Here is a 133,553-nt window from a genome sequence, read left to right on the forward strand (position 1 = left end):
ACACACCTCCAGGCTTTCGGCCCAGGAACGAGTAATTGGCATTTATCTGTGAGGAGAGGTTTAAGTCAAAAATCAGAGAAAGGTAAGGCCGGGGATTTAGTTCAGTGGTTCTGCTGTCTGCCTCGCAAGAGCAAGGACCCAAGTTCGATCCCGGTACCAAAAGAAAGAAAGACAAAAGGTCTAAAAATTAGAGAGAGGAACCCAGAGTTTGGGAGGAGGCTCTGGCCTGGAATATGTAAATTCAGGACTTGGAGCAGATGGTTAGTATGTAAAGCCAAAGAGAGAGGAGATGGCCAGGGGAGTGCAGGTGACAGAAGGGAAGAGACCAGGAGGTGAGTCCAGGGACATTTCACCGTTCAGAAGTTGAGTAGATAAGGAGGCGTGGTGGATTAACCACACTTGGAATGTCCAGCTGAACTGAATCGGCATGGTTTGGGCATGGAAGACCCACCTGAGGATTGTTGCCAACAGCATTAAAAACAGAATTGGAGGGGAAGATTGGGGACTGTTGATATTCTAGGAGAAGCTTGCCACAGCTGGTTTTCCTGATGCGAACTTGGCTGTTCTCCTATGAGGAGGAGCTCCAGGCCTCACTGTCACTGGGAATGGTTGTTTTCATCAGGGGAGCTCTGATCTTCACTGTGAGCGCCACTTCCTGGCTTCAGTGTAGGTCCCTCAGCCTGGTGGCACAAATCCTTCATCTCACTGGCGTAGGTTTTCTGGCTTCCACCACTGGTTTTGGGCCTTCCAGGTGCAGATCCTCAATGGGGACAAGCATGAGACATTGCCGTGGGCTCTAGGCCAGTGGCTGAACTCTGGAGGACATTGCCTTGGACTCTAGGCCTTCAGCTGGACTTCTGTGGGACATTGCTGTGGGTTCTGGGCCCTTGGGTGGATTCTTTGGGCCCCTAGGTGTGTGGCCAATCTCTTGTACTCCTCTGTATTTGACTTTTTGAGTAAATATAGCAAAATAATCTTATAAATTATGTGTCCTGTATTAAAAGTATTTCCTTACCAAAACCCTGACAACAACAGGACACCATGGGGTCAGGGAAGAAACCAGAACAGTGAGGTGTCTTGGAAGCCAAGTGAAGAAAGCATTTCAAGAAGGGATGGTTCCACCGCCTGCCTCGAAAGCCCAAGGTCCCAAGTTCAATCCCCGGTACCAAAAAAAAAAAAAAGAAAGAAAAAAAAGAAATGGGCTGGTTGTAGCTCAGTGATAAAGCACTTGCCTAGCAGGTGCAAGGCCCTGGGTTTGATCCAGAGTGCAGTGAAAAAATAAAAAAGAACTTACAGTTAGATACATCTGACAAGGGGTTAATATTCAGGATATAGAAGGAACTCAAGCAACTCAATATCAGAAAACAAAAAAATCCGATTAAAAAATAGGCAAAAAGCTGAGTGTGATGTACGGTAGTCCCAGCAACTCAGGAGGCTGAGGCAAGAAAATCATTTGAGCCCAGGAGTTCAGGGCCACATGGGCAACATCGTAAAACTCCATCTCTCTTTTGTTGTTTGTTTGCAATGCCAGGGATAGAACCCAAGGCCTTGTGCATACTGGCCAAGCACTCAACCCCTGAACCTTGGTCCCCACCTGCAAAAGCCCATCTCAAAAAAATAATAATAAGCTCAGCCGTCGGAGTTTGGAACAGAACAGGCGCAAAGACGGGGTTGGGTTGGACGCGTCTGGCCCGGAGTCCACTTGGGGGCGGGGAAAGGATGGAGTCTGGTGCGCTGACCTGGAGAGGCGCCCGAACTTTTAGTGGAGCTCTTTGGAGGTTATTTGAAGAAATAATCTTAGGCTTCCTGGGCTCCGTACAGTTTCTGTTACCCAAACATGGATATTAGACCAAATCATACAATTTATATCAACAATATGAATGACAAAATTAAAAAAGAAGAATTGAAGCGAGCCCTATATGCACTGTTTTCTCAGTTTGGGCATGTGATAGATATTGTGGCTTTAAAGACTATGAAGATGCGAGGCCAGGCCTTTGTTATATTTAAAGAACTGGGTTCATCCACAAATGCTTTAAGACAGTTACAAGGATTCCCATTTTATGGCAAACCAATGTGAATCCAGTATGCAAAAACAGATTCTATATAATATCTAAAATGCATGGCACTTTTGCTGACAAGGAAAAGAAAAAAGAAAAAAAAAAAGCCAAAACTGTGGAACAAACTGCAACGACTGCAAACAAAAAGCCTGGCCAGGGAACATCAACAACTAATACCCAAGGAAATGCAACAACAAATCCTCAGGTCCCTGATTACCCTCCAAACTGTATTTTATTCCTTAATAATTTACCAGAAGAGACTAATAAGATGATGCTGTCCATGCTGTTTAATCAGTTTCCTGGTTTTAAGGAAGTACGTTTGGTACCTGGAAGGGATGACATTGCTTTTGTGGAATTTGAAAATGATGAGCAGGCTGGAGCTGCCAGGGATGCATTACAAGCGTTTAAGATCACACCATCCATGCAATGAAGATCACCTATGTCAAGAAATAACATTTGGGATAGTCATGTTTAAGGGACTTGGTGTTATGGTGTTTGTTTTGATAACATTTGGTCAGGCCATTTTAATGGCTGGAGGTGGGGAGAAGTAAAAGTGAAATTTTTGTGAAAGATTTAAACCTTGTAGTCTTTCTTTAGCCTTAGTGAAGTGTGTAATATGAAGGCCTTAATTTTGTACAATAAACTTTTATTTGTATTCTGAAAAAAAAAATAATAAAATAGGCAAAAGACTTTAATAGGTATTTCTCAAAAGAAGACATACAAGCCAGGCATGGTGGGCCTGGTTTCATCCCAGCACTGAGGAAGATCACAAGTTCAAGTCCCACCTGGGCAATTTAGCAAGACCCTGTCTCCAAATAAAAAATAAAAAGGGCTGAGGATGTAACTGAGCACTCCAGAGTTCAATCTCCAGTACCGAAAAAAAAAAAAAACTCAAGGCCTGGGGTTATAGTGTAGTGTTCACAAGGTCCTGGCTTTGAGCTCTAGCACCAACAAAACAAAACAACATACAAATGGCAACAGGTATACAAAAAAGGTACATCACTAATGATCAGGGAAACATAAATCAAAACTACAAGGAGCTGTCCCCTCACTCCAGTCAAGACAAAAGATAGCAAGGGAACTCTTACACACTGGGCGGGGGATATAAACTAGTGCAGACAGGGGCGGGGATTTAGCTCAGTGGCACCACACCTGCCTCACAAGCATAAGGTCCTAATAGATCCCCACTACCAAAAAAAGCCAAAAAACAAAAAATTAGTGCACCCATTGTGGAAAATAGTATGGGAGTTCCTCAAAAAATTAAAAATAGAAAAAGAAAAAATAGAACCATGGACTGTGTGAACCAGCAGTCCCACTCCTGGGTATATATTGAAAGGAAATGAAATCAGTATGTATGCCAAGAGATAACTGCATTCCTATGATTATTGCAATGCTATTCATGATAGCCACAATGTGGAATCAACTTATGTATCCATCTATGGGTGAATTTATAAAGAAAATGTGTTGTGTATATATGTATATACAATGGAATGCTACACACCCATAAAAAGGATGAAATCTTGTCATTTGCCACAACATGGATACAACTGAAAGACATTATGTTTAGTGAAATAATAGGCACAGAAAGACAAGTACCACATGATCTCACTCATATGTGAGATTTTAAAAAGCTGTTCTCATAAAGATAGAGATTGGAATAATAGTTACTAGAGACTAAGGAGGGCAGGAGACAGGGAGGAGACAGATAAGTCAAAGAGTACAAAGATACAATTAGATAGGAGGAATGAGTTCTGAGGGTCTGTTACACAATAAGGTAACCATGATTAATAATAACATAATAGATACTTGAAAATAACTAGAAGTGGGAATTGCAAATCATCTCACTGCGAAGAAATAACAGTGTTTTTTGTGGTGGATATGCTAATTATGCTGATTTGATCATTGCATAGTATGTCCATGTATTAAGTACCACATTTTACCTCATAAATGTACACAATTATGTCAATTAAAAAAGAAAAGGGCTGAGGGTGTAGCTCAGTGGTAGAGTGGTTCCCTACATGCATCAAGCCCTGGGTCCAATCCCCAACACCACACACACAAAATCAGAACTTCAACCCTTGCTGGGCATGGTGGCACATGCCTGTAATCCCAGCACTCAGGAGGCTGAGGCAGGAGGATTTCCATGAGTTCAAATCCAGCCTGTGCTACACAGCGACATCCTGTCTCAAAAAAGAGACAGAGAGACAGAGAGACAGAGAGACAGAGAGACAGAGAGAGAGAGAGTTAGTTCACAATTAGAATGGGAAGAAAATTTGCAAATCATACATCTGATAAGGGACTCACATCTAGAATATATAAAGAACACAACTTAATGATGATAATAATAAGTAGCATGGCACAGGAACTATGTGTGTTGGTATATATTTGTACTGTAATCTCAGACTGAGGCAAGAGGAGCATGAGTTCAAGGCCAGCCTAAGTTACACAACAAGTTCAAAGCCAGCGTGGACTGCATTGTGAGACTTTGTCTCAAAAAAAAGTAAAAGACAGGCCGGGGATTTAGCTCAGTGGTTCTGCCACCTGCTTCACAAGCTCAAGGACCTGAGTTCGATCCCTAGTACCAAAAATAAAAATAAAAATAAGTAAAGGAAGTAGGCATAGTGGTGCATACCTGTAATGCTAGCTACTGGAGAGGGAGGCAGAAGAATAACAAATTCAAGGCCTGGACGACTTAGCAAGACTTTGTTTCAAAAAGACAATTTAGAAAGGGCTAGGGATTAGCCAGCTGTGGTGTTGCATGCCCTCCACTTGGGAGACTGAGGCAGGAGTCTCCAGTGCAAGGCCAGCCTGGTCTACATAGTGAGTTCGAGACCAGCCTGAGCTACACAGCAAGACCTTGTCTCAAAAACAAACAAACAAATTAAAAAAGAGCTGGGGGTGGTAGCTCAGTGGTAGCACACTTACCTACCATGTATAAGGACCTGGCTTCCATCCCCAGCACCACAAAAGGGAAGGGACAAAGGATCTGAATAGACATTTCTCCAAAGATATGGATGACCAAGACACACATGAAAACATGTTCAACATCATTAGCTATCAAAAAATCCAAATCAAAACCACAATGAGATACCACTTCCCACCCACTAAAATGGCTATAATCAAAAAGGACAGATAATAACAAGTGTCAGCAAGGATATGGAGAAATTAGAGCTGTCATACAGTACTAGTGAGAATGCAAAATGGTATAGCTGCTTTGGAAAACAATCTGGCAGTTCCTCAAATGGCTAAACAAAAAACAACCCTGTGATCAGCAACTCCACCCTTGAGTATACACCCAAGCAAGATGAAAACATATATCAACAGGAAAATAGACCTGCATGTTCCCAGCCAACATTCTTCACAATAGCCAAAAAGTGGAAACAACCCAAACGTGTGGCAAATGTCCATCACTGTTCATCAATGAATAAATATTATTTGGTATATCATATATTCACAGAAGATATTTGGCAAGAAAGAAAAAATACAGCCAGGCGTGGTGGTGCAGACCTGTAATCCCAGCATGCAGAAGGCTGAGTCAGGAAGATCACAGTGAGTTGGAGGCCAGCCTGGACTACACAGTGAGATCCTGTCTCAAAATAAAAAAAATGGGGCTGATGTGTCACTCAGTGGTAGATCATACACTTAGCATGCGTTAGGCCCATCCCCACTAAACAGAGACAGAGACTGAGACAGAGACATAGACGGGAGAACAGGGGAAAAAAACTGCAGGTTGCAAGGGCAGACATTTTCAGAGTGTTTAGAGAAGCAGGATCAAAGGAGAAGGAGGTGGGTCAAGAGAGGTTCTTTGAGATTGAAGAGGATATCAGAAAATGAAAAGACATCCCCTGTTCCTGGGTAGGAAGAGCCAATATAGTGAAAATGACCATACTTCCAAAACTGCTATATAGATTCAATGCAATCCCAATTGAAATTCCAGCAGCATACTTCACGGACCTTGAGAAAACAATCCAAAACTTCATTTGGAACAACAAGAGACCTGGAATAGCAAAAACAATTCTAGGCAACAAAGACAAGCAGGGGGTACTACAATCCCCAACTTGAAATTATACTACAAAGCTACTGTAATAAAAACAGCATGGTACTGGCAAAGAAACAGACCCAAAGACCAGTGGAACAGATTAGAAGATGCAGAAAACAACTCCAGACATACTCAGCTACCTCATCTTTGACAAAGGAGCCAAATGCCCTTGCTGAAGGAAAGATAGCCTCTTTAATAAATGGTGCTGCAAAAATGGGGTTTCAACTTTCCAAAGATTAAAACTAAACTAGACATATCTCTCACCATGCACTAAACTAAAATCAAAATGAATTAAAGATCTAAGTATCAAAACAGAAACACTAGGGCTGGGGATTTAGCTCAGTGGTTCTGATGTCTGCCTCACAAGCACAAGGTCCAGAGTTTGATCCTCAGTACCAAAAAAAAAAACAAAACAGAAACACTAAACCGGCTGGAAGAGGTTAGGTAGAACTCTTTTTATTTATTTATTTATTTTTTTGGTACCAGAGATCAAACTCGGGTCCTTGCGCTTGCACAGCAGGCAGCAAAACCACTGAGCTAAGTCCCCGGCCCCTAAGTAGAACTCTTGAAGACACTGGCATAGGGAAAGATTTCATGAACAAAACCTCGGTTCTATATGAAGTAGCACAAAGAATCACCAAATGGGATCTCTTCTTATTAAAAAGCTTCTGCACAGCAAAAGAAACCACCAACAGCATGAAGAGACAACCCACAATGTGGGAGAAAAATTTTATCAGATGTTCCTCAGACAAAGGTCTACTATCCAGAGTATATAAAGAACTTAAAAAAATCAGACCTCTCAAATTTAAAGATCCAATCCAAAAATGAGCATCTGAAATGAACAGAGATTTCTCAAAGAAGTAGAAATAGCAAATAAACATATGAAAAAAATGTTCAACATCACTGCTCATTCGAGAGATGCAAATGAAAACAATGCTGAGATTCCACCTCAACCCAGAAAGAATGGCTGCTATCATGAAATCAACCAATAACAAATGCTGGTGGGGCTGTGGGGAAACACTCCCACTGTTGGTGGGAGTGTAGCCTGGTGCAACCCCTGTGGAAATCAGTATGGAGATACCTCAAAGAACTGGGTTTAGAGGTCCCATTTGACCCAGGTATTCCCCTGCTGGGTGTCTTCCCAAAAGAATTAAAAGAATCATACCACAGTGATATATGTGCACCCATGTTCACAGCAGCACAGTTTGTAATAGCTAAAGCTTGGAAACAGCCGAATTCCCCATTAACTGGAGACTGGATAAAGAAAATGTGTTTTTTTAAAAAATATAAAATGGAGTACTACTCAGCCATAAAGAATGAGAAATTAGAGACATTTATAGCTAAATGGATGCATATTGAGGCCATCCTCTTAAGTGAAATAAATGGGACAACATGTGTAAATACCCAATAGTTTTTCTGCCATGAGAAACTGAAAGTGTAAATACGGGTCAAAGTGTATAATAGATAATGTGAAATAGGAAGAAAAGGTGCAAAAGGGAAGGGGAAATGGGAGGGGTAGGGGTAGGAGAAAGGAAAGAAGGGAATGGAATTAACATGAGAAAATGGAAACAAAGTCTTTGTAAATATAGAGGGGTGGAAGGGTTGAAGGGAGGGCAGGGGAATGGGGAAAAAATAAGAAACAAGATAGATTATGTAAAGGTACAAATCTCCAATGATAAATATCATTATATTGTATACCTAAAATGTACCAATAAAATTTCTTTTTTAAAGAGGGGTTCTTTGATTTATTTATAGTATTTTTTTGTTTTTGAGACATGGTCTGGCTGTGTAGTTCAGGCTGGCCTTGGACTCTTGAACTCAAGGCCTTGAGACCTTCCTGCCTCAGCTTCCCAAATGCTAAGATTACAGGTGTGCACCACTACCCCAGCAAGAAATGATGTTGTAATGCAGACTGGAATGACCCAGTCAGCGAAAGAGGGAAAGTCTCTGGAGTGAGGAGGATGAGACTGGGCAGTCCGAGAGAGGAGCAACTGGTCCAATCCCACAGCAGAGGAGTAGCTGAACAGCGCGCTGAGCCGGGCAAATGGTGGAGGGTGTGTGGAGGGCCAGTGCTCTGCAGATGGCTTGTTTCCTCAGTGAGGTGGAAAGTAAGGTCTCAGCTGAGAGGAGGATGTGGGCAGGAGGAGCTATCGGGACTGAGGAGACCCTGGTATGGCCTGACCTTGGTGGGGGAACCAGGTCAGACAGAGGGATTGGCAGACAACACGCCTATACCCCCAGGCTGGTGGGCTGATGTTAAAGTCAGCAGGGCTGTGTGGGTCCCTGGCTCCGGCAGCTTTGAAGGTTTAGGCAGGGTGTGGCCTTGTCAGGTGGATGAGATTTTAATGAGTGGGGAGCAAGGGGGTTGAAGATGTATTCAAGGAAGTAATTACAGTGATGGACCAAGTCCCTAAGCTGACTAAGGAGGAAAGTCAAGACCCGAAGAGAGGAACAGTGGATTGAAGGTCCTGGTGGGTCAAAGAATTATTGGAATTACTGTCTACACAACATGAGCAGAAAAGATAGGAGGTGGTTTAAGGAGGATTGGATACTGGATACTAAAATTATGCAGGGTTGGGTGCAATTATAGTTATGACAACAGGTCCATCACCTTGGCCTTGACAATATGAGGGAGGGTGGCGAGCATGAATGGTAGGAGGAGACGTGCTCCTCCACAGGAGAGGACCGTCTGTGCGTACGTGAACTTCCCAAGGCGTCCTCAGAGGCAGGGTCCTGCGAAGGGCATGGGCCTAGGATTCAGCCAGACCTGGATATGAAGTCTCTTCCCAGCTGTGGGCCCTGCACGAATTTCTTAGTTTCTCCGAGCCTGAGTTTCCTGTCCTGCAAAGAGAGAGATTGCTCCTGTTCCAGAGGATTATGTTCTGAAAATTGAATGAGCTTGTGGAAATCACCTGGCCTGGTTCCATGCACAGAGCAGGCTCAGTGATGTAGGCAACAATGTAGTTGCACAGCAATTCCCAGATGCTCTTGTCTGGGGTTCCAAAACAGACCGAGCCAATGTGGGGACCAAGGCCCTTCTCCTTTCCTGCCCCCTCAAATCAAAGGAGGTATGAGTGGAAGAGCCTGATTCCTAATTGGTTTCTATTTTATAGAATAAGAAACTGAGGTCCAGGTAGGGAAAATGACTTGGTTATATCACCAAGCCTCAATGATCATACAGAGTAAGTCATCTTTTCAAATCAGTTGGAGTCATAATTAAGATTGGAAGTTTGTACAGGGTTCCAGGGAGACGCTCCATAACATCAGGAAGCTAGTTTCACTCATGATATACCCAGCCAAGATTCCCACCCATTCACCGAGACAATTAAAAGCTGGGCTTGTTGAGAACGCAAGATCCTACAGGATATACCTTTGCTCACTCTTGTCGGGAGCAATGCTACATAATTTTAGGGAAAAATCATTTGGTTAGCCTAGTTCTCTTGCCTACAGTCCAGCTATGGAATTCCAAGCCATAATTCCATTTTGGCCTCCGGTCACAACTGAGACCTCAATGATCCAGTGATGCTGTGATTCTCCAGGACAAGAAACACCCTGGGAGCTGAAAACATCCTGGGAGGAACAAACATCTACTTACTTCCTCATTGTTCCTGTACTGTTACCATCTTGTTTATGTGGATGTACTGAACTCTCTGCAAGTCATTTGTTACATTTGTTTCTCCCGATGTACTGAATAAAAGGATAAAAGGTGCGGTAAGCTGGGGGCTTTTGTCTTTGCTGCCCAGAGAAGCACTGATCAGACCCAAAACTCAGCTTCTTAGTCTCATTTTTCTACCTTTCCTGTAATTTGCCGTGTACTGCCGTGGCTCGCAGGAGACTAGGACTTAACTGCAGAGGTTCTAGTAACGTCCCCTTCCCCTGTTCCCTACACACTCTCAGCTTCCTACGTTCTCAAGTCACTCTCATTCACACTCGGCAACTATGGAAATCATTGGCTTTGGGAATGGAAGCATCAACAGAGGAGCATCGATTCACAATGCTCAAATTTGCTAATTGCTCTTTCCAGCCCAGACAGAAGAAGGAAGGAGTGTGGAAAACAAATCTCAGAGCTTACTTAAAAACCTTGGTGAAGTGGCACAGCTCTAGCCAGCTCCCAGGAGGCCCTGGCCCGGCAGGGTTTCCAGCCCTAGCTAGTCCCCATGGGGGAAATCCTTCCTGCTTTTTTTTTTTTTTTTGTACTGGGGGATCGAACTCAGGACCTTGTGGTTTCGAGGCAGGCCAAGGAACCACTGAGCTAAATCCCCGGCCTCCTTCCTGCTTTTTTGGTACCCCAGTTTCCCTATTGAAAAACTGAGAAGAGAGTGAACAAAATGACTATCCAAGTTTCTCCTAGCTGGGGCCTTCAGGGTTCTAGGAATGTGAAACCAGGTACTTTTTCTGTTGACAAGCACGGAGAGACAGGGCAGAAATGGAGCTGGCAGGTGTTGGCTCATGGCTGTAATCCCAGCTACTCGGGAGGCTGAGGTAAAAGGATTACACTTTCAAGGCCAGCCTGGGGAAACTCAGCAAGACCCTGTTTCAAAATGGAGATGTTATGTACCTCAGTGGTAGAGTGCTTGCCTGGCATTTGAGAGGCCCTGCATCCAATGCCTAATACAACAAAAAAAAAATGAAGGATTACCTCATTAGGGTGGCCTCCCGTGACAATGGCATCTATTGATATCTTAGTTTGTTCTTGCTCTCTTTCGCCCCAACCCCATATGTATGCACATACGGTTGTTCTCTGTCCCATGATCCTGTTTTATTTTCTCCTTAGCACTATCTGAAGTGTCTCATTTGTTTCCTTCACTATTATCTTTCTACATTAAAAAGTTCTAGAAGGACAAGTAGAGGGACAAGGACCTTGCCTATCCTACCTCAGGGCCTAGCCCAGGACCCGGGACATAGGTGATAGATCGGCTAAAGAATGAACAAATGGATAGATGGATGTTATGGGTGGTTCTAGGGGTGTGTCAGGCATGAGCCCGATCTGTGCCAACACTCCTCAGATCAGGTGAAAAATAGGACTCTGGAGTCAGCAGACTTGAGTTAAAGTCCCATAGTGCCAGTTAGTAGTTGCATAACCTTGGGCATATCAGTTGGCTTATCTAAACCTCTGTGTTTTTTCTTTCTTTTTTTTGTGGTACGGGGGATCAAACTCAGGACCTTGTCCTTGCAAGGCAAGCACAGTGCCACTGAGCTAAATCCCCAGCCCTCTAAGCCTGTTTCTTATCTATAAATTGGGAATAATGACCCCATATCCCGTGGCATCAATTTTTAGGAATTAGAGGTCAGGAATGTAAAATTACCTTGGGTGTAGTAAGCATTCAGTAAATGTTAGTTTCCTTTGCTCTCCTTCTCTGCTGGGGCAGGGAGGTAGTGGCGAGAGATAGGGCTGCTGTGGAATCTGAAGCTGTCTCAGCTAGCTCCAGGGTTTGGAGACTCTGCAGGAAGCCAAAGGGGATTTCTTATCTGTTTCTTATCTTTCAAAAGAGGGTAAAACAAAGACAGAGGACAGTGGGAGGGACTTGCCCAAGGTCACAAGCCCAGCCTGGGTTCTCTCTCTAAGGACTAGTGGAAGCCCTGAGGGTTCTGATGTAGATGGATGAGAGCTGGAAGGACAGGGGGCAATGTCTTACTTGGGCTGCCTCCCTTCAGGAGAAGAGAGCAGCCTCCTGGGTTCTGGGCCCCAGTAGGTCAGAGTCAGCTTGTGACCTTGGGATGTGGTTTATTGTTTCTAGGTCTTGGTTTCTCCTTCTGTAAATCTACCCTATTACCCCTTCCCAGCTTGCCGCACAGGAGGATGGGAGAATGATACTTAATTTGATATAGTAGTAGAAGAATTACCTAAGGAAAAAATTATAATAATTGGTCAGAAAGACAATCTCTGAACTTTTGCCACAACACATGTACTTAATATCAGAAAAAGATGAATTCAAAAACCATGGGGTAGGGAGGAGGGGAGAAAAAGGATGTAAAAAGAATTAAGATGCACTGTGTACTTGTACCAGTTCCCCATCAGATATATAATCATTATGTACTGCCAAACATGCACTAATAAAAATAAAAAAGTAACCATAATAAGTCTCATCCTCTAGGCAAGTAAAATGGGAGAGAAAAACATGTAAACGTAGTATACATTCTCAGTCTAGCCCCAGAAAGGCCCTGGGTCCAGACAGGTGCAGTGAAAAGAGGAGGTGCCATAGACTCTTTCCCCCTAGTTCTCGGTCGGAGCCTGTGACACTGGGGAACTCTCAGCCCCTCTCTGAGCAGCTCCTTACCTAAACTAGTACATGAACGCCAGCCACGTTGTGGTTTGCAAGGGCCTGTCAAGAGAGTGTAGAAGCATCTAGCCCGTTATACAGTTTGTTGGGGTTTTTTTTTTTTTTTTTTTTTGGTACCGGGGACTGAACTCGGGTCCTTGCGCTTGCGCAGCAGGCAGCGAAACCACTGAGCTAAATCCCCGGCCCCCTACCCCGTTATATAGAATAAGTTACCTTTCCTAGTCTCTGGAAGAGTATAGTGTGGAGTTGAGCTAGTGACTCAATCTCTTTGGGCTCCTGAAAGTAGCGGATGACCAGGACTAGGCTAGGTAATTTCTCAGTTTCTTCCAGCGCATATCTGAAAGAAAATAAATAAATAAATAAATAAATAAATAAATAAACAAATAAACAAACAAACAAACCTACCTGAGTGATCTGACTCCGCAACGAACTCTACAGACCTCTTCCCTTACTCCAGCCCCTAGACGGCGCGGTGCCTTTAAATTCAGGCTCCCGCGAGCCAATCACAGTTCACGTAAGTTCTTAAAAGCCCAAAGGAGGGCATTCAGCCTAGGAAGGAGGGCGGGGCAGGGGTATACCTTCCAGCCAATCGGAATCTTCCTTTAGAACTATGACTCACGTGCAAAACTCTGCTACCCAATAGCAGGGACGTTGAGAGGCGGGCCGGCTCCGGCTGTGTGACAGCTGTCACGACCAATGAACGTGTCGCCCGCGGCCTATAAGAGTCTGCTGGGCTGCGGACCACGGGCTCCAGGGTCGCCGCTGGTGCCGCTGCGCAGGTGTGCTTAGGGCTTTCCTTGCCGCAGCTGCCGCCCTGCTCCTGCATCCCCGCCCCCTAGCCTAGGCCCAGCCGCTCCCCCTGCTCTCTTCCCCCTAGCCACCCCCTCGGTTTCTGCCGTCGGGGCCCCGGGGCCAGGCGAATGATGCCGTCGGAGAGCGGGGCTGAGCGCCTGGACGGGGCAGCTGCGCAGGTGGGGACGGCTGCGGCCACGGTGGCCCCGGGAGGCGGCGGCCCGGACCCGGAGGCCTCGTCTGCTTCCCCTGAACGGCACCTGAGCAGGCTGACCTGGCCACAGGTGAAGCGGCTGGACGCGCTCTTGAGCGAGCCGATTCCCATTCACGGGCGCGGCAACTTCCCCACGCTGAGCATGCAGCCCCGGCAGATCGTGCAGGTGAGGAGGTGGCCGGTGGGGGTCTGTCCCAATTCCCTTGTGCCTGGAAGACAGCTGGAGTCTGTTCAGTTTGCTGGACAGCTGGGGAAACTGAGGAACGGGAATGGGACCTGTAACAGCTGCATAGCACATTAATGCTAGACCAGAGATCTTCCTCCTGTACCTGATAAACTTTCCCCACTTGATCTTTGCGTCCTCCGCCCTGGGGAGCCCTGATTCCGCCACTTCGCCACAGCCACCACCACCACTCACCCAAGCCCAGGCATGGAGAGAGAAGAATGTAGAGGGACCCGGAGGGGCATCTCCTGGACTGCAAGGACAAAAGATGCCAGGGGTCCTTCCCATGGCTAGTGTGTTACTTGGGTCCAAAGTAGCTTTTTCTCCACCTATCGTCCCTGGACCATCTCTCCTGTCCCTGTCTCAAGGTTGTAGGGGCACTCTGCCACAGTCCCTGGCTCAGGAAGCCCTGTCAAGGTGAAAAAGCCCAGAAATCCCAGCAGAAATCTCCCTCTCACTGGGGTCAGGACAAGAGAAGATTAAGTGCCAGACCTGACACCCCCATCCCTGAGGGCAATGTTAAATAGCCAGTTGAGGTATCCTTCTTCCTCCTCGAGATTGGAAGTGAAGTGGACTGGGAATGTGGCTTACTTGAACACTTGCCTAGCATGCACAAGGCCCTACGTGTGATCCTCACCTTGGGGGGAAATAATTAAAGATTGGAAATGAAGGCCAGTCCAGGTCTCAATCCTAAGCCCATCTCTGTCTTGAGGGACGGGAGAGAATTTTGGCAGTCCTTCCCTCCTTCAGACTCTTCCTTTTACCTGACCCCTTCATCATTCCAAAGCTCTCCTTTCATCTGGGTATCCCAAGCACTGTTATGTTCTGAAATAGCAGAAGATAGTAATTATGGCACCCATGTTATAGCTGAGGAAGAGGAGGCTTCAGGAGGGGTGGTGAGCTATCTAAAGTTACCTATTGAGGTAAAAGTCCAGCCCAGGCAATCGGGCCTTCCAGGGAACTGGGAGCAGCAGGTTCAAAATTTTCTTACTCCTTCCCTGGCTCCCAAGCTCAGCAGTTAAGGCTTAGGGGAGTTCCCTGATAGAAACCAGAAAATCCAGTGCTGATTCCTTATGTGTTCCTTCCAGAACAAGGACTTTCCATACAAGCTAGGTGCAGCAGGCCATTCCTCTAGCAGAGGGGGAGAAATTCCTGGTGGGGGATAACTTCCCCTCCCTTCCCAGGAACTAGGAACTGAGTGGGAGGGGTGGATTCTCCTGGGCTGACTCACCCACAGCACCAGTGGGACTCACTGAGGCCTTCCTGGCTGCCCAGACATTCCTCACTGCCCACTGTTATCTTGGTGGTTAGGAAACCAGCTGAGGCTTTTCTCCCCAGGACCTAGGCTCAGTCCTGGGGTGGGAGAGGTGAGAAGGTGGTATCCAGTGTGCCAGCTTCCTCTGCAGGGACAGCAGTGGTCAGTGTACCCGTATTGGTCCCTGCCCAGTCCTAAGCCCCATGAAGGCAGGCACCAGAGCACAGATGTGACTAGGACATAGCCTCTTTGCCTTCAGGTACTCCCAGCCATGTGAGGGAGACTGCAGCCAGTAGGAGCTGACTTCACCATGTTGTAGTAGTACAGTGTCCTCCTTGCCTGGCATGATGGCACCTGTCATCCCAGCACTTGAGAGGCTGAGGCAGAAAGATCGCCGTGGGTTTGAAGCCAGCTTGGACTACATAATGAGTTCAAAGCCAGGCTGAACTACATAGTGAGACCATGTCTGAAACAAAAAACAAAAAACCCCACTAGGGTCAGAAACATTGTAGAACAGGAAGCTGTCAGCTGTAGAGGGGTAGTGGTAGAGACTTCAAAGCTGGGTGCAGAGGATGGACATCTGTGTTCAGCACCTGGACTCTATCAGTTGCCTTTGCTGAGTATGGTGGTACATGCCTGTAATCGTATCCCCATAGTAAGGGAGGCTGAAATAGGTGGATCTCAAGTTTTATCCCAGCCTGAGCAATTTAATGAGAACCTGTCTCAAAAGGAAAAAAAAAAAAAGCTGAGAATGCAGCTTAGTATAAAGGCCCTGAGTTAAATGATCAGTACCAAAAGGAAACAGACAAAAACCTTTCTGGTTCCACAATTCAAAGGGAACAGATGCATTCACCTGGCCCATACAGCTGTCTCTACACCAAAGAAAGTCTTGTCTTCTGGCAGAAATTAATGGCTGAAGCTGGGCCATAGTGGCGCATGCCCATAATCCAGTACTTAGGAGGCCGAGGCAGGAGAATCACTGAAAGTTCAAAGCCAGCCTGGCGTACATAGTGAATGGAAGGCCAATCTGATATGCATAGTGAGACACTCTCTCAAAAAGGAAAAAAAAAATTCACAGCAGGGATATGGGCAGGGGTATGGGTGGGGGAGAACGTCACAGGTGCTTGATAGGTCTTCTCACTGTGTTGAGTAGCCAGTGGCTCAAGAATTGGAATCTTTAGGGCTGGGGATTTAGCTCAGTGGCACTGCACCTGCCTTGAAAGTGCAAGGTCCTGAGTTTGATTCCCAGTACAAAAAAACCCAACAATTAGAACCTTTAAACCAAGTATGGTGGCACATGCCTGTAATCCCATCACTCGGGAAGCTGAACCGGGAGGATCACCATGAGTTTGAGGCCAGCCTGGTGTACAGAGCAAGAACCTACCTCAAAAAAACAAAACAAAACAAATTGGAACATTTCTTCCTCTGCACCTCAGAAGGCTTTGCCTACAACAGTAATCCCAGAAGTTAGAGATGTGTCCTTGCTTGTACCTGGGCCAAAGGGACCCACCCCTTTGAAGCCCTCCACCACTCCCTGTGGCTATGGAAGACCTGGTTCTAGTTAAGCTCAGCCAGTTATTAACTGTGTGACCTTGGTTAAGTCCTTTGCCATCTCTAGGCCCAGAGAATTGGTATAGACAGTCTAACCTCTCCAGCTGCAGCCTGAAGGCCAGCCTAAGGCAGCTCTGGTTGTGAGTTTTGCAAGCCTGCTGCCTGACAGTGGCTATTAGTCTTCCTGCAGGTCTCAGCAGCAGCCTTGGAGCGGAGCAGTTCTAGGGAGGGCCTTGGCACGGGAGAAAAGGAGACAAGTCACTGCCCCCTTCGAAGCTAGAAAGTCTGATTCAGGAAGACCCAAGCTGCCTTGCAGTCCTTGGGTGTGGCAGTATCTGGGGACTGCCTGCCAAACTGGCTGTAGTCACACCTAGGAAAGACAACAGCCACTGGCTGGCTGACACAGCTGGCCTCATGGCCCTGACGCAGGGAGTTAATGAGGGTACTGCTACCTACTCATCAGGCCAGATGCCATGCCCTGGGGTGGGCACCAGCCTGGGAAGCAGAGCTGGCACTGAGTAAGGCCCAGTCAGCTCTAATGGGACTTGGGGAGGGGGCTGGTCTGCTCTGCAAGTCTGTCAGGATCCTTGGCTCAACATCTTTGGGTCACATCTCTTGTTGGTTAGCCGGGGCACAACTGTGAGGGTGCCCCTGGAATCCCACAGGCTGACTGCAGCAACCAGCCCCATGTCTGGCCAAGGACCCTGGGCCCTGACCCTCCTGCTCTCCAACTTCCTGGGTCCAAGCTTAGTGATTTGAGGGTCCCCCTTACTTTGACAGTTTGAAAGGGAAGGAAGATTAAAACACTAGTTTCTACTCTGGTAGAAAGAGGGTAGGCTGGGCCAAAGGGGGAGCTCAGTGGTAGAACAGGTGTTTAGCTTGTGCAGAGCCTTGGATTCCTTCCCCCGGAGCCCCACTCCCACCAGCACTATAAAAAAAGAGAAAAAGACAAGGTTTGAACGCACCTCTGTGTGATCCCAAGTAGGTGATTTCACTCCTGTGAGCCTCCGTCTCCCCATCTATAACATGGAGATCATAAAGATCTGTCCCCAATTAATGCTTTTTGGGGGGGAGTGCTGGTGGAGATTTAATTAACCTGGGACCTTGTACATGCTAAATATAAGCATGTGCTGGACAGCTGAGTTACACCCCCGGTTCCCATAGATTCTGATGAGGTCCGGTGCCTGGCACTCACCAGGCACCTAACCACTAAATGCCCCTCCTCCACCCCACCCCTACCTGTTCCTGGTGGCCAGTTGCCCCCCCCCGCCCGTTGCCATGACAATTCCTACGAAGACTTCCTGGAAGGAGCCACCTGCCGCCTCAGATTGCCCCACTGCAGCTTGCCTCCTCAGCACTTAGGTGTGTTCTTTGAAGTAATTCCCAGGGAGACAGAACAATCTGACCCAGAGCTAGGTGCTGACTTGGCAGCAAGGCAGGGTTGCAAAGTCACTTGGGGCAAGAATGCTGCCTGATCACTTTCAGGACAGCTTGTGAAGTACTTTGGGTTGCTGAGAATACCAAATGTCAGACCCCCAGCCTCATTCTTTTCTCCACCCTGTGCCTCGGGCCAGAGACAGCCCTCTAGCTAAAGGACCAGTCTCAAGACTTGCAAGTTTCAAAAAAAAAAAAAAGGGGGGGGGGGGGGAGAGCCAGCCATGGTGGCGCAAGCCTGTAATCCCACCACTCAGAAGGCTGAGGCAGGAGGATCACTTCAAGTTCGAGGCCAGCCTGGGTTATATAGTGAGATCTTGTCTCAAAAAAAGGGATTTGTAAGTCCTGTCCTGTGTGCCGTCATACCCATGGCTCTCAGAAAGGATTCCATCTCTCCTTACTTGGCTTCCAAGGCTTTCTAAGACCTTGAGCCATTCCCTTTCTCAGCACTAGGAAAGATCTTACTTTTTAACTTTCAGCCCTGCCATTTTTTAATGCTTCTCCTTTAAGCCTGTTTGCTTGTCTGCAAATTACAGTTTTTGCCTCACTTGTAAGAAATAAGGTGTGTGTGGGGGGCGCATGCATGTGTGTGTGTGATCATCAAAAGAACATGCATGGCCGGGGATTTAGCTCAGTGGTGCTGCCGCCTACCTCACAAGCACAAGGTCCCGAGTTCGATCCCCGGTACCAAAAAAAAAAAGAAAGAAAAGAACATACATGGACTTGAGAATCCAACCAACCTGGGTCCTAGTCTCAGCCTGTCTATAACTTTGGACCTATTTCTTAACCTCTCTGTGCCTCAGGTCCCCCCATCTCTCAATGCCAATAGTAATATTCAAGCATAGGGTTACTATGAATTTTATTGGTAATGCATTTGAACCTGCCAACTATACTCCCAGCACATTTGAGCAGTGAACGCAGTGCCTAACACAATACAAAATATTCTACTTGCAGTTTTGGAAAGCTAGAATAGCATAGTTCTTTTTTGGGGGGGTGGGGTACTGAGGATCAAACTCAGATCCTTCCGCTTACAAGGCAGGCGGCGGAACCGCTGAGCTAAATCCCCGGCCCCTAGAATAGCATAGTTCTTAAGTTTAATTCCCAGCTTTGCATTCACCATCTTTGTGACTTGTGGCAATTACTAGGCCTCTGTGTTTTTTTCCCCATAGGTAAAAAGTAATAGTACCTACTTCATAGAGTTTTTGTGATTTTGGGGGTGGGGTACTGTGGATTGAATCCATGGCCTTCTCACTGAGCTATATCACCAGCCATTTTATTTTATTTTAATTTCATTTTTGTGACAAGAGTCTCACTAAGTTGCCCAGGCTGGCTGGGCTCAAACTTAGGATCCTCCTGCCTCAACCTCCCAGGATGTACCACCATGCCCAGCTGAGTCTTTCTTTTTCTTTTCTTATCTTTTCCTTTTTTTTGGTACCAGGGATCAAACTTGGGGCCTTGTGCTTGCAAGGCAGGCAGCGGTGGCACCACTGAGCTAAATCCCTGGCCCTATGGCTGAGTTTATATTTTAATGTATAAAGTTCTTCCATCAGAGCCTGGTGTTTAGTAAATTCTGTGCTTGTATTTGCTATTACTTTTGTTCTTTCTGAATCATTCCTTCAAACAGACCATTCTCCAGATTGGCAAATCAAGACTTAGAAAGTTAAATGACTTTCCAAAGGAAAAACAGTTGGGAAGTGGTCAACAGTGGTTAATATTATATTCTTGGGGACCTGGAAGTCTGTAGTGCAACCCCTAGAAGCCCAGGCTCCTGACAGCTCTTCCTGTCCCCCCCTCAGGTGGTCCGCAGCAGCCTCGAGGAACAGGGACTTCGGGTACATAGTGTACGGCTACATGGCTCGGCCGCCAGCCATGTGCTGCACCCTGAGAGTGGCCTGGGCTACAAGGACCTGGACCTGGTATTCCGGGTGGACCTGCACAGTGAGGCGTGCTTCCAGCTGACCAAGGCTGTGGTGCTAGCCTGCCTGCTGGACTTCCTGCCAGCTGGTGTGAGCCGGGCCAAGATCACACCATTGACACTCAAAGAGGCATACGTGCAGAAGCTGGTGAAAGTGTGCACGGACACAGACCACTGGAGCCTCATCTCACTGTCCAACAAGAGTGGTAAGAATGTGGAGCTCAAGTTTGTGGACTCGGTGAGGCGCCAGTTCGAGTTCAGTGTCGACTCCTTCCAGATCATCCTGGACTCTCTGCTGCTTTTTGGCCAGTGCTCATCCACGCCCATGTCTGAGGCCTTCCACCCAACGGTGACAGGTGAGAGCCTGTATGGGGACTTCGCCGAGGCCCTGGAGCACCTGCAGCACCGTGTCATCGCCACGCGCAGCCCAGAGGAGATTCGAGGCGGTGGTCTCCTCAAGTACTGCCACCTCCTAGTGCGGGGCTTCCGGCCACGGCCCAGCACTGATGTGCGTGCCCTGCAGCGGTACATGTGCTCCCGCTTCTTCATCGACTTTCCCGACCTGGCAGAACAGCAGCGCACTTTGGAGCGCTACCTGGAGGCCCATTTTGGCGAGGGCGACACCACCCGCCAGTACGCCTGCCTGGTGACGCTGCACAGGGTGGTCAACGAGAGCACCGTGTGCCTCATGAACCATGAGCGCCGCCAGACGCTGGACCTCATTGCCACACTGGCTCTCCAGGCACTGGCTGAGCAGGGCCCGGCTGCCACTGCTGCCCTGGCTTGGTGCCCCCCAGGTGCTGACGGGCTTGTGCCAGCCACTGTCAGTTACTATGTGACCCCCGTGCAGCCTCTGTTGGCTCGGGCCCACTCCTATCCCACCTGGCTGCCTTGTAACTGACTCAGACCCTGGCCAGAAAGGACCAGGCCTCTTGGGCTGGGGCCATCAGGAAGGTGTGGAGGATACGACCAAAGACAGGTAGGCTGTGCCAGCTGGCCCAGCTCTGCTGCAGGGTTGGGCCTTCAGCTGAACCCGTCAGACTTCCCTAAGTGAGGCTTCTGTGGGTTTAAGGCCAAGCTGGAGCTCTTGACAGGAGGACCCTTTGGTCATTGCACCACACCCTGGGACTGCATGGTTGTGGGGCACAGGGCCTGCTTGTCCAGAGGATGAGTGGCCTTCAGGAGACTGGGTGCAGACTGGGTGGTAGCCTCAGCACCCCAAATCTTCAGTTGACTTCCATGGCCTTGAAAAGATCTTTTTGACTACATCAGCCCACAGTTATCCTAGGTATCCTATTTACCCCCAAGGGCATGCAGCCCGTGCACTGGCTAAAATACAGAATGTGACAGAGAGTACTCACTTTGGCTCTGGCTGGACCACTGGCAGAGTATGGAGCTCCAACCATCTAAATCATTGGGAGGAGGGAAATGGAGGCATGAGGCAGCTCCCTGAGTTTGGGGAGGGATGGGCTTAACCCATTCTCCTAAAACCTGTACCCCAAGCTGGGGAGCTTTCCTCTTAAGGGGTAGAGGTGTGCAGAGAACAGGAGCCAAGCAGCCAGGGTGAGATGCAGCCCACGCCTTCCCACTGTGCTGCTCCTTTTCCTTGGGTTGTGAGGAGCTCTGGTGCCTGGGAATATATCCTTCAGAGGGTGGTGGGTCCACATCTGTCACAGTCAAGTCCAGTACTCCTGCCCGACTGGCTTGGTTGTAGGACTTTTACATGGGGGAGGGGAGCCACATCCCCACCTCCTTTTCCATTGCTCTAGATTTGCTATTTTGCACCACCTGTCAATAAAGATTCCCTACACTGAGCCCAGCAGCATGCTTTCTCCTGGAAGAAAGACGTTCCATGGCTGTGGAGCTGCCACTGTCTCCCCAGTCTGAGTCTGGCTTTTATAGTGGGAAGTGGCCTGTGGGTGGGGCTTGAGGTCTAGGCATGGCTGCAGGACAGCTCCTCCTTCCCGCCTACCATCCCCAGACTGACAACCATAAACTGGGAGCTTATGTCTACAGTGTTACCTGCACCTGTGGGTTGCCTCAGAAAGTCTGGGACTCTTATTGAAGAGGAAATATTTCCATGTCTCCGGGCTTCCTACCTGAGGTTCTAGTAGCCCCAGACCTAGCTTTCCCCTCCCAGTGCCCAGGGCTGCTTGATTCCAGCTCTGCCCACGTCATCTCTCCCCAGGGAGCAAGTGGGGAACAAGCTGGGTGAATCCAGACCAGTAGTGGCAGCTGAGATGGGGGACTTCTAGGTAGTGCCCAGGTAGGGCCTCACTACTTGGGAGAGACTCCCTGATCCTTTGGCTTTGTCCTCACCTGCAAGTGCAGATGTGTAGACTCTGGCTCACTGTGAGCAGGTCCCTCAGAGGAGCGGTCTCTGTGAACCCAGCAGGGGCCATACCAGGCTGTCTGGAAGTGCCACCCACAAGCCCTCAGGAGCTGTTCCCTCAGGGCATCAGCCACTCACCCCTGGACGCTGCCCACTGTTTACCCTACCTCTTTGATCCAAGGATTGCAAAGCTCTTAACATAGGGGCCTCATTAGGGGCCTCTGAAGTGGTGACTTCGATGGTTCCAGCCAGGGTGGGAAAGACAAAGCCACAGAGGAGGTCTCAGGTCATCAGGGTGAGTCCAGCCACCTCACCTGCTCCATGGGCCCCTGCTGGGTGCCCCAGCCCCTTCTGCTCCTGGGCTGTGAGTGGCTGGTTGACTGGAAAGGCTTTTCTTACTTGGTGATTAAAAACTGTCCCCTACCCCCACCCCAACTGTGCTGACAACTGGGGTTCTGGGAGGGACGATGTTTGTTCCACTTGGTTTGGCCATTTGAACATAGGTACGGGGGGTACTCAGTGTAAATACAACAGGCGCAGCTTATTGGAGTGGGGTGGGGATCAGCTGCCCATGATTGTTTGAAGGGCACAAGGAAACCGGAAACCTATACCGTGAGTGTGTGTGTGCGTGCGCGCCCGCGCGCATGCATAGCATCCAGCCCCCATCCCCGTGCCAGCTACCAGGCTGTTACCAGGCTAGGTGCTGGGAATAAATTAAATCAACAGACAAAAGACAGACACCCCTACCCTTGTGAAGATTACATTCTAGTGGGGCACACAAAATAAATCACATGGCCTTAGAAGGTCACTGATGCATAAAAATACATACAGCAAGGAAAGGGATTGGAAGGGCTGGGTTTGCAAATTTAAAAAGACAGGGTGCACCTCATTGAGAGACACCATCTGACTGCATAAAGTTTTAAAGGCAGTGGGAAGGGAGCCATGTAGATGTCTGGGCAATGTTCCGGGCTGAGGGCCTTGTCTGATGCACACGTGCCCTGGCAGGCTTGTCTGAGGGAGGGCTGTGCTGGAGGGTTTCTGGCTGGCCCCATGCCACTGCACACACGTGCATGGGTGTGAGGCAGTCAGGGCATGCAAGACGGGGTTCACAGCCACAGCTACCATCTGGTGAACCTTACTCCAGGCCAGGCACCGTGCTCCGGTCTTCTGGCCTTCCTGATGGTTCTCTCATTTCATCTTTGTGAAAACTCCACAAAAAAGAGCATTGTTTCCACTTTACAGATTGAGAAAACTGAGGCCAAAGAAGTCAAGATTTGTAACTCCAGAAGCACTCCTGCTGTGTACCATCCTGTCCCTACACTCTGACTTTATGTGGATGACTGTGACAGGACATCTGTACATATAATGTGCCAGGGCATTTTTTACATCACGGCAACATTTGTCATTTTATGTGTGACTGGCAGAGTAATGTACCAAGAGGTACATTTTCTCCACGTATATGACACTAGGCATGGCCTGTGATGACTGTCCTAGGCCTGTGGTGGCAACTGCATGCCTGTGGGTGTGTCTGGGAGTGGTATGGTGTTTTGGGTGTGAGAAAAACACTGACTCAGTGGCTGACTTTGTTCCTCTTGTGGGCAATTTCTGCAGCCACCTAAGATGCCAAGACAGGAATCAGGAACTGGGAATCAGAGTGACTCGGGGGACAGCTGAGGGAAGAAAGTCCTGTCCTCCCCGTTCAAATTCCCCACCTACCTTTGCCCAGAGGGGAACCCACAGTGCTATGACTTTAGGAAAGGCGTTTCCAGACAGTTGCATTGTCTGCCGCACCTGCAGACCCACTCTCCACCCTTCCGTCTGTACCCTGAGGAGACTGACATCTATGGAGATATCAATGGCTCCCTTGTTCCCTGGCTTCTGGTTGTGTGACAGTGAGACTGAAAGGAGAAGGTGTTTATCCTCCCTATTCCTACTCCACCTAGTTATGAGGCTTGACTGCATCCTTCAAAGGAAGGACTGCTCCTGGCAGCAGCCCTCTCCACAGCTGCCTCCCTCCTGCCCTCCCTGCCCAGGAACTGAAAGCTTTCCACCCTTGGAGCCCCAAATTCTGGGCTGGACCCCATAGCTTCCTGTGTGCTAGGCAAGTGCTCTACCACTGAGTTATTCCCTCAGCCCATTTGTTAGTTTCTTAAGCCCAAAGCTTAAATTCTTCAAGTACCTTTAAAAAAAAATCCTCCCAGTATGCATGTGCCCTGTCTTCTAGGGGGACCATAAGGGACAAGCAGGTTTATAGTCACAACCCCCACAGGCTGTCATGCTGCCACCTTAGCACAAATGGTTAGGGCTAGGGTGGTTGTTCAGGGGTAAAGCACTTGCCTAGCATAGGTAAAGGCCCTGGGCTCAAACCCAGTTAAAAAAAAAAAAAAAAAAAGACAAAAACCTCTCCTGGGGTCACGGTCTCAAAGGTGCATTACCATCCCTGAGGTTCCTTACATGTCCTTTAACTGGAGACTTCCCAGGAAGACCAGCTGGGAGTCAGATCAAGGGAGAAATCAGTCTCCAAACCAATCAATGGGCCCAGATCGCCAAACTAAGTAGAAGCAACTCAAGGAACTATCAACTGAAAGAGCTGTGAAAAACACAAAAGAAAGGCAAGGACACATACAAAGTGAACCTCAAAAACTACATACTTCCATCTTACATTATTGAAATTTATTCTTCCCAAATGCCTATGTCAGGGGACAGATTTGATATACATTCACTTTGCAGAATTCTACAAGTTTTGGGTTATGTATGAGTAAATGTGTCCCCTCTTTATCAGGATACTTGAATAAATGTGTTTCCTTTTTGCATTTAAAACTTTGCTTGGAATTTTATGTTGCCCCCGTCTCTTCCTGAGAAAGAGATGCCCCCCTCCCAAGGCAGCAGATGATTATCTGGGTGGGGGGCACAGGCACACCCTACATGGGGAGAACAGGACAGTAAGTGAGGGAAACTGAGTGTTTCTCAGTATTCCCTCAAACAGGCCTCCTGGCACCATCAAAATGTGGACTCCAGCTACGCTGAGACTTGCTTAAGGATGATGACTCTCTTTAAAAGAAAGCCTTTTCATTAGAAATGTTTGCTGTGCTCTCAAATAATCTGATTGCATCTCTGGGCCCTGTGGTAACATCTCCAATTGTCAGTGTAAGCAAAGTCAAATGTGGCATAAAAATTCATAGGATGCACCAGTTCCCCAGAACCCAGCCCCTTGCCACTGGGAAGTGAGGGCTTCCATAAAGAGGGTGCTGAGGCCGAGTAGGGCCAATTCTTGAAGTCTTCCTGAAGGAGCTGTCCAGGGAAGGAGCAGAATCCTGGAGTCCAGATCCATAGAGTGGAAGCTCTAAGGAGTTAGGAGGAGCTGGAAAGAATAAATCCAAGAGCTTTAATTGCCTCTTTCCCACACCCACCCAGCCCCACCCAAACTCTTCAACATCTACCTCAAGAGGGGCCATTGTGGGGAGCCTGTACAAGACACAGTATTATGGAATGGGGCTCTGGGGAGAAGCAGAGGTTCCCTTGGGCCTTTGTCCTTGGCTAGGATCCCCACTGGTCTGCGCAGATGGAATGGAATGTTCTTGGGATGCAGAGCCTGCCCCTCCTCCATCTCTCCCCTTATGGAGTTCCTCATGGCCCTTGGTGGGCAGGGATCAGTCCAGAGATTCCTGATATGGCAATGCTCTATCAAAGCCAGGCCCATACCATCCCACTGGGTGAGAGGCTGTGCTGGCAGCCTGTCCTGGCCTAGGCAGAGTGGCTCCATCATTCTCAGATCTGTACTACGGAGCACTTAGTGGGATTTCTCCTTTAGTATTCAGAAATTAGCTCCCCCCAGCTCTCCAGCCCCTAAATACAAAAACAGAAGAAACTGGGTCAGAAAAAGGCAGTCATTCCCCACAGTCCCCCAGCTAGGTTCCAGGCCAAGACAGAATCTCAGGTCTGTTTCATTACATGTGCAATGCTTTCTGCTCACTATGGAACATGTCACCCTTCTTGCCTTCCATCCCAGGCTCTTTGCTCTCCTTGACACCAAACATCCCAGCCCAGACCTGCCAGGAGAGGAGGCAGCCCTCCAAGGCAAGCCCTGGCCCTGCCTGCAGCCCTGAGCATCCTTGAGCCAGCCCTGGCACAAGCCAGGTGTGACTCTGACCAACCCCCCAGAGCCCAAGCAACCAGGCTGAGGTGTGCCCAGACCTAGGGTGAGCAGGCCACACTCGGCCACTCCCCCAGCCCCAGTGTCTCATCACATTCTTTTCCACAACTAAGGACCAAAGGTCACTATACACAGCCTTAAAGGTGAGAGCCCAGAGATCCTCCCAAGTGGAGCCCTCATTAGCACGAATAAAGCATCTTGTAGCCTAATGTTTAAGGCTTTGCTTATAGGCTCTAAGTCATTGGGTAAGTCATCTGCCCTGCCTGACCCTCAGCCTCCTCGGGTGTTGAAATGAGGATAATAACCCTGACTTTGCAAAGTGGTTAGGAGAACAAAACAGATAATGAGTGTAAAGTGCTTAGCACAATGCCAGGCAGGGAGGAAGTGGTTAATGTATTATCCCAGAACCAAGCGTTCCCTTCTCTCCTTACTCCTGGCCAGGGTGTGGTCAGGGACTAAGGTCAGAAGAAACAGGCTGGGACTCTCCAAGCTTTCCCAAATACTTCGCACCCCTAAAAGCCATAAAACAGGGAGTCTCTCCTTCAGCTTTGAGACCTGAGTCCTTCTCAAGGGATCCAGCTGCCAGGGTCAGGCAAGGGAATCCCCCGGGACCCTCCCCACTTCAGGCTTTCAGCACCTGTTCTTTCAATACCTAATCTCTTGGAAGCCATCTCAGCCGCCAAATGGCGGCGGGTCCCGATGTACTGATCAGGTATCAGTGTAACAGATCTACGAATAGCGAAATGAGGGAGCTTACAACAGTGGCAACCACAGAGGTAACCGTTCTTTTCAGGAAGTCTTTTCTAATACACCTTCACCCTGAGGTCCGGGCCACCGTAGGGCCCCTTTTCCTAGTCGGCTCTCGCCCCCAGGGAACCAGTAATGGGTGCAGGTTGGTTTTCCAGCCCCGTCCACTCCAAAAGCCACCACCTGTGCCGACCACTGCAAGCCTTGGAGCTCAAAGCCCAAGAAGCCTCTAGACCACCAATCAGAGCCGGGCTGGGGGCGGGGGCACTGGAGACCGAGCCCCTCCAGGCCACGCCCACGAGCTTGGCGGGACAGTTCATCACTGCCCTCTGCTGGCACTTCTCACATACTGTCGGAGCCAGCCAAGAGAGGGAAAGAGCTCATCCAAGTGAGCAGCAGGTTCCAAACTAGAACTCTAAGCTGTTCTCCCAGAACCTAACCTGAAGAAAGGCGCCTGTTCCCCTCACTTCCCTTTGCTGACAGTCCAGATTCACTGGTGGACATCAATGTCCTCAATGTATCCCCCCACCCAACGTCCCTGTATTCAGTCCAGTCCCCGTGGCTGGGGGCTGTCAAGAAAGTGTTCAGGACATCATGGGGGTCGGGCAGAGAAGGGTCTGTCTCATACTCAGAGACTACAGTCATTAATGGAGGTCTAAAACTGGCCCTAGAACAACACAAACTGCCCAGCCCAAAGGTCCCTTGGTAGCCAAGGAAGGCTGCCTGGAAGAGGGCTGGATGATATACACCCTTAGAAGCAGAGACCTACCTGGCATGGTAAAACACACAGCCTGGGCAACTTAGCGAGACCCTATCTGAAAATAAAAAATTTAGCTCAGTGTGAAGACCCTGAGCTCAACTCCCAGTACTAAAGGGGTGGGGCAGAGACTGATTCAAGTTTCTTTCTGAAAATCCTGGACTGAGTCAATATTTAATATCTGTTGACTGAGGTGAATCTGGAACAAGGCTGGGGACCTTCTAGAGGGGGCCCTGAGTAGGCCAGGCAGGAGTGGGAAGGTGACCTATTAGTTGGCTGAGGACAGCACACTAAGAAGCGGGGAGGCAAGTCACTGAGCTCTGTGCACCCTGGCCTAGGTGCCTGGCGGGGAGTAGTGGGGCAACTGAAAAAGGAGGAAGGGGACAGAGTCACCTGTGACACCAGGATCAATCTCCATGTACACCCATACACATAAAAGTTTCATCTTTAATTCTCTACTTACCCACCCCCAAATCAGGGCAAAGCAGATTACCAATAAATCTTAGAGAAAGGCAAAACTGTGATGGCACAAAGCACTTTATGCCATTAGCTAAAAGCTTCCCTGGACCAAGTGTTCCCTCCCTGCCAACCCAGAAACCAAGCAGTCCTGGCTGCAGTCCAACACTGCGCCCTGAGCTCCCTCACTGTCACCTCCAGGAACTCCTATACTCCCGGGACCTCCAGACTCCAAATGACCTGAGTGGCTTCGGAAGATTCTTCCCCTCAGGGGAGGCCAGAGAATGCCAGGGCCCCCCTATTGTGACCCTGGTCCCCAAGCTTTCTCAGGAGCTCTGAAACCTCCTCTTGGACCTCCCTTCTCCAGCCAAGAAAGGCTCAAGAAGGCCTGAGTGTTAGCAAAAAAATCCACCAGATTGTCTGGTACCTGGGGAGAGAAAGGGCTGATGGGGATGGTGAGCTGAGGGGCCTCTGCCTGTCACATGTACCTGACCCTCTTCTGGACTCTCTAGACCATAATCGTGTGACATGATCATCCTCCCCTTTCCTTCCACTCTCAAGCCCGGATATGAGGAGGGGCAGCTACATTCAGACAGGAGAAAGACTGAGGAAAGCAGTCCAGAGAGGGAGCAGAGTGGTTCAAGGTCACACAGTTGATGGGGTCCAGAGGCCAGCTCTCCCAAGCCCCAGCCTAGGATATCACCCAAAGGGCACACACAGCCCTGGGACCTGCTTCTGTCCCTCAATGGCATGTGACCTTGAGAAATCCCCTCTCTATTCTGTAAAATAAGGACATTAAATTAACTCCTGGCTCCCTGAGCAGAAGCAATCATTATTTCTGGGTGTGAGAAGAGTAAAATATCTCCATGACTTACAGTGGAAGAAGACAGTCCTTTGTTCTGTGTTAACTTCCACCAGCCCCTCTGGGAGAGGTGATACCCACTTCACAGACCATTAAGTGAGGCTGCAATTACCTGTGTGCAGTGGTGCCCAAGCCACTCACAGCTGAGTGGGAGAAGAGGAATGAAGAACTGAAAGACATCAGGACAGGAAGCAGCAGATCCTATTTTTAAGGCCCCCCCCCCCATCTGGAATCTAATGCCACACCTGCTTCTTTGGGATTGTTAAAGGTTGATACCCAGCTCCACTCCTAGAGAGCCTTTTTTTTTTTTTTGGTACTGGGGATCCAACTCGGGTCCTTGCGTTTGCGCAGCAGGTGCAAAACCACTGAGCTAAATCCCCAGCCCATCCTAGAGAGCCATCTTAAGAGACAGGTTCGGGGTGGGGGGGGTGGGGGCTAGGTGAGCAGGTGCTAAACACCCCATTCTCTCTCGGGCTGTCTCCTAGAAGCAGAGGGCCTAAGTATGATGGGGACAAATCCTCAGCCTCTCTGGGATTCCCTCTCCCTAGGTGGGAAATAGGGTCTCAGAGGAGGAGCACTCAAGTCACACAACTCTGTGCCAGTCCCCATCCTGGGACCTCATTATTCTGCCCTCCTGAAGGTATGGGGCTGAGCGATGCCAGAAAGCAGCAGCCTCAAGGGCAACACTTCTTACAGCCCTAAGGGGCCCAGAAAAGGCCAGGCGCGTAGAAGTGAGGGTGGGGGCGCTGCATCAACGCTGCAGGCTCCTGCTGCTAAGTTCACCACCTAATCCCTCTTGGGACCTGAGCACCCTCCATTTGCCCAACTCTGTAGGAAGGACTTGGTGCTATCACCTCACCCCTCAGTGGCCTGGGAGAGATGGCCACGGAAAGTGGACAGCTTTATTAAGGACTCCGGGAGCCCCAAGGAAGGAGATTCCCGGACCCTGTACCCCCACATACACGCGCCCACCCCCTCGAAAGCACCAGCCGCTGACATCGCACCTCAGCCTCCTTTCCTGGGCCCCTGGCCCCCGGACTGTCTCTTCCCGCCGTCGGCCACTCTGTCCATCCGCGTAGGCGACGCCATCCGTCGGCGAGGGCCCGTCCCGGGCGGCGGGGTCAGCGCTGCGGTGAGGCGGGGCCGCGGGGCGGGCTGCGGCGGAAGGGCGACTCGGGCTCGGGGCAGTGGCCGCGCCGCAGCCGCCCGGCACCCCAGGGCACGCAGCTGCCCAGGCCCAGCGCCGAAGCGAGCAGCGCGGGCGGGCGGCCGCGGCGGCCGCGCCGCGAGCCCTTTTTGAGGCGCGAACCGTGGGCCGCCAGGTAGAGCTCGGCCTGCGCCACGCCGCCGCTCAGGCGGCTCAGGCTCTCGGCGCGGTGCGCCAGGCGCAGCTCGGCCGCCAGAAAGACGCGGTGCAGCTGCAGCACACGGCTCTCCAGCTCCGACACCAGGCGCCGGCGGCCCTCCACCTCCAGCAGCCGACGCCGCGCCTCGGCCAGCTCCAGCGCGCGGCCCCCCGCGCCCGTCGCCGCACCTGCGCCTCCGGCCGGCCCGGGGATACTGGCACCCCCACTAGAGCCCTGGCGCCAGCGCTGCAGCTCCTGACCCTCGGCCGCGCCCGCGGACGCCAAGGCCGCCTCCGGTCGAGGCGGGGAATGAGCCGGAGTCGGGGTCAAGGTTGGACTTGGGGGCGGGGGCTGAGGAGACGCCAGGGGCTCCCGGGGCGGCGTTGGGGGGGACCCCGGTTCTGCAGTCCCCTCCTGGGCCCCTGGGCCGCAGGCGCTGATGCGGCAGCCCGGCATCCCCCGCCCCCCGGCAGCCTGCGGCTGTCGGTCCTGAAGAAGGATGGGCACCAGGCACAAGAGCAGAGAGAGGCGGCCGCAGCACCCACACCAGCGCAGCACCAGCATGGGAGCATCTTATAGGACACGGGGCGGAGCGACGGGCAGTCCAGCCAATCAGAGACCAGAATGCCCTGAGCCCGCCCCTCCTTCCTCAGCCCCTTGCGTTCAGGACGTTCCCCAAACCTTTCAGGTCCCAGGTCCTTCGCCCAACTCAGCCCTACTAGGGCATCAGGTCCCCATCCACCTCTCTCCAGATTTGGGGTAGAAAGGAGACCGTATCTTTCCTGACCTGGCCCTTAGAAGTCGTAGAATTCAGTCTGCACCTGGCGGTTTTACTTGTAGCCCCTGCGTGACAGTGAGAGCCCGCACTAGAACTCTGGGGGCCCGACTCCTTACACAGTGCTCCTTCCCATACCTCAAGCCGCCCCTTGGCTGGATCAGTTTCTGCCTGGTCTCCCGGGCAACAGGGCTGGCCAGGATCCCCTCCTAACTCCCAGGGACGCCAGATGGGTAGAGGAAGAGGAGCGAGTGGTGTCCAGGGAGGATGTGCATTGGGCAGTTGTTCTATGCCAGCCAGGACCTTCGCTTGCAGAACAAGCACCACAGCGTAGCCTCTGAGCCCGCAAACCTTGGTGCCACCTCGCAGGAGCCACAGGCCCCCAGGTTCTTCCCTTACCTCTGCATGCTCCTCCCAGCAGATGTCTCCACATCTTTTTTTTTTTTTTTTTTTTGTACCGGGGATCGAACTTGGCTCCTTGCGCTTGCGCGGCAGGCGGCGAAACCACTGAGCTAAATCCCTGGCCCTCCACATCTTTTATGTGGAAGGGAAAAGAGACTCAGAAGGTGCCAGAGTGCCTTGCCCAAGGTCACATTGCCGGCTGGTGGCTGAATCTGTACAGACGTGCGCCAGCTCGGCCATTCATGTGTTCTGGGGCCTTGGATCCCCTGTCACGGAGGGACCCTCCATATCTGGGACTTTTGTCATCCTGACAAAATGAAAGCATGAGTCCTGTCCACTCACCACACAGCAGCAGTGTCCCAGCTATTCCCCTTTCCAGACATTACTGGGACACTATGGCCTTATCTGGGTTTGCACCTGCTGAAAGGTGCTGTCAAAGAAGGAAGACTATGTAGGCGGGAGCAAGGTGTGATGGGCCAGAAACCAGCTTTGAAAGCCACCGGGAAGGACGGCAGCAGAGCCTGGGCTTGGGAGGACCTGCACAAGGTGTTGCCAGCATGAGTAGTGCCCCAACTCTAAGAGGAGGCTGCAGAGGCCTTGGCCATGAGGAGAAAGCCCCTCCCCCACACTCTCTGACTGCTCACAGGTACCTTTGCCCGAGTGACAGGGACTCCTGGGCGAGACAGCTGCTCCAGAGAGGCAGCTCAGCAGGCCTCAGAGGGCAGGGAGGGAGGGCGAGGGGGCCAGGCTCCCTGAAGAGAAAAGAGGACTCGGAGAGAGGCAGGGAGGTGTCCAGGGACCAGAAGTAGTGGAGGCTCAGCAAGGGGACCAGGAGGGGCTGGAGGGTGACTCCGTGAGGGGTGAGGTCTCAGTGAGCCTTCAGTGTAGGTGATGGATGCGGTGAAGGGGCTGGCATTGATGGGTGCAGAGGTGCTGGAGGAGGCTCACCGTGGGAGAGGAGGGACTCGGGGAGTCAGAGGGGCTCATGGAGGGTGAGGGAAGCTCAGAAATTACCGGTCACCCCAGCAAGGAGGAACACACAGCAGATGTTGCATCCCTTTGGAGGGTCTCCTCTGTATCATCCAACCTCTCATCTTTCTCTGTACAGAGGCCCTCCCATTAGGGCAGGGAGATTGACAGGTCCTCTGCCCGCATCTGCTGGATCATCGCTCCCAGCTCATGGGAGATGAATCTAGGGGAGCAAGACCAGGGCTGACCCTCTCCCCCACCATGAACCAGATCCAGCAAACCAGTCAGATCTGTGTTCAAAAGCCACCCACACGTGCTCCTTCTGGGTGACTTGGGCACTAATTTCTCTGAGTGGGGGGACCTTGGACACTAAATTCTGTGACAGGTGTGGTACTGCAGGGGTAGCTCTACTAGTGGCAAAGTGTGTGCTTATCATGCTAAAGACCCTGGGTTCAATTCCCAGCACATTAAAAAATAATTACAGAATGAGTGTTCTCTATCTCTCCACATCCCTTTAAAGGAGGATGAGCAGCCTTTTCTTCTTGATGAAAAACCAAAGTCCCCCAAAGTTAGTGTGGTAAGGTTTCTGTCAGGACTGGGGAAGCACAAAGGAGCATGAAAGCCAGCTGAAGATGGTATTGAATCATTGCACCCCCTTTTTTCTTGTGCTGGGGATGGAGCCAGAGCCTGGGGCATGCTGGCCAAGCACTCACCACTGAATTAAAGCCTCAGCCCCAGGAGGTTGAATTTAAACTGAGACCAAAAGGATGAACCAAAGCAAATGATGCAGAGATGGGAAAGGAGAGGGAGAATTTTGGGTGGAAGCACCCTATACAAAGGACTAGAGGTGAGAGAGGTTTGGCATCTGCCAGCTTTCTTGTCATCTTCCTTAATTTAACTGGCTTGAGCCTCCACACTCCCAGGAGTGCACAGGAGCCACAGCCAACCAACCACCCAACCGCCCAATACAGCATTTAGAATGAGAGGACCACACTCCCCCATACTGAGAAGTGAAACCAGAGATTTGCACATGGTAGGCAGACGCTGCTACCAAGCTACATCCCTACCTTTTTTTAAAACAGGGTCTTGCTATGTACTCCAGGCTGGCCTTGAACTCACTAGGTAGCCCAGGCTGGCCTTGAACTCATGGCAATCCTCCTGCCTCAGCCTCCCAAGTGCTGGGATTACAGGGGTGTACTGCCAAGCCTGGCTTTGCTTTTATAAACTTTCATGATTTGTATGGAGTTTTAAAAAAATCTTTCTAAAAGTTATACATTCCTTTTGTAGAAAAGAAAATAGAGGGGACTGGGGATTTAGCTCAGTGATTCTGGCACATGCCTCGCAAGCGCAAGGTCCCGAGTTTGATCCCTGGTATCAAAAAGAAAAGAAAATAGATAAAAATGTTGTAAAAAGAAGAAGAATAGAGAGCTGGACATAGTGGCACATGCCTGTAATCCCAGCACTTGGGAGGCTAAGGCAGGAGGATCACCCAGGTCAGCCTGGGCTACATAGTGAGTTCAAGGTCAGCCTGAACTGCATAGTGAGATCCTGTCTCAAAAAAAAAAAAAGAATAAAAAGACAAAAGGGGCCTGGTATCAGAGAGACTTGTGTTTGGATAGAACACAGCCCTGCAGCCCTGAGAAAGGCCTTTCTCTTCTTTGAACTTCAGAGTCTTCATGTGAGACATAGGACAGCTAGTACCTGTAGCATAGACAAGGCCATCAACAGATGCAAAGATGTGCCCAAGACCTCACAAGTTGGTTATGATCAACTAATAAAAACCTGTGGTCCATGGCCGTGGATTTAGCTCAGTGGTTCCGCCTCCTGCCTCGCAAGTGGAAGGACCTGAGTTTGATCCCCGGTACCAAAAAAAAACCTGTGATCTGAGACTGAGACTCTGCAAGGGAAGAGGCAACCCAGGTCAGATTCCTGCATGTTGTTGGGTCTGTGCCTAGCCCCCTCCTCTGGAGAGCACCCTGTGGAGACAACAGACCCTTGCTGAGTGTGGCTGTGGCCCCAACCAGAGCCGCTCCATCAGTAGGGTAAGAGTGGAGTGGAACAGGAAGTGAAAACCTGAAGAGTCCATCCCAGCATAGAAGATTTGAGGTCTCAGCTAAGAGATCCAACCCCTCCCTTTATTCTCTTCCTGGCCACTTGGCCTGGCACCCTCTAGGATGCTATCTCAGTTTAATAATTTAGCAGGTGCAGACAAAGATAGCAGCTCTGAAAATAACCCAGCCAGGCCCAGCCTCCATCTCTCCTTTCCCCAGCAGATGCCCTGGTCCCTCCCAAGGTCTGTGGTTGCTCTGCAGCCTGTCAGTGCCTGGGTGCCAGTGGACATCACTGCAATACTTCCCAGACTCTCTCCTCCCAGCCTCCTCTCTCCTCCTCACCTCCTCTTTCTCTCCATTCTCATATTAAGAGCTTTGAAATCAATTAGGTCTTAAAGGAATCTTGTCCTAGAAGTCAGTCGATTCGGGTTTAATTCACTGTGTAGCTTGAGCAAGTCCTTTCTCCTCTCGGAGCCTCTGTTTCTGCATTTCTAACATGAGGCTTCCGGGCACCTAAGTGCTGGGGAAGATGGAGGGGAGTGGTATTTGGACAAGAGATAGAGGAAGGCACCACTACAGTACCAATATCATCTCAGTCAACAGTGCCATAGCCCTCCTGTGGCTCCATCCAGAGAGCTCAGGCTTCTTTCTTTTAATCTTTCCTGTGATGAAAAATTTGCCCTACTTATTATTCCTGGAATAAAAGGCTGTGACTTGTGTTCACAATGGAGGTAGCAGGTGCCACATGCTTTAAGGTGCCAGATCATGCTTCTGACAAGTGGAAATAATACTCCTTTCCCTGGGAAGCACTGCTCATATTACCCCACCTTTAAGGTCTAGGTCTGTTTTGGTTGTTTTTGTTTGTTGTGTTTTGTTTTTGCAGTCCTAGAGATTGAACCTAAGGCCTTATGCTAGCCAAGTGCTTTGTCACTGAGCTACACTCCCAGCCAGGGCCTCAGTTTTCACATCTCTAGAATTGTCAGGTATTGGATTTGTTTGTTTGTTTTTATTATTGTTGTTTTTCAGTACTGGGGATTGGCCAGGGCCTTTACACTGAGCTGCAACCTCAGGCCTTTTTCATCTTTTATTTTGAAACAGGGTCTTGCTAAATCACTAAATTGCCAAGGCTAGGCTTGAATTTTCAATCCTGCTCTCTCAGCCTCCCACAGTGCTGGGATTACAGATGGGCACCACTCTGCCTGCCTAGTGGCCAGGTGTTGAAGGGTAAATACTAGGATAAGAGGGTTGAGATTATGTCTGTGTTCGTGTATTCACTCAACAACCCCATTAAGCACCAGCCACTGTGCAATATGTGAGGGGCCAGTAACAGATAAGAGAGGCCTAATCCCCATTTCCACAAAGTCTATGTCTCAGAAGTCAAAATAATTAAATCCCAAGAAATGCAACCTGAAAGAATAATAAAATATCTGGGAGTTGGAGGGGAAGGAAACGTATTTTTTAAAATCTGGTAATATGAGTGCTTACTCTGTCCCAGGTATTGATCCTATGAGGTACTTTTATTTTTTGGCTTTTTACAAAATTGTATTGGTACGTTTTAGATATACATAATAATAACATTCATCATAGGGAATTTGTACCTGTACGTGATTCATCGTGCTTCTTTTTTTCCCATTCCCCTCCTTTTCTTTCAACCACTCTTCCCCTCCTTGTTTATAAAAGCTTTAGGGCCAGGGATTTAGCTCAGTGGTTCCGCTGCCTGCCTCGAAAGGGCAAGGACCTGAGTTCAATCCCAGGTACCAAAAAAAAAAAAAAAGAGAAAGAAAAAAGCTTTGTTTCCATTTATTTCCTTCTATTCTCTTTTTTCTCTTGTCCCTTCCTTCCTTTCCCCTCCTCCTTCCCTTGTTCCCCTTCCCATTTGAACATTTTCTTCCCATTTCCCAATATCTATTACATTTTAGTCCTTGTTTGCACTTTCAGTTTCTCACACTAGAAAAATAATGTGGTATTTAAGCATGACACATACCCGTTTTACCAATGAAGAAACTGAAGGACAGAGTGGTGAGTGGTTAAGGTCTCATGGTCAAGAAGTGGTACAATTAATATGCTCAGGATTCAATGCCCAGGCAAGCTGCCCCCAGAGTGCTTCCCTGAGAGTCACCAACAAGGAAGCCGGACATGGTGGCACATGCCTGTAATCCCAGATTTAGGCAGCTGAGGCAGGAGGATCACCACAAATTCAAGGCCAGCCTAGACTACATAGTGAGACATAGGGCTGGGGATGTAGCTCAGTGGTTCTGCCACCTGCCTCGAAAGTGCAAAGTCCTGAGTTCGATCCCCAGTACCAAAAAAAAAAAAAGAAAGAAAGAATAAATAGTGAGACCTTGTCTCAAAAAGTCAAAAAAAAGATCCAGGGATTTAGCTCAGTGGCGCTGTGCCTGCCTCACAAGCACAAGGTCCTAAGTTTGATCCCCAGTACAAAAAAAGCACCCAAAAATAAATAAAATAAAATAAAAGTCACCAACAAGGAATAAACTAGTGACATGAGAGAAAAAGGAGGGCTTCTGTTTTAAACTGAGCCATGAATGATGAGCAGGAGTCAGACATGTAGAATTGGAGAGAGAGATTTCCCAACAGAAAAATAATAGCAGGTACAAAGGCCCTGAGACAGGAAGATCAGTGTGTTCAGTGCCTGGTGTACCTGCAGGAAAATGGGAAGGTTGAGCTTAGAGATGCAGCCTGGGCCTGAAGACCAGATTGAGGATTTTAGAACCTACTCTTTGTGCAGGGAGCCTGTGAAAGGCTTCAGTTGGGAATCAACATGATCTGATTTATTTCTAGAAGATCATGCTGTTTGCTGTGTAGAAAATGAAGAGAATAGATTGAAAGGGAACAAGAGGAAAATGACAGGAAGTGGTTACTAGATTATTACAATAATGCACCTGAGAGAGGGCAATGCCAGGCGTAATGGCAAGGGGCCAGAGGGGGACAGATGTGGGTTTTATGTGACAATCGATGAGAGGACTCATGGAAGGATTAGCCTCTAGGGTTGCCAGGGATGCAGCAGGATGGATTATGGTGCCCTGGACTGAGAGGGGAATGGAGAGGGAGACAGCTTTGGTAGAGAAATCAAGGTCAAGAATTTTTCTCCCTAATAAGAACCAAGATGCATTATGTAAAGGTACAATTCCCAATGAGAAATGTAATTGTGCTGTATACCTACAATGTACCAATAAAAGAATTTAATACAAAAAAAGAATTTTTCTCCCTAAGTGATAATTACTTTATTCAGAAATAAGCTCTACTGGGCCAGGGATTTAGCTCAATGGTTCTGCCGCCTGCCTCACAGGCTCAAGGTCCTGCATTTGATCCCCGGTACCAAAAAAAAAAAAAAAAAAAGAAAAAGAAATAAGGTCTACAGAGATAGTTTATTGTTTTTGTTTTGTTTTTTAGTGCTGAGTTCTAACCTGTGCCTCCTTAAACATGTACTCTATCACTGAGCTACACCCCCAAGCCCATCTCCTTTTTTAGCTCAAGTAAGAAATATTAAACCTAGTAGGGAGGCTGAATCTTCAGTTTCAAAGATGAAAATCTTATTATTGAGAGTGATTGGCATTAATGCAGCATTCAGATAATATTGTTTATATTTGTGTGCTGAAAAATGAATGAATTACCACATCATGTTTATTATGGATCAGTCTAATGTGGAAAGGCAAAACTCAACAAAAGAACTCATACGAAGAGTAAAAAAACATACTTCTGGTAAAGGTCTACACACAGGGGTACATAAAGCTTTGGAAATAATTTTGTTTGGGATATCCAAAAAGGCAGGTTATTGGTGCTTTGGGAAGTCACTGATGGAGATTCTGGGCCAGAGATTTAAATTCAGTGAATCCCCATAATCCCAGCACTCAGTAAGCTGAGGCAGGAGGATCATGAGTTTAAAGCCAGCCTGGGTTACACAGTGAAGCTGTGCCTCAAAAAAACAAAACAAAATGTAAATTCAGTGAGTTGCCAATGTATAGACAATACTTAAGGTCACAGGACAAGTCACAGGACAATACTTAAAGTCACAGGAATTGCCTAAAGAGAAAGTGTAGAGGGAGGGCCGGGGATTTAGCTCAGTGGTGCTGCCACCTGCCTTGCAAGTGAAAGGTCCTGAGTTCGATCCCCAGTACCAAAAAAAAGGGAGGGGGCAGGAATTTAGCTCAGTGGTTCCGGCACCTGCCTCACAAGCGCAAGGTCCCAAGTTTGATCCCCGGTACCAAAAAAAAAGGAAAGTGTAGAGATACTACCATATGGGTCAGGATGACGACCAGGATGTAGCAAACAGCCAGAGCAGCACGGTTGGCGATAAAGGAGGAACAGGAACACTACCAGAAGCACCTTGGTATGTCAGTGGGATTGATCCAGCACGATTACTGCCTGGTACTAAATAACTCCAGTTTCCTCATAAGAAAGCAAGAATCAAGCATTGTGGCACATGCTTATAATCCCAGCGCTGGGGAGGCTGAGGTAGGAGGATTGCTGCAAATTCAAGGTCAACCTGAATCACATACTAAGTGCAAGGCCAGCCTGCACTACATAGAGAGAAGCTGTCTCAACAACAAAAAGCAAGAGACATCTCAAAAGAAGAAATACAAATGGTCGATAAATACATGAAAAAATGTTCAACATCTTTGACCATTAGAGAAATGCTAATTAAAACAATTCTGAGATTCCATCTTACTCCAGAAAGAATGACTATCATCAAGAAATTATCAAGGAATGCTGGTGAGGCTGCAAGAGGGAAAGGGCACACTTCTTCCTTGTTAGTGGAATGTAAGCTGGTACAACTGCTATGGAAAACACTATAAGATTCCTCAAAATACTAAAACAAGAAACTCATTTGTCCCAACTAGTCCCCTTCTAGGTATAGAATTTAATTCTGAAAGAATTAAAGTCATCAGAGCACAGTGATCCAGGCACACTCATGTTTATAGCAGCACAACTCACAATAGCTAAATCTTGGAAATAGACTATATGTTCATAAACAGATGAATGGATAAAGAAAATGTATTTATACATGACAGAGTACTACTCTGCCATAAACTTGACTCATTTGTAGAAAAACAGATGCACCTTGAGACCATAATACTAAGTGAAACAAATCAGACACACAAGTTTAAATATCATGTGGTCTGTCTTATATGAGAAACCCAAAGTATAAACAAAGAGCAAAATTTAAAAAAAATAGGTAATAGGGGAAAAAGAGATGAAGGGAGTTGGAAGGGTGGTTGAGGGGAAAATGTACCCAGGAGAGAAGGGAGGGAGAGGGGAAGTAAAAAGAATGAAGATGTGTTATGCACACATACCAACTCCTCACAAAGCATGTAGTCATTATGTACTCCAAACATAGACTAATAAAAACTATTTTAAAACAGAAAGCAAAAGTACCTGACTCTCTAGCAAGTCCATCCCTGCCTCAAGCCTTTTTTTCCCTCCATTAAGTTTATTGGTACATTTTAGGTATAAAATACAGTTACATACCTCATTGGGATCTTGTACCATTACATAAACATCTTAGTCTCAAGCCTTTTTTAGTAAGTGCACTTACATTGTGAGTGATCAAGGTAGCCACAGTCCCCACCCTCTGACCACTTTCAGCCCAGAGGAAGAGGAGACACCATGAAGAATCAGCACAAACACAATCATTCTGGTTGTGCCGCACTCATGCTCTGAAGGAAGTGAACAGTGAAGTGTAGGGAACAGCAAAGGGGACCTACGTGAGACAGAGGTCAGGGAGGATGGAATAGGTGGATGGGTTCTTGCCTTCCCACCATCTATTTCTCCTACTTTTGATAACAGTATCAGACCAGGTGTGGTGGTACACCTTTGTAGTACCAGCACTCAGGAAGCTGAGGCAGGAGGATTGCCATGAGCTCCAGGCCAGCCTGGGCTACATAGTGAGACTCTGTCTCAAAAACAAACAAATTATAACAGTGTCTTTTTTGCTTTTTTCAGTACTGAAGATTGGACCTAGGGCCTTCACACTGAGCTACATCCCTAGGACTTTTTTTTTTAACTTTTCATTTTGAGATAAGATCTGGCCAAGCCACTAACTTGCCCAGGCTGGCCTCAACCCTGTGATACTCCTGCCTCAGCCTCCCAGAGTGGTGGGATTACAGGTGTGGGCACCACACCTGGCTCAGTGTCTTTTTTGTTTGTTTTGTTGGTTGGTTTAGGTTTTTTGAGACAGGGTCTTGCTGCATAGTTCTGGCTGGTCTTGAGCTTACTGAGTAGCCAGGTTGGCCTCAAACTCCTGGGGATCCTCCTAGCTGGGGATTACAGGTGTGTGCCACCACACCCAGCTAGGCTTAGTGTTTTATAATCTGGGGGGAACCACTTCTCCTGTATACTCAGTGTGTATTTTTTGTGAGGCTGACCCCAGCCTACCTCCAGAGTAGGCTTGTGATCCTGGCCTGGCTGATGAAACTCTACTAGGACGTTTACCTGAACTAATGAGAAAGAAAAACTATGAATTTTGTATAAGCAAATTATAAACCTCTAGCTGCAGCTACTGGCCTGCCATTACAAGGGAAATGGGTGCCTGAGGATGAGCCTCCCTAATAGGACAGCCCAGAAACACACAGAAACCTTGTGTGTGGTACAATCACCTGACCTCCTGGTGCCAGCTGTCCCTGAAGGCAATTAGTTCTACTCTTGGACTTTCTGTTTTTGCTTAAGCCATTTGGAGTTAGATTCCTTTTTGTTTTGTTTTGTTTTTTGAGACAAGGTCTTGCTCTGTAATTCAGGCTGGCCTTGAACTCGCTATAGCCAGGCTGATGAACTCCTAGCAATTTTCCTGCTTCAGCCTCCTGAGTGCTGGAATTACAGGTGTTCGCCACCATGCCCAACTCCTGTTACTTACAACTGAACAGATCTTAATTGATGGAGAAGGTCTGAAGAATGCAAAGGAGCCAAGTTAGGAAGTGGCAGGCAGGAGCAATCCAGGTGAAAGGAACGAATGCAGGCAGAAGCGCAGACTCTGCACGAGGGAGATTGACGTATCTGGGAACACGAAGGTGGCAAGTGAAGCAGGAATACATGAAGCTGTGGTGACGGAATGAGATGTATAGAACCACAGGAAACAGATCCATTTCCAGCAAAATAGCAGAGGGCAGGGGATTTAGCTCAGTGGTTCCAGCGCCTGCCTCGAAAACACCAAGGTCCCGAGTTTGATCCTCAGTACCAAAAAAAACCCCAAAAAACCCAAAACCAAACAAAAATAATGGATAATTTATAAAATTATCTTATGTAAGGCATGGATGAGCTGACTAGAAAGTAAGGGAAATATGGGCTGGGGTATAACTCAGTGACAAACCACTTGCCTAATATGTGTGAAACTATAGGGTCCATCCCCAGTACTGCAAAAAAGAATTAAAAAGTACTGGGATGGGGGCTGGGGATTTAGCTCAGTGGTTCTGGCGCTTGCCTTGCAAGCGCAAGGTCCCGAGTTCAATCCCCGGTACCAAAAAATTAAAAAAAAAAAAAAAAAGTACTGGGATGTTCCATTAAACTAGTGGTGCGTGCTTGGATATTCATTACATTTTTGCTATGTAAGTGACATGCATATTTTACATAGACACGTACATAGATCATATATGTGTATAGATGCATATATACACACACGTATGTATAATCTTCTACATATATGATATGTTTCATAGTAAACATTTTAAAATTTTTATTTGTACGTGTTTGCAGTACATAATCATTACATTCATCATAGGGAGTTGATATAACAGTAAAAATTCTAAAACAAGGGCCGGGGATTTAGCTCAGCGGCACTGAGCCTGCCTTGCAAGTGCAAGGTCCTGAGTTCAATCCCCATACCAAAAAACAAAACAAAGAAACAAAATTCTAAAACATCATCAGGTGCACACCTGTAATACCAGCAGTTCTGGAGGCTGAGCCAAGAGGGTCGAAAGTTCAAGGCTACCGTAGACAATGTAGTAAGATCCTGCCTCAAAATTTTAGTGTGTGTGGCAGAGCTAGGGATGTAGTTCAGTGGTAGAATACCCTTTGCCCCTGGGTTCAATCCTCAGTACCACACACACACAAAAAAAGAATAGAAGGAAGGGAGAAGGAAGGAAGGATCCAAAATACTGTAAGGGCCAATCACAGAGGGCCATGTGGACTAGGGCCATTGCAGGCACACCAATGATGTACAGATAAATAGATGCTAAATAATTTATTGACCTTTGGTCCTGGATCAGGCCCCTCTTGCTCACTCAGATGAAGCTCCAGCTCTGGCTGAGAAGGTCCTGGGATCCTCCCCAGGCTCTCTGCCTGGGCTGGAAGCCTCCTCGAACCTAGGGGCCAGAGGGACACAGAGGTATGGCCCTAGGACAGACAAGAGCCTGAGCTTCCTAGGGACCAGGATGAGAGCCTCCTTCCCCAAGTTCTTAGATGGGGTGGCAGTTCAGGCTCCCCAGTTCCAGGGAATGCATAGATCTGGCACCTGTGTTCAAGGGAGTGAGTGGTATTCAGCAGACTGGACCCTACATGCGGTGGCCTCTGTCACCGGAGTCCATGCCCCAAGCATGACTGACGCAGAATGGCGTCATCCTTAACCTGACAGAGTTGTGCAGTCCAGGGATGTGGTGATGAGGCTGAAGAGCTTTGGCCATGTCTGCTTCTGGAACATCTCTGGACTGGGCCCCACTAAGAGAGCCCAGCAATAATGGAGACTGGATTTCCCAACAGCCAGACAGAATCAGGGCTGAGGGGGGGTGATCTTAAAAAATACATAGCCCATTTGTTGCCCACTTGGATGCGTGCACCAGGATCCATAGTATCCACACCCAGTACACCAGCTTCGGCCTCTCCCCTCCTTTTTGTCTCTCTCTCTCTTTTTTTTTTTTCCTTTTTGTCTCTTTTCGAATCTCTAGGTCTGTTTCCACCTCTCTTTGCTGCCTCTCCCTAGTCAATCTGTCTGTCTGTCTGTCTGTCTCTCTCTCTCTCTCTTTCTCTCTCTCTCTCTCACACACACACACACCCTGCTGTTCTTCAGGGCAGCTTTCAAGCCCAGCTACAGAGCACTCTGAATCCAAGGAAAGAGGCTTGGCTGTCTTTTGCTGGGAGCACATCAGATGCCAGGACCTCCCTTCCCTCTCCTTCTCTGTTTCCATCCTACTCTTCCCATGTCCAAGGCTGCAACATAGTGGCTGCCCCCACCTACCCCAGACAAGCTGAAGGAGGAACCGCAAGGCCCAGGCTGGTGTCAGATGTGGGGCTGCCTTTCCCTCTGAGGGAGGCCAGGGTATTATTGAGCTTCTAGCCAGGTGGTTCCCTTAGCAGAGCCTGGGTACCCTTAGCATCAGCCCAGAAGTGTGGATAAGCTCAAGGTCATTCAGCCAGAAGCTGAGCTGAGACCATGCTCTAAGTCCCCAGCCTCCCCCTTATCCCCTTCCGGAGTCCCAGGGCTAAACCTAACAATGACCTTCCTTCCTTACTTCAAGGGAACATTGCTCAGATCTAGCCAGAGGCATCCCGTGTTTTCTCTGGTCCTGTCCTATGACCTCTGACCTACATAGTTCCCCTCTCCGGTATGACTTGCATATATGTCCTCTAAGGGCCTGTGTGGGAAAAGCTAGGCCCCCAGCTTGGTGCTGCTGGGAAGTGGTGGAAACTAAATGACAGGGCCTAGTTCGAGTCTTCAGGTCGCTGGGATACACCCTTTAGGGAAAAGTGGGGCCTCAGTCTCTGACTTTCTCTCACTTCCTGGCCATGAGGTAGGGGGTTTTGCTCTACCATGTGTTCCCACCATGATGTGCTGCCACAGGCCCAAAGGAACCCTTAAACTGTGATCCAAAATAAGCCCTTCTCAGGTCCGGGGATTTAGCTCAGTGGTTCCACTGCCTACCTCAAAAGAGCAAGGACCCGAGTTCAATACCTGGTACCAAAAAAAAAAAAAAAGCCCTTCTCTTTGTGAGTTGATTATCTCAGCATTTGTTAAGGGATGGAAAACTGATGAACACACTTCATCCTCCATCCCCCTCGATGGAGAGTCCTCGAGATAAGACCTGGCCCCCAGATAGGGTGCTCACAGGGGAGACCTGAGGGCAAAGCTAGGCCTCATCTTCAGACTGGGGCTCCTTGAGGACAATCTTGGGTCTGCCCTTCTCAGTCCATGTCACCACTTCCTGTTAGGTTTTCTCACAGGGCTCTGCCCACAGTGAGCAAAGATGGGGCTTCCTTAGGGGAGGTGGCACAACCCCAGCGCGTCTCCTCCCACCCTGGCTCAGGAGAGACCCCTCTTTTCCCTCACATTCTCTATGATTTTGGCAAGAATTGCATAGGGTGGAGGAAGATAAGGAGTCCAATCAGAAGTACTTTTCTCCTCCAGCCCCACTGGTCTGGTCACTTCCATTGGGAAGTACGAGAATCCCTCCCTGGACCCCACTGGGCCCTAGACGACCTTCCAGTGCAGCACTAAGCCTCTCACTGTGTTGGGACTCTGGGTGCGGCCTGTCACTCAGACTCCCTTGAGCTCCTGGTGTCAGATGTCAAGTCTTAGTCCTCTCTAACTGCCCAAGGCAAGGCCTGAGGAGAAGTGCAGTGAGACTTCCTAGCTTTTCTACCTTGACCACTGTCCCCACTCCCACCTCACCCCAGCTCACCATACCTGGCAGGGACTTGTGTCTCCACTGCTGCCCACCCCCCAAGCCCACTAACAACCCCCAGGGCCTAACTGGGAGGTCCTGGGGCAGGACACACACCTCAGGCAGAGGCCCACACTTCTCTACCCTTGGATTCCACCTCAGGCTGCAGACCCAGGGCGCTGTGCGAAGTCCTTCCGCTGATGGCCTCCAATGAGCCAGGCCTGAGGTATCTGTGTCCCTGCACGGTCCGGACCTGTGTTGATGCAGGGCTTGGCTGGAGGACTTGCTTTGGGCAATGGGGATCTCAGAAGCATGATGCAAGCAGAGGCTCAGGGAGCACTTGCCCCCTGGGCTGGCCCTCTTGGAAGCCAGCCCTGTGCTTTCACAGGCCACCAAGACTTCTGAAGAAGTCATGGGGCAGGAGAAGCCATCTTGGCAATTTTTTTTTTTTTTTTTTTTGGTACTGGGGATCGAACTTGGGTCCTTGCACTTGCGCAGCAGGCGGTGAAACCACTGAGCTAAATCCCTGGCAGGAGAAGCCATCTTGGGCAATCCAGCCCCAGCCAAGCACCCACAGAATGCAGCCACCACGTCATTAATGTATTGTGGTTGTTTTAAGCCATCATGTTCAGGGTAGTGTATTTCTCCATAATAGGAAATTGAAACAAGAGAGAGCCTGAGTCCTTTCTTCCCTTGCCTTCCACATCTAGTCCTGTGGGATCCACTTTTGGGATACACTGTAGTCAGAGCTGACTACTTCTCACCATGTCCAGGGCACGGCTTCTCACTTGGATTACAAGACAGACTCAGGGCCTTCGGAGCCCTGTGGGATAGGCTGCTTCTTATCCCTCATCCCCACTCTGCAGTCTCCTCACCTTGCTCACTGCACTTCAGCAGCACTGGCTTCCTTCCTGGGTCCTGAACATGCCAAGCTTATCCCCACCACAAGGCCTTTGCACCAGCTCTTCACTCTGCCTGGAAGATTCTTGCTCTTGGTCTTTCCACGCAGGCCTTTGTGTCCTTAGCTGAAATGTCCCTCCTTAGGAAGACTATTTACAGAAGAGGAAACTGAGGCTCTAAGATGTGAAGTGACATTTTCTGGGGCCCAGTGCTCACTGTGTGACCTCAGCTAAGTCCATTCCCTTACCAGGCCTCATTTGCCCCTCTCAGTGATTGAGGGGGTTGGATTAAGTTGAGTACAAGGACTCTGAGGAAAATAGTTCTATTGGTACAGGAAACAGTTCAGGGCCAAAGAAGCAGCCCATGCCTCAACTTCCTCTGCCTCCGGCTCCCTCCAGGCTCAGCATCTGAGTACATTGCAAGCTAAAACTAGTCCAGGGGTCCCCCAGTTTCAGGTGGACCTGGGGGACTTCCCATCCAACAGTGCAGCCTAGAGTTCCAAAGACTCCTGCTCCCAACTCCTCAAAATTCTGCCTGCACCTCTGTCCACAGCATTCACCTGCCCAGAGTCCAGCTCATCTGCCCCTCAACTCCCAGAGTAACTCCCCGACCCCCCTGCTTCAGCCTCCAGGACACACCATCTTCTGGCCAATGAAGGAAAGGGGAGAGGCAACTCTGAGCAGCCACTGACCCATTGCCTGAACTGTACAGATAACCTGACCAATCAGAGGAGCTGAGATGCCTCCAGTTACACCTTTCAATTCTGCTAACCCTACACTGGCTCCCTTCCACCCAGCTGGATTCCCTTGCAGTTGGTTCCATTCTATTTATTCCATTTAAAATTCCCAGAAATTGAGCCAGCCGAGGTGAAGCATGCCTATAATCCCAACACTGGAAAGGCTGAGGCAGGAGGATCACTATAACTTTGAGGGCAGCCTGGGCTACATAGTGAGTTTGAGGCCAGCCTGAGCTACATACCAAGAACCTGTCTCAGAAAAAAAAAAAAATACATACATACATATATATATCTCCAGGAAATTCTGAGGAAAGAGAGGTATAGAAGGGAAAATTGGAATTATCAAAGGGAATGCTTCCTTGCTTGTTTGCTTGCTTTTTTGCATTACTGGAGATTGAACCCGGGGAATGCTGAGCTACATCTCCAGCCCTTTTTACTTCTTTCTTTTGTTTTTCTTTTTTTTTTTCTTTTTTAGACAGGGTCTCCTAAACTATCCAGGCTGGCCCAAATTTGTAATCCTCCTAACTCAGCCTCCTGAGTATCGAGAAGTACAGGCATGTGCCATCACTCCTGGCTAGAAGGGAATTTTTGAGGGAAAGTCCTCCTTCTGAGGTCTGAACCCAAAGCTCGGGGCTCAGTTTCTGGAGTACCCAAGAGGACCACTGCAGAGAACAGAGGGAGAGGGAGGGGGAGGGGGAGGGGGAGGGGGAGGGAGAGAGATATCAGACTCTAAAGCACTGTGTTAGCCTGCCTCACGTTAAACCTTTGATGATAAATGCTAAGGTCCAGGAGTTATGTTCACACTGCAGCCGCACAAGGGCGCATCGAGGACTGCAGCTCGGGTCCTGTGAGCTGAGTTTATGGCCTTTCCGCGGCTGTGTGCTGCCCCCTGGTGCCCCATGGGAGAAGCACACCAGAGGCGAGTAACAGACACTAGAGGAAGTGAGGCAGGGGTCGGGTTCCACACAGCTCCAGCCCGACTCGCGTTCCACCCGAGCCCCGGAGCCGCAGCTTCTAAACAGCACTCGGAATGTCATCCCTAGGTACAGTTTTTATGTGTCTCGGCTACCTCACAAATCCTCCAAACTTTTAACACTATTGACATACTTACTACCCTAACGCCCTTCCCAGATATCTCCGTCCACCCAATAACCCATCGCAGAAAACCTACAGTCAACCTTGATACCTCCTGCGTCCCCCAGTCTGTTCCCAGTCCAGGAGGCTGAGTGGGGGCTGAGGAAGGTGACCAGGAAGTAGAAACTGAACAGAGGAGAGCAAATGGTGAAAGCAGAGAGTCGGGACAACGGCCTCAGGTCAAAGCCAACAGGCAAAATGAGCCCAGGCAGCCTGGATTACAAAGGCAGGCTCAGCCCCGGGGTGAGGCTCCACAGTAGAACACCCGCAAAAAAAGAATGAAAGGCAGGCTCCTAATCTGTTTCGAAAGAGGCCCAAACACAGTTTGAAGGTCTTGGAGAAAGGAGCATTGAGTAATAAGTTAGAGGGGTTGTACAGGGGTGGCTTGACTTCTTACCCAGCTCTGCTACCCTTTCACAGTATGGCCTTGGGCCATACCTTGAAGAGTCTCAGTTTCCCTATCTGTAAAATGAATATTACAGGGCCCACCCCATAGGGCTATTGTAGTGATCAAACAAAAATGTGAGCCAGGCTTGGTGGTACACCCTGTAATCCTACCATTCAAGAGGCTGAGGCAGGAGGGTTGCCACAAGTTTGAGTTTCTGCAAGTAAAAAAATTAAAAGGGTTGGGTATGTAGTTTGTCACTCTCTGAATTCAATTTCTAGTACTGTAAAAAAAAAAAAGTAAGTCATCTTTTTGTTTTGAATTGACAGGTAAAACTTGTCAATTTTTAAAATGTTTTTTCAAATTATGGTAAAATGCCTACATATAACAAAATATGCAATTTACAGGCTGGGTGTGATGGTGCACACATGTAATCCCAGCATTTGGGAGGATGAGACAGGAGGATCACCACAAGTTTGAGGTCAGCCTGGGCTACATGGTGAGTTCAAAGGCCAGGCCGGGGATTTAGCTCAGTGGTTCCAGCGCCTGCCTCGAAAGCACAAGGTCCCAAGTTCAATCCTCAGTACCAAAAAAATAAAACAGCAAAGGCCAGCCTGCAGTGCATATTGAGTGCATATTGTCTCAAAAAAAAAAGTGATTTATGCTGAAGCAGAATAGAAGAAATAAAGATAACTAGGAAAGAGACAAAGAAAATCATAATTTAAAAATTGTACTTTTGGACTGGGGATTTAGCTCAGTGGTTCCACTGCCTGCCTCACAAGCACAAGGTCCCAAGTTTGATCCCTGGTACCAAAAATAATAATAATAAATAAATAAATGGAATGTTTTTTTTCGTGTAATATTTGTGTCCTCCTCTCCCTTTTTTGAGACAGGGTCCCACTATGTAGTTCTGACTGTCCTTGAACTCACTGTGTAGCCCAGGCTGGCCTTCAACTTGTGGTGATCCTCCTGCCTCAGTTTCCTGAGTGCTGGAATCACAGGCCTGTGCCACCACACCTGGCTTGTGTGTCGCTTAGCATAATGTTATCTATGGTATACATCAGAACATCTCCCTTCCTTCCTTCCTTTGTGGGGTACTAGAGATGGAACCCAGAGTCTTGAGCATCAGAGTCTAAGCAAATACTCTACTGTTATCAGAAAGGATTCTAGGAAGATCCTGAAGCTGAGATAAGAAATCTGAGCCACTTTACTAGCAGAATAGCACAGAAAAAGAATTTTTCACTAGTTAGTAATAAACAAAAGAAGGCTTTTTGTTTTCTTTTAAGTTGTGTTGACTAATACTTTAGAGAAAGTCCTATGGTAATCTTACAAATACAGGCTGTTCACAGAAATCCTTGTTCAGTTGATGGCAGTGGTTGATTTAAATTGATACCAGAAATGATTAGAAATATTGATTTAGATTAAACAGAAATCTTGTGCCCTATAATTAAAACTTAACTTTCAATGTATACCTAAATACTTGTATCTTTTGCTTTTGATAAAATGTATTTTTCAGCCTTAGTACACATGTGTGATTATCCCTTACATAAAGAATAAAGTTACCGGGCCGGGGATTTAGCTCAGTGGTTTCACCGCCTGTTGCTCATGCGCAAGGACCTGAGTTCGATCCCCGGTACCAAAAAAAATAAATAAATAAAGTTACCAAATTATGCTGTTATGTTCTGAAACTCAAATCACTATTTGAGAAACCCTCAAGTTGGTGCTTTCATTATTTAATGATGCATTTAGACAAAATCACAAACAAGCCATTTGAAACAAGATTCTCTCCATTACCATCTGTAGCAATGTTATTTCTATATATGTAATGAGAAGGCTAAATAGCAGTGTTAACTCTTAATTTCTTGTTTGAATCCATGGAATCATGCCTGTAAGACTAAGCCACACATTTGTAACTAACTCCCTAATAAATCTAGAGAAGTCAAAAAAAAAAAAAAAGAAATTGAGTCCTTCAATTTTGAATCTCTCAACTTGCTAGACTGAACAGGTAAGCATGATGGTTTAAGGAGGGAGGGATCCTGATAGTAGAATAAATAATAGGTATTCAGGTTATGTCTGGTGCATAAATGGATTGAAAGAATGGATAAATACTGTTGGGGAATATAAAGTAGTAATAATCATTTATATTTGATATCTTTTACTTCCATAAAGATACAATTAAAGTGATCTATACTTGCAAATATGTACTAAATCTATAATAAAATGCACATAATTAAGCATAACACACACAAAAAAGAAGGCTTTTATTGGGAAAAATTTAAAGGAGGAGAGAGAGAGAGAGAGAGGCATTATTTCCTGGAACTGGGAACATTTGTTTCTTTTCAGGGTGTGGAAACCCCAGGAAAAGGTGGCTCACCCCTCAGAAGGGTATTGGCCCATATGAGCCCAGTTTTTGTTTGTGTGTGTGTGTGTGTGTGTGTGTGGTACCGGGGATCGAACTCCAGACCTTGTGCTTGCAAGGCAGGCACAGTGCCACTGAGCTAAATCCCCGGCCCTGAGCCCAGTTTTTAAAAAAGTTTTATTGGTACATTTTAGGCATACACAATGATAATGATCATCATAGGGAATTTGTACCTGTACATGATCTATCTTGCTTTTTTTTCCCCATTCTTCTCACCTCCCTTCAACCCCTCTTCCCCTTCTTCTTTACACTTTTTGTTTCCATTTTGTCCCTTCTATTCTTTTTCTTTTCTTGTTCCCTTCTTTCCTTCCCTTCTCTCCCCTCCCTTGTTCCCTTTCCCATTTGAACATTTTCTTTCCATTTCCCAATATCTATTATACATTTTTGGTCCGTATTTCCACTTTCAATTTCTCACACCAGAGCCTCCCTAGTGCTGGGATCACAGGCATGCGCCACCTCACCAGGCAAGTTGTTGTTGTTGTTGTTGTTGTTTTTAAAATGGATAATTTAAGCATTTAAAAAAAAAATCTCCCAATCTAGTCCTTTATGTTAGGATCAGGTGTCAGCTTCTTGCTCTTTACTTTCTCAATTAAGCCAATTTAGGGACTTTCACTATTCCTCAGGGATTCTGGGTGTCATGGGTCTGGAAAGAAAGGAGCCTAAATTTAACCCAGGGAATGCTGATGTGGATCACTTTGGGTGACTTGCACTGGGCCCAGGAAGTTGTGGTCTTCTTGAGAGCTTGTTTAGAGGTTCTAGAAGGGGCTCGGGGATTTAGCTCAGTGGTTTCGCCGCTTGCTGCGCAAACGCAAGGACCTGAGTTCGATCCCCAGTACCAAAAAAAAAAGATGAACTAGAAGTTCTACCAGGGGAGCACAGCCACACTTACACCCTTCCCCGCCCCACCTCGCAGCCCCAGAGCTGAGGTACTTGTCTTTGTAGATTTCCCAGAACAGATGAGAAGGTAAACTGACTGCAGGCCCCCAGGTCTGCTTCCCAGCAAAGAAAGAAATCAGAGCCCAGCCATGCATTCAGTGGCAACTATTTGGGGAGCATCTTGTATGTGCCAGGCACTAGCAGAACAAGACCAGACTATCCTCAGTTTAAGAGGCTAAAAAGAAGACAAATTCTTGCAGGTTTCCTCGAGATTTGGACATCATAAAGGAGAGGTGCCACAAGAACTTGCTATGGTGGCTTTTCCTCACCATAGCCCATCTTGCTTTTTCCTGTTTTACTCAGCCCAAGCTTGCTCTGCAAAGCCAGTTTCTCCCCTACTCTTCACTTTTACTTTCTCGAATAAACTTTGTCACTGTTTTTTTGTTGTTGTTGTTTTGGGGTGTTTTTTTTTTAATTTTTTAATTTTAATTTTTTGGTACCGGGGATCGAACTCGGGTCCTTGCACTTGCGCAGCAGGCGGCAAAACCACGGAGCTAAATCCCCGGCCCCGTTTTGTTTTTTTAAAGGAGGTGGAGGAAGAGACAGAAGACAAGAAAATAGCCTGCTGAGTACTTGAAGGAAATACAAGGAATTGTTTCACAAAACAGAAAACCAGGCAGGTTGAAGGGTCAGGGAAGGCTTCCCAGGAGACCTGCCCTTTGAGCTACAGTCGGAAGGGCTGGCAGGCGCTCGGAGGCCTCTACGACATCAGCCCATTGGACAGAAGGGGAGCCTGAGCTCTCTGCCCATCGGTCCCTCCCCGCCAGCCTAGGCCAAGAGCTCCTGGCCGCGGTCCCCGCCCAGGGAGCGGAGGCGGGGCCACAGCCCAGGTGCGCAGCTACGGAGCTTCGCGGAGACGGGAAGTGTGTCCCCAGCGGCGGCCCGTGCGGCGCTACCGCGAGACGCGCACCTGCGCTCCAGGTGAGCGGGGAAGGGGGCGGGGGAAGGGCTGAGCCGGAGGCGGCTCACCTGGCGACACAGGTAAGCTTCGCGCGGGCCGGAGAGGGCGAGAACTAGGGCGGCGCCAGCGTGGGGAGCCCCTCGAGGCTGCGCCTGGACGAGGGAGAGTCCTGGGCCCCGTTCCTCGAGGGCCACCCACCCACTTCCGGGGTGCGCGGGCCCGGCCGGAGATCGGCCTGGGCGGGCGCCCGAGCTGGGCTGGCAGTGTGGGACGAGCGGGCCGTGCACGTCCCTACGGCTGGGGAGCCGGGGGCGGGAGCCGCGCTCGCCCGGGCGGGGAGCAGCGCCCACCCTGGGGACCGGTGTCAGGACCCGGGAGCGGGTAGAAGCCTTGCCCCTGGTCAGGGTAGTGCTCGCCCCGAGGGCAGTGCTGACGCTGCGCTAGTCCGGGGGGCCGTGCAGGCGTCTGGTTCTCCCGTTTGGGGAAGGATGCACGGACGTCTCGCATCCAAGCCGACGGTCTTGAGCCGGGCTGCTCCTCCCAGAAGGGTGTTCGAGACTTGGCTGGGCGCAGGGGTAGGGCAGGTGCTGCTGTGGTCGGCCTGCCTGCCCTGGGGACCCTGAGAGAAGGGGGCTGTGCAGAGACGGACCCTGGAGCGTGTGTGTCCACAGGACTAAGGGGAAAAGGCAAGCATCAATGAAATGTGGGGCGGGGGACCCCGCCAGACCCTGTGGTGCTTTAAATTTTGTTTTTGTTCTGAGACACTGGCTCACTATGTAGATCAGGCTGGCCTTGAACTCATGGTGATTCTCCTGCCTCAGCCTCCTGAGTGCTGGAATTACAGGCATGCACCACTATGTCCAGCCAGAGCTCCAGATTCTTGATCTGTAAAGTGGATATGTAATACTTATTCACAGGGCAATTGTTAAATAATGTGAAAGTCTTCTTGGGTTCAAGCCTGTTTCTGCCCCATTCACTGCTGTTTCCTCAATATTTACAGTACAGCCCCAGGCCCCCCCAAAAAAATACATTGGATAAATTTAATCAACAGCAATGAGTCCTAAAGCCTTGGAAGTTAGGAAGAAGACAGTGACCTAGCCCATGGTCAGTAACTATTGATGCTCTTACAAAGCCAGGCACCTTGGAGTTCAGTGTGGCTGATCAGTGTACACACTGCCACCCAAAGGTGTGGAAGGCTTTGTGCTCACTGCAGCGCCCCCTGCCCCCCACCACAGTCTTGTCCATGCAGCTGGCAGATTTGACTGCCCCTTTCTTTGCAAGTAACAGATGGGATAGGGTAGGGGAGAAGACTCTTCTTTTGAGAGCTTGGATGGATAGTGAAAAGAGTCTGGGGCCAGCCAATTGGGTACAAATAGAAGTGTGGCTTCGGATAACTTATTTAACCTCTCAGCGATTCAACATGGTGATTACAATACTACAAAAAGGGTAGTGAGAATTAATTGGCTTATTACAGACAGAGCACTTAGAACAATGTAAGCCATCAGTGATCACTTTAGTGTGCAAAATCCTGGAACTAGGGAGTTATCTCTATTTTACTACTGTATTCACAGAATTTAGAACAGTGTTTGGCACACCTTGGTAAATTTTCTTTTGTTGAGACATGGTTTAAGTTGAGGTTGGTTTCAAGCTAGTGATTCTCCCGCCTCAGCCTTCCAGAGTACTGGGATTACAGGGATGTGCCATCATACTCAGCCCTTCAGTAAATATTTAATTGAGTGAATGAATGAATCCAGCCCTACATTGCTCAAACCAAGGAAAATTTTTAATCACATGCCTCTTGGTTCTGAAGGATTTCAAAGTCACTCCAATTGCACACCTTTGGAGATGGGATTTCACATACCCCCTCCTCCAAGACTGTTGGTTCCCACTCTGGTCAGCTTGAGCCTAAATCCTTTTTCTTTCTACCCAATGGTCCTGGTTTTATCCTGAGGCTACATAGAAAGCTTCTGTCCACTGAAACATCTCCTAAACTGACCCTCTTCCATTCTGAATCAGAAGGGAAGCCAACACAGGCTCTGCCCCTCAGGCCCGTGGTGCTTGGGTGGACAGGCTTATCCTGGAACACTGGGTACAAGGCTGAGCCAGCCCAGAGAGCCCAGCAGAAGGCTGTGGAGATGGTGTCAGGATGCCCAAGTGGTCTAAGGCGCCAGACTCAAGGTGCGTACCTTGCCTGAGGGTGTTCTGGTCTCTGGGTGGAGAAGACTGTGGAGAGAGGGGCTGCTTCTGACGAGGGGTTCTTGCAGTCGTTGGAGGAGTGCTGAGTAGGGTTGGAGGAGTGGTTTGAAGAGTTGCAAGAATAAAGAACTCCTATATCCTCCTCATCCACCAGTAGCAAATATTACTGCCCTCCTCTGTCTGCATGCAGGTTGGTTTTTTGTTGTTTTGTTTGCTTGATTTGTGGTACCGGGGATGGAACCCAGGGAGCACTGAGCTACATCCCCAATCCTTTTTATTTTGAGATAGTGTCTTGCTAAGTTGCCCAGGCTGGCCTGGAACTTGGAATCCTCCTGCCTCAGCCTCCTGAGTGATGGGCTACAGGCATGTGCCACTGCACCAAGCTGCTTCTAGACCTTTGTTGGTTGGTTAGTTTGAAACATTTGAAATTAGGTTGCAGACATCAAACTCCTTCATCTCTCAGTGCTTTGATGTGTGTTTTCTAAGAATGAGAACATTATCTTAATTATAGTAATCAAATTCAGGAAATTTAACATTGATATATTATTATTTCTTTTTTTGGGGGGGGGTACTGGGAATTGAACTCAGGACCTTGCGCTTTCGAGGCAGGCAGCAGAACCACTGAGCTAAATCCCTGACCCAAGGTTATATTCTTGGAGGGGTTTTTTGTTTTTTGTTTTTTGGTACCGGGGATCGAACTCAGGACTTTGCACTTGCGAGGCAGGCAGTGGAACCACTGAGCTAAATCCCCAGCCCTATATTATTATTATATAATATAGTCTATTTTCTAATTTTACCAGTTATCCAGTTTCTAGTTTTTTACATTATGTAGTTTCTAGTTTTTCCTCCTAATCCTGATCCTATTCCAGGTAACACTGTATTTAGTTCTCATGTCTCAAGCTGGGCTAGTCTGGTATTTCCTCATGATTACTTTCAGGCTATGCATTTTTGGCAAGAATACTTCAAAATGATGTATTCTTCTTATTGCATGGCATTAGGAGGTACTTGGTGTCCTTTCATCCCATTATTGGTGATATTAACTTTGATTAAAGTGGTGCTTGCCAGAAGATTTGTGGTTTAACTTATCACTGGCTGCAACAAGTAGAAGGGATTGGAGCTGGCCAGAATGGAAGCATCGAGGTATTTGTGTGAGAGATGATGATAGCCCTGTTTAGGGGGATGGCATTGTTTTGCCCAAGGCACATCACTTGTAAGGACCAGAACTAGAACTAGAATACAGATATCTCTGTGCCCAGTCCCTGTTCTTCATGCACCACCAGTTTTTAGGACACTGATCTCATTAAATCAGAGATAAAAGGACAAGGGGTCAGTATCTCAGTAAAGACAGGCTAAGAACAGTTACTACCCAGCAAACCCTTACCTGTGATTAAGGCCCCTCCCAAATACACTGCTGCAAAACCTTCCCCGACTCCCTCAGGTACTTATTTACTCCCATACTGCCTCTAATGCCTCATATATCCTACGTGGTTTTTTGTTTTGTTTTGAAGTGTTGCTGGGAATGGAACCCTGAGCCTCACACATGTGAGGCAAGTGCTGTATGCAATCCAACATGATCTATCTTATAAATTTTCTTTTTTCTTTCTTTTTTGCAGGACAGGAATTGAACTCAAGGCCTTCACACTGAGCTACAACCCCAGCCCACTGTTTATATTTTGTTTTTGAGACAGGATCTCACTAAATTGCTAAGTTGCTCAGGCTGGACTTGAACTTGCTATCCTCCTCTTTTATGTCCCAGAGTTCAGGGATTACAGGCATGTACCACCACAGCTGGCCAATTTTATAAGCTTTTTTTGGGGGGGGGTACAATGATCAAACTCAGGACCTTGTGCTTTCAAGGCAGGTGTGGCACCACTGAGATAAATCCCCAGCCCAAGCTTTTTTTTTTTTTTTTTTTGGTACTGAGGATTGAACTCAGGTCCTTGCACTTGCACAGCAGGCAGCCAAACCACTTTTTTTTTTTTAAGACAGGGTCTTGCCATGCATTTCAGGCTGGTCTTGAACTCACTGCAGTCCTCCTCCCTCAGCCACCCAAGAGCTGGGATCACAGGCATGCACCATCACACCCACCATCTACAAGCTTTTAATTTTAAATATCTGTTTTTCCTATAAAGCCATGTGTAAATCATAGAGATCAGGGTCCGTAGCTCAATTATCTTTGGTTCTACAGTAACTGAGATAGAGCCAGCCTCAGTTTTCTGGTCTGATCAAAGATAACAAAACTGCTTGATGTTAAATGTTCTAGGAGGGCAAATCTGAGTCAGACTGAAGAGGACCATTCCATGTCTGACTTGAAGGATAGAGGAAGGAAAGCGGTAATGATCAGGTTCCATAGCAGGTCAGGTAGAAAGGCATTTGTTAAGTAGCCTCAGAGGTTCTGCCCTGGGCTTACCAACAGTAGAAAGACCAGGGAAATCATTTTTCACCAGTGAGATCTTAGATCTTTTTTTTGTAGTACATTAAAAGTGCCATTTTTGTTTTGCATAATGGTACATGCCTTTGATCCTAGCTACTTGGGTGCTGAGGCAGAAGGATTGAAGGTTCAAGCCTGGCCAACTGGGCAGTTAGGCAGGATCCTGTTGCAAAATAAAAAAATGAGTGCTGGGATGTAGTTCAGTGGTAGAGCACTCCTGGTTTCAATCCCCAGTACTGCTGAAAAAGAAAAAATTACTGTTTTAGGGGCCGGGTGGTATAGCTTAGTGGTAGAGCACTTACCTGGCACATACACACAAGATTAGATCCTCAGCACCATTTTTTAAAAAGTGGAAAATTTTCATTTTAATCTTTTTATAAAACTATTTTAAAATGTACAATACTATGGCATTTAAAACATTGACACCATCAACCATTTCCAGATTTTTTTCATCTTTCCAATTCTACATCCATTAAATACTAATTCTCCACCCAACTTCCCTACCCCCAACTCCCACCCTGGCAACCACAGTTCTACTTTCTGGCCCTATGAATCTGACTAGTCTAGATATCTCATGTAAAAGGATATATTTGTTCTTGTCTTATAATATCTCCAGGCTGGAGATTTAGTTCAGTGGTTCTGCCACCTGCCTCACAAGCACAAGGTCCCAAGTTTGATCCCTGGTACCAAAAAAAAAAAATTGAAAGACACCTATTTGGGCTGGGGCTTTAGCTCAGTGGTTCCGCCGCCTGCCTCAAAAGTGCAAGGACCTGATTTTGATCCCTGGTACCAAATAATAATAATAATAATATCTTCAAGGTTCATACATGTTTTAGCATGTATCAGAACTTCATTCCTTTTTATGGCTGAATATTATTCCATTATATGGATATACCATATATTGTTTAGTCATTCATCTGTTGTTGGATACTTGTGTTATTTTCACTTTGGGTTTACTGTAAATAATGTTGTAAAGGGAGTGCAAATACCTGTTCAAGTCACTGTTTTCAATTCTTTTGAATATACATCTAGAAGTAGAATTGTTAAATCATATGATAATTCTACATTTAATTTTTTTTTTCTAACAGTGCTGGGGATCAAATGAGGGTCTCACAAATGCTAGGCAAGCAGTCTACCACTGAGTTACATCCTCAGCCTTTTACTTTTTATTTTGAGACAGGACTCTCTAAGTTGCAAAGGCTGAGCTCAAACTTGCAATTCTCCTGCTTCAGCCTCCCAGAGTCCTGGCATTACAGGGATGTACTACTACACCTGGCTAAATTTTTGAGGTATTGCCATATTGTTTTCCACAGTAGCTGCACCATTTTATATTCCCACCAACAATGTACAAGGGTTCTAATTTATCTACATCCTCATTAACGTGTTATTTTCTGGGTTTCTTCCCCTTCTCCTCCTCCTCCTCCTCTTTCTCTTTCCCCTTCTCCTTCTTCAATAACAGCCATTCAGTGGATGTGAAGTCCAAGGAAACTTTAAAATCTTAGACCTTGGGCTGGAGCTTTAGCTCAGTGGTTCCACCGCCTGCCTTCCAAGCGCAAGGACCTGAGTTCAATCCCTGGTACCAAAAAAAGAAAATATCTTAGACCACAGGGCTGGGGATTTAGCTCAGTGGTTCTTTTGCCTGCCCTGTAAGCACAAGGACCCAAGTTCGATCCTTGGTACCAAGAAAAACAAAACAAAACAAACCCAAAAAATCTTAGACCACAGAGTGAATTTTCACTTTAGGAGAGAAGAGCACAGCAGATGAGGGTATATGGGCATCCTTGACCCATCCATATCACAGGCCTCTGAGAAGCCAGAAGTCTGAAGCTCTTTGGGTCTCTTTGGGTCAGCCCAGCAGCTTGTCCCTGACCTCTGGTCCTGGCTTCTCCCCTGCAGGTGCCTGGCTACAGCAAACCATGCAGTGAGCCATGCCCCGGCCAGGACAGCCTCGCCCGTCCTCTGGGCCAGCTCATTTAGGACCCTGGGAACGGCCGACAGAGCTATGCCTGGAAACCTGGAGACCACCTCAGCCCCCACCAGGCCGACGCACACGTAGGCCAGACTCCAAGGACCCTGGCCACCGAGGGCCAGAGAGCATTACCTTCATTTCTGGCTCTGTCGAGCCAGCCACTCAGCCCCCTGCCTGCTGCCTGCTCTGGCGGCCCTGGGGGTGGGACTGGTGCCGGGCTGCCTTTTGCTTCCGTCGCTGCTGGGATTGCCTGCAGCGCTGTGGGGCCTGTGTGCGGGGCTGCAGCCCCTGCTTGTCTGCTGAGGACTCCGTCGAGGCGGCTGCCGAAGATAACTGGGCCAAGGAGCACAATGGGGTACCCCCTAGCCCTGACCGTGCACCCCCCAGGGATGGCCAGCGGCTCAAGTCTGCCATGGGAAGCAGCTTTAGCTACCCCGATGTCAAGCTCAAAGGCATTCCTGTATACCCCTACCGCAGCACCACCTCCCCAAACCTTGATGTGGACTCCTGCTATAAGGAGCCACTGGCCGAGCCCCCTCCCCTGCGCCACAGCCTGCCTAGCACCCTTCCCAGCAGCCCCCGTGGCTCTGAGGAGTACTACTCTTTCCACGAATCGGACCTGGACCTGCCTGAGATGGGCAGTGGCTCCATGTCAAGCCGGCAGATTGACGTGCTCATTTTCAAGAAGCTGACTGAGCTGTTCAGCGTCCACCAGATTGATGAGCTGGCCAAGTGCACATCAGACACTGTGTTCCTAGAGAAAACCAGTAAGATCTCGGACCTGATCAACAGCATCACGCAGGACTACCACCTGGATGAGCAGGATGCTGAGGGCCGCCTAGTGCGCGGCATCATTCGTATCAGTACCCGAAAGAGCCGCACTCGCCCACAGACCTCAGAGGGGCACCCAGCCCGGGCTGCTGCCCCCACTGCTGCCGCTCCAGACAGTGGCCATGAGACCATGGTGGGCTCAGGTCTCAGCCAAGATGGTAGGTAGGGCCAGAGGGGCAAAGTAGGGGAGGCTGTAGCCACTGTGGTCCTCCCCTTAGCCGGTCCCAGTTCTTTCCCTCCTACCTCTCAACCCTTGTGCAGCACTCACCCCAGCTCCCACTCTGGCCCTTCCCAGTGAGGTCTGAGCAAGACTGGGAGCTCTCTGGCCACTCCTATTCCCAGAAAGGACAAAGTTCTCTCTAGGTCATCAAGCTCACCTAACAGGTTTCTTCTCTCCTGCTACCACCTGCCAGAGTAATAAGACCCAGGGCCCTTATGAGTCTGGACTTCTGATTTGGCTGGCCTAACCAAATCACCTACCTACCTACCACCACACATGTGCACACAATCACTAGAGCGTGCACATGCAGGCACACAGTTTAAGCATTATTTCTCTAGGCCTGCCCAGGGTAAGTGGCCTTTCCCTCATTGGGTCGCAAGCAGAATTAGGGGTGGGGTTGAAAAGATGTGATAATGACCACTGCCCTCTCATGTCCCCTCTCCCCTAGAACTGACAGTGCAGATATCCCAGGAGACGACAGCAGATGTCATCGCCAGGAAGCTGAGGCCGTACGGAGCCCCAGGTGTGGTCCTGACCTGATGAGGAGTGGAGGGTGGGAGACTACCCTAGGGGCCCCGCACATACTCCTCCCAGCTTCTTGGGGTGGGTAGAAGGAGATCAGAAAGGTGTGAGGCCTGAGCAGCCAAAGATCTATTCCATTGCTGTAACTGGCTTGAAGGGACAGGTGTCCAGAACACATGAGCTAGAAGTGATCCAACCCGAATCTCTAATTAAAATGGGTCCCTGGGGAGCAAAGTGGAGTACAGGCTATCCAGCTGCTGCCGAAGTATTTGGTTTCTACTACTCTCTTCTGTGCCTTCACAACATCCCCCCACCCCCACCCCCCAAGCAAGGTCATTACGCTTTTACAGAGAGGGAGGCTGGGAGTCAGAGGTCAAAACACTGAGTGGGTCTCCCAGGCAGGATGACAAACCAGGTTCAAGCCCTGCTGTGTTCCCTCCCAGCAGGCTTTTTCCTGGCAGTGAGCCCTGGATGAGCTCCTTGCCCTCTCTGAGCCTCTGCTTCCTCCCCCTACCAGGGTACCCAGCCAGCCACGACTCGTCTTTCCAGGGCACCGACACGGACTCATCAGGGGCACCCTTGCTCCAGGTGTACTGCTAACCCCTGCTGGCCCCAGGAGCCCCGACCCGTCCTGGGAGAAGCATGGCCTACAGAATAGAGGGACCAGGACCCCTTTGGGGAAGGCTGGACCATAAGCAGTACCCACTCTGCTCCTCCTGCCTTGGCTGGCTGGTTCTTGGACCACATGCATTTCACAGGGTCATGGTGCCCACATCCCCCGCATCCCCAGCTGGCTTGACCCCTGCCTGAGCCAATTCCCTCCTGTGGCTTGATCATGGAAATAAGGACCTGGGAAGTTACCTTCTGGGATTGAATCCTGACTTCATCCCTGTTACCCTAGGTACACATGCAAACTTTAAAAGAAGCTTCACTGGACTGGGTTGGGGGTGGGCAGGTCCTCCTCTGTATGGTGTTCTGTGGATAGTACCCACTCGACATTATGTTGAGTGGTTTGTTGCGGTTCTTGACTGATGTATGTTAACATGACAATGTTTCCAAGTTCAAAGATAACAGATGCCTGCCTGGTCATCTGGGCCACAATGTAGTCCCTTCTATCCCATTTGCCTTCCTTAACTGCTGCCCAGGACCTAGGCACCCAGCCTGGCTCAGTGTTGCAGATAAGGTGGGAGCAATGCTGCCCATCTCAGGCTCACTGCAAGTTCTAGGAGATAAAGGGCCAAGAAGGGCCTATACCTGAGAAAGGTTTGGCAAGTGGTTTTTGTCACTGCAGAGGTTCTTCCAGCGAGGCATCTGGACTGCCTCTGTTTACAGGCTGGCCTATTTGTGGCCATTCATCAGTCTCCCCAAGTTCCTGGTCATCTGTCAGCTGCTGCCCCCACCTCCAGCCTAGAGCCTGTGCTCTCCCTTGATGTTAACAGGGCACCATGGTTTTCAGTTATCTGGGCCTTTCTAGCAACTGTGGAGTGGGAGGGAGTCTAAGGCTCAGAGAAGTCACAAAGTTAGTGGGTCACTCAGCTGATGACCAGCTCAAGACCCCAAAGCTGACTTCCTTGGTAAAGTCCCCAGCTATACTCAAGATCCTTCTGAGTCTGTTAGTCCTTTCCTGGAGAGGCTGGGGTAGGCCTGCCAGCCCATCCTCAACTGAAAATAAGGTGGAAGATGATCAGGACTCCCCTCTCACCCACTCCTCACTTGGAGCCGTCCTTTTTTGTTTTGGTGAGGGGGTGTTAAGACAGTCTTACTATGTAGCTCAGACTGGCCTGGAACTCAAGAAATCCTCCTGCCATCCCCTGAGTGCTGAGATTACAGGTGAGCAGCCCCATACCAGGTTTTTATTTTTATTTTTTTGGAGACAGGGTCTCACTGTGTAGCTCAGGAACCAAAGCCTTTTTTATTGCACCACCACTCGGGCCATAGCTTGGAAAGCAACTACTAGACAAACTGTACTTGTCATTCAGTTTCCTATTAGAGGCACAGGATGGTCCCCTGGGGCTGTGACCACAGGAACCAGTTATAGTTCCAACAATCTAACTGGTTGTTTTCCTTAGGCACTGCTGTCTCGTCCTGGGCAAGGCCTCCACAAAAATGAATTGTCCAGGCTGGGGTATGGCTCAGTGTTAGAACACTTGCTCAGCATGTGTGAGGGTTTGATCCTCAGCACTACCAAATGAACAAATGAAAGAAATAACCACAGTGCACCAGAGCCGAGAGTAGGAGTGAGACAGCAGTCTCTTCACTCCTTGGCCATAGAACACCATTTTCCAAAGGACCTTGTGAACCACTATTTGCATTCCCAGAAAAAAAAAAACGGCTGATCAAGCTTGGGAAACAGACAAAACCTGGTATTGCTGTAACCTCTTGGCCCCTGCACTCAATGACCTCCACCCTCTGGCTGGAGCAGGTCCAGGCCACCTCTAAGAGGCTGGATCTGGGCAGAGGTGAAGCCCACTGAGGAGCCCTAGAATGTACAGAGCTCCAGGTTAGAGCCACAGTGGGCCTCACCAGACTTCACCCTGCCCACCAGCCTGGTCCTTGACCCACACAGAACAGATGTGAAGCCGAGGCAGTCCTGTCTCCCTCTCCTGAGCCAGACAGTGTCATCCAGGCCTTGCTCTTTTGCCCCTGGGAAATAGTCCGTAGTTTGAAAAGCATTTAATTCAGGGCTCAGGAATAGGTGGTTATCTTATAGAGAAAAAAAATCAAATCGTTATATCCAGCTGGTCTTAATCTTTGCTAGGTCATGAGACCCCTTGAGAATCTAACATGTTCTGGTCTTTTCAGCCAGAAAAATTCACCTCTGCCCAATACTATAGAGACTAAAAGCCTTGTCCTAATCTTCCCTATAAGTAACGGGAAGAAACACAGGGCAAGAAAAGGACTTGTCCTAGGGCATATGGCAGAATCTGGGCAAGAAGCCACAAGCTGGTCCTAGGGAAAGGCCAGAGGGAGGAGAGGACACCGGTGGAGCTGGGTAAATAGCTTTAATGTGTAACAGGCCAACCAGAGAGGAGAAGAACCCCCAAGACCCCAGCCCTTCTCCCATGATGTCCTGGAACCCATGTACCCGGGCCTGCCCTGGCCCTGAGGCTCCCCAAATCCCAGGGAATAGTGAGAAAGGAAGTTGGATGGCTAGAGGCTCAGCCCCAAGAGTTCAGGGAGGTAAGCACAAAACTAGTTGAATTTGGCCTTGGAGAAGTCCATCTCTGGATGCTGATCCATAAACCTGGGGAAATGGAAGCAGGAGGTTAAACAGGCTGTCCTCCCCAAAACACAGGAATCAAGTCTAACCTCTTTAGAACCCTGAGAAATGTACCCCTGGGCTAGACAAGGCCCCAGGTGTCTGAGGCCCATGTGAGCCCCTAAGGCTGGAAACAGGTGCCAGTGACCGCCTGTTACCCTTTGCTTTCTACCTAGCTGGCCTTGCCCTCGAGATGACCTCAGCAAGTGATTAGGATAGGCAAGCCAAGGCCATAAAGCCATACACTTGGCTGGCTCATGCTGGAAGGGGGCAGGGAAGTTTATCCTGCTGGATGACCCACTCTTTGCTGTCACCCAGGTCTAACCTCCCAGGCACCCACCCTCCTGACACCCCCATCTCTGAGGTGCTTACTTTTTCAGGATCTCCTGTTTCTTCTGCTCATCCGAGGTGGGCAGCCCCATGGACTTCTGTCTCTGGTCATACATCATTTTTTCCACCATGCTCCGTGTCTCACTGTCCAGATCTGACAGCTGAGGGCAGGCAGAGACAAGGATGGGTGATGCTTAGGGACCACCTAGGACCCTCCCTTCCCTGCTGAAACTCCCCCAACCAGCTGGGGCTCACCTTGGAGTTCTCAGGGTTAATCTTCTTGGTATTGATCTCGGGGTCTCCAGACACCAAACGGCTCCACCACTCCATCTTATTGATCTGTGAAGAGGAAGACACCCAGGGGGAAGTTGTGCCCCAGAAGTTTCTCTCAACATTTCCAGGACCAAACTATTTCCCATCCATATCCTGTACCTGAGACCCACACAGCCCTGCACTAAACCAGGGGCACAGATGAGCCTGCTCACTGCGCGCCACTCCCCCAGAGGAGGCCAGTGGTTAGACGTCACTGTGATACGAGAAAGGAGAAAGAACAGAAGGAGACAGTCATCTAGGGTGTGGAGAAAAGCTGGAGCAACACAGGCTAAGCCTTAAAATATAAGCAGTACATGGCAGCAGAGGACAAAAAAAAAAATTGGGAAAGAACATTTCGGCTGGGAGGAAAGCAAGTGCAAGGGTAGTCAGGTGGTCTGCGACAGACCTCTGCAGGGATCCTTTATAGAAGGCCATGATTTACTGGTATCTGCCCCACCTCCCTGGGAAGGCAATGAACTGGAGAAGCAGTCTTTCTGAGGGCACTTTGCTTTTCTACGTTTTGCTCACTATTCTCTCTCCAGCCTTAGAAGAGCAGCTGGCGTGCAGTGGGTGTTCAATATGTGCAGAACTAAATACGTGCAAATCTGATGGAAAAGAGGCTGGGCCCAAAGACTACCCAGCCCTGACCCAATCCCCCACACCCCCACTGCCACCCATCTTAGAGGAGCAGGGCAATCTCAGCATTTTCCTGACTTCAAAACAGACTACTTTAAAGGGTCTTGCTATGGGAATTAAGTAGGACAATTCCAATGGCCCCAAGTATAGCCCAAGTGGACAGCAGACCCTCCCACCCCAACTCCCACTGTCAGCACTCAGGCTAAGAGGGCAGGCCACACATACCTTCTCCAAATGCACAGTTACCACCTTGCTGTCCTCGATGAGCCATGAGCTCTCTTCCACCTTCACCTCGTTGTAGAGCTCCCCGTCAATGACTGCTGGCTGCCCCTTGAGCCCCACCCGGAGGTGCCGTCGCTGGATGTCCACCACCACATCCTTCCCCTTCAGCCGGAAGTTGACATGGAAGGGCACAGCCAGCTGCATGGAACACAGGCAGTCAGGAGGGGTCAGCGGGAGCTGCCAGGACCCCAGGATGGCTTCCCAGCCCTTGCCCCTGGCCCGGGCCACTCACGTCCAGCTCTGACAGGGTCTGGGTCCAACGGTAATTGGGCAGGTCGGCCCCATTTCCTAAGTTGGGCTTCAGTTTCCCTTTGTCTTTCTCATCCTCCTCCTCTTCATCCTCCGCAGACTCCTGCTCAGTCAGTGGTGCTCAGCTACTTACTTGACAGACACAGACTGAACCCCCACTAAGCCAGGCCCAGCGCTAGCATGGAGCATATAGCCACAACACAAAACAGACCTGGTCCCTGTCCACTCTGTGCAGGGGCAGACTCCCAAACCCTGATTGACAGGGACACAGAGGTAAAACCAGTTTTTGATCTCTGCCCAGAAGTGCAAACTATTATACCACATGACAAAGGACATGGCTGGGCCCAAGACCTTCACCCACCTGTGATGGTGCCTGTACAGGCACTGCCCTCTCTGGCTCTTGGCTTTCCTGTCCAAGATAAAGGCCAGTGGGTTTCCTGTTTGTTTTTTTGGTACCGGGGATCGAACTCAGGACCTTGTACTTGCAAGGCAGGCGCTGGAACCACTAAGCTAAATCCCCGGCCGTCTGTTTTTTAAACTCAAATCCATTTGTCCCATGTCTCTGAATGGGATGTTGAAATATGGGGAGAATCCCCAAAGCTGGGGGCAGGGAAGGGGAAAGGAGAACATTCCAGAGAAAGAAGAAGGCCAGTGCCCAACCCCCTGTCTAGGTCTGAGAGCCTTCAGTCCATCTCACCTGCTTCTCTGGGGGGCCAATGCTGCCATTCTTAAGCTGGGCCTCATGATTCTCTGCATCCTTTTTCTGTGGCAAAGGACACAGCAGTTGGCAACAAGACTTCACTTCCCAGTGCCAACAGGACTCTGGGGGGTGCAGGAGGGAAGCCAGTTTCACCTTGTCAAGTTCCAACTGCAGCCTTTCTGCCTCCTCATCAGTCAGCTCCTGGATCTGTGGCCCAGAGTTCTCTGCCTTGGCTTCCTTGGCCAGCCTGGCTGCCCGCTCTGCCTTCTCCCTCCGCTCAGTCTCCTGCCGAGCTCGCTTCTCCTGCCGGGCCTTCTGGGCTAGTTGGTTGTGGTGGTTAAAAGTCTGTGTGATGAGCTGGGGGAGGCAGAGAAGGCGATGAGTCATGAGAGCAAGCCACAGTGTCCCAAAGAGTAGAGTCCAGTCCCATTTCTTTTTTTTTTTGGTACCGGGGTTCAAACTCAGGTCCTTGCAGCGCAAGGCAGGTGGTGAAACCACTGAGCTAAATCCCTGGCCCTGTCCAGTCCCACTTCTATCTGCTGAGTATCAGGTTAAGTACTGTATGCAGAAACTCAGTTTTCTCACCCCAAAAATGGGGATCACACACCCATCTCAGACCTGCAATTTATACACCTGAAAAGCACCTGGCTCAGTAAGTAGTGGCTGCTTTAGAAAGTGAGGCTGTGCCAAGCAAAACTCAAGCCTCAGGGCCAGACCTGCCTGCTCTAGGATCTCTCCTACCTACACACATCCTATTTCCAGGGCACAGTCCCAGCTGGGCAGCGCGAAATGCTACCTCAGGATGGCAACAGTAACAGGATGCCAGTTTTCCTGAGGGAAAAGGTTGATCTCCCTCTCACCAGCTAGCAAGCCAGCTATTTTGATTCCTTTCTCTCCTACAGGCCTTCCCAGATGTTCCTACCCTGCAATCTGCTAGCTGGCCTCCCTGCCACCCAGGCATTAACCCACTGGCTCCTGTCACTATCTGGGTGTGTGTCCTCGGACAAGTGAACAACTCTGACTTTCTTAACCCTGTTTTCCTTGTCTGTCAGCAGTGGATGTGGCAGCACCGAAAAAGATCCTAGTCCACTCCTTGCCTCATCAAAGCGATGTATAAAATGCTGGCTTCCCAACAGCAGCATTTGTTGGCTGGCTGGGCTATATGCATCAGTGGCAGCGGTGCAGAGGAGCACATTCTCTGCTGTAGCAACCAGTGGGAGGCCAGTGGCACCCAGTGTGCTTCTCCCAACCTGCAGCGTCAACACCACCTGGAACCTACTTGAAAAGCCCGATCTCAGGCCTCACTCCAGACCTACTGATCAGAGACTCTGGAGTATGACTGTGCGGTCACCTCTCCATGCCTGTCTAAAGGCAGCTTTGACATACTGTTCTTTGACTAGAATCCCTTTTTCCCTACTCCCAGGTCACCCTCTAAGACCACCTCAAGTGTCTTTTTACCTCTGCTAGACCACACCTGGTGCACACACCAGAAGGCCTCACAGGGCACCCACCATGTGATCACTGGTCTGTAAACCACATTCCAAGCATCTGAATCAAAACAGGAGAGAAGAAGGGGTCTGCAAGGTCCTATAGTCACAGAAGTCACTCATAGGGTCTCACACCTAGAATTCTGCCAAACATCCGTGGCTTCGTATTCATCTTTGCCCTTTCCTCCACTAATTCCCAACCCCCAGCCCCAAGCCACATTCCATAAAGGCCACCAGAAGCACCAGCCCCCCCAACCACATGAGTTTACAGGAAAGGAAGGTAGCTAGGCATAGTGGTGCACACCTGTAATGTCAACACTTGAGAGGCTGAGGCAGTAGAATCGAAGTAAGTTTGAGGGCAGCCTGATCTATATAGCAAGACCCTTCTCAAAAAACAAACAAACAAAAAACAAAAGAGGGAGGTGAAAGAAATGAGCCACCTGAAGGCCACTACAGTCAAGAGAAACAACAGGTCATGAGACAATTACACAGCAGAGTTGCTCCGCCAAGGACCTTGTCCCATGTTTCTAATCAGGGGGACCTTGAACTCAAGCCATTTGCCAAGCAGTGGCCAAGGGGAGGTAAGAGCAGGGCCCTCCCCTCCCAGCCCCAGTAAATCATGTCACATCCCATTTGTCCTATTCCTTCCTAGCTCCTGGAGGTTACCTGAGGGCACAGTCAAGGCCAATCACAGCAGCCTCCAATCCCCCTCCTAGTCTCCTCCCCCCAGAAGGACACCCTGGCGGTCTGGCAGCCTCCTCACAGGTGCCAACCCACAGGCGGTCATGGACTCCAGCTTCAGTCACTGGACACATCTTTAAGAACCATAGCTCAGCAGGGTGGGCCGGGCACATGTGAGCAAAGGCTGTCCCTGACCAGGCTGGGTGACAGGCATAGAGTGTTTCCCAACAGAGCTCAAAGACACTTAAACTGAACCTGGAAGTATGAGGTCCCGAACCTGACCACCCTGTGGGGAGGGCATCCCCCAACACATCTGAGGGAGATGGCACATTCAAACAGTAGACAACAGTGCCTGACTGTGGCAGGGATTCTCAGTAAGAGGGCTGTTGAATTCCTCCCGAGCTCAACAATTCTCCATAGCCCCATCACACCTCTCCTTCCCCCTGCCTCAGTGCCACGGACTACTGGGAGGAAGCAGTAGGTTTGGCCCCTGCCGTTGCACCCCTCCCTAGCTGCCCAACACAGGGCCCCTGGGAAAGGACTGAAAGGTCTCAGCTAGGGTTATCTGGAGGGTTGGTAAACAGCGGCCAGGCCCTCACCTAAGGCACAGATCCAAAGGTCCCCGTCAGTGCAATTATCAGAACATCAGTGAGGGCCACTGCTACCATCCCCAGAACTAACTCTGGGAACCCCTCCCCTAACCCACAACCCAGGGCCCTAATCTTGAATAGTGGCAGCAACATCCATCCAGGTGCCAGAGAGAGCAAAAGAGGTCACTTGTGATCATCAACCTGGTATCAATGTTAGAAGACATAGTGTCCCGCTGTCCTGGCCACCTCAGGCTGAGCCTGTCCCTTTCCCCTAGGGCTGGGGCTCTGGGCCAACCAGCCCACAGCTCCCCATGACACACAATGCAGAGTCCAGCCTTTCAGCCCCTCTGTGTCTGAGTCCTTCTGCCTAGCCACGGTGACCTTGACCTCCAGGAGGTCCTCAGCCCTCTATGGGACCCAATTTGTGTGAGCAGTGGCCATGCCTTCTCCTGGCGGACTCAGGCTCTACTCTGTAGCCCTTTTCCTGCCACAGCGCCATATTCCGCCCCCAATGTTTATGCTGCCTCATACACCCAGGACACCCTTCTGCCCTCCTCAGCTGTCCCAACCTCACTGTGGCTTTCAGGTCACTAAACTGCTGCACCCTCCTCAAAACCTTTCCTGAATCTCAAGTAAGGACCCCACAGATCTGTACTCAACCCTATGGCAGCACCTTCCTCTTTCCCTACAGCCCTTAGAAGCAGGATCTGTGTCTGACTTACCTCTCTAGCACCCAAAGTACTTCAAACATGTTGTTGAAGACAAGAATGTTATGAAATGACTCTTACTATATGCTAATCTACTGAGGACTGTATTTAGCCAGGCATGGTGGTGCACACCTGTAACCCAATCCCGGCACTCAGGAAGATGAGGCAGGAGGATCATCACTTTGAGGCCAGCGTGGGCTACATAGTGAGTTCAAGGTCAGCCTAAACTAAAAAGCCAGACTCTCTCTCTCAAAAAAAAAAAAGGGGGGGGGGCGGGGATTTAGCTCAGTGGTTCTGCCACCTGCCTCACAAGCATAAGGTCCTGGGTTTGATCCCTGGTACCAAAAAAAAAAAAAAAACCGACAGGAAATTTAAAAGAATCAATGACACAAAGAAAAGAATGCCCTGCACCCTTGTAGTTGTTCAGTGGCACAGTGTTTGTCTAACGTGTGTTGAGGCTCTGGGTTCCATCTCCAGTGCCAAGAAGGACAGACAGACAGACAGAAGGAAAGGAGGTGGACAAAGGGAGAGGAGGGAAAGCAAAGAGAGAGTTTAATCCCTGGTACCAAGAAAAAGAGAAGTAAGGAGAGGGATCCCCACCCCCCTCCTACTGGGGATTGAACTCAGGATCTTGCTCTTGCCAGACAGGTGCAGCACCACTGAGCTACATCCCTGGCCCAGGAGAGGGAATTTGAGAAGTGTGATGTGGCATAACAAAGAAACCTCCAGATGCAGAGGGCTGTGACAGTAGTGTAATTCACTCGGGGTGTGCACAGGGAAATGGAGACAGGGCCTGGAACTGCCACTGATAATGGCCTGTGTCCTTTGACACAGACTTCCCCCTTGACTCAGTAACAACAACTGCCAACAGCGTGGTACACATCCACTCAAGTCCATGAGTTTACAGCAACAATGGGGGAAAATCCACCTTATGAGTCACCTTTGGCACTCAGCAAATAATCAAGGAACTGTTCTGAAAGCCGTGAGTAAGGAGCCTTTCAGGCATATCCTTTCTAGGTAACCAGGGGTTAGTGAGGGAAGAGTTTCAGCTGATAAAGGAAGAATAATAATAGAGGCTCAAGTATTTTGCAAACCTCTACAAATACTATAGGTTTAGGCATGATTAACGATTGCTAACATCACAAAATGAGAAACAACTGAACAGTGTGCTTACTGATGGCATATACCAGATCATCTATAAAATAGTTCTGGGGGACAAAAAACCTCAACTAAGCAAATCAAGCCTGTGATTTAACTACCAATACATAGAAAATGCAAAGGACAAAGAAATATATTAGCTGGGCGTGGTGGCGCAGGCCTGTTATCCCAGTACTCCAGGAGTCTGTGGCAGGAGGATCGCAAGTTTGAGCCCAGCCTGGGCAACTTAGTGAGACCCTATCTCAAAATAAAGAATAAGAGGGCTAGGGTTATAGTTTCGTGCAAAGGCCCTGGGTTCAATCTTCAGTGCTGCCAAAACCAAACCAAACCAAAATATATCAAACAACACCATGGGAATATAACCTATCGAAAACACCAACATTTGGTCTTTGTCCCAGGTTACTGAAACAGCTCCTAAATCCTTCAGAATTTCCTGAATGACAGGTGTATCTTTTATTCTAATAAGGGCACTCACTAGGACCCTAATTATATAGCTTCAGAATAGGGGCAGGTCAGAAAGACTCAGCAAGTTCAGAGGGCTGGATCATTCAGAGGCACTCTCCAACTTCCCAGGAGGGGAGAAGACCTAGAGACTGAGCTGATCACCAGTGGCCAATGATTTAATCGTCACGCCTAAGGAAGGAGACCTGCATAAAAATTCCTGAATGACAGGGCTTAGAGAATTCCTGGGTTGGAGAACACATCAAAGTACTAGGAGAAAAGCAAGGCCAAAGAGGCAGGGGAGCTACATACCTCTAATCCCTGCTCTCTGCCTCATTCATCTGGCTCTTCCTGAGTTCTGCCTTCTGTAGTAAACCAGTAATAATAAGGAGAGCAATAATAGTTTGTTTGTTTTTGGTAATGGGGATCGAACTCGGGTCCCTGCGCTTGCCCAACAGGCAGCGAAACCACTGAGCTAAAGCCCTGGCCCAAGGAGAGCAATAGTAGTAAATAAAACACTTTCTCAAGTTCTGAATGCTGATTTATGGTCAAAAGCACTGGGACTTGACTGGTGTGTCAAGAGGGCAGTCTTGTGGGACTCAGCCCTCACCTATGGGGTCTGTTCTATCTCTAGGTGGTTGGTATCAGAATTGAAATGAATCATAGGTTACACAGATCTGTCTGTAGAATTGGTTTTTGGATCAGAAAAAACCCTATGAGCCAGGAGTAGGCCTCAATGGCAGAACATATGCTTAGCATGTTTGAGGCTGTGGATTTGATCACCAACACAAGAAGGAAGGAAGGAAGGAAGGAAGGAAGGAAGGAAGGAAGGAAGGAAGGAGAGAGAGATAGAGGGTTGGTTGGTCTTACACATCTGGTATTAAAAAGAAGTGTCATGAGTGAAAAGTTTATAGGCTATAATAAGAAAAACCCAGATGGTGGGAAATATGCCAGGACAAATGAGCAGATTTGTTTGGTTTTGTTTTTGGTACCAGGAATTGATCTCAGGACCTCGCCACACTTGCCAGGCGGGCACAGTGCTGCTGAGTTACATCTCCTGCCCAAATGAGCAGATTTCTATGACAAATAAATTGCAGGGAAAAACAAAAGGAGGGATCTCAATGTATAGGTTCCTCCTATGAACCAATATAATGTGTAGACTTTTATTTGGATTATGATCAAAGCAACAACAGCAATCAAATGATTCAATTAAAAAATAGGCTAGCCAGGGATTTAGCTCAGTGGTTCTGGTGCCTGCCTCGCAAGCGCAAGGTCCCGAGTTCAATCCCCGGTACAAAACAAAAACAAAAAAAAATAGGCAAAACCACTTGCAAGGCTAAGGCAGGTAGATCACGAATTCAAGGCCAGCCTGGACAATTTAGCAAAACGCTGTCTCAAAAAACAAAACAACAAAAAAACAGATGTACAAATGGCCAACAAGCATATGAAAGATGCTCAACATCACTGATCATTAGAGAATTGCAAATCAAAACCACAATAAGGGAGCCGGGGATTTAGCTCAGTGGTTCTGCCACCTGCCTTGTAAGCATAAGGTCCCGAGTTCTAACCCTGGTACCCAAAAAAACGAACCACAATAAGATACTACCTCACACCTATTAGGATGGATTCTTTAAAAAAAAAAAAAAAGTACTCCTGCTACGCAAGCACAAGGACCCGATCCCTGGTACCAAAAAAAAAAAAAAAAGTACTGATGAACATGTAGAGAAATTGCAACATGTGCATATTGTTGGTGAGGATGTCAAATGGTATATCCACTATGAAAAATAGTATGGCAGTTCCTCAGAATTAAACGTAAGCCAGGCATGGTGGCTCATACCTGTAATCTCAACACCTGGGACCCTGAGGCAGGAGGATCACTGTGAGTTTGAGGTCAACCTGGGCTACACAGCGAGACCTCCCCCCCAATAAACTGAAGAAATTAAATATAGATTACTTCTACTTCTTGGCTGTTGCAAATAATGCTGCCATGAACACAGGTATGCAAGTAAATCTTTTTTTTTTTTTTTTTTGGTTTTTTTTGGTGCCAGGGATCGAACTCAGGACCTTGGCATTGGAACCACTGAGCTAAATCCCCGGCCCCATAAGAAACTTTTTTTTTTTGGTACCGGGGATTGAACTCGGGACCTTGTGCTTGCAAGGCAGGCGCTGGAACCACTGAGCTAAATCCCCGACCCACAAGTAAATCTTTTGATATCAATCATCCGGCTCTCAATTATTTCAGGTATATATCGAGAATGAGACTGCTGGATCATATGGTAATTCTATCTTTAAATTTCTGAGGAACCACCATACTGTTTTCTTTAACAGATACACCATTTGAGATTCCCACCAAAAGTGTACAGGGATTCCAGTTTCTTCACATCTTTGTCAACATTAATTTCCTAGAGTTTCTGTGTTGTTTGTTTTAATGCTATCCAGGCTGGTCTTCGGACTTCCTGGTTCAGCCTCCCAAGTAGCTAAGCCACTGTGCACACCTTTTCCTGTTTTTTTGTTTTTTGACAATAGACAGCCTGGGCATGAAGCAGTATCCTGTCGCTCTGATTTGCATTTCCCTAATGATTACTGATGCTGAGCATCTTCCATAGTAAGTTTAAAAGCTACAGTTCACTTTTATCAGAAATGTCCAAGAGTACCTTTTCTCCATCTCTTTTTTTTGCAGTGCTAGGGATGGAACCCAGGGTCTAGGTAATGTTCTACCACTGAGCTGCATCCCCAAACCCTTCCACATCCTTGTAAGTAATGTTTTTTTAATTTTTTTTTTTTTTGGTACCAGGGATCAAACTAGAGTCCTTGTACTTGCGAGGCAGGCAGCAGAGCCATTGAGCTAAATCCTGGGCCCTGTTCTTTTAATTTTTGATTTAACAGTAAGAAAGGGGAATCTTACTGCTTCTTTAACTTATACTTCTTTACTAGCAAAGGTGAACATCTTTTTGTTTGTGCTTTGGACTCGCTCTTTTGGAAATACCCGTTTTTCTGTCTACCCTTGTCTTGTTAACTTATGAGTTGCTACATATTAAATTATTAAATTTTATCTGTCCTCTGAATTGCACATATTTTTCTAACTTATGTTTTTCCATTGACTTTATAGGTCAAGATGGATCTTTTATCACACATAAGCTGTCACCATTTGGAGAAGCAAACAGCTACCTTCTCTTTTTCTTTTGGTACCAGGGATTGAACTCAGGTCCTTGCGCTTGCAGGCCAGGCGGCAGAACCACTGAGCTAAATCCCCGGCCCTACCTTCTCTTTCATAGCTTCCAGTTTTCCAATCTTAAAGCTTCCCAGTTTTGATATGCTATTTATTTTTATATAAGCAAAACAGACCATATAATTTTGTTTTCATACAAATAAATATCCAACTGTAACAACATGATTAAATCATCCTTTGCCTACTTATCTGAATTACTCCACTGACTATATTAAATCCTCATATATTCCAGACTTTATTTCTGGATTCTCTATTCTGCCTCACTGGTCCTTTTTTTCTTTTATGTCAATACTACTGAAAATTGATTTGGTCATCAAGTCTACAATTCCTTAACAATAATTCCTAGCCCCAAAAGTTATTAAAAACTGAAAAAGTATTTTGAATTTTTTTTCTAAGTTTGTGGCATGAAGATATTTACAGTCCTCATTTCTCCCACTTGTGAGCCAGATGTGGTGGTACACGCTTGTAATCCTAGCACTTGGGTGGCTGAGGCAGGAAGATCACTATGAGTTCAAGGCCAGCCTGAACTACACAGCAGAACTGTACCTCCAAAAAACATTTTTCCCCATTTGATATGTTTGCGGGGAGGGGCAGGCCCACACTATACGTAATTCACTGTCTATGTAACATTGCCACCCTAAAATCCAAAATTCAAAATCCCAAAATACATCTGGCCCCATGAGGTTCAGTAAAGGGATTGTGGGCTGTATTCTCACATGCCAGCCATTTCATCTACATTACCTTTTTTCAATCCTTCAAACAGCCCTCTAAGGTAAAGAACATACCCTGTTACAGGTAAAAATGATTAGATTCAGAAATTTAGTGATCTCTCAAAGCCACACAGTTGCAAAGTGGAAGGGATGGAAGTAGGGGAAAGACCAGGATCCAAACCCATGTCTAACTCCAGCATCTATGCTTTCTTTCTTTTTTTGTGGAGCCAAGGATCAAATTCAGGGCTTCACACGTTAGGCAAGCACTCTACTACTGAGCTATATCCCTGGCCCCAAGGGCTCAAACTTATAACCGCTACACTTAAAATGATGTATCTCCTCATAAGCATAAGGTCCTGAGTTCGATCCTCAGTACTAGAGGAAAAAAAAAAAGATGTATCTGGTAGTCTGCACAAAATAGGTGCTCAACACAAGAGTTACTGTGCTATAACTGAAGACAGCAGAAATGCTAACTAGGTTTCTGCCTGTCTTGAGAATCTGACTTCCTGGGAAAGAGATGGTCCCAAGGGAACAGAGTACAGGGCTATGACAGGCTCTGAGAAGAGACTATGTGGTAGCTACCATCACCCCACAACAGTTCTAAGATATCTTTACTTTTCCCCCTAATACTAGAGATTGAACCTTGGCACAAAACTATATCCCCACCCTTTTACTTTTTGTTTTGCTACATGGTCTTGGCTAAATTACTAAACTGCCCAAACTGTGCTGAAACTTCCAATATACCTAACTCAGCCTCCCAGAGTGTGGGGATTACAGGTGTGCACTATCACACCCGGCACCCCGCCCCCCCATGAAACCCATGAACACAAAGACCATGACTATATTCACTTCTGTAATCCTGAAGTGTCTGGGATAGGACCTCACTCAAGCACAGTGTTAACTATTTGCTAGAACAAGAACCTGGAACTCCTACTGCCAAGCTCCTCTTATTACAGAGTAGCTTCAGAGCATCAGGACATTTTCTAGAGCATCCCAGCTGTTTTGCAAAATGTCTCCTTTCTTTGCTATGTCTCAAATTTAAGTGAAACAAATATTAAGGATTTTTTTTAAAAAATCACAGGTCAGTGACTTTCTACCCTCCTGATTTACTAATTTTTTTCTTCTTTTGAGACAGGATCTCACTGTGTAGACCAAGCTGGTCCCAAAGTCTTGATCCCACTGCCTCAGTCTCCCAAGTGCTGGGATTACAGGCATCTTAACACATCTGGCATGACTTACAAATTTTCAAAAATGAAATTTTAAATTAAGGAATCAGAAGGAAGTTCAAGATCTCAGAATCAGTTCCACAAACCCAATTCCCAAACCACTGATCTTTTGGCCACTATACCTGGGAAGACAATGGATTAGCTGGCTTTGAGTTTTCCCAAAGTTCTCTCTTCAGCTCCGATTTCTAGCAATTGCCCACTCTCATCTCCCAGCTAAGTAGTTAAAAACCTCTTCAGTGAAAAGGGTATCAAGAAGTTTTTGTGACAGTGGGTATGGTGGCACATGCCTGTAATCCAAGCATTTAGGAGGCTGAGGCAGGATTGTGATTTCAAGGCCCACCGGCCCTATGTAACATGAACTTGTCTTTAAAAAAAAAAAAAGCAGCATGGTACCATGGTGTCAGGGACACAAGGTAGGTTCACAGTGATTGTTTTCTACCCTGGTTGTCATAAAACTAGGCTCAAAACTTTACAAAAGGTACGAAACATCTCTGAGCTAGTTTCCTCATCTCTACAATGGGGATAGTTAAGACCTGCACCTGTTCCTTTCATAAGGCTGCTAAAGAATCGTGGGAAACAGCCAATGTACCCAGCAAGGAAGCTTTCATGAGAACTTGCTTCCCTTCTCCCAAGCCTCACCCTAGGGATTCAGCCTCTAGTCATGATTCCTCTGATGCTAAAGGAAGGCCAGATGAACTTTCCTTCTGAATAGAGACCTGCCCAAGAGCTAGGAGTCTCCAGCACTCACCTTCTCTGCCATCCCCTCTTCTCCTCCAACGAAAAAGTCTGTTTTGCGTCGAAGGAAGCTGAAGAAGGTGTTCACAAGCTGAAAGACAAAGGGAGAAGACTGAAGTTATGGGGGTGCTATGCTGGGTACCCTCAACTGCACAGAATTCAACTTCCTTAATGCAGGAGGGACTGTTTCACTGAGCGTCCCAGCCAAGACCCCCTGGTCCCTTCCAGCAGCAAACCTGCCCTAACCTTCTTTGGATCACCTAAGAGGCATATTTCTGACCTTGTGTGTATCTCTGTGCTTGATCCACTTTCCTTGGGGTGCTAGAAGCAGCCTGAGCACACAGCATACTGTTCCTCTTTATCCAGGGCCTAAAATGCTTAAACCCGACTTTCATCTCCGGAAAGTAAAACATCAAGATCCTAAGAGGTGCCAGGAAGGGAGCAAATTAAACCACTAACATGACAGTTAAAATGGACTAACTCTGTCTGGGGGACCAATGCAACCAACTGGATGGGTATGAACACTGGACCAAGGTGTTAAGCTAGGTGATGTGGGGAAGTTTCTGAACTAACACCATAGGACCTAGTTCTAGAACCCTGTGAGGATCAAATGAGGTAATGGAGATCAGCCTTTAGCAGTGTTTGGCATAGAGCAAAAGACTCACTGATAGAAGGTAAAATCTTTGTAACACAGGAACCATCAACCATGGCTTATTCTTTCTTCAGCTACAGCGAGGGCACCTAGACTGTTGCTAAGTTATGGCCTGTCTTAAGTTTTTTGACTTTACAATGGTATAAAAACAACATACATACAGAAATCAAATTTTGAATTTTGATCATTCACTGGGCTAGCAACGTGTGGTTATTCTCTTGCAATGCTAGGCAGTGAGCCTCAGTTCCCCACCAGCTACTCCATCACAAAAGGAAAGAACCAAGGGTCTACAGTGCACTGTGTTGCTAAGCTGTGATGTTCAGTAAATCAGACACATTTTCTGCTCAATCATATTCCCCAAATTACAGTGAGTTTATCAGGATGCAACCCCATTAAATGTCAAAGAGCATCTGTACATGCTTAATGCAATTCTTGCTGAATGAAACAACCTAGTGGTGACCTAGGGTCAACATAAACAAGTCCTTTTGTGCCTGAGTGGCTCTAACCTGATGCTAGAATTATCTCAGTTCTATTGCAATTCTTTTTTTTTGGTAATGGGGATTGAACTCAGGACCTTTCGCTTGCAAGGCAGGCACCAGAACAACTGAGCTAAATCCCCGGCCCTCTATTGCAATTCTTGTTCCAGACACTTTTTCAATTTATTCAAAAATGAACTCATTCCCAAATCCATTTTGTGTCAATAATTTAGGGGGTTGAGGAAAAAGAACCTCTTCACATTTGTAGATCAGAAACACCCTATCATCTCAAAGGGCTTACAAATCCTTGGTCACACAGGCAACTAGGGACAAAGAGTGGGAATGGAAACTCAATGAAAACCTGTCCTGAGTACAACACAGACTCAGCAGTAGATTGTGGAAAGCACACAGGCCTAAGGAGCCTGGTCTGTCCAGGTCAGGAGCTTTGTGATAATCAAATCCCTGTCACTCTCGGGCCTTCGGGGGCTTTATGGAATGTGAGTTCTGGCCTAATCTCAACAGCCTTTTCTACCTCTAACTTTCTGTTTCTGTTTGAAAAAATCAAGTACAAAATCTGTGCTACTAGTTGACCCCTGTCATTCATACAAGATATGTTACTGGGTCATACAAAATGGGTTATGGTCACTCAGCATGAATTGTTTGTAAAATGCTCTGTCTGCTCCAGAAGAGCACGGGCAGGATTCCCAGGATCCAGCTGCTTGAATGTCTGGCACATATCAATCACACAAGTCAAACACATGTCGAATGAACAAGTTTCATTGAGAACTCACAGTCCTTCAAGATACTACTCTCCTATAACTTGAAACAGGGATTTGTAGTTTCATCTTCTAGACAAGGAAAGTGAGACGTAGAGAAGTGGAAGGGTCCCAAATTGGTATGCAGTGGAAACCAACTGTAAATACCAACTGTATTCCCTCATTCAAGGCCAAAAAAGACTACGTGTTAACATCAGCCAGTTCTCCAAGCCCCACCTCGCTCGCACACACTGATAGGCTGGCTCTAAATGTCTGTGCTAGTTCAAAAGATGCTCTTCGGACGCAGCGATCCAGTGGAAACATGGTCAGAAGCATGTACGGCACCAATGAGGGAGCGGGAATCCTAGGCTCTCGGGGAATTTCAGACTAGAACAGGAGCTCCAGAATTGCTAAAACTGGAACTACTGAGAGGCACCGAAGGGCCAAGACCGACAGCAGAGAGGTGAGCCCACCAGCAGGGTGGCCGGACCGGTAGCTAGTGTGTAATCAGACTGTAGGGGAATCTCTGGAGCCCCTGAGGCCAACCTTGGTCGACCTAGGCCCTCAAAGGTGGAAAAGGATGGAGGGACAGTGGCCTGGGCTACGCGTGGGCGAGCGCCGCTGGGCCAGGTGGGCCTACGGCGCGCGGGCCGTTACCTCCTGCACGCCACCCTCGTGCTGTTGCGCCATGGCCAGCAACATGCCGTCGAAACGCTCCTCCTCCTGCTCTCCGCCCATCGCGCCGCTCCCGACCCACGCTTGGAGGTCTGCCCTCGTGTCCCGCACTCTGCCGCTTCCCTTAGATCGCCTTAAGGGCCAACCGCTTGTAGCCCTCTTCCGCAGCGGAGCCGGAAATACGTACGCGCCCCACCGCCCAGGCCCGCCTCCTCTCTCTCTTCCCGCCTCCCTCCAGGCCCATGACCACTTACTGCGCGGTAAACAGCCCGCTTCGGAGCCCATTGGTTATATGCTGAGCCAATCAACAAGCGCGTCCATGACGTAGTAGGCGGTGCCAAAGGTCCGGGAGTTTGGCTTGCGTTGCTATGGTCACCAGATACTTTGGAGCCTTCTAGAAAGCCCTGGACTCAAATGCGGGGGTTGGGGGAGCTGGAGAATATTGGCAGTTGAAAAAGGACTGGGTTCGCTTCTCTCCTTTCCTAATGACTGCCCATCTTGTAGAGCAGTGGAACCGCAAATGCCTTTAGTCACCTCTAGCAACCCTACATTAGGCATTTGAGACTCCCGAGGCACTTCGCATAACAGCCTGTCTCCATGGTTATCACCACATATCCGCAAAGGCCGGCTTTATGGGGATACAAACTTCATTTGCACTTGTGGTGTTACGGTTTGGATCTGAAATGTCCTCTAAAAGCTCTTGTATTGAAGGATTTGCACACATCAGTGTTCATAGGTGGGTCCTTTGGGGGTGTTTTGATCATGAGGGCTCTGACCTCATCAATGTGAATGGATTGGGGGGGGGGGGCTTTGTTATAAAAGCCAGCTCTCTGAGGGGCATAGTGTTGCTCGCCTATAATAGCTCTAGGGCTGAGGCAGGGAGATCACAAGTTCAAGCCCAGCCTGGGCAATTTAGTGCCTTAGACCCTGTCTCAAAAAAGAAAAGGGTCTAGGAATTTAACTCAGTGCAAGCTTCCTATTTGCTTCCTGGCTGCCATGAGGTGAGCAGCTTTGGTCCCCCACATGCTCCCTGCCATGATGTTCTGTGAAAAGATGGGGCCAAGTGACCAGAGTAAATCATTCCTCTAAGTTGTTCTTCTCTGGTATTTTTTTCACAGCGATGGAAAGCTGACTAATACAGAAGGTCTCCACGCTTGATTTAACACTCTTCAGTTGAAGCCTTGAAATTCTTAGTGTGGTAATTGCTAAAGATCTCCACATTTCATTTTACATTGGTCCCCACAAATTATGTAACAGGTGCTGTTAATGACTCCTGTTAAAGTTAGCAGGGTTGGGCCCGGGATTTAGCTCAGTGGTTTCGCTGCCTGCTGTGCAAGCGCAAGGACCTGAGTTCAATCCCCGGTACCAAAAAAAAAAAAAGTTAGCAGGTTTTATGGGATACTATGGACTCCTTCTAGAGAGTCTTTCCGGGTTTTCATTGTCCTGAACAAAGATGCATAAGTGAAAAGGGTAACAAGGTTTTACATTTATTAAAGGTTGAAAAAGAGGTATGCTCTGCAAAGTGACAGCTGACCACTAAGAGCACAGTGGCCATGCGGTTGGGGAGGACTTCTTTTATGTCCCTTGTTCCTTAGGCTCATGGCAGATTGAGGCTATCCTGTCAAAAGCCTGCTTGATCTCACACCAGAAGAATTGAAGATAGTGCTTTCTGGTTGTTCCTAGGTGCAGGACTTGTTTTTCTGCCCATGTGTCCTGGATGTCCGTGATTGACAGGTCACACTCACATCCTAACTTCCTGCCTCATTAATATGGGGGACAGGTCCCAGCAGTTTCAGGCCAACCCCTGTACTTATGCACTAAATCTCATCATCTTACTCTTTCTGGAGATTCTTCCCTGTAATTCATTATATTTCTTCTAGGCCCTGCATCACATATTTGTTTCTTCTGGATTATTCCCTTCAATTCACAAATGTGCTTTAATGTCACTTTTTTTTTTTGGTACCGGGAATCAAACTCAGGACCTTGAGCCTACCAGGCAGATTCGGTGCCACTGAACTAAATCCCCAGTCCTCACTTTTTTTTTTTTTTAGCTATTGTATGACCCCACTTTCTCCTTCTGCTGCCATCACACTTTCAGTTCATTCACAGGAAGACCTGAAAAGATTGCTGTGTTTGCCAGGTTCAGTGGCACATGCTTATAATCTCAGCTACTCAGGAGGCTGAGGGAGGAGGATTGCAAGTTAGAGCCTGGCCTGGGCAGTTTAGTAAGCTCCTGTCTCAAAATTTAAAAAAAAATTTTTAAAGAACATTGTACTTGTTTCTTCATTTTCTCAACTTCCACCTCTCCTCAATTTACTCAAATTAGTCTTAAAAGTTTTGGATAAAGTCACAACACTAAATTGCCAAAGCAAATGAACCACTATTATCTTACCTGACCTCTCAGCTACATGTGACACAAGTGACCTTCTTTCAGGAAACATTTTCTTCCTTTAGATTTCTGTTATGGACTGAACTGTGTTCCCTCAAAATTCATATGTTGAAGCTCTGACCCCACTGTGACTGTTTTTGGAGAAAGGGTTTTCAAAGAGATCACTATGGTTAAATGATTCTGTATAGGTAGGTCCCTAATCCAAGAGGATTGGTGTTCTTACAGGAAGAGGAACAGACATCAGGGATAAACACACAGGAAAGACATGCCAAGGACACTGTGAGAAGGCATTCGCTATCTACAAACCAAAGAAGGAGGCTTCAGGAGAACCCAAACTACTGACACTCTACCTCAGACTTCCAGCTTCTAGAACTGTAAGAAAATAAATTTCTTTTGTTCTCTCTCTTTTTTTTTTTGGTACTGGGGATCAAACTTGGGTCCTTGCGCTTGCACAGCAGGCAGCACAACCACTGAGCTAAATCCCCAGCCCTTCTCTCTCTCTTTTTAAGATAGTCTCACAATGTATTTCAGGCTCGTCTTGAACTCACTATGTAACCCAGGCTGGCCTTGAACTTGAAGCAATCCTCCTGCCTCAGCCTCCTAAGTGCTGGGATTACAGGCATGTGCCATGATGCCCACTGAGAAAACAAATTTCTGTTAAAATTTGCTTAAACCACCGAATCTGTGGTGTTTTCTTACAGTACTCTGAGCAGACCAATACAGTTTCTGTGTCACGCATTCATCTGGTTTTATGCTAATGTCACAAGTACTCTTTCTCCGTGTGCTGTGCTGCCCAGAATTGTAAATGCTGGAGGCTCTGCCTTCTGCTCTGTCCTCTTTCTTCTCTATGAGGGGTTGGAGATTTAGCTCAGTGGTTCTGGAGCCTGCCTCACAAGCACAAGGTCCGGAGTTCGATCCCTGGTACCAAAAAAAACAAACAAACCAAAAAAAACAAAACAAAATAAACTTCTCTTTCTTCTCTATGTATCCCTTCTCCTCAGATAATGTCAATGTTGTGGCTTGTGTCTAGATGTTCCCTCAAAGCCTCATGCAGTCTTTTTCAGAGGTTGCTGAATCTGGAATGTGTGATGCTGGGATTGAGGGTGTGCGGTTACTAAACCACTACACGAGTGACTGGTTGGGCACCGCCCTAATCCCAGTGGTCTGGGTAAGATAAAAAGGGCAGGAAGATGCTGTTAAGGTTCCCTTGTTGCCTTTGCAACCATGTGGACACCATGAACTATTCCTTCTCTGTGATGCCCCTCTGGCATGTGCCACCCTGCCTTGGAGCCAGCTGATTATGGACTGAAACCTCTACCAACTGTGAGCTAAATAAACTCTTTCCCTTTAACTTTGGGTGTCAGGTATTTTATCTCAGCAATGAGAGAAAAGTAACTGACACAGTCATGCTATTTCCCATCCAGACCTCCCATAAGCTCCACCCTCATCTATCTGCCTACCTCCTGGACAATGCCACTTGGATGCCTAACAGGTATCTTAAAACCCACATGGGGCCAGGGATTTAGCTCAGTGGTTTCACTGCCTGCTGCGCAAGCACAAGGACCCGAGCTCGATCCCTGGTACCAAAAAAAGAAAAACCCAGAAAAACCCCACATGGCTAGAAGAAAAAACCCCCCACATTGGGAAGATTAAAAGATCTGGAGATGGGTGGTGGTGATGGCTGTATAACACATGAATGTACCTAATGCCACTGAACTATACATTCAAAATGACTAAAAAGAGCCAGACATGGTAGTATACACCTGGAATCCCAGCATCCTGGGAGGCTGGGCAGGAGAATGCAAGACATGGACCACCATGCCTGGCTAAGTCAGTATCATCTCTTGCTTGGAGAACTACTTTTATAGTTTCCTAACTGGTCTCCCTACCTCCTTTCTTTTACCCTCCACCAAGCAGCCGGCCTTCTAAAGCAGTGATGGAAACCTTTTAGAGCTTTCAATGATTACAAACAGCTGGCTGTGGCACGTGTGCCATAGGTTCACCACTACTGTTCCAAAGTATAACCTGGATCTCATTACTCCCTTGCTTAAAATCAGCCTTCAGTGGATTGCCACTGCATTCAGGATAAATCCCAACCCAGCTGTGGCTCCCAAGGAGCAAGGCCATCAAGGTCCTGCCTGCCTCTCCAGCCTTGTCTCGTCCCCCTCTCCCCTTTACTCTTTGCTGCCTTCCTTCACTTCCTCAAATCCCTGTTCTTATCCCTAGGCCTTTATCAGCTAACTCCTTCCCATCCATCAGGTCCCAACCCAAATGCCTCTTCCTCTTTGAGGCTGCTACTGAAATTGATACACAGATTAAGCCTCCATCTCCATGATTTTTGCTAAGTGCCCTCTGCCTGTGTGTGTGTGTGTGTGTGTGTGTGTGTGTGTGTGTGTGTATGCACGCTACAGGGGATTGAACCCAGGGCCTTTTCACTGAGCTACATCTTCAACCCTTTTCAATTTTTAATTTAAAGACAGGGTCTCACTAAGTTCTGTGTTGCCCAGGCTGGGCTGGAACTCACAGTCGTCCAGCCTCAGCCTCCTAGAGTACTAGGATTACTTCTCATTTTTTGTAATTAATTACTACAATTGATTAAACTATATATAAATATACCATTTAAAATTTTTGGTTCCACATCCATATCTTCTCACTGGAATATAAATTCATAGAAGCTAGTGCCTGTCTGATTCATCTGAGTCTCAAATATAGTAGAAGCTTAATACATATTTGTAGAATGAATCAATGGTCTTTGCCTAATACCATTGACTCTCACCACATATAATGTCAGTAAAATTTACTGACATTCTGTGAAATGTCCTGTACTACACTGAACACTTTAGAAGCATTATCATGTTCCTATGGTATAAATGCTGTTTTTATTTTCATTTGGGAATGAAGAGAAATAAAATTATGTGCCCATGTTCACATGGCTGAAAGGGCAGGCAGGATTCAAACCCATGTAGCCAACTCCAGAATCCACACCTTGCCTTCTTCACCTTAGGATTCTGCCTGCCTGAGCTAGCATTCTCATTTTATAAATCAGCCCAGGGCACTTGTATGCTGTGACTCTTCCCTAAGAGGCCAAGGCCCAATCTTGAACTGTGGTGAGTTCACAGAGCTAACATATGTGGTCCAACAAGTCCTCTTGGTGAACAATCTCCCTTGATGACCTCTGGCTCCATTGGCACTGAACGCTACCAACAGCAGGGACAGAGGTGGTCACAATACCTGTACTAAGTGTTCTATTAGGGATGTAGACCAGGTGCTCTGTAAACACAGAAAGGAGTATTTTCTTCCTCCCACAGGTGGAAAAGGAAAGTCTGTGCCAAAACATTAACATTTTGAGCTGGATTGCATAAACTGCACAGGAATTTGGCAAGCACAAAGGATAAGGCAAAGGCATCCCTGGCAAGGGAACAGCATGAGCCAGTGATGGTGAACCTGTTAGAGGTTTCAGTGATACAAACAGCTTGCTGGAGCATGCATGCCATAGGTTCACCATCACTGACATAGGCAAATGCTTGGAAGTACAAAGAAGGTATGTAATCTGTTCAAGGACCAAAAAGGCAGTGAGTGGAAGGCTTTCTAACTGCCAATTCCAATTCTCAGCCCAGGGCTGGGGATTTAGCTCAGTGGTTCCGCTGCTTGCCTCGAAAGCGGAAGGACCCAAGTTCGATCCCCAGTATAAAAAACAAAAACAAAAACCAATTCTCAGCCCAGGCCCTCTGTAGCCCACGACCTGTCAGTTGTCACTGCAATGAATCTGAGGCCTCTGTACACAAGAGCAAATCTGGGCACCCCGACACGGGATTTTGTAAGCACTTGCACATACGTTGTCTTAAGGCATGTGCTTTAGTTTTACAGATAATTCCCAGCCCACTACCTGACTGACACAGAGTATGTGCTCAATAAGTGGCAGTTATTAGAATTATAGCAATTGATAATAAAACTTTCATTCCATTATTACATGAGGATTTATAGATAATTATGATGTCAAATTACTTTGTAAACCATAAAGTGCTAAACAGATGGAAAGGTATTGTCTTGAATTTTTCCTCCAGAAAGCTTCTAAATTCAAGCTCCATTACTCCATGTTAGCTTCTGATCTCTGATACTGGACTCAGATTACTGAGAACAGGGCTGGCTCTCCCTCTTTGGACTGGGGACAACTGAGGGTCAGCCCAGAACAGGACTCATCTCTTCTATCAGAATATGGTCTCTGAGGGCTTCCCTGTATCACTCCAGTCAGATTTCAGGTTCCCAAAGTCAGGACTGTATCTCTCCAGACTGAGGTCAGGGCCTAGAATGAGGGCAGCTGATGGCCCATCATTCTCTCTGATGCCAGCTTCGAACCTCTAAAAGCAAATGACCTCCATCAGACTTCAGGCTTTATTTTTTGTTTGTTTGTTTTTGTTTTATTTATTTATTTATTTTTGGTACCGGGGATCGAACTTGGGACCTTGCGATTGTGAAGCAGGCAGTGGAACCACTGAGCTAAATCCCCGGCCCCAGCCTTGAGGCTTTAGAGACCCAGCAAGGCTTTTCCTTACCCTCAGGAACTCCAAGATGGAGGCCCCAGTCTTCAGGCCACACATAGAGCTCAGAGAACAATAATTTCTCACAGGGCAAAAAAATCGCCAAGACATGACCCCAGGGACCTACCTGACAGCCCACCAGAGGGCCTCTCCCTCTTCAACTTCTTCTTCTGGAGAACAGAAGTGACAGGAACCATGGTGACAAGTGCCATCCTCTACAGAGCACTTGCTGTGTGTCCTCACAGACTCCAAGGAAAGGCACTGTGAGAGCAGATTTCCCATGAGGCTAAACTAAGAGGCTAAGGATGTGCATGTATCTCAGAAGTGGAGTGCTTGCCTGGTGGGGGTGAGGCCCTGGTTTCCATGCTCAGCCCTACAAATTTAGGGCCCTGAACTTACACACAGGCCATCTTAGGCACTAGGAAAAGTCCCAGCAATGTCTTCATAGATCAAATATATATACTTTTTTCTTTTTTGCTTGAAGAAGTAAAAATTTTAAACTACAATTAGTTAAGATCACTGTTTTTGCCCACTCTATCTGACTTTCTCTAGATCTGCTGATGTCAAAGAGGCCACAAGGACTCTCAGCTCCAACTAAAGGGAAGTTTAGGTGGAGATGCATTTAGTTTGGACTTGGTGGGGTAGAGTTAGATGGCTGGTGTCCCTGGAGCTGTCCTGGTGTAGACAGAAATAATCTAGAAATAATCCTATAATTTGCTGTGTGCCATGACCGACTCTGTGGAGAGCCAGAGGTTTCATCCCAACATAAATGAGTCCCAGCACACCGGAAATTCTTTCCATCATCATATGTATATATTGTCTTTTCATAGTGACACTAACTCAGAAAGGAAGTTCTCTCTCAGAAGGAAAATACAGAATATATATTATCATTAGTCTTAGATGTTCTTTGCATAGCTTTCTTTTCTTTTTACTTTAGTACTGGGGCTTGAACCCAGGGCCTTTGTGCTGAGCTACCTCCCCATCGTAGTTTTTACTTTTTATTGAGACAGGGTCTTGCTAAGTTGCCCAATTTGGGATTGAATGTGTGCTCTTTCTCCTTAGCCTTCCAGAATACTGGGACTATAGGCCTATGCCACAATCTCTTATTTTTGGGGTGCTGGGGATGAAACCCAGGGCTTCTCAATGCTGGGAACTGAGCTACAACCACTGAGCTACACCCTCAGCCCTAGTTTTCCTTCTTTCTTTCTTTCCTTATTTTTTGAAAGGAATTACACTAAGTACATTTTATCAAAATTCCTACCACAAGAGCCAGGCCCTGGTAGTACATGCTTGTAATCACAGCACTTGGGAGGCTGAGACAGCAGGATTGCTTTGAGTTCAAAGCCAACCTCGGCTACATAGTGAATCCAAGGCCAACCTGTACTACATATGAAACCTGTCTCAAAAAACCAAAATCAAAATGAAACAAAACAAACAAACAAAATTCCTACCACACGTTTATAAACAGTACTACAAATAGCAAATGTCTATGTGTGAAATGTTTTATGTATCTCAACTCTCAAGAATAATCTCTATTTTTGTGATGCCAGGGATTGAACCCAGGGTCTCACTTATGCTAGGCAAGTGCTCTACAATTGAACTATATACCCTTAACCCAGAATCAGAGCTCTTTGGAGTACTGGTTCATTCTAGGAGCTTGAAAAGTTGGTATCTTGTTATAGGAGAAAACAAGGGAATGTTCACAGAATGATGGGAATGTGTCAAAAAGATACAGACTCCAGGCCAGGTGCAGTGGCACACACCTGTAATCCCAGCTACTTGGAGGTTGAGGCAGGACGATCACAAGTTTGAGCCTATCCTGGGCAATTTAGCGACTTATCAAGACCCTGCCTCAAAACGAAAAATAAAATGGGCTGAAGATGTAGCTTGGTGTGTGTTCCTGGGTTCAGTCCCCAACACAAGAAAAAAAAATCCACAAAAGATGTGTGCCTGCTGGTCTGCTGTGCTTCATTCTTCAGGAGAGGAGAACAGGAAGCTAAGCCCTCATCCTCTAAGCCACCCCCGTCACCACGGCAGCCCTGCAGGCAGCCTTATTGTCCCAGAAGCTCTGAGGCTCAGAGATGACTGAGGATCATCCCCAAATCACTCACCTGGGACATGATGGCCCCAGGAGCAGATGCCAGGGCTAGCAGCGTCAGAGCCTCTCTCCCCATCCAGGGCACCAGGGCCACAGAAGGCCTGCCAGGCCGGGCTGGCCAAGGTCCAGGGACACAGCCCAGCTGAGGACCTCCCACCCTTCCCTCCCCCACACCCCTGAAACCTAGGGCCCAAACCACAGGTGTGCAGGTTTGCATACCAGGCAGCAGCAAGGGACAAGGCAGCAGCCTCTCTGTGAAACTCAGTCTCTGTCTGCACAATTAAGCCAGATGATAGGGAGGAGCAAACAAGGACTTTGAGGTCAGATAGATCTGAGCTCTGTCCCTTCCTGTCAGAGTGACCTTGGGCAAAGCACTTCACCTTTTCTTCACAGAGGAAAAATCTATGCTGCAGGGAAGCTCTCAATAGTAGAGTGGAATGTGACTGACATGTAGTAGGTGCTCAATAAATGGCAGCTGTGTTTGGTGGTCATTCATAGCCCAGCCTTTTAGGAGCTGCAGGAGTCCAAGCTGGGGTCAGGGCTCTGAAAGACCTTATCCCTACAGGGCCCCCAGAAGTGGAGTCAGAGGAAGGGGCCTCTTGAATGTACTTTGGGCAAAGTCCTCCCAGCCCCCAGGGTCCTGGCTCCCTTCCCTGCAGCCTGTTCCTTACCTACAACAGGAGCAGGGCCCCAAGGTTAGGCAAACAACTAGAGATAAGGGACTTCCAGGCTGGGCCTTGCATTCAAGGCTTGTCCAGCTCTGCAGCTGGCTTCCTGGCTTAGAGAGAACCCTGGGCTTGTGCGCACATTCAGAGTGGGCACCAATAGAACACCAGTCACAGCCACCTGCTGATTGTGCACCTGAGGCCTTGGTGCCCTGGTACAGCCTGGGTTAATGACCCTGTTTATCTGCTTGAGTCATCTGATAAGGGACAGCCGGGCAGCGGGCAGGCAGTCCTGTGCCCTGCACCAGCCACTTCATTGACTGAGGAGATAACAATGCCACGTGGAGCTCCCAATGTCCCCTCCCCCACCACTTTCCTATCGGTCCTGCCAGGGTCAGTGTGTGCACATTATATTTTTTCAATGAACATGACTTCTAGAGTCAAGGTTATCGGGCCATTCCCCTTCCCGCCCACTGGGGATATAAATAGCACCCACGCCATAGCTCAGAGGGCCAGAGAGCTAGGAAGAACTAAGAGCAGGTTTCCAATCATGAGCTCCAGCCAGCCAGGAGCCTGCCCATGCCAGGGTGCTGTGGGCCGTCCAGCCATTCTGCATGCACTCCTGAGCCCTGGCCTAAGGGCCAGGCCCCCGGCACCCCCATCCCGCAGCCGTTGCCAGTGTAGGCAGCACCGCCCTGTCCGCCTGTGTGCTCCTCACCGCACCTGCCGGGAGGCCTTGGATGTCCTGGCTAAGACGGTGGCCTTCCTCAGAAACTTGCCATCCTTCTGCCAGCTGCCTCCTCAAGACCAGCGTCGGCTGCTGCAGGGATGCTGGGGCCCCCTCTTCCTGCTTGGGTTGGCCCAAGACACTGTGACCTTTGAGGTGGCTGAGGCACCAGTGCCCAGCATACTCAAGAAGATCCTGCTGGAGGAGCCCAGCAGCAGTTCTGGCAGCAGCCAGATGCCTGACAGGCCCCAGCCCTCGATGGCTGCTGTGCAGTGGCTTCAGTGCTGCCTGGAGTCCTTCTGGAGCCTTGAGCTGGGCCCTAAGGAGTACGCCTACCTGAAAGGAACCATCCTCTTCAATCCAGGTGAGCTCCCAGACAAGGCCATGAGGGGAGGGCACAGGGTACCACCAGATCTTCTGTGGTCCTCATTACCACCAAATAGCATCCCACAGAAAATGCCCAGAGAGGCTAAGTAACTAGCTGAAGTTCTCATGGCCAGGTAGAGACAGAGAACTGATGGGAACTTAGGTCTGTTCACTCTGGAGACTGGCCTTGGCCACTGGGCCTGAGAAGTCTGCTCTGAGCCTTAGGGAGTGTGGGAGGGGGAGACGGGAAGGGGCAGCTGTGTCCCTGTCTTGTCTTCAAGGGCAGACTGTGTGGTGATGTTCTGAAGGTTAAACTCCTCCAAGGAGATCATGTAAATAAGAGGAATGGAAGGGAGGGAGTGCTTGTGAAACCCAGCCAGGGGAACCAGGGATGGAGAGTGTGTGCCCACCGCAAGCCCCACCTAGCAGTGGCAGAAAGCACAGTGATCCATGGTAATAACAGCAAATACCAATGTTACACGTGCCATATGTTAGGCCTCATTCTAAAGGAGTGTTTTTTTGTTTTTGGTGAGTGTTTTGTTTTATTATTATTATTATTATTATTATTATTATTATTATTATTATTTTGGTACTGGGGATCGAACTGGGGACCTTGCACTTGCAAGGCAGGCGGCGGAACCACTGAGCTAAATCCCTGGCCCTTGTTTTGTTTTATGAGACAGAGTCTTACTATGTAGTTCAGGCTGGTCTTGAACTCACTATGTAGCCCACACTAGCCTCGAACTCACAGTGATCCTCCTGCCTCAGCCTCCCAGGTGCTGGATTATAAGCATGCACTACCACATCCTGCTTCTAAGGGTTTTACATATACTGGCTCATTAAAGACTCATAACGAGACAGGTATTAATCCTCATTTTACAGATGAAGAAACTGAGGGATGAAGATTAAGTAACTTGCCCAAGGTTATTCAGCTAATAAGTGTCAGTACTGGGACTAGATCCCAGGCAGCCTGTTTCTCAACCATTATTATATATTACTCTAGAAATGGGAGGAGTGACTAAAATGATAAATAATGCAGGCCTGGAAGGCCAAGAAAAGGTGGCAGGGATTTGGGAAGATAGTCCAGTAGCAGAGAACTTACCTGGCATGTGAGAGGTTCTGGGGTCCAGCCCTAGCACTGTAATGAGAAAGGGGTCACTGAAAGGCATCTGCTGGTGGCTTCAGACCCTGGAGCAGCTTCGTTCTTCGGTGGCTGGGTACGGGTGCTCACCAGCACTGTTCACCTCTCTGCTTGCAGATGTGCCAGGCCTCCACGCCTCCCCCCACATCGGGCACCTGCAGCAGGAGGCTCACTGGGCGCTGTGTGAAGTCCTGGAGCCCTGGCACCCGGCAGGCCAGGGCCGTTTGGCCCGTGTCCTCCTCACAGCCTCCACTCTCAAGAGCATTGCCCCCAGCCTCCTTGGGGACCTCTTCTTCCGCCCTATCATTGGAGACGTGGACATCGCTGGACTTCTTGAGGATATGCTTTTGCTGAGGTGACCTGAGAGGGCAGGCACCCCAGGAGCAGCTTGGACCTTGTTGGTTTGGACACAGTGCTACAGTCATCTAGCAGGGCTTTGTTGGTTCCCAGAGCCTCAGGGCCAAGACTTCCATCCCCTCCTGGAACGGGGATGGACGTTTAGGCTGCTCGTTTGTGTCAGAATTCCTACTGACTTTTTACAGAACTGAATTAAGTTATTGTTTTTGTAATAAAAGGTGTAACACCCTTGGAGCCTGATACTGTAGTTTGTGCACATGGAAGGGGCCATCTTAGCTCCACTCTGCCCCTAACAGAGGGAGCCCAAGGGGGAAGAACCGTGAGGAGCACAGGAGCCAGCTTTGGGCAACTGCAGTATTGCTTCATCAGAGTGGGGTGGTAATTTCATTTCTGGGGGTGAAACTGACCTTATGCCTGGTCTAAATCCAAGGGATGGTATCAGTTCAAAACTTCATCACCTCCTTGCCTTTATCCTTGGAGGAAGGGGTTTCTCTCCTCGTCCTCAAATCTTCCAAGCCGCTCCTGGGTTCCTTCTTCCTGTGGGCTTCCTCTCACCTCAGGAAAAGTGGGGTCACAGCTAGGCAGGAAACAGACTATTTCCATGTGGAAACAGACAAGATTACTGTGATTTTCTGCAGTTTGGGAACATTCACTTTCCCCCATTTCTGCAGCTGACAAAAGAGAATGGTCCAGGGCCGAGATGTAGATCAGTGGCACAGCGCCTGCCTTGCAAGCACAAGGTCCTGAGTTTGATCCCTCGTACAAAAAAAGAGAAAAAAAGAAAGAGAAAGAAAAAAGAAAGAAAGAAAGAAAGAAAGAAAGAAAGAAAGAAAGAAAGAAAGAAAGAAAGAATGGTCCATTATTCTCTCAATTCTAGGGGATCTGGGACCCAGGTCCCAGGGCTGGCTTGGAAGCATCTCGGACATTGAGGCAGCACAGGGATGAGATGGCTCACAACAACAGGGCCACACCAGCTGTCAAAGTCTGAAACACTCCCATGACAGTTTGTTCACAGCCACTGCCCTGAGCTCCTGGGTCCCCTTCCACTGGCCCTCTGCCCAGCCCCCATCCTGGAACTCTCCTCCTGGACATTCAGCCCTGGCCTCGGGCACTGCTCCATTCAGAGAATGGTTTGGTCCGTTCCGATTGGTCAGTGTCTACACCTCCATGCTTGCTAAATATTCTGATCCAGTTGCAGGGTGACTGACCTCCAGGGTGGGCAGGAGGAAATGATAACAACACACATGCCTATAGGGCTTTCCGGCCTCCTCCTTTCTCCAGCAGTAAGGCCTGCTCTGACCATGCCCCACCCCTTTGCCACCAGTTTGGATTCTTCTCACAGGGGCTAGGTTAATTATTGCTTAGTGAGAGGTCGTTCTTTCAAGGACAACAGTCTAGAAGTCATCATTCAGGCCTTTCTCAAGGGCCCCAGGTTAGCACCATGCTAAACTGGCCATGTATGCAGGATAGCACCCAGTACCAGCAGAAGACACCCCTGTCCCTTACCTACTTTCCCACTCGCAAGCAACCTGGACACATTCACTCAGGACCATGCAGCAGACCCAAACACATTCCCACAACAGACCCATGCACCCAAGCCGCATGGTACAGTTCCGCCCCCAAAGGTGGGACACAGAACGCAGGGACACCCTTACACTCCTCATCCTCCCTATGTTATGGCAAACAAAGAGAAAAGTGGCCCTCCAAGGAGGCAGACCCAGTGTCTGCACATCATCAGGGTCTACCCAGAGCTCGGAAATCCAGGACAAACTATCCTGCCTAGCATCTACCTCAACTAACCAATCATTCCCTTTCCCTGTGGTGACCCCAACATCCAACTGTCTCTCCATCAGTGCCCCCAGCCAGGACCTAATCAAATCCCCTAAAAGAAGCATTTTTTAGAGGGCTGGGGATTTAGCTCAGTGGTGCCGCTGCCTGCCTTGAAAACACAAGGTCCTGAGTTTGATCCCTGGTACCAAAAGAAGCATCCTTTAGAGCCCAGAACAGGCCTTGTGCTCCCCACCTCCCACCTGAGGCCTGAGCCTTAGCTGCTCTGGTGCACACCAGCCGCTCTAACCTCACCCATGCAAGGATTTGGGGTCATTCTATGACTTTGATATCCATTCACTGAGAACCTCAATTAGCTGAATCCTCAGGCTGTCTTCCTGCCTCTTACCCGCTCCTCCTCCAACCTCAACAAAGCATTAAGGAGCAGGTCCTCCATGCCGCAACCCCTGCTTTTCCCTGCAACTTATTTCATTTTTCCATCATCCAAATAACTTCCCTTTATTACCTCTATCTTGTCTTTTGCAAATTTCATCCCTTCTCTTTCTTTTTTTTTTTTTTTTGGTGTATGTGTGGCGGGGGTGAACCGAGGATCGAACTCCAGTCCTTGCGCTTGTGCGGCAGACGCCAGAACCACTGAGCTAAATCCCTGGCCCACTTGGCCCTTTTTTAGTTTTTATTTTGACACAAGGTCTCATCAACTTGCTAAATATCCCAGGCTGGGCTTTAACTTGCAATCTTCTTTCCCTAGTCTCCTAGCATGCTGGAATTTGGGATTACAGGTGTTCATCACAACACTTAGCCCTTTTTTTTAAGACAAGGCTAGTCCAGGCCTTTTTTTTTAAATAGTCCAGGCTACCCTTAAACTCACAATGTAGCTTACAGTGCCCTCAAAGTTGAGATCCTCCCGTCTCAGCCTCCTATGTGCTGGATTGCAGGTGTGTACTAGTGAGCTCAGCCTCTTGTATTTAGTCATTCCTTGGGTCCTACCTCTAAGTCTTGTGCCAGGAATATAAAGACAAATATGACAAAACTAAAGAGATGATTATGGTACCATGTAATGAAGATAATGCTCTGTCCAGGAACTTCAGGCTTTCCAAAGGGAGAGGACTGTGTCTCCGTCATCGGCATCCTAAGGTGGAACCTATGTTTCACTTCCAGGGAGGTGAAAGGAGGAAACAGGCCCAGATGAGGTCTGTGACTCATTCCAGGTCTGGGCTGATCACTGTTTGTGCAGGGCATTGAGCTCAGACCCTGAGACCTGAGTGATTTTGGAGGCCAGGTGCTTGCCACTGGCACAGGCTGAGTGAGTCACGGCCAGGATCAGCCTGTCTGGAGCCAACTCAGCCACTGTTTTCTGACCATCTATTCAGCCATGATCCCTGCCCTCCAGCCCAGCCAGCGGTGACTCAGTGGAGAGCAAGAGAGTGGACGTGGCTCTGGTACCATTTTATTGCCATCATTACCGCTATCTTCAGTAGCCAACTCACGGGCTGCCTATGAAGTCAGGCAGCTGATGTGAGCTGTTCCCTGCACCTTCCTGTTCTGCCCTTAGGGCATCTGCATATCCTAAAACCTACAATGGCAAAAAGCTAATGCTTATTATCTATCCTCTGTTTTCTCATTCCGTTACTCAGGGTCTCTTGACATTCACTTGTATCAGACCCTCTGCTAGATGCCCAGGATTGAGGAGGAAAAAAAAAAAAAAAAAAGTCCCTACACTCTCGGAACATCCTATTCATGGGAGAGGAAGACACGGCTGATGTACAATGGGAAGCAGCAATGACTAAGTCTATTACAGGTTTGAAAAAGGCTTCACCCAAGTGATGACTGTTTTGAGAATGAACAGGGGTTTGCAAGGGACAGCATTCCAGAGGGAATGACAAATGCAAAGGCACAGAGACCTCAGACAGCACAGGGCGACACTGCTAGTGGCCTTGCCCAGGCAGGGCTCAGGGCAGCTAAAGATGGGCCTGGAGAGGCAGACAGGAACTGCGTCACAGAATGAGATAGCACAGAAAGGAAACTCCAGAGATGCTGGTGGAAGAGGCAAGGCAAAGGTGTCCGGGGAATCGAGGTTAACAAAGGAAACACTGGTGCCCCAAGAAAAGGCCAGGCTGTGGGATGCTGAAGAGTCAGGGACATGGCCAGGTGCGGTGGTGCACGCCTGTAACCCCAGCTACTCAGAAAGTGGAGGCAGCAGGATGGAAAGTTGGAGGTCTGTCGGGAGGATTTCTACATAAATTTTGGGGAAAAATAATTTCATAATTAAAGTATGACTATGGCTGTCTAAGGCCCAATGTTGCCTTGCCTGAGAGCCAGCCATGGCATGCAGAAACATAACTCCGTTTTGCCTCCAGTCACAGCTGAGGCCTCAATGGTCTGTGAAGCTATGGCTCTCAATGGCAAAATAACAGCAGCTGAAGACATTGTGGTTCCTTGAGAGTCCAGTAGTAATACAAAAAAGAAAGGTTTCACCTGGGGAGGGACAAGTTTCTTATCAGTTTAACTCATCCCACCTACTGAGGTGGGAATACTCTCACTTCTGCCCTCATCATGAGATTTACATCAGCACAGGATCAGACATAAGATCATTGCTGCCCCCCTAAATCACTCGATACTCCCTCCAATTATTGTATATACCCAATTAATAGTGTCTAGAGGGTCTTTTCTTTGCCCACCCTGAGGCACTGACCTCCCGGCCCCCCATATACCTTGAAATTACACAAGTCTCTATTGTCTTTTTCCTCTTTAGCTCTCGCCTTCCCCCTTTCTAGGTAGTCAGAGGATTCATCCTCCTCCAATAGAGGCCAATTTGGACAGTATAGCTAGAGAGCATGTTTTGAAATTCCAGAAAAAAAAAATATGGATCAGGTTGGGAGTATAGCTCAACAATAGAGCACTTGCCTAACTGAGCCCGGGGCCAGCAAAGCAACAACAAAGAGCAAAGTGCAGAGTCAGGGGTGATCAACTGAAGAATAAATAACAAGGAGACTCCTTCTCTACATACCATTATAAGGCAAATAAGAGTAAAAAATGAAGTTGTGTGTGTGTGTGTGTGTTACTGGCAATCAAACCCAGGGGTATTTTACCACTGAGCTACACACCCAGCCCTTTAAAAAAATTTTTTATTTTGAGACAGGGTTCACTAAATTGTCTTGCAGAGACTCAAACTTGCAACACACCTGCCTCAGCCTCCCTCAGTGCTGGAAATCCAGGTGTGTGCCACCATGCCCAGCTAAATATGAAGTCCTGATTATCTTTAGGTTTAAATTATTGATGAGAAATAGGATCTGTGTATCCTTCCAGGGATGTGGCCCTACTGTCTTTGGAGGAAGATCTAGCCACACTAAGCGACCCATTTCCATGTCAGTCCTGGGAATATTAATTCTATCAATGATGATTTACCAAGACTGCTATTTATTGAGCACCACGCTGGGGTCTGGAAATTTAGTTCCACAAATGGAACTTGTGAATAAGTATAAGAATATGACTTGATCACCTAACGGCTTTCCCAGAGCACATCATCTTTTTTGGCTTTATTTGCTGAAGTACTTATTTTTCAATTTTCAGATTTTTTTTCTAGTACCGGGGATGGAACTCAGGACCTTGCACTTTCAAGGCAGGTGCAGTGTCACTGAGCTAATCCCCAGCCACAATTTTCAGGGTTTTTTTTTTGGTACTGGGGGTTGAACTCAGGTCCTTGTGCTTGCGCAACAGGTGGCAAAACCACTAAGCTAAATCCCCAGCCCACACAATTTTCAGATTTTTAAAAGATTAGTTTCAACTAAATCCTTTCTGTATAATATACAGAAAAAGTACATAAATTGCAATATCACAAAATGAATACATCCCTCTAATCATTACCCAGTTCAAGAAATAGAGCACTGGAGTTGTGAGGTTGGATAGAAGAAATAAAAAGCTGGGTGTGGTGGGCACACCTGGGATATCAACACTGAGAAGCTGAGACAGCAGGATCACCAAGAGTTTGAGGTCAGCCTGAGCTACATAATGAGTTTAAGGCCATCCCAAACTACATAGTGAGCTCCTGTCTTCTAATTTTAAAAAGCCATTGGGAAGCTGGGCCTGGTGCATACACCCAGCTACTCAGGAGACTAAGGCAGGTGGACTGCAAGTTCAAGACTAGCCTGGAAAATTTAGAAAGACCCTGTCTCAAAATAAAAAATAAAAAGGGGTAGGGATGTAGCTCAGTGGTAGCATCCCCCTGGGTCTCATCCCCAGGACTGCATGTTTTTTAAAGGTGGAGGTGGGTGGTGATGCAGTTCTTTCATAGGGAAAAAGGAAGAAGGTTAGAAGAACTGGCTATAAGGAAGTGAATGGCTGAGAGGCATGACAGGTCTGTTGGCTGGAGAATGTTTTACCCTGAAGTCCACCTGTTCTCAGGAGGGAGTGCTGAGGAGCAGTTGTGTACTGCTAAGGATGGGCCAAAGTTCAGGGACCCAGGGGAAGGACAGAAGCTAAACCAAAGTTTAGTGAACAAGCATTTGTTTTGATTGATCAATGGGGACAAGAAGTTCATTTAAGCTTTTATGAGGCAAAGAACTGGAATTTTGAATCTGTATCTGGCCTTGTCCTAGATAAGTAAAGGGGCATCCACGAGCCTTATCTAAGTCATACTGGGGGAGCATGTTTCTTTGCAGTAAACTGTGTTCCAGAACACAAAAGTGTGGGGGTGGTGAGGGGTCTTTAACCTTTCCTGTTTTCCAGAATCACAGGGCTTAGGTCAAGTTCCACACTGTTATTACATCTCCTGGTAAACGTGTACAAGAATTCCTTAAAGATCTCTGCTACAAGTAGAATTGCTGAGTCAAAAGATACACTTCACTTTTAAGACGCCAGATTGTTTTGCAAAGTAGTTATCAATTAACACTTCCAATGGATGACAGTTCCAGTTGCATGTGGTCACTGATACTAGAGGTTTTTTAAGTTTTGCCAATGTGGTGGATGTAAAGTGAGTTTCATTGCTTTTCCCTCATTACTGAGGTTATTTTATCTCACTATGGAACATAGTGTTTCCTCTTCTATAAAGCATCTTTCCACTTTTTTTTTCCTCCCCAGTACAGGGACTGAGCCCAGCCCTTTCTGTGTCCCAACCCCTTTCTTTCCTTTTTTGTTTTGTTTTAAAAATCTTCCTGCCTCAGCTTTCCACAGTGCTGGTGTGCCACCATGGGCAACAGGCCCATTTTTCTATTGGGTTGTTTTATTGTTTTCTTACGGATCTATGGAAACGCATCAATATTTTGGACCTTGAGAGCTTGTTTGGAGGTTCTAGCAGGTGAGTGCAGCTACTCATAATATACCCTTGTCCTCCTCTATGCTGCAGTCCTCCTTCCTCTCTGCGGGGAGCACGCAGCTTCGGGAGGCAGGCACACGGAGCGGTGAGGGAGGAAGGGGACACCCGCCTAGCCAGCCAGATCAGCCAAATCAACTCTGGCGATCAATGAGGTGACAGATATCACAGCCAGATCGCCTTCATATCCATCAATATTTTGGAAGAATAAATGGAGGCTAAAAAGGTTCTGAACTGAGGAAGACTAAGATTTGGGAGACCCACAGCTAAGTATCTTAAAAGTGACTTCTGCAGGCCTGTTACAGTATCTGAGGCTCACTAGAGCCTTCTGAAAGAGCCCTATATCCTCATTTTTCAGGTGAAATTTTCCACCATTGCTCCGTGCTGTCTGTGGGAAAGAGAACTGGACAACTTCTTCAGGTCTTTCCTGGGAACCAGTTTCATACTTAGATGAGTTTTGTTTGGTTTTCTTTTTTGAGACAGGTCTCACTATGTAGTTCAGGCTGGGCGTGCACTCACTATGTAGCCCAGGATGGCCTCGAACTCACGGTGAACCTTCCACCTCATCCTCCCCAGAGCTGGGATTACAGGTGTGTCCCACTACGCCCGGCTCCTATGGGTTATTAAACGCGGCCTTTCAACCCCTCCAACTCGATTCCCCCCGAGCTCACCTTTGGGTGTTCCCGCGAGAGTTGCTTCCAGTAGATCATGTGACAACCCAAGATGGCGGCACCCAGCGATGCCGAGGAGGAGGAGGCAGTTTACCTGGTAGTGAGCGGTATCCCTTCTGGATTGCGCTCGGCCCAACTAAGGAGCTACTTTAGCCAGTTCCGGGAACAGCGTGGCGGGGGTTTCCTCTGTTTCCACTACCGGCATCGGCCGGAGCGGGTCCCTCCCCAGACCGGTACCGACTCTGGCCTAACTTCGACCGACTCTGGCGCTGAGAGTCAAGTTTTCGCTCAGACTGCAGCCACAGATGCCCACTCTGTTTCCACTCGGGACTCTTTTCGGGTCCAGAGCCACACGTGCTGCTGCGTCATCTCGGTTCGGAGGTTGGCTCAAGCCCAGAAGCTTCTTCGCATGTACTCCGGCCGCCGGTGGTTAGATTCTCAGGGCACTTGGCTCCCGGGTCGCTGTCTCATCCGCAGGCTTAGGCTACCCACTGAGGCATCAGGTACGAGTAAAAAAGAAAATGGAGTGGGTCTACGTACCTTTCCTGAGGCATGGTGAAGAAAAGTCATTCCTCAGGTTATGGCTCTTTAGGAGTTTAGGTCATTTCTGGACAGTTTCAGGCTGAAGTTGCACGCTAGTTTAATTCAGGCATTAAAAACGAGAGAAGGGCATATTCGGATAATTTTGCATTTACCTTCTGAGAACTTTTTCTCTGAGAGGTTGATTTTTTACTGACACAGAAGGAAAAAAGGAAATCAGATTTCTAACTCTTAACCTAAAATGAACAGCAGAGAGGCAAGCTCTCCAAAGAATGTATTCAGGATTGGAAGATATGCCTGGACCCTAGGGGGCCATAAGTGTATCCAGGGAGGTTTGAGAAGGTATGGGGTTTTTTTGTTTGTTTTGTGTTTTTGGTACCAGGGATCGAACTCGGGACCTTGCGCTTGCAAGGCAGGCGGCACAACCACTGAGCTAAATTCCTGGTCCAAGGTATGGGTTTTTTAATGGCAAAATGAAGAAAGTTACATAAGTTGTTTTGAAACAATTATTCTTGGCTAACAAGAATTAATAATGACAAGGATGGCTTTAGTTCGGGGTTGAACAGGTAGTTGCGAGATAGACGTTTTCATAGAAACATTTTTGTGCAAGGTTGTGGTTTTTGCAGACTTTTTTTGATAGTGTCTTTTATCAGTCAGATCGAATGAGGACCTTCCTTGGCTCTATTTTGTTAAGGTTTGGCATAAGTGACTTCATTTTGACTCTGACAACTTTCATAAATCTTACTGTCTTTCTTGCACTTTCTTTGTGCTCCCCACCCAGACAATCTCTTTTCTAAGGACACCTATTTTCTTGGGAATTGATTTTGATGGGGAAACAGGAAGTACAGTTTATTCAAACAGGTAATACAGAGCCCTCCAGTTTATTCATTCAACAAATGCTTATATTGCTAGGCCTAGTGTGATGCTAACTGGTATGCAGAGGACAGTTGGACACAGTCTGTGTTCAGAATCTACAGAAAAAGACAGATTGGGAAAACAGGTAATTGTCACAGAGATGTCATTCTAATTGTTAACTACTGGGCATGGTTTATGTATTGATGAAGCACTGTTCTAACCCTTTCATTTTCTTACACTTGTGTGCACATGTGTGCGTGCGCGTGCACTGTTAGGGTTTGAATGACAAGCACTGAATGAATGACATTCATTGAATGACAAGCATCTCCAACCCTTTTTATTTTTATTTATTTATTTTTTTGGTACGGGTGATCCAACTCAGGATCACTGCTTACAAGGCAGTGGTGGTGCCGCTGAGCTAAATCCCCGGCCCTATTTTTAAATTTTGAAGCATGGTTTCACTAAGTTGCCCAGGCTGGCCTGGAACTTAATCCTCCTGCCTTAGCCTTCCAAGTAGCTGAGATTTTAGGCATGTACCACCATGCCCAGCAACTTTTTTTTTTTTAGGATAAGGTCTCACTGTGCTGCCTAGACTGAGGCAGTTCTCCTGTCTCAGCCACTGCACTGGCCTAAATTATTGGATTTTCTTTAATGTGATGTTCAGGAGCAAACCCAGGGCCTCACACATGCCCTACCACTGAGTTATACCTCCGGCCTGTCATTGTGTTACTGATCCCTCGTGACAATCCTATGAGATAAAATTTATTGTTATTCCCATTTTATAGGAAGGAAGTTGAGAGATGCTTGGGTTATGTGACATGCCCAAGTTTACACAGCTGGTAAGCATCAGAGCCACAATACAAACTTAGACATTCTGGGCTGGGGATATAGTTCAGCCGAACAGCGTGAGGTCCTAAATTTAATCCCCAGTACAAAAACAAACAAAAAAACAAACAAATTTAGGCAATCTATTCCAGAGCCTTTTTGTTTTGTTTTTTGACATAGGGTCTTGCTATGTAGTTCAGGGTGGCCTTGAACCCACTATGTACTACAGACTGGCTTTGTGGTCATCCTCCTGCCTCAGCCTTCCCAAGTGCTGAATTTACAGGTGTGCACCACCTCACCTATTTTTTTTTTTTTTTATTGGAGATGGGATTGCGATATGTTCCCAGGTGTGACTCAAACTCCTGAAGCCAAGTTATCCTGCCTCTGGCTCTCAGTCAGCTGAGGCTACAAGCATGTGCCACTGTGCCCTGCTAGAGCCTGTGTTGAGATGACAGAGGAGGAAGAAACTGACCTGGAGAGCTCTCGAAATGTGACTTTTTATCTAGATATTGAAGGGTAAATAAGAGTTTGTAGGAAAGAATGGTGTTCAAGGTAAATGCCATTTTCAAAGAAACAGAGATAAGAAATCTATGATACCCCGGGGCATGGTGGTGCACACCTGATATCCCAGTTCTTGGGAGGCTGAAGCATGAGGATTGCCTTGAGTTCAAGGCCAGCCTGGACTATATATCAAGACCCTGTCTCAAAAAATAAAACAAATAAATAGAAATCTATGAAACTTTCAGGGTATGTTGAATGTTTGTGGCTGGAACACGTTGTATGAGAGCTTGCAGTGGGTGGGAGTTGGTGACAGTTGAGAGTCAGCATGGAGCTGATGATGTGGCTCAGTGGCACAGCAGGTGCTTAACATGTGGGGAGCCCTGGGTTCAATCCCCAGCACTGCCCTCCCACCAAAAGGAGAAAGATCAGCAGAAGCCAAATTTGGAAGAAAGGTGAGGCTCAGCCAAAATGATACGTGGCATGAAATTGTTGGTGGTTCTATCAGAAAAGGAGGAAGGGACTAGGGAGAAGTTTGAAAGGGAACAGCATTAGGGTAATGGATTGAAACCTTGGTTTATTTCTGGCTCAGTGTTGCTGGAGGCTTTGGGTTTCAAAATCCATTCTTCAGCAGAGCAAGGTAGTGTGCACCTGTTATCCCAGCACTTTGGGAGACTGAGGGAAAGAGGATCACAAAAGAAATTCTTAAAGGGGTTGGGGGGTTTCTTGGAATGTAACTCAGTGTGAAGGCCCTGGGTTCAGTCCCCAGTATCCAAACAAAATCCATTTTTCTCCCTCCTTCCCAAGATTTGGGCAGCTTTCCCTTTAAGACACGGAAGGAGCTGCAGAGTCGGAGATCTGAGAATGAAGCCTTCACCCTGGTCGACCTAAGGCAGCTACCAGAGCTGAACCCACCAGCACTGATGCCCAACGGGAATGTGGGGACACCCCTGCAGATCTTTTTGGACTTGATCCGGGCCTGCCGCCTCCCGCCTCGAATCATCACTCAGCTGCAGCTCCAGTTCCCTAAGACAGGCTCCTCCCGGCGCTATGGCAATGTACCCTTCCTGTACGAGGACTCAGAGACTGTGGAGCAGGAAGAGCATGTGTACACAGCAGAGGGGGAGGAAATACCCCAGGGACCCTGCCTGATAGATCCACCCGAGGAGGAAGAGCCTGAGGATGAAGGGGAAAAGGAAGAGGAAGAGTCCCACTCAGACGATGTGAGTACCATGTGCCACCCTGGTCTTGCTGGTAGGTTAGAGGTCCCATCATTAATGACATCACTCTTCCATTGTGGGTTTGTTTGTTTGTTTAGACAGGGTCTTGCTATGCAGTCCAGGCTGGCCTCAAACTCACTATGTAGCCCAAGCCTGGCCCTGAGCTTGTGGCGATCCTCCTGCCTTGGCCTCACAAGTGCTGGGATTACAGGCATGAACCACCATACCTGGTTCCTTTCATTGTGTTTCACAAGAATTCTTAACCTGGGGTCCTCAGAAGGGTTCCAAGGCCTACGAGAACTGACATTGAATGTAAAACTATATTTTCACATGGATATATTGCATTTTTTTAAAGGAGAAGGTCCAGAGTTTTTATCAGGAGATTCTCCAATTGAACTTCTTTTCATTACCTCAGAAGGAGTGTTAAGAAGGGTTCCTTTTCATAGATGAAAATGTAATGCGGCCGGGGATTTAGCTCAGTGGTTCTGCCGCCTGCCTCACAAGCACAAGATCCCAAGTTCAATCCCTGGTACCAAAAAAAAAGAAAATAAAATGTAATGGCCAAGAAATGTGCGGTAACCTGCCTAATACCATTCAGGGAGGCAGTGGTAGAGCCGAGATGGGAACCCAGTCCCCCTCGATGCTCCTCTAACCTCTGTGCTTCCATCATGGCACTGAGCGGTTGATCACCTCTGCATTCTGACCTTAAGTCAGTGAATTGAATGCCAGCTTCCACTCTGACCTTGACAGCAAAGTGGTTATTTCTTGGACTCCATTTTCCAGGCTTGGTTTATTCTTCCATAAAGTCAACCAAGGTGGGATTTGTTAGGAAACCAGTTTCATGTGTTTTTATATATACACTGGGTAAAAAGTAATGCTCTCATGTTTCTTTGGTACTGGGAATCGAACTCAGGACCTTGCACTTTCAAGGCAGGTGGTGAAACCACTGAGCTAAATCCCTGGCCCTCTCATGTTTCAAAGCTTCCAGCCCAGTGGTGCTACCACATCTTTAGTGTGGCCCTGTCCTGGCTTTTCTGTAGTACTTGCTTTATGGTAGTGATTCCTATGGCCTTCTGGGGTTTAGCTAGGATGGGGCCCCTGGGCTTCAAGCCAAGAGTAATCTTGCATTCCACAAGTCCAGTCAAGCACGTGTAAGCCAAAGGCTAATATAGGATTCCAGAGACATTCCAGACCTGTTTCCTCCCCTCAAAGAGCCCAAAGTCTCTCTGAAGGGAGAGAACCAGTATCTGGAGAGGATGTGTGGAATAATGACCTAGATTTGCATGCTGCTCTGCCACTTTCTCGGTGTACTGTCATGGGCAAATCAGTTTACTCCTCTGAACGTAGGTTCCCTCATTGGAGAATGGGAAGAGTAATATTTGTTTTACAGGGTCATTGGGATGATTAAAGAAGATGATTCTAGGAAGGGCCCAGTGCACAGCAGTGTGCTAGTTCTTGTCCCTTCTTTCTTTGTAATGTATAAAGGCCTATGGAATGTGTACTCGTTAGCACTGAGAATTCAGAGACAGGTGAAAGACCTGTGGGGCCAGGTGTGAGGATTTCATGGAAGCTGTAGGACTTGAAGGACAAGGAAGATTTAACCAAAGGGAGAAGAGAAGGATATGGGAGAGGAAAGCACTTTTTTTGGCCAAGGGAGACCACATAGACAAAAGCACAGAGCTAAGAATAAGTTGGGCTTGTGGGTAGGAGCAAACTATGTTGAGAAATGTCAGTGGGATGGAGAGATGAGATGGGTTGCTCAGGCCTTCAGGGACCAAATTCTGGAGAAACCTGAAGGATAGAGCTGAGGCCCAGTCTCACAGGCTCCTTACCCTAAGTCCCTCTTCTGGGAATGAGGTCAGGAAGTGGACAGACGGGTCACCTCTCCCACCTTCTACCAGGATGATGACCGTGGTGAGGAGTGGGAGCGGCATGAGGCATTGCATGAGGATGTGACAGGGCAGGAGCGGACCACTGAGCAGCTCTTCGAGGAGGAGATCGAGCTGAAGTGGGAGAAGGGCGGCTCTGGCCTGGTGTTCTACACTGATGCCCAGATCTGGCAAGAGGAAGAAGGAGGTGAGGCCATGGGTTACCTTGTTGCTACGCCAACAAGTACATAAGATAAATCAACTCCTAAGGAGAGGGATTTACTTTGGCTCATGGTTAGTTGGCCTCATTGCTTTTGGGCCTGTGATGAGGCAGCACATAGTGGGGGGAGCACATGGTACAGGAAGCCCATTCACATCCTAGCCAGGACAAAAGGAGAAAAAGCCCAGGGTCCCACAGTTCCTTTCAAGGACATACCCCCGATAACCTAAAACCTCTCACTAGTTCCCTCCTCTTAAAAGTTTCTGTTCCTTCTCAGTAGCCCTTGTCTGGGGACTGCTCCTTTAACACATGTACTTTTGGGGGATACTTAAGATCCAAATTACAGCAGGCGAGCGGGGCACCCGAGCAAGGGCAGAGGTGATGCCTGTTGCATTTTTGGGGGTCCTCTGTTCCACATGGTGGATTCCCTGACAGCCCAAAGAAAGAGATGCAAAACAGTCAACTCTATTGTGTATGGCAGACCAATCATCCATCCCCAATACTGACAGAGCATAAGAGCCAGAGAGCACATTTCTGGAGGGATCAGTAGAATGGACAGAAAATGCCTCCCCCAACTCCAGTTCTGAGTACCCTTCCCAGAAGAAAAACTTAAAAATACAAACAAAAACCCCAGGTTCTGGAACTTGTGTCTAACTCTAGCTTTAGCTCTCAGCAGAACTAAGAGTCCTTAACTCACTCTCCTGGATGCTTTTATATCCTCGCAGACTTTGATGAACAGACAGCTGATGACTGGGACGTGGACATGAGTGTGTACTACGACAGAGGTACTGGGCAAGGGGTGGCAGTACTGGGAGGTATGAAACTGGTGCCCCGGCTCTGAAGTGACTCTGGCAGGTAGGCTTTGCAAAGGCTGACAGGACCACCCTTGAGGCAGCCCACTGTACAGTCAGCCCTTGGTGTCCTCATGGTATGGGTTCTGGGATCCACAGACACCAAAATCTGTAGGTGTTCATGTCCCTTCTGTAAAATGGCACAGTACTGGTTTACAACCTACACAGTCCTGCTGTATACTTTATTTTTTTGTTTTGTTTTGTTTTTGAGACAGGGTCTCACTGTATAGTTCAGGCTGGTCTTGAACTCACTATGTAGCCCAGGCTGGTCTCAAACTCATGGCAATCCTCCTACCTCAGCCTCCCAAGTGCTGGGATTACAGGCGTGTGCCACCATGCCCAGCTCCTCGTATATACTTTAAATCATCTCTTAAAATATCATTTTTAGATTACTTAGAATAACTGTTACAACATAATAGGTAAATAATTGTTACACTGTATGTTTTTTGTTTGTTTGAGATAGGATCTCAGGCTAGCCTAGAACTTGTGATCCTCCTGCTTAGCCTCCCCAATGCTGTGATTATAGGCATGTGCCACCAGTCCCAGCTATTGTATTGTTTAGGGAATAATGATGAGGAAATAGTCTGTTCATATTCAATACAAAAAATATATATATATGGTAGGAACTCAATTAATGGGCCGGGGATTTAGCTCAGTGGTTTCAGTGCCTGCTGCGCAAACACAAGGACCCAAGTTCGATCCCCAGCACAAAAAAACCCAGAAAAACATATTCAGTACAGATCCAGTTTTTCCAGGTATTCATAATCCACAGTTGGTTGCGTCCACAGATGTACAACCTTTAGATCAGGCCAAATACTCGCCATCTCTAGTTACATTAATTGCTGCCTTGGACAGAGCTTTTTCTCTTCTTTGTGAGGAGGAAGGATACCTGGGGAAGGTCTGCAGGGGGGATTGGGTCTGATGGGCAGGCCCAGGTGGAATGGGATGGTCATGAGCTCGGGATCTGGTCAAAGCTTAGTTCTGGAGGGAAAAATGACCTGGGGCTGGGAGGGACCTGGGGTCTAATTTCATCTCAGTCATCTGTTGGGTCTGTGACTTTTCTGCACTATAATTTCCCCATCTGTAAGATGGAGAAGGCCATGGCTCCTACTTTTGGTGAACACCTAGTCCAGTGAGAGAAAGAATGTAACAGGACACCATGAAAATAAATCAGTAAGCCTTGTGAGGGGATCCCAGACACCTGATCCCCTCCCTTATGCCGAGTGAGACCCTTCCACAAACTGGCCTTGGTTCCCCAGATGGTGGAGACAAAGACGCCCAAGACTCAGTCCAAATGCGTCTGGAACAGAGGCTCCGTGATGGCCAGGAAGAGGGCTCTGTGATTGAACGCCAGGTGGGCACCTTTGAGCGCTACACTAAGGTGAGTGAGCACTGTGCCCAGCCCACTGACCCCTTTTTTCCTTCTTTGCCTCCATTCCTTCTCCTCCTCCCACTCATCCCCCATGCCCCTAGAGGGAGCCCCACTTCTTGAGTTGTCCTTTCCCTCTACAGGGTATTGGCCGGAAGGTGATGGAGCGGCAGGGCTGGGCTGAGGGCCAGGGCCTGGGCAGCAGGTGCTCGGGTGTGCCTGAAGCTCTGGATGGTGATGGCCAGCACCCCAGATGCAAGCGTGGATTGGGGTAAGTGTGGCTGAGGGACTTCCCAGGAGCCTGAGCCAGTCTTTCAGCTGTATCCCAGTTTCCCTGTTCCCACTAGCTTTGGGATGGGTGCTGGGCACCCCCAGAGAATGAACTTCAAAACAGAAGGGCCTGGGATTTAGCTCAGTGGTTCCACCACCTGCCTTGCAAGTGCAAGGATCCGAGTTTGATCCCCAGTATTCAAAAAAAAGAGTTGGAAGGAAAATGTGGATCTGACATTCTTCTATTTGTCTTAGACTAAACCCTGAATTTTAACAGGGTCATCGATCCCCCAGGACAGTCATTGCCCCCATCTGATTTTGGATTTGATAGTTAGGGAGTCTGTCGTGATGGAATGAAAGTTGTATCTGAGATCCCTGATTGCTGATACTATCAGTGGATAGATGCAGAGATTTAAGGCTTTCCATCTTGGGGCTGGGAGTGTGGTTCAGTGGTACAGGGCTTGCCTAGCATGTATAAGCACCTGGGTTCAATCCCCAGCACTGCCAAAAAACAAAAACCCAGCAGTCTTGAGACAAACCAGAAATGAGTAGCTACTTCCCTGTCCTTTCCCAACTCCTTCACTGGGGTTTGAGAGAGAGAGCTGCACTCTCCATGAGAGCCCTTTTTTATCCAGGTATCATGGAGAGAAGCTACAGCCATTTGGGCAACTGAAGAGGCCGCGTGGAACTGGCTTGGGGCTCATCTCCACCATCTATGATGAACCCCTACCCCAGGATCAAGGGGAGTCACTCCTCCGCCGCCAGCCACCCACCAGCATGAAGTTTCGGACAGACATGCCCTTTGTGAGGGGTTCCAGTTGGTCCTCAGAACCTGAGTGAGAGCTGGGGTTTCTCTGGCTAGGATCACACACAGCTGCAGGACAGCGGCCCTCTGCCCAGGCCTTGCCAATGCTGAAGCAGAAAGAAGCGGCAATCTGTGCGGCTTGTTCTGAGTGCTTAGTACGAGCCTGCCTACCGGTTCTCTGCCTCAAGGACATTTTTACAAAAAGCCCCTTTCCCTTTCCTTGGGTATCCAGGTTTAATGACCACTTCTCCTTGGTCACCTAATCCTAGTACGGGTTTGGGCTTGCCCAGTACTTGAAAAGCTGGACTGCCTGAGGTCAAACAGCAGCCTTCCTTGCGCGTCTGAAGGAGGTCGCTATGAAAGCCAGAGTGAAGGGAAAAGGATCGGAAGAGGAGAGATTTGTGGCGCCGTTAAGAGAAGATCGTGGGGTGGACCCTCCACCGCTTCTACCCTCACTGGCAGGGACCGGGCCGGGCCGCTGCCGGAGGTGTCCCGAGATCTGCAGCATATCACAGAATAAAAACATTAACAACTGGAGCTCGTCTTCTTGTAATTCGGGCCTGGGGTAAGGCGGTTCGGGGAACCCACGTGAAGCCCGTCACCCCCGCTGGAGAAAGGTGGCTCCGTGGCCACGCCCTCCGAGGTACGTCTCCAGCGTGGGGGCGGGACTTCCTCTCCGCGCCCGACGTTTCCGACGCCGCGCGGAAGTCTGGAGCTAATCTAGTCTGCTGGGTTGCTCAATCTCCTTGAAAGCTGGCGCTTGTTCCCGCTGTTCCGCTTTAGGCCGCACCGCACACTGCCTTCAGCCCTCATCGAATTGGGAGTCAGGGGTTCCCTGCTCTTGGTCTCGTCTCTGACGAGGCTGGCTGCCCTGTTTTCCCTCTTGGCTGGCCTGCTCCCCACCAGCCTGCTTTCTGCCCATGGCGACGGCCGCTCCGGCCACAGCCTTCGGGCAGGCGGTGATTGGTCCCCCGGGCTCGGGAAAGACCACTTACTGCCTGGGAATGAGTGAGTTCCTGCGCGCGCTGGGCCGGCGCGTGGCAGTGGTGAACCTGGACCCGGCCAACGAGGGCCTGCCGTACGAATGTGCAGTGGACGTGAGCGAGCTGGTGGGGCTAGGTGACGTGATGGACGCGCTGCGGCTCGGGCCCAACGGCGGCCTGCTCTATTGCATGGAGTACCTGGAAGCCAACCTGGACTGGCTGCGTGCCAAGCTCCACCCCCTCCGCGGCCACTACTTCCTCTTCGATTGCCCGGGCCAGGTGGAGCTCTGCACACACCACGGTGCCCTGCGTAGCATTTTCTCTCAGATGGCTCAGTGGGACCTCAGGGTGCGTCTCGTGTGGGGCAGGCCCATTTTGCTGATGGAGCAAGTGAGACAGGGAGGAGGACAAATGCCACGCCCCCATATCACACAGCGAGGTAGGGGCTGAGTTGTTTTGAAGTAAAACAGTTGTGAGTTCGAATTTTGGCTTTGCTACTGACTCGCTGTGTGATCTGGGTAAATCATCTCTTTTCAGCTTCAGTTTTCTAGTCTGTAAAACGGGTGTGTTAGTACCCAACGTGGGATTTTTGGAAGTAAGTAAGTGGATATGTGGAGAGTGGCAGGGCAATTGTTGTAAGTTGGCAGGCGAAAGTATAGAAGCAGATGCAGTGGGACTTGTACCTGTTGCCCACTGGGAGGCTCACTGCAAGGCATGTTTAAGAAAAAAAAATGCCTGTATGTACCAACTCACAATGAATGTATTCACTATGTGTTGCAAACATGTACAAATTTTTAAAAACCCTATGTATATAAAAAATGCCCATGTCTTCTGGGAGGAGGACATAATGGTGGCCATTAGAACAAAACAGAAGCAGAAAGACAGCATTAGGGAAGGCTTACACTCACTCTGTGTCTTCAAGCTCCCAGTGTGATGAGAGAGGTAGAGGAGCTTGATGTCTCAGGCGTCCTCGGGTCACCCTTACCCTCTCTTCCCCTCCTAGCTGACTGCTGTCCACCTTGTGGATTCTCACTACTGTACAGACCCAGGCAAGTTCATTTCAGTACTGTGCACCTCCCTGGCCACCATGCTGCATGTGGAGCTCCCCCACATCAACCTGCTTTCCAAGATGGACCTCATCGAGCACTATGGGAAGCTAGGTAAGAGCTCCTATTTCCAGCAGGCGGGCATGAGGGCGGCAAGTGGGCTAGAGTAAAGCATAGATCTCAGCTGAAGGAAGCTGCCTTTGTGACCTTGCATGGCCTTGTGATAGTAGCTACAACAGTCCTGAAATCCTGTCTTTTTACTTCTTATGATTCTGTGGCAAATACTATTATAGGTTTTGGAGACAAGAGCTACAGGTGGTGGTATATGTTGCAGAGGAAATAAAACAAGCTGATAGGACAGTAGTGGCTGGGGGTAAACAATGCCTTAATGATCTGAGGCAGTGGCATCTGACTGGGCATCTGATTGGTGGTGAGAAGCCAGCAGGAGGACTGTCCTAGGTGGAGGGTCCAGTAGGGATAAAGGCTTTGTCCTTGGGTTGATATAAGATAATATTATCAACCAGGCTGGGAGGGCCAAGATCAAGGTGCTGGCAGGTCTGGGGTGTGGTGACCACCTGCTCCTGGCTTGTACACAGCTACCTTAACGGCCATACCCTCATATGGCAGAGGCATTAGTCAGAGGACAGGAATAAGGTGGGGAAAATTGAGGGAGAAGCAGGCTGATACCGAGCAGGGGAATTGTCTGATGTCCTGATGGTCAGCATTTTTTCCCCTGCAGAATTGGTGTTCTGCTGTGCTGGAGGCATCCATTCCCCAAATGGCATCTCCAGCCATGAAGGAACCTAGAGAATAACAGCTAAATGGCCAGCACATGAGTAGGATGTGGGGGTTGTTGATAAAGTGATGTTGCGTTGTCTAGGGAGCCGGACCAGCAGTCAGGATGTGGAAGGACATCGATACCTCAGAGGAAACAGCTCAGCCCAGAGTACCCCCTGCTCACTTTAGGCCAGAGTAGGGAGCCTACTTTCCTTCTTTGAGTGAGAAATTATTCACAGAATGGAATCAGGTACCTCAGAACATCTATTCTGGTCTCCTCACTTTACAGTAAGAAGGAACTGACACCAAAAAGGGAAAGTCATTTACCCAAAAGGGCCCGCTGCTAGAATTCAGTTCAACTTGGCTGGCACCTGCAGATTCTCACAGCGTGCTGGGCCCTGGGGATACCAGCTGGCTGAGCTTCCTGAGGCCAGGACTAAGCAGGGTTCTCAAATCTGTTTGACATTGTTATTTACTATTATTGCCCAAGCACTTTTCTGTACCAGACACTGGAGTTTATGTCATTTAATCCTTGCAACAGACCCGTGAGGTGGAGACCTCTCTATAGCTTATAAATGGCAGAGCCAGCAGGTAAAACCAAGTATTTTCTTCTTAGTAATTTCATGTCCCTGCAGCAACAAATATTGAAGAAAGATAAAGGAAAAAAAGAAAAAGAAAATACAGTTCTAGTTCTTAGGTGTTATTGTGTGTTTTTTGTTTGTTTGTTTGCAGTGCTGGGATTGAATCCGGGGTCTTGTGCATGCTGAGCACATGCTCTACCAGTGAGCTACACCCTGAGCCCCTCCGGTCCTCTGGTCTTTAGTCTGATGCCAGCTACTCCTAATCTCTACTTTTTCTCCTTAGCCTTCAACCTGGACTACTACACAGAGGTCCTGGACCTCTCCTATCTGCTTGACCACCTGGCTTCTGATCCTTTCTTTAGTCACTACCGCCAGCTCAATGAGAAACTGGTACAGCTCATTGAAGACTACAGCCTGGTCTCCTTTATCCCTCTGAACATACAGGTACTGAGTACTGAGAGACCTCTTCTCTTGGTCCTAGACTATGATATGCCTGGGACTCACTAGCCAAGAGCACAGACAGCTTTGAGGGCCTAACTGGTCTTCATCCTGGGTATGACTGTCATTGAGGCCCCTGCAGGGGCTGTTGTGGATAGGATTCCAGTAACAATGGTGGACCAAACTTTTGCCTGTCTATTCTGTATAATTGGGTCTTCTCAGTATGAAAATGGAAGAGTCAAGAAAGTCATTAGCAAGGGCCTTGACTAGGACCAAGGACAAATGTGTTAGGCTCATTCAGCTGGGAAACTGTGTTGAGTTTGTAAAGCAGCACCATACCCTGTGCCTCTCTCCCTTGCCCCTGTGAAGTTAACCTAGGAGACACAGGTGCATGTTTGGTTCCTTTCTGCAACTACTTGTGTCTTCCCTTTCTTTTTATTTTTTATTTTCTGCGCTACTGGGGATTAAACTCAGGACCTTGCACTTTCAAGGCAGGTGAAGCGCCACTGAGCTAAATCCCTGGCCCGTGTCTTCCCTTTCTAATGTCACACTTTTCTCATAAGATGATAAGGTGCCATCTACAATAGGAATAAACCCAGGGGGCCAGGTGTGTGCAGAAGAGCTCACTGGTTTTTTGGTTTTTTGGTTCTGGGAATTGAACTCAGGACCTTGGACTTGCCAGGCATGTGTGGTGCCACTGAGCTAAATCCCTGGCCCAGCTGACTGTTCCAGTCTGAGTGGGTAATATCAGAAAAGGTGAGACTTAGCCAGGTCTCCGGGGACATTTAGAGCTATCCCAGGCCAAGAAAATTCCATGTACAGAGGGATGGCAAGGTGAGATCAGGCAGGTGTATTTGGAGATCGTGGGCAAGTTGGTTTAGCCTCAGTTATGCACACCTCTATTTCCCTCACAGAATTGTTTCTCCTCTCTGCTCAGGACAAAGACAGCATCCAGCGAGTCCTGCAGGCTGTGGATAAAGCCAACGGCTACTGTTTTGGGGTCCAAGAGCAGCGAAGCCTGGAGGCTATGATGTCAGCCGCAGTAGGAGCTGACTTCCATTTCTCCTCGTATCCTTGCTCCCTGACTTCGCTCACTTCCTGGCCACAGCTGAGAGAGTGACACGTGGGGCTTGAGAATGGCCAGAGGAGGTGCGGTCACCACCCTTGTGGGTGACTGATCTCATACTGACCAGTTAGTTGGGCAACCTGGTGACTGTCTTTTTTTTTTTTATGTGCAACGGCTGTTCCCATAGAAGGCTGCAGGGTTGGTTGTACTCAGGACGAAGGAGGATACTGACAGAAGAGCAACAAACATAGAGGCCTAGCACAGAAAAAACGTCTGGTCATCAGGGAGAGGGGCAAGGGCTCCGGTTTGGCGGTGTGTGTCTGTGAAGAGAGAAGGTGCAGGGAGGCAGGCAGAACTGGGTGGTGAGGGACTTGAGCATTCTAAGGAGCATGGGCTTTTGCTCATAGGTGGTTGAAAGATCCAGTGTTTAGCGGGTGCTGTTGAAAAGGTTGTGGCTCAGTCAGATTTGGGGTGTGCGCATGTGTGTGAGGAGGGTTGTCCATTTTTTTCCTCCATGTACTGAGAATTGAACCCAGGGCCTTGCATATGCTGAGCAAGTGCTCTACTGCTCAGCTACATTCTCAGGCCCCAGCCCTTTTCTTTTCTCTCATTTTTCCCTTTTTTTGTGACACTGAGGATTGAACCCATATCCTTTGCACTAAGCTATATCCCCTCCCCTGCCCATTTTTTATTTTGAGACAGGGTCTGGCTAAGTTTCCCAGGCTGAACTCTAACTTGCAGTCCTCCTACCTTGGACTCTGGAGAAGCTGGTATTATAGTCACTCAGCACCTTGCCTGACTTAGGTGTACATTTTGGGAAAGTCCCACTAACTGGGCCATGCATTCAAGGGACATGATTAGGAGCAGGAGACACTTCTTTCAATCTTGTGAGGTGAGAAGGGGTGAAACATTTGTAATGAGAATAGAAAGGATGTGTACTGGATTAGAGAAATGAGGTAGACTGCAAGAGTTAGCGACAGTGGTTATTTTTTAGGTACTGGGTATTGAACCTAGGTCCTTTGCACTGAGCTACGTACCTTAGCCCTTTTTATTGAGACAGTCTCACTAAGTTGCTAAATTGCCCAGGTCAGATTCGAACTTGTGACCCTCCCACCTGAGCCTCCCAGAGTGTTGAGCTTACAGGTTGCGGCTTTGGTATAGATGGAGGTGGAGCAGTGTTCAGATCCCTGGGTTCTGCCGGAAGATGGTAGAATGGGTGGTTCTACTGGTGCCTGAGGCAAGGAGAGGAGAAAGAGGGCCATGCGTGTCAGTTGAAAGGATGGGAGGTGGCAGACCACCTGTGTTTGGGGGGCCATTACAGTCCAGAGGTGTCTTAAGCATCTGGACCCTTGGAACTGGGTTAGTGACCAGCAGGGAGTCACTCAGCTCATACAGCCGTGTGTGCGAGGTAGGGCAAGGAAGTCCAGGCCTCCAGGCTGATGATCTCAGAGATTCAGCATCTACACAGGATGGTGGAGACAAAGGAGTATGAGTATGGAGGAAAATGATTTCAACCAACATTTACTGCCCTGTTTCAGGCCTTTTACATGGGAAACAAAGCTTACAAGAACAAACAAGTTGTAAATAATGGCAGTAGAGCATGTAGTCCCTGATGAAAGGACCGAGGAGTGGCCTCACATGTGCCGTCAGCATGTTGTCACTGTTCCTTTGTTAGTATGATTTGTGTCCTCTATTTTCCTGTTGTTCCACAAGAGACAGGAGGCACCTTATGGCCCAAGAGAAATTTGTTATTTTCTTTGAGCCTTCTTAAGTTCTTTCCCTTGGTAGAAAAAGAGACATGACAGTATTTATTGAACACCAGGTGCCATGCTGGGTGCTTCATGGTCATTGCTTCATTTGATCCTCAGAACAACTCTGATACTTTACAGAGAAAAGGGAAGTGGTAAAATTAGGATTCAAACCCCCTCTGCCTGGCTCCAGACTGTGTGCCATAACACAGAGCTGGAGAGTCAGCACTCCCTGGTCCTTTGATCTTTAGGAGTGTGGAGAAGAAGAAAATACATGAGCATTTGGGGCTGGATGCTTTGGTGGCTTCTCAGACCCAGTTGGCCCCTCTTACCCGTGACCTGATGCTATAGGTTGAAGGGAAGGTGAGGGATGGGAGGTCTGCCAGGTGTGGTTAGAGGGTCCATGTAGTAGAGGCCAGACCCCACCCAGACCAGTCCTCTGCCTATGCTATTAGCCTTGACACCCTGCCCTCAGCACACTGGGCATCCAGGAGAGGTACCTGGCACCCTCCGACCAGTCGGTGGAGCAGGAAGCCATGCAGCTGTAGCAGCACCCTGGGCCCTGAAGAGCAGGGTACATAACGAGTAGCAGGGAACGTGGAGGCTCCTGAGAAGCAGCTGTCAGCCAGCAGGCTGCAATCCATGCACAAGTCCTCGCAGCCATCGAGAGGAGGCTGGCAAGGGAACACTCAACTCTGCAAAGGACTCTGGACAGAAAGCTGGACCAAGGGCAAGGTGCCCACCATACTCTTGGGGTGTCCTTAGGCGCTGGGCCCTGGCCCCAGGAAGTGCCACCAGAAAACTGAGAACTATCTCCAGTTGGGTTGTGTTGCAAAGTGCTATAATACAAGAGTTTACTTTCTACTTTTTGTGCCTTCCAATTTTCTTCAGTCCTCCAGGCCCAGGGCTTGGGGCAGAAGAGGGGAACATCACTGTCCCTTCAGAGAGTCCTTGTCCATACTGGTCAGCATTTCTCCAGAGCATAGCATCCAACCCGCACTCTCCAGTGGCGTTTTGTTAATGTTCAGTTCTAACAGGAAGCCTCCAGCGGAGTCTTCACAGGTAACGCTTCCTGGCTAGACCATATTTAGTAATGTTTTATTTCTGTTGTATTTATTTCACTTTATCTTTCTAGCAAGTGTTAACTAGTCAACGTTTAAAAGATTAAAAGCTTCAAAAATGAAATAATTTATGCAAAATGAGTTGTCTAGAGAAAAATACGAGTATATGATAAAGTTGTTAAGAGAAAGTGAAGAAAGATGGGTTAAAGCTGGGAAACTGCTGCTTTTGCTGTTCTTGTAACTGGTGGGGAGTGCAGTTCATACTCTCAACCAGCAGGTGGCACCCCAGACTGACTTTTGCAGTTGTAATCTGAAGAGACTGATGGCCTAAGCAAGGTTATTGCCCTGAGACTTACTTGTAGGCTGTTAACACATACGCAGAGGGGATTGGCATGCCTTTTTTTTTCTTTTTCTTTTCATTTCTTTTTCCTGCACTGGGCATTGAACCCAGGGCCTTGCACATGCTAGACAAGCTCTCTGCCACTGAGCTGTACCCCAGCCCTTTTTATTTTATTGAGACAGAGTCTTCCCAAGTTGCCCAGTCTGTCCTCAAATTTGCATTCCTCCTGCCTCAGCCTCCTGAATAGCTACAATTACAAGTGTGTGCCACCATGCCCAGTAGGCTTGGTATTTTACAGAATGCTCCACACCTCATCCTCATGTGGTTCCCACAGCAACCTGTAGAGCTAGACATGGTAGGGACTATCGCTAAACCATTACCATCTTACCAGAAGGAAACAGAGAATGAGGGGCTTGAACCAAAGTGTCTGGCTCCAGTGGTGCCCTTTGCTGACTGAATTGTGTGTGTCCCTCATGTGGTGGACTTACAGTGAAAGGTTAGTTTTTGGGCTGGGGATATAGCGCAGTGGTAGAGGGCTTGCCTAAGAAAGCAGGGAGGGAGGAAGAAAGTGAGGATGCAAAGAAAGAAGGGGTAATTACACTCCTTATCCCTGAAGATTTTTTTGAGACAGTCTCACTGTGTAGCTCGGGCTGGCCTTCAACTCACAGCGATCCTCCTGCTTTAGCCTCCTGAGTGCTGAGATTACAGGCACGCACACCATGCTCAGTTTTCCCCACATCTTTTGTAGAAAAATTTAAGATACCCAGAGGTGATTTATGACTACTGAATCGTAAATCAAGGGGAAGATACGTCACTGGTGGTTTGAGCAGTTGGAGAATTCGTACGAAAATCCATTCTGAAATGGCATGAAAATGGGATTGACTGACCTTGTGTCCCCATTTTGGCAGCCGTAGCTGAAGGCAGAAGAGTGAGGGGCTGTGAGGAGGCTGTGGTGGCTGGAGCAGTCTGACAGCAGACGGCCTCAGCTCCCATGCTTGTCTGCAGAGGGGATAATAACTGGGTGCTACCTCCCCAGCCTCTTTTATCTGAGTTCAAAGAACCTCACCCCTATTAATACTCTGCCCAGTAGGTGGGGAGTACTCACAGAGCAAGCCAGGGAAACTGAGGCAGACGGCACAGCCTAGGGCTGGCTATGAGTCACCTGTGGGACCTGAAACCCAGGAAGCCTGACCTCCAGGCTGCTGGACAAATCCTTCACCTGGGCCCGAGGGTGGGTGCTGCGCTTTTCAAGCTGTAGCAGTAGCTGCAGTCATGGGGTGTGATGTTCACCCTTCACAGAGGGCCAGGCGGCGCCATTTCTAGCTTCACGTCTCATGTCCAAGTACCCTCAGCATTTATTGTAGATGGATGGAAATAAATCAGAACTTTATTTTCTGGCCTTTATGTAACAGCAAGAGTATTTTCTTCTTCAATAGTTGTAGTTTTTTGTTTTGTTTTGTTTTGTGACAGGGTATTGCTGTGAGGCTCAGACTGGCCTTGAACGCATAGTGATCTTCCTGCTTTAGCCTCCTGAGTGCTGGAATTATAGGCACGTGCTACTACATCCAGCAATAAATGTAGTTTCTGAAGCAAAACATTTATTGGCACATTTTAGATATATATAATGATAAAATTCATCATAAGGAATAATACATCTCACTTCTCTTCTTTCACCATTCCTCTCCCCTCCCTTCAACCTCTTTCCCACCCTATTTACAAAAGCTTTGTTTGCATTTTTTCCTTCTATTCTTTTTCTCTTGTCCCTTTCCTTCCTCCCTCCTCCTCCCTTGTTTCCCTCCCCATTTGAACATTTTCTTCCCATTTCCCAGTACCTGTTATACATTTTGGTCCTTATTTACACTTTCAGTTTCTCATACCAGAGAAACAATGCAGCATTTAAATCTGTGTCTTATTTATCTCACCCAAGATTATGGTCTCAAGGTGCATCCATTTAGCTAGAAATGTCTCAGGTTTATTCTTTATGGCAGAGTAGTATTCCATTGTATAAAAAAACCCACATCTTTTTTTTTTTTTGGTACCAGGGATCAAACTTGGGACCTTGTGCTTGCGGTGCAGGGAGCAGAACCACTGAGCTAAATCCCCGGCCCACCCACATCTTCTTTATCTATTCATTGGTTGATGGGCATTTGAGCTGTTTCTAAGATTTAGCTATTATAAATTGTGCTGCTATAAACATGGGTGTGCATATATCACTGTGGTAGGATGCTTTTAATTCTTTGGGGAAGATACCAAGGGGAATAGCTGGGTCAAATGGAACCTCTAGTTTTAGTTTTTTTGAGGAATCTCCACACTGATTTCTGCAGTGCTTGCACCGGTCTACATTCCCAACAATAGTGGAGAAGAGTTCCTTTTTTCCCACAGCCCCACCAGCATTTGTTAAAAAAAATTGGTTAACTTTTTTGGGGGGCGGGTACTGGGGATTGAACTCGGGACCTTGAGCTTGCAAGGCAGGCAGTTGGTTGATTTCTTGATAGCAGCCATTTTTTCTGGAGTGAGATGGAATCTCAGCGTTGTTTTAATTTGCATCTCTTGAATGACCAGTGATGTTGAACATTTTTTTCATATATTGCCATTTCTGTTTCATCTAAGTCTGTTCATTTCAGATACCTATTTTTGGATTGGGTCTTTAAATTTGAGGGATTCTGATATTTTTTAGTTCTTTATACTAGATATTACTCCTTTGAGGAACAGCTGGCAAAAATTTTTTCCTACACTGTGGTTGTCTCTTCATTCTGTTGGTGGTTTCTCTTGCTGAGCAGAAGCTTTTTTGTTTTTTGGTGTTTTTTTTTTGCTTTTTGGTACCGGGGATCGAACTTAGGTCCTTGGCAGAACCACTGAGCTAAATCCCAAGCCCAAAAGCTTTTTAATGAGATCCCAGTTGTTGATTCTTTGTGATATTTCCTGTGTGATTGGGGTTTTGTTCATAAAGTCTTTGCCTACACCAGTGTCTTCATGTGTTCTACCTATTCTGTCTTCCAGCAGATTTAGTATTCCTGTTTTAATATTTAGGTCTTTGATCCATTTTGATTTGAGTTTAGAGCATGGTGAGAGATATGGGCCTAGTTTTAATCTTTGGCTTGTGGAAAGCCAGTATTTGCAGTGCCATTTATTTATTTATTTATTTTTTTGGTACCAGGGATCAAACTCAGGACCTTGTGCTTGCAAGACAGGCAGGGTACCACTGAGCTAAATCCCCGACCCATGCAGTGCCATTTATTAAGAGGCTATCTTTCTTCTAGTGAAGGTATTTGACTCCTTTGTCAAAGATAAAATGGTTAAGTGTGTTTGGAGTTGTTTCTGCATCTTCTAATCTGTTGCACTGAGCCTCGGGTCAGTACCATGTTTTTTTTTAATTTAATCCCAGTAGCTCTGTAGTATAATTTCAGGTCAGAGTTTATGGTTCTCCCTGCATTGCCTTTGTTGCCCAGAATTGCTTTTGAGACATTTCTAGCTAAATGGATGGACCTTGAGGCCATACTCTTTTGGGGGGGGCGGGTACCGGGTATCAAACTCAGGACCTTTTGCTTTGAGGCAGGTGGCAGCACCACTGTGCTAAATCCCCAGCCCCCAGAATTGCTTTTGTTATTTCAAGTCTCTTCTGGTTCCAAATGAATTTTAGGATTGTTTTCCCTTAATTCTTTGAGATATGTATTTTGATTGGGATTACATTAAATCTGTATAACAGTTTTGGAATTGTGGCCGTTTTCACTACGTTGGTTCTTCCTACCCAAGAACAAGGGATATCTTTACATTTTTTGATATCCTCTTCATCTCCTTTTTCAGAGTACTGTAGTTATCCATGTAAAGGTCTTTTACTTCCTTTGTTAGATTGATTCCTAAGTATTTCATTTTTCTTTTATTAAGTTTATTGGTACATTTTATGTATACAGTACAGTTACATTCATCATTGGGAACATGTACCTTTACATGATGTATCTTAGTTCTTGTTTTTCCCCATTCCCCTGCCCTCCCTTCAACCCCTCCAACCCTCCCAATTTTTTTTTCCTTTGGATGTTATTGTGTTAAGTTGTATTACTTTTTTTTTTTTTTTTTTTTTGGTACCTGGGATTGAACTCGGGACCTTGCACTTGCGAGGCAGGCGGCGGCACCACAGAGCTAAATCCCCGGCCCTGAATGCTATTGTGAAAGAAAGGTGTTTCCCTAATTTCTCTCTCAGTGAGTTTATTTGTGTACAGGAATGCTGCAGATTTTTGAGTATTGCCTTTGTATCTAGCTATGCTACTGAATTTGTTTATTAAATCTAGTTGTCAATACATGTAGTTTCTGATAGCAAAAAGATTTTGTTCCCTCTGCATACACTGAGCTGCTGGGCAGGAGAAAACACAGTGCAAGAAGGGAATGCATGGGCTCCAAGTGAGGCTCGCTCTGTGGAAAGTGTACAGGGTGAGAGAAAGACCATCTTCCGGTATGGCCACCAACCCTAGATTTTTTTTTTCCTGGTTAAAATAGAAAAGTAAAAAACTTGGAAAAGAGAAAGTTAAGTCATCCACAGAACTATCACAGAAATAATTGTTAATATTAAAGACCTTTTAGAAATTATTTTTTTGGGCCAGGGATTTAGCTCAGTGGTTTCACCACCTGTTGTGCAAGCGCAAGGACTGCAGTTCGATCCCCGGTACCTCCCAGCCCCCCAAAAATTATTTTTTCAATATTGGGGATCGAATCTAAGACTTCACACAAATTACATCTGTAGCCTTTTCTATTTCTTTCTCTCTCTCTCTCCCCCTCCTCTCTCTCTCTCTTTTTCGAGATAGGATCTTGCTAAGTAAACCAGTCTGGCCTAAACTCATGATCCTCCTGTTCAGCCTTTCAAGTAACTGGGATTACAAGCGAGTGCCATCAGGCCTGGCTATAAAAACCTTCTTAATAATAATATTCAGTGCCGGGGATTTACCTCAGTGGTTCCACTGCTTGCTTCGCAAGCGCAAGGACCCGAGTTCGATCCCCGGTACCAAAAATAATAATAATAATAATAATAATAATAATAATAATATTCAGTGATATGGCTAGAACCTTACCTATCCAGACTAGCCTAAAGGTCATTAGCAAGTTTTTCTCACAAATAATGACTAACATCTTTGTACCCAAATCTTGTCTGAGTCTCTGATTTTTAATTTATGATAAAGTCCTAGAAATCAAATGACTGCCATTTTCCAGGTTCTTGATCCCCATTACTAAAGTGCTTTCCAGAAGAGTACCCCTTTACAGTTCCCTGATGGTGTCATTCTTCCTGTCACCCCTGCTAACTGACATTCAACTCTGTGTTTCCTGATTAGACCCCACCACAGGAGGATGGTATGGAGTTGAAGAACCCATAGGTCATTGCCAAGGTTCCCAGCCTGACAAAAAGTCTTAGAAGGGAGGCTGAGGCCCTAAACCCCAGAGCTGAAGCAAATCAGGTCTGCCTGAGTTAGCAAAATGCTCTCCCACAGCTGGCTAAGTGGAGGATGTGTGATCCCATTAGGGTTTGCGGGAAGAAGAAAGGGAAGGTAGATGTGAGGGATTTTCTGTCCTTTCCCAGGAATCCTGACAGAAGAGAGCAGCTCCAAACCCACCCCAACACTAACATCTTGCCAGCTGCCTCCCTCCCTTCCCTTTTCCTTCATCCTGGCTGCTGAGTTCCTCCCCGCCTCATCTGGCCACTTAGCCCCTCTTCCTGTCCTGTTCAAAAGAGAGAAGCCCAGGTCAGCACACACTCCTGTGGCAGCAGGCCTGCCTCATTTCCAGTCCACTGTGCCCTGCACTTCCAGCCAGGGAACCAACTCCAGGTAGCCCCGGAGCCCAGGCATCCAGGCTGGCTGAGATGGGGGGTTGATGGATGGGCAAAGGACTTGGGCCCCAACTAAGGTGGGGAAAGATGAGTACTGGTAAAAAGCTCAGGCTGAGGATACATAAAAAGATGTACATTTTTTCTTCCTCATTGCAAAACTGCGAAGCAGATGTGGAAGGAGATGAGAGGCCTCTTGAAAAATCATCCCAAATGGAGCCGAGTATGGTGCACGCCTGTACTCTGACCTGCAATAGTTACTCAGGAAGCTGAGGCAGGAGGATCACTTGAACTCAAGAGTTCAAGGCTAGCCTGGGCACCACAGTGAGAGCTTGTCTCAAAACAAAACAAAAGCTAGGCATAGTGGTACATGCCTGTAATCCCAGCACTCGGGAGGCTGAGGCAGGAGGATCACCACGAGTTCAAAGCCAGCCTGGGCTACATAGTGAGACCCTGTCTTAAAAAAAAATCCTAAATAAACATCAACTCTAAAACAGTATGGTTGTTGTGTATAGTTTTAAGAAATGTTCCTTAAAGCCAGCTGTGGTGAAGGGGCCAGGGATTTAGCTCAGTGGTGGTACACATGCCCCACAAATACAAGCTCTTGAGTTCGATCCCCGGTACTGGGGAAAAAAAGCCAGCTGTGGTGGTATACACTGTAATTCCAGCATACAAGAGGCTAAGGCAGGAGGACCTCAAATTTGAGCCAGCCTAGGCACAGTGAGACTCTCTCAAAAAAAGAAATGTCCCCTAGTGCTTTCCTTTGCACCAGCTCATCATCTCTAAGTTCTTCCATTGTTTGAATCCTGGGGCCTCCGCATTACTTTGTGGAGTCACAGGTACAGCCAAGAAGGGAGCCTGGGACATGAGTAAGATTTCCTCCAATTTGTAATGATACCTTTTGAGCTGAAAGTCTGTCCCCTCTTATTCAGATAAGTAGACTTCAGGTTAGCTTTAGTCTGGAGGAGTAAATGGCTCATATTTTCTCCCTCCTCCTGCTCTTTCTTACATCCTTCCCTTCAGCAAATACCATCAACCGATTATTAAATGCTATACCTCCTCACAGATTGGCAGAGTCCTGCTTTTGAGAGTCTAGGGTTTCCCTCTTATCTCTAGACAAAGAGTTCAGTTTCCCAGAGCTGTAAGGAGAAGATTGGGCAGAGATGAGAGGTGAGTCAGCCTCCGGTGCCCCAGAGTGACAGCCTGTCTGCTGCCCCTCAGGCATTCCTGGCTCCCCACTCTGCTGGGAGGTGGAGGGGCCTTCCCCACCCCCACACAGCAGGAATGGGGATGGGATGTTAAAGGAACAAAGAGCAGAGCCAGGTTAAGGAAACTTAAATTTGGTGAGTAAGCCAGGAAGTCTGTCCACTTCACATTTAAGACAGGTCCTTCCTTCCAGGCCCTGGGGTGGCATTAGATTGAGAGTAGTATAAGAAGGCTTTTTTTATTCTTAGAAAGTCCGAAACAAGAGTAGAGAAGCACAGAAGCACACTGTGGTTCTTCTCAAACTTACTTCTAACTCACGAGACCAGTATGCAAAGGCATGCGTGGTTATTTTGGCCACAGTGTATGGACACAGGAAAGCCTGGCCACCTGGGCTCTTGCCCCACAGCAGCTTTCAGGGAACCCTCTGAGCAGTTCGAAAATACCTGTGGTAGTTTAAAGATCATGAGTCTTGGAGACCCTATCCTAGCACATAAGCAATTGTCTAACTTTGGCTTTAGGATATTTTGCAGCGTGAGCCTCCGTCTTTTCATCCACAAAAACAGTAATCTGTACTGCTGCAAGAATTGAGGTATGAAACTGTCTGGCAGATACTGGTCATGGTAGCTGCTGCTATTGCTCCACTTGGATCTAGGAGGGAGAGGGTGCTGTTGGTGAGGAGAGCAGTCTTAGTGCGAGCATCTGAAATCAGGTTTTCCTAGGAAGGCATGGGACATCGGAACATTAGACGGGTGTGTGGTGGCAGTGGGGAGGAGCACCTTGCTTTTCTGGAAGGAGTCACAGTGGCCTGCTTGACCTTAGTGCCTTGGCTCCCTAAGGAGCCTGGTTGGTTGAGAAGGCAGTCTTGCCATTTGACACCTACCCTTGAGGAGCTACAGAGCCAGTTTGGCTTTGTCCTCTGCAGTAACTATATATAACAGAAAATAGGATATCTTTTGTGTGTGTGTGTGTGTTTTTTGGTACCAGGGATGGAACTCGGGACCTTGCGCTTGCAAGGCAGGCGCCGGAACCACTGAGCTAAATCCCTGGCCCAAAAGTAGGATATCTTTTGTAAAGAATTTTAGGTTGCAAGTTTTTCCTACTCCCTACCCCCAACTAGGGATTGAACCCAGGGCCTTTGGACTTATCGATATCCCTAACCCCAGCCCTTTTCTAGTTTTTATTTTGACACCCTCACTAAATTGCTCAGGCTGGCACTGAATTTGCCATCCTTCTGCCTCAGCCTCCCAGAGTGCTGGCATTACAGGTATGCACCACTTTGTCTGGCTACCACTCTAATTATTGGGAGGAAAAAAAATCTTCACAAGTGCTGGGCCTGTTTCCTGGGAGATAATCTGACAGTGTAGAAAGGATAGGGCTGGGGTTATATGTCTCTTTGTGTACATGGTCTCTGTCTAAACAGCTCTTCCTCATCCCCAGGGTCAGCCATTTCTGCATTTCCATAAAAAAGGATCTGGCTCTAACCTGGTGGCCAGACATTTGGAAGGATGGTTTTAAACCCAAGATCTGAGCACCTTGTAGTACAAACCTTGCTGGAATTACTGTAGGAAGAAAGGGGGCACAATGGGTTAAAGTTATCATTTATAGAGAACTCTCTGAGAGAAATAAACCCAGGACATGGCTCCAAACCCAGAAGTAGAATCAGGTAGATAGGAAATCATAACTGAATAAATGCACCTACATAAATGGAATGGGTTGGTAAGCCAATGTGTTCAAGGTTCTGTGGATGTGTTAAAAGAAGGGTTGCTCATTAAGTTTTGATCTAATTAGCTTTGAAATTTGGGAGAGATAAAAGAATATGATCAGTGCCATGCATGGTGGCACACACCTGTAATCCCAGCACTCGGGAGGCCAAGGCAGGAGGATCAGTGTGAGTTTAAGGCCAGCCTGGGCTACATAGTGAGACCCTGTCTCAAAAAACCAAAAGAATATGATCTAACGGAAGGGATGAATGATGAATGGCCACCATGAAATGAACTGAAACTTAGCATTCTTGCTTCCTTTGCCTTCTGGGACTGGTATGCATGTGTGTGTCCATGCACGTGCCTGCACAAGCACTGGAGTCAAACCCAGGGATTTACATGTGCTAAGCAAGAGCTGTACCTCTGAGTACACTTCCAGCCCCAAGAGAAATTTAAATATTGAGATATAATTGACATAATTCTACAGTGTGCAGTTTACCTCATAATAACCAAATTGTGCACACTATTTAGAACATTTCACCATCCCAAAAGAAACCCTGTACCCATTAGTAATGGAATTGAAATTTTGAAATGTCATCTCCAGACCTGGCAATAAATGTTTACTGAGAGTTTTGTTTCTCTGTCTCTCTCTGTCTCCCCCTCCCCGCCCCCCGACAGGATCTCATTATGTAGTCCAGGCTGGTCTCAAACTCACAGCAATCCTCCTCCCTCAGCCTCCCAAATTCGGAGATTACAGATGGGTGTGCCACCACACCTGAAAGTATGAGACCATTGTAATAAGCTAGTGCCTAAAGCAGCTCAAATCTAGCCCTAATGAACATACATGATTTGATGAACTTCAGCTCATAGCATCTGCTTTTGAAATCCTTTAACACCAACATACCACCTAGGGCAGCCCATTTCTTTCCACACAGGAAAACCTTGAATGGTGTGGCGCCAACAGGCAAAAGTCAGAGGCTGGGAGAAAAGAAGGAAGTTCTTTTCCCAGGACCTACCCCATTAGAGAAAGTCACTAGACCTGTCTGGTGAGAGAAACCAGGTCATATCCAGAGCTCACTGGAGTCACCTGCCCAGGCCCAGAGACAAGAAATGTGGGGAGAAAATGGAGCCTAGGAGACATCAGAGGGCCCCTGCAGCTTCCTCTGTAGAATTAGCTGTGACCTGTGCCCTTCAGTTCTGAGCCCCATGGATGCGGCCAAAGTGGACCCTGATGATTATCGCAGCTGCTTTGCACAGAAATACTGAATAAATCCTAGACTTCCTGATGACTGAATAACAGCTAACATAATTTACAGCACAGGCGTTTCTTTTCTCAAACTTCACAGCAACTCTTAAGAGGGAGGTAGTGTTTTAAACCTCCACCCACCACGCCTCACAAGTGAGACCCAAAGGTGAGCAGGGCTCAGAGCCTCCGGCAGGACACGTCGCACCCAGGCGCTTTCTCTCCGCACCCGAAGTCTTCGCTCCCTTTGGTTGGAGAACCTTGAGTTCAAGCCTCTTTCCATAGAGGGGAAACTGAGGCCCAGGGAGGTGTAATGGCTTTTCCAAGGTCCCAAAGGCAGCCAGGTACACAATCCAAGCCTGCTGGCCATGCGGCCAGGGCTGCCTCTGGAGCGTGGTGGCAGCGTCTTGGGCCGGGCGGGCGACAATTTGCCAGAGTGAAACGTGGAGAGCGCCGTCCCCCAGAGCTAGGCCAGCGGCGAGGAGAGCGCTCAGTCAGCCAGCCAGCCTCGGCTTCCGGCCCCCGGAGGTGGCGGCGGGAATCCTCGCTGCGTGCGCGCCGCTGCTCACTCTCCCATTGGTCAAGCGGACCCCGGGGGTGGTGCCGCTGGCAACTCCCTCCAGTGATAGGGCAGTAGCGGCCCCGGGCCCCGCCTCCAGCCCTGGGCTGTGAATGTAAGACCAAGCGCCTAGACGGCGGTCCCGGCATGTTGCTGCCTGCCACAAGCCGAGCCTGTAGGCTAGGCCGGCCGGGCTGCCCTCGGCCCTCCCCACCCAGTTTGCGAATGTTCCCCACCAGCCCGTGTCCCTTTGTCCCCACCCGACGGCGCAGGTCCGAGGGTTGAGTGGGACTACTCCCCGCTTTAAGTCTGGGGTCCTCCGGGTATTCGGGCCACCGGGCCAGCCCCAGAGAACAGGACCCTAACGCTAAGGTCCTAAGTCAGGGTCTCTAAATCACACTTCAGTCCCACTCCCAGCCCATGGCCAATAACTGGAAAAGACAGGAGTATCACAGCGGAACTTTATTGAGAGGGAACATGGTCACACCCAGCAGACGCGCTTTCACTCTCGCTCTCTCACACAGTCACACGCACGCGCACGCACACACCCTTGTCCCACCTCTGCCTGCCTCACGGTCCAGTTCTCAGCCACAGGGGTGGGACACTCCAGAGGCGGCAGGGGCCAGAGGGAGGCGCGGGGTGGGGGTGGGGAGTGGCCCGGGTGAGGGTGGGGTGGGAGAAGGGGGCGCAGGGCGCAGAGGTGGGCAGGACGCTCCGCAGGTGGTGCGCCCAGAGGGGACCCTGGCCACAGTGGCCTTGGAGCCGCTGCGCCCCTGGAGGGGCCTTTCTGAGCTGGGGCAGAGCCCTCGGGAAGGTCTGGGCAGGGCCGGGCCTCCCACCCCCTACGAGTACTCTGGGCGGCAGCTGGGTACTGGAGCGGGTAGGGCAGGGCAGGCAGCAGCAGGCAGGTTCAGCTCTGGGGCTCCTCAGGAGCCTCGCCACCCTCTTCCCCGGCGCTGTCGGCTGTCCACAGCGTCAGGTTGTCTCTCAGCAGCTGCATGATGAGGGTGCTGTCTTTGTAGGAGTCCTCGCTGAGAGTGTGCAGGTCAGCCATGGCCTCGTCAAAAGTGGTCTTGGCGAGCGAGATGGCCTCCTCGGGGCTGTTGGCAATCTCGTAGTGGAAGACAGAAAAGTTCAGGGCCAGGCCCAGGCGGATGGGGTTGGTGGGTGGCATCTCCTTCTTGCTGATGTCCATGGCCTCCTGGTAGGCTGCCCGGGCAGAGTCGATGATGCGCTTCTTGTCGTCACCGGTGGCCACCTCGGCCAGGTAGCGGTAGTAGTCGCCCTTCATCTTCAGGTAGAAGACCCGGCACTCAGCCTCCCCAGCCTCCTTGACGAGATGGGAGTCCAGCAGGCCCAGCACGGTGTCGCACACGCCCCGGAGCTCGGTCTCCACCTTCTCTCGGTACTCTCGGACCTCGGGGCCCTTCTCCTCCGAGCCCTCCTCATTGCTCTTCTGCTCAATGCTGGACAGGACCCTCCAAGCAGCCCTCTGGCCGCCCACCACGTTCTTGTAGGCCACGGAGAGCAGGTTTCGCTCTTCGCAGGAGAGGTCCTCACCCTTTTCCACGGCGCCCTTCATGAAGGCTGCCATGTCCTCATAGCGCTCGGCCTGCTCTGCCAACTTGGCCTTCTGGATCAGACTAGCTCTCTCCATGGCTCTGGGACAGACGGTCGGGCGGCGAGCTAACTGGCTGCCAGGGGACCAATGCCGGGTTCTGTGCCTTTCCTGCTCTCGCCCTGCCTTTTGGCTGGGTGGCCTGGCCCAGAGAAGGGTGGGGAGAGACAGGGGCGGGACTGGGGCCCAAGACCTGCCCCTTTCTCCCCTTCTCCTCACACCCTTTCCGGCTCTTCCATAAAGGTAAAAGGGCGGGATGTAGAGGTGAGTCATCGGGACAGTCAGCAAGAGAAACCTGGGCGTGGGCCCCACCTTCCGGGCTCCAGGCTGCCCCCTGCTGTTCAGGGCTGCGTTGCACAGGCGCCCATATTAGGAAGCTACCCCAGATCCTCCTTCACACTGAGTGGCCAAACACAGGAGGGTGGGGTTCTTAATCCTGCCAGGTATGTTTCCCTCTTGGTTCAGGTGAGATAACTCATGTGTAGGTAGGGCTGCAGTTTCCCGAACACTTTCTCAGCCAGGATCTCAATCCCTACGATGTCTTTGCAACTTACACAGACTGGACAGGTGGGAATACTGTATCAGAGAGGGGTGAGATTTACTCAAGGTCACAGAGCTACCAACTCCCTAAAACTCTTCCCCTGCACCCTACTTCCTTTGGCTTTTTTTCCCATTGAGGCCTGTGACCCGTGAGCTCCAGTATCTGGAGGTGGGATTCAGTCTTCTTCCTCAGTCTCCCTAAAGATACAATAGTTCTGGGCTGGGAATGTAGCTCAGTGGTGCTGCCACCTGCCTCCCAAGCACAAGGTCCTGAGTTCAATCCCTGGTACCTCCCCCCCACCCCAAAGATACAATAGTTCCATCCCCTGCTCCTCACTCTTCCTCTGACCCCCCAGAATGCACAGGTGGCAGCTTTCAAGGTGCCACTTAATGAAGTGTTTAACAAGCAGCCTCTGACGCTCCAGCCCAACCTTTGTAATTAGTCACCCAGTAGGTTTGTTGGACACCTTCCCCATCACAGCACAATCTTCCCTTTCAAGTTGGTGGCCTGTTGCCACTTGTCTGAAGATTTAGCCTCTGACTCTCCACACCAGGTCACCTGGCCCCTCCAAGCTGCCTGCCATGATGTATCAGCCAGGCTCCCGGGGTGGGGGGGGTGCGCTGGGGATCCTTGGCTGTCCCACTTTCCAGCCTGACTCAGATTGCCCTCGGTCAGAGGCTGGAAAGCAGGCCACCTGGGTGCTCAGTCCAGTTTGGTCCCCTGGGGGGTACGCTAGCAACCTGGGGAGAGAAACAGGTCTGAGGAAAAGGAGGCTGCAGTGACACATAGCATTTCGTTTTATGGGGTGGCAATTTCAGCTGAGTGATGTCTCCCCAGCCAGTCTTCCAGAAGTTTTCCTTGTCCCATCTCTTTGACTGTGGCCCCAACTCTGACCCCTCACAGAGGCTTCAGAGATGGACACCTCTCTTACCAACCGTCTGTCCCTGCTTGCTGAGGCTCTGTCGTCAAGCTTCACCAAGAGCATCATGAAGAGTGTTGTTGCCAAGCCCAAGCCTTGGAGGGTAGGTTCTTGGTTATGTGCCCCACCCCCAGCAAAAGCTCAGGTAGGGCTCAGGGTGGGGATCCTGTGGGGTCCAGCCAGTCCATCCCTTGAGTCTGAGTCTCTCCTGGTTCCCAAGTGTCTGGGCACCCACCTTGCCCTCTGGAGAGGGGCCTGGCCCAGGGCTCTAAGGGCTAAAGATGAAAACTGCTTCTACCACAAGGAAAGGTAGGAACGAGTCTGGACTAATAATGCCAAGGGGTTTCCCAGGAAGTAGAGGGATTTTAGGCCTGACATCCAAGAGGCTTTGCTCAAATGGGGGCTTTGATGTGGAAAACAATTGAAAGGTCTTATACTAAATTACCAACTCAGAAGGGGTATCTTTAGGTAGAGAGACTCGAAGACTTTTTTCTCTCTTTTTTTTTTTATGGTATTGGGGATTGAATTGAGGGCCTTCACACTGAGCTACATCCCCAGCCCTTTTATTTTCATTTTTTAAATCTTGAGACAAGGTCTCAATAAGTTGCTAAATTGCCCAGGCTGGGTATGAACTTACTACCCTTGTGCCTCAGCCTCCCAGAGCGCTGGGGTTTTGGCTGGGCCACCATGTACCAACAGTTTTCTTTTTTCATTCTCTCCAAATTATTAATGGTGAATATGTTATTTTTCCACGAGAGACAGAATAGCCTGGTATTTTGGGAATTAGACTGCCTGAGTTCAGTTTTTACAAACTGTTGTAGCCCTGGCCAAGTAACAACCTTTGCAAGCCTCAGTCCCTGTAGTTATAAAATGAGGCTTGTAAAGATTAAATAAGTGAACAGAAAGCACTTAGTAGAGTGGATGGTAATGATTTCTATGGAAAAACCAGCCACCTTTACTATTATAAATATAAATAAAGAAAATACTAACACAGGACTGGGTTCTACGATATGAAGACAGGTCCCAAACAAGGGCTTAGCTGAAGATCAGACCCTGCCCAGCTGGGTGTCCACAGGGAACAGAGGGGCCACTTTGCCCACAGCCTTCCCTCCGTAGACGTGGTCCAATGGCTCAGTGGTGCCTCCTCTCTCCATCCTTGGTGCTCCTCTGGTCTCCCTAGGCCCTGGGCCCTCAAGGATGTTCTTTTGCAGGAGTAATCTAGTCCAAGGTTCCCCGAGTCCTTGAGCCCCTTTATTCTCCCTTCTTCTCTGCTGAAGCTCGAGGTTGAATCTGGAAGCCAGGCTGCCTCACCCCTCCTGCTGGCTCAGGCCTGTCGATCCTGACTCAGTTCCTGTCTGTTTCCTCCCTTTGCCTCTGGGCCTCTGTTTCTCAAGTCCAGGAGCACAGGCAGGCAGGAGGCAGCAGGCCCTGGCAGGGCTTGGAGCTCCACATCAGCGGCCTGAGTCAGCAGGACAGTGTCTGGGGCTGCAGCCCAAGCGGGCTTTCCCCATCCTGCCTTCCCCTCTCCTCTCTTCCGAAGCATCTGTCCTAGTCCTAGCAGCAGCTCACGGGCCCTGGGCCCATACTCAAGCAATCCTTCCTCAGCTTGTAGCAACAGGCTTTGAAGGGCTATGCACAGAGAAATCAGTTGTCATCTACCTCCACTGAGAACAGAGCACAGGGTTCTGGTTGCGGCAGGGCAGAGCTCTATTAGACTTCAGAAAGAACTTCCTCCATCTCTCAAATTCAAAATAAAGAGGTAACTATAAGAAGCTCTAGCACCTTCTCCTCCTGGTTAGTTGTAAGAGGCCAGTTATTCAGCTGAACGCTTTCTCTACCAGTTGCCTTTGGGAAGGGATACTAGATTACTTTCAAGTGACTCAGCTGTTCTGAGTCTTTCTCCTCAAGGCACTGCTGTTCAAAGTTGCCCACATCTCCTAAACCAGTCCAGTCTAGGAGATAGTGGGGAATTTATGCAGAGAATGGAATGAGGTCAGGGTGTGGGGCTGCATTCCAGCTCTGTTCTAAGGCCTTGGGCAGGTCCCTTCCTGCCCCTGAGTTCAGCTTCTGCAGTAGAGGAAGGAGGGTAGGAGGCATCTCTAAGCCCCTACTGCATATGACAGAGGGCTTCTTAAGACCCCATTCTCCCAAGCCGTACTCATCCTGGACAGAAGGGAGAAAGATTGGGTTCCAGTCCTAGATTTGCTGCTCTGCCGGCTGAGTGACCCTGGCCAGCTCTTGGACCTCCCCCCAGCCTCAGTTCCCTCATCTGTAAAAGGGCTGACATCACCTTCCTCTTAGGTGAGGGTGAGAAAACGAACTGGCACTTGGCAAGGCCTTGCCCAGTGGCAGCAGAGTATAGTGTGTGTCTCCATGTGGGGTGGCAGCTGGAGAGAGGAAGGTAGGTGCCATGAGATTGTGATGCTAGGGTGTGAGCCCCAGACTAGAGTTAACCACCCTGGGC

General features: G+C 48.3%; 8 protein-coding genes, 2 long non-coding RNA genes and 1 pseudogene across 22 annotated transcripts; 7 read left to right on the forward strand and 4 right to left on the reverse strand.

Annotated features, from left to right (window-relative positions):
- The first annotated feature begins 1,779 nt into the window (after positions 1-1,779).
- LOC101724436 (U2 small nuclear ribonucleoprotein B'' pseudogene) lies at positions 1,780-2,724 on the forward strand (annotated as a pseudogene).
- Positions 2,725-4,423: 1,699 nt separating this feature from the next.
- LOC101724199 (uncharacterized) lies at positions 4,424-13,000 on the reverse strand. 2 transcript variants are annotated; one of them, XR_002396999.2, is made up of 5 exons: positions 12,783-13,000; positions 12,591-12,714; positions 11,403-11,537; positions 9,692-9,783; positions 4,424-8,937 (listed from the first exon to the last, which is right to left on the reverse strand). It is a non-coding gene; the product is annotated as an uncharacterized LOC101724199 (long non-coding RNA). The 2 variants fall into 2 exon arrangements; XR_205507.4 differs by lacking the exon at positions 9,692-9,783 and having other exon boundaries at positions 12,783-12,915.
- A 104-nt stretch (positions 13,001-13,104) lies between these two features.
- Positions 13,105-25,518, forward strand: Tent5b (terminal nucleotidyltransferase 5B). 2 transcript variants are annotated; one of them, XR_015452768.1, is made up of 3 exons: positions 13,106-13,549; positions 19,643-20,740; positions 23,336-25,518. XR_015452768.1 is itself a non-coding variant. In XM_004850691.4 (2 exons), exons 1-2 carry the CDS (start codon positions 13,298-13,300, stop codon positions 20,660-20,662), a joined length of 1,272 nt encoding a protein of 423 aa, XP_004850748.1. In that variant the 5' UTR covers positions 13,105-13,297; the 3' UTR covers positions 20,663-25,518. The 2 variants fall into 2 exon arrangements, 1 of the variants encoding a protein (XP_004850748.1); XM_004850691.4 differs by having other exon boundaries at positions 13,105-13,549; positions 19,643-25,518.
- On the reverse strand, positions 24,745-30,980 carry Trnp1 (TMF1 regulated nuclear protein 1). Its single transcript, XM_004850690.4, has 2 exons — positions 30,073-30,980; positions 24,745-25,454 (listed from the first exon to the last, which is right to left on the reverse strand). The coding sequence occupies exon 1, from the start codon at positions 30,976-30,978 to the stop codon at positions 30,190-30,192; it is 789 nt and encodes a 262-aa protein (XP_004850747.2). The 5' UTR covers positions 30,979-30,980; the 3' UTR covers positions 24,745-25,454; positions 30,073-30,189.
- A 21,545-nt stretch (positions 30,981-52,525) lies between these two features.
- Kdf1 (keratinocyte differentiation factor 1) lies at positions 52,526-61,900 on the forward strand. 6 transcript variants are annotated; one of them, XM_087215494.1, is made up of 6 exons: positions 52,641-52,706; positions 54,643-54,804; positions 56,436-56,594; positions 59,150-60,211; positions 60,722-60,796; positions 61,313-61,900. In XM_087215494.1, exons 4-6 carry the CDS (start codon positions 59,182-59,184, stop codon positions 61,393-61,395), a joined length of 1,188 nt encoding a protein of 395 aa, XP_087071620.1. In that variant the 5' UTR covers positions 52,641-52,706; positions 54,643-54,804; positions 56,436-56,594; positions 59,150-59,181; the 3' UTR covers positions 61,396-61,900. The 6 variants fall into 6 exon arrangements, with proteins under 6 accessions (XP_004850745.1, XP_004850741.1, XP_087071620.1 ...); XM_004850684.3 differs by lacking the exon at positions 56,436-56,594 and having other exon boundaries at positions 52,541-52,646; XM_004850685.3 differs by lacking the exon at positions 56,436-56,594.
- A 1,878-nt stretch (positions 61,901-63,778) lies between these two features.
- Positions 63,779-100,320, reverse strand: Nudc (nuclear distribution C, dynein complex regulator). Of its 3 annotated transcripts, none has more exons than XM_013074290.3 (9): positions 100,134-100,320; positions 77,541-77,618; positions 66,717-66,920; positions 66,561-66,626; positions 65,847-65,966; positions 65,558-65,752; positions 64,640-64,723; positions 64,427-64,545; positions 63,779-64,039 (listed from the first exon to the last, which is right to left on the reverse strand). In XM_013074290.3, exons 1-9 carry the CDS (start codon positions 100,170-100,172, stop codon positions 63,988-63,990), a joined length of 957 nt encoding a protein of 318 aa, XP_012929744.1. In that variant the 5' UTR covers positions 100,173-100,320; the 3' UTR covers positions 63,779-63,987. The 3 variants fall into 3 exon arrangements, with proteins under 3 accessions (XP_012929744.1, XP_004850737.2, XP_004850739.2); XM_004850680.4 differs by lacking the exon at positions 100,134-100,320 and adding an exon at positions 80,068-80,272; XM_004850682.4 differs by lacking the exons at positions 65,847-65,966; positions 100,134-100,320 and adding an exon at positions 80,068-80,273.
- On the forward strand, positions 80,386-83,448 carry LOC110350426 (uncharacterized). 2 transcript variants are annotated; one of them, XR_002396998.2, is made up of 4 exons: positions 80,386-80,821; positions 81,204-81,283; positions 82,700-82,848; positions 83,006-83,448. It is a non-coding gene; the product is annotated as an uncharacterized LOC110350426 (long non-coding RNA). The 2 variants fall into 2 exon arrangements; XR_002396996.2 differs by lacking the exon at positions 81,204-81,283.
- Positions 90,259-92,600, forward strand: Nr0b2 (nuclear receptor subfamily 0 group B member 2). Its single transcript, XM_004850679.4, has 2 exons — positions 90,259-90,866; positions 92,127-92,600. The coding sequence occupies exons 1-2, from the start codon at positions 90,326-90,328 to the stop codon at positions 92,366-92,368; spliced, it is 783 nt and encodes a 260-aa protein (XP_004850736.4). The 5' UTR covers positions 90,259-90,325; the 3' UTR covers positions 92,369-92,600.
- Gpatch3 (G-patch domain containing 3) lies at positions 100,186-109,991 on the forward strand. Its single transcript, XM_004850676.4, has 7 exons — positions 100,186-100,636; positions 103,659-104,074; positions 105,973-106,147; positions 106,885-106,944; positions 108,270-108,391; positions 108,523-108,650; positions 109,285-109,991. Exons 1-7 carry the CDS (start codon positions 100,186-100,188, stop codon positions 109,487-109,489), a joined length of 1,557 nt encoding a protein of 518 aa, XP_004850733.1. The 3' UTR covers positions 109,490-109,991.
- Positions 109,992-110,105: 114 nt separating this feature from the next.
- On the forward strand, positions 110,106-116,957 carry Gpn2 (GPN-loop GTPase 2). 3 transcript variants are annotated; one of them, XM_021263129.2, is made up of 5 exons: positions 110,106-110,876; positions 111,441-111,597; positions 113,204-113,285; positions 114,217-114,347; positions 116,569-116,957. In XM_021263129.2, exons 1-5 carry the CDS (start codon positions 110,375-110,377, stop codon positions 116,639-116,641), a joined length of 945 nt encoding a protein of 314 aa, XP_021118788.1. In that variant the 5' UTR covers positions 110,106-110,374; the 3' UTR covers positions 116,642-116,957. The 3 variants fall into 3 exon arrangements, with proteins under 3 accessions (XP_021118788.1, XP_004850735.1, XP_004850734.1); XM_004850678.4 differs by having other exon boundaries at positions 110,113-110,716; positions 113,125-113,285; XM_004850677.4 differs by having other exon boundaries at positions 110,117-110,785; positions 113,125-113,285.
- Positions 116,958-128,458: 11,501 nt separating this feature from the next.
- On the reverse strand, positions 128,459-129,668 carry Sfn (stratifin). The gene has a single exon (XM_004850675.3). The coding sequence runs from the start codon at positions 129,666-129,668 to the stop codon at positions 128,922-128,924; it is 747 nt and encodes a 248-aa protein (XP_004850732.1). The 3' UTR covers positions 128,459-128,921.
- Between the last annotated feature and the right edge of the window lie 3,885 nt (positions 129,669-133,553).

The sequence above is a fragment of the Heterocephalus glaber genome, unplaced genomic scaffold (assembly GCF_053883595.1).
Source record: "Heterocephalus glaber isolate CG9 unplaced genomic scaffold, H.glaber_assembly_v1.0 deba00001452, whole genome shotgun sequence".
In the NCBI taxonomy this organism is placed as follows: domain Eukaryota; kingdom Metazoa; phylum Chordata; class Mammalia; order Rodentia; family Bathyergidae; genus Heterocephalus; species Heterocephalus glaber.

Coding starts and splice junctions, on each gene's coding strand:
- Tent5b (XM_004850691.4), top strand. CDS start 13,298: ATGATGCCGTCGGAGAGCGGGGCTGAGCGCCTGGACGGGGCAGCTGCG. Junction 13,550..19,642: donor AGCCCCGGCAGATCGTGCAG/GTGAGGAGGTGG, acceptor TCCCCCCCTCAG/GTGGTCCGCAGCAGCCTCGA.
- Trnp1 (XM_004850690.4), bottom strand. CDS start 30,978: ATGCTGGTGCTGCGCTGGTGTGGGTGCTGCGGCCGCCTCTCTCTGCTC.
- Kdf1 (XM_004850688.3), top strand. CDS start 59,182: ATGCCCCGGCCAGGACAGCCTCGCCCGTCCTCTGGGCCAGCTCATTTA. Junction 60,212..60,721: donor CTCAGGTCTCAGCCAAGATG/GTAGGTAGGGCC, acceptor CCTCTCCCCTAG/AACTGACAGTGCAGATATCC. Junction 60,797..61,312: donor GAGGCCGTACGGAGCCCCAG/GTGTGGTCCTGA, acceptor TCCCCCTACCAG/GGTACCCAGCCAGCCACGAC.
- Nudc (XM_004850680.4), bottom strand. CDS start 80,148: ATGGGCGGAGAGCAGGAGGAGGAGCGTTTCGACGGCATGTTGCTGGCC. Junction 65,967..66,560: donor TTGGCCCCCCAGAGAAGCAG/GTGAGATGGACT, acceptor CTGACTGAGCAG/GAGTCTGCGGAGGATGAAGA. Junction 64,040..64,426: donor AAACAGGAGATCCTGAAAAA/GTAAGCACCTCA, acceptor CCATTTCCCCAG/GTTTATGGATCAGCATCCAG.
- Nr0b2 (XM_004850679.4), top strand. CDS start 90,326: ATGAGCTCCAGCCAGCCAGGAGCCTGCCCATGCCAGGGTGCTGTGGGC. Junction 90,867..92,126: donor AACCATCCTCTTCAATCCAG/GTGAGCTCCCAG, acceptor CTCTGCTTGCAG/ATGTGCCAGGCCTCCACGCC.
- Gpatch3 (XM_004850676.4), top strand. CDS start 100,186: ATGGCGGCACCCAGCGATGCCGAGGAGGAGGAGGCAGTTTACCTGGTA. Junction 106,945..108,269: donor GAGTGTGTACTACGACAGAG/GTACTGGGCAAG, acceptor TTGGTTCCCCAG/ATGGTGGAGACAAAGACGCC. Junction 108,651..109,284: donor AGATGCAAGCGTGGATTGGG/GTAAGTGTGGCT, acceptor TTTTTTATCCAG/GTATCATGGAGAGAAGCTAC.
- Gpn2 (XM_021263129.2), top strand. CDS start 110,375: ATGGCGACGGCCGCTCCGGCCACAGCCTTCGGGCAGGCGGTGATTGGT. Junction 113,286..114,216: donor TTATCCCTCTGAACATACAG/GTACTGAGTACT, acceptor CTCTCTGCTCAG/GACAAAGACAGCATCCAGCG. Junction 114,348..116,568: donor GCTGACTTCCATTTCTCCTC/GTATCCTTGCTC, acceptor CCCTGCCCTCAG/CACACTGGGCATCCAGGAGA.
- Sfn (XM_004850675.3), bottom strand. CDS start 129,668: ATGGAGAGAGCTAGTCTGATCCAGAAGGCCAAGTTGGCAGAGCAGGCC.